At 38.7% G+C, this 121896-nt stretch overlaps 1 protein-coding gene across 1 annotated transcript; it reads left to right on the forward strand.

Moving 5' to 3' along the window:
* Nucleotides 1-48116: 48116 nt before the first annotated feature.
* Nucleotides 48117-103948, forward strand: LOC150083073 (uncharacterized). The gene is made up of 2 exons (XM_090377013.1): nt 48117-48211; nt 102417-103948. The coding sequence occupies exon 2, from the start codon at nt 102562-102564 to the stop codon at nt 103813-103815; it is 1254 nt and encodes a 417-aa protein (XP_090233139.1). The 5' UTR covers nt 48117-48211; nt 102417-102561; the 3' UTR covers nt 103816-103948.
* Nucleotides 103949-121896: the final 17948 nt, after the last annotated feature.

The following is a 121896-nucleotide window of genomic DNA, read 5'->3' on the forward strand; positions in this document are numbered from 1 at the left end:
ACTTTCACAGTTAGAATACATTCTATAATGGTAAAATGTTTCTACTGTTTTACAAATAAAACTTTTAAAAACCAAAATATTTTAATACATGAACAGTTAAATTTTAGTTTACAAATATGATCTATTACATGCCTATCTATAGACAATATCTTCATCTATAATAATATTTGCATCCAATTTTTATAGTCCAAACATAATTTGAATGAAAAAGCAAAAGTCTTTTCAAAGGCAATGTTTTCACACATTGTAAGGTTACTACACAAATTACCTGGATGTTACGCTGGGTACCTTTGTCTCCTACACCAATTAGGGTTCCAAAAGAAAGCATTAGACTGGATGACTTTAGGTGGGTTTGGTTTGGTTTTTTTTTTTTTTTTTTTTGGAGCATTAGCAACTAAGGCCATATTGCTCCAGGATATGCGGTGGTCATTCCTTAACCTTTCCGCATCCTCCGTATTTGGTGGTGACGGGCTCGAACCCCGGTCTAATCAAGAAGCATGTGCTACGCACTGCTGCTCCTTCCCACCTGGCTACGGAGGCGCCTCTTTAGGTGGGGAGGAGTACATTAGGAATAATATAATTTTTCTGTTTTAGAGGTGTATTACTCACAGTTTTGCACGCATCCAACATGTAGTGGTGGCCTTACAGTTTGATGGGTCAATGTTATTGAAAATACCTTATTCTTTTAAATTAAATTTTGCCTGTAACACCTGATGGCATCCTTCTTGCTCGGACCATACAAGTGAGGAGCCATAGTCAAACTGATGAAGGATGGCTGCAGGACAGACTTACAGAAATTTGCCTTCAGCCAGCAAGTAGTTGAGTGTTGGAACAAAAACTTACAACTGGTGTTGTGGAAGTGAGTAGTTTGAATAAATTCAAGGAAGAACTGGACAAACTGTTAGAGAGGATAAGTAGATGATATGGGATTATTTTTATTTATTTATTTATATATTTTTTTTACTAATGCTTACTTTCTTGAATCATTTCCCACTACTAATATTAACAGTAAAATAAAGAAGTCCTATTATAGACAAAGTAAAATAAACTATATTTTTGAACCCACATAAATGAATTGTTATTTTTTTTTTTAATTGTGTAATTCCTGGAGATTATTACTATAATTATTATTATTACTGCTGCCAAAAGATGAAAGGAAGTTATACATCATCAGCTAAAAAAAAAAAAAAACCACTGCCCACCCACCTCATCTGTTCATCCCATCTAATATGTCTAATTCTTCCTTATATTTATTCAAACTATCCACTTCAACAACACCAGATGGATTTGTTTCGAGGATCAATTACTCTCTGACAGAAAGCAAATTTTAACCCCTGGTAGCCTTCTTTTCTGATTTACATCCCTTTGTGCCATTATCTGAGAAAGCATTAGCATTAGCATTAGTAGAGGTATTTGATGCAAGAAAGCAAGCTTATGCAGCATCAGCCAAAAAAAAAAAAGAAAAAAAAACCCACTTCCACTTCACCCCTCTGTTCGTTCAAAATACCTGTCCAGCTGAGCCTTAAACTTATTTAGGCTATCAACCTCCACCACAAGGGATGGAAGTCTGTTCCACCAACCAACCACCCGCTGGCTAAAGGCAAATTTCCGCACGTCTATCCTACATCTGTCTTTCCTCAATTTGAATTTATGCCCTCTCAGGTGATTTTTCTGAGCTAGAGGAAGAATCCCATCAGCATTGAGCATGCTTAAACCATTCAAGGCTTAATACACCTCTATCAGATCACCTCGCTGGTGCCTAGTCTCCAGACACTGTAATTTGCAAAACTTAAGCCTTTCTTCGTAAGAGCACCCCTTTGTTCCATTCACTAATCTTGTTGCCCTTCTCTGTACTCGTTCCAGCAGCTCTACATCCTTCTTGAAATGAGGCCTCCAGACCTGTATACAGTACTCTAGGTTTGGCCTGACCATTGCCTTATACAATGGAATAATCACCTCCTTATCCCTGCTGGAAAAATTCCTGTATAACATTGACAATACTCCATGAGCTACTCTTGCAGCCCATCTGCACTGCTCAGAGAACTTCATATCTGCCTGCACAACCACCCCCAAGTCCCTTTCATTCTCTACCACTGTCAGTGTAGTACCACAGAGTTGATACGTTGCTCTGGGGTTGCTGTTTCCCATGTGTAGTACTTTACATTTGTCAATGTTAAACTTCATTTGCCACTTCTCAGCCCATCTGCTCAACCTTTCCAGATCCTGTTGCAGCAGCATAGTGTCAGTAGTGTCCTTGACAACCCTGCCAACCTTTGTATCGTCTGCAAACTTGGACATTAAGCTTGATATACCATCATCAATATCATTTATAAATACAGAAAACAATAATGGACCCAATACTGAGCCCTGAGGGACTCCACTAATAACATTAGTCCACGATGAGCAGTGTCCATTGATTACCACTCTGTCTTCTCCCCCTCAAACACCCCTTTATCCATAGCAGCAATTTGCCTCCAATGTCACACTGCTCCAATTTGTGTAGCAGTCTTCCATGTGCAACAGTATCAAAAGCCTTTCTAAGATCCAAGTATATAATATCAAAGTTATTCCCTGCATCCAGTTCTTTTGTGACTGCATCATAGTATCCAATCAAGTTGGTCAGGCAAGACTTCCCCTTAACAAAACCATGCTGTGTCTGAGCTATAACTGAAGTCTTGTCTAAATGATCCTGCAGTGCTTCTTTAACCAGTGCCTCCATTAATTTTCCTGGAACAGAAGTTAAGCTCACAGGTCTATAATTACTTGTGTCAGCCTTTGATCCTCCTTTTTTTGAATTGGGGTCACATTTGCACATTTCCAGTCTATGGGTACCTCCCCTGAGTCCAAGGAAGCTCTCATAATTATGGCTAAGGGTTTGCTTACTTCCTTTGCTGCCTCCTTTAATATAACTGGATAGATCCCATCCACCCCGGGTGCCTTTCTTGTGTTTATCTTCAACAGTTTCTCCTCCACTTTACTCCCAGTTATTTCAAGATTCTGTAGCTTACTGCTAGAGTTGAATACACCTCTGGCATACCCCTTGCTGAATAACTCCTCATGTGTGAATGTCGATGCAAAATATTCATTTAGTTTGTTAGCTACCTGAGCAGGATCATCAACAGTTGACCCATCAATATCAAGTGGACCAATCTGATTCATCCCCTTCCTTCTAGAGTTTACATAAGTAAAGAACTCTTTGCTGTTTTTCTTTGCATCCCTTGCCAAGGATTTCTCGTAATCTGCCTTCGCCTGCCTAACCTCCTTTGTAACTTGGTTGCATATCAACTTGTATCTATCATAGGCTTCTGTGTCATGTGTTAATTTGTAAGTATCCCATGCATTTTTCTTCTCTGCCATATGCCTCATTAGTTCATCTGACATCCATTTTGGCCTAAACCTTGAACAATATTTCTTAGTTGGTATGTAAAGCCTAGTAGCTTCCAAGATAAGTTCTTTGAATGCTTTCCATTTTGAATTTGCTGTTGGTAACATCATCAGTTGGTCCCACTGTATAGAATTTAAATACTGTCTCAGTCCATCGTAGTCGCCTTTACGGAAGCAATAACCCTTCCCTTTACCCCTAATGGTAGTTACCTCTTTGAGTAAATCCCACTTCAGCACACTGTGATCACTGCCACCTAGTGGTTCATTTATCTGCAGATTCTTAATGCATGAAGAATCACTGCTGATAATCAAATCAAGAGTATTACTCCCTCTAGTTGCCTCCCGAACATGCTGATGTAGAAAACAATCATCCAATAAATCCACAAAAGCCCTGCTAGTGTGTGAATAACCAGCCCCCAAATTCCACTCAATATCTGGGAAATTAAAATCTCCCATTATAAGACTGTCTGATTTACTGGCCCACTCTATTTCCCTGTACAGTTCCTTATTATACTCATCAGAGTCATTAGGCCTATAGCACACTCCTACTTTCAATTTTGATCTCCCAATGCTTATGTCACACCAAACTGATTCAACACTGAACTGTCCAGCGATGTCGACTGGCTTCACTTCCTTGGTTCTTATGTGTTTCTTAACTAATAGCATAACTCCTCCCCCTTCCTATCCTGTCTATACTTTCTGTAGATGTTGTACTCCCCAAATTGCAGTTCTGCATCCCTTATATCTGTGTGACACCACGTCTCTGATATCCCAACAATATCTGCCTTTGATGTTTTGAGCAATACCTCAAATTCATCAAATTTATTTACTAAACTCCTAGCATTGGTGTACACGCAAGTATACCTGCACCTGTTTCTATTCTTAGCTACCCTAACACAACCCATGTGTTTACTTGTACCGCAATGGCTCCCAGCAGTCTCTGAAATACCATGCATCTTGTTTTTCAGGCTTCTGCTCATTCTAATAGAAGCAGTGCAAGAATCTCTTTCACCTCTGCCAGTGGCTACTGTCAATCTATTGGTCTTTGTCTCCCCCCAAGCTAGCAGTTTTCCGACCCACCTAACACTGCCTCGATAGCATCAGCAAATATTCTTGCACCCTTTCTAGTTAAGTGTATCCCATCCCTGTAGAAGCAATCTCTCCTGTTAACAAGTACAGTCCAGGCTGAAAAAAATTCTACCCCTTGAGCCTTGCACAATCTTTCCAGGGCCGAATTGATCGACAAGGCTCTCATCATATACTCCCTCCTATCGTGTCTGGGCAGAATTGCAGACACTTTAAAATTCAACCCTAATTCTCGGCTTTTGTTCAACAGTGACCTGTACTTGTTAAGTAATTCTGCCGGATGAAAGGATTAGAATGCCATCATTAAATTCATTTAATCCATTTAAAGCCTTAAACACTTCAATCAGGTCTCCTTGCAAGTGCCCAGTTTTCAAGTGCTGCAATTTGCAGAACCAAATTCTTTTGTGGTACAAGTACTCCAAGTACTGTGGTACTTTGTGTTCTTGACTAATCTGGTTGTTGTTTTCTGCACTTGTTCCAAGAGATCAACATCTTTCTTAATATGAGGCTTCAGACCTATATGCAGTAGAGGTCTGAAGAGGTCTACTCTTGTATAACATGGTAGTTAGGTTCCTATAAAATCTCGTGTAGTGCAAAACTGTGTTATACAGGACTAAGAACCAGTACAAAAAGGGATTACGCTCCAAAAGCTAACAAAAGTATACCATCTTTGTCATCGGCATTGAAAACTTGATGTGGTATGTATCCATGCTCCTCAATTTTTTGAAATTTCCCAGCATACTTCTTGGCAGCTACATTATCAGCTGATGCACTTTCCCCTTGAATTCTCATGTTATGTAACGAGAAGCTGTTTTTAAATCGCTCAAACCAACCCTTTACTGGCAATAAACTCCAAGTTAACAGAAGATTCTCCATTTTCTTTTAAGTGGTTATAAATTTTTAGTGTCTTTTGATTAATTACATTGCTGTCTAATGGGATCCATTTTTTACTGTTATCATCAATTCAAACACCAAGTGCTTTCTCAATTATTGGCACTTGGGAATGAACTTTCATATTTGAGGAAATTAAAGATCATCAACAGCAATTCTAATTTTCTGTTCATTTTTTTTATGGTCCGGATCGTTGCTTCATTATTAAAATAAATTTAAACTTTTTGCAATGCATGATATCTTTTTTTCCCTTTCTAAAGACAATCCAAAATTTATATCTTTGATTCTAGAGAAATAAAGTTTATTTTGAGCGGTGAATTTTTACTTTCCTTAGTCATAATTTAGGGCTGGAATTTAATTCACAACAAAGAAATTATTCCAATATGGTTCTTAAGAACAAAGTTTAGTAATACATACCTGGAAAAATTTATAAACTATCAAATAAAAACCAAAATAACCTTACAAAAACCTTAAAAGTCACGAGCCGCACACTTCAAAATCAGTTTTTTATGATCTCAAACAAGCACAAGTTCAATAGCACAGAAGTTAACATGCGGATTTCCCAACAATTTTTTTTTGAATAATGACTAGCGAGTCAACAGCAGGGATTCACAAAAAAGAATGGAAATGTTGAAAAATTACATCCAACCTAATAGTAGGGTTTTCCTTGCACAAAAGCTCAAAAATACCCTGTTATAAAAGGTTTGCCGCAATTCTCTAACCGAGTTAGAGTGAAACCGAATACCGTTTTGTGCGAGGATTGCTGCAATTTATTAATCGTATTAGAGTGAAACCGTGTCGTAGAAGTACCGTGTTATATGGGGGGGGGGGAGTTTGCCTGTATTCAATATGTAGCCTAACCACTGCCTTATACAAATGGGATAATTATCTTCTTGTCCCTGCTGGCAAAGTGCCTGAATATCACTGACAGAATCTCATAAACAGTTCTAGTAGCCTGTCTGCAGTGCTCAAAGAATTTCACATTGGCTGTAATAATTAACCTGAAATCTCTTTCATTCTCCATCACCCTGAGTGTGGTGCCACCTAATTGGTGTGTTATTCTGGGTTTACTGCTGCCCATATGCAGTACCCCATTTACCAATGTTAAACCTCAACTGCTACTTCTCACCTATCTGCCTAATTTATCTAGGCCTTGCTACAGTAGTATGCTTTGATCCCTGTCATTAATCACCTGGCCAACCTTTGTCTCCTCTGCAAACTTAGATAATAAGCTTGATATGCCTTCATCGATATCGTTAATGCATACTGTAAACTGTACTGGGCCCAGCACTAAACCCTGGGGGCACTTACTAATAACATTATTCCAAAAAGAGCAGTGAGTGGAGAGCTAACCCTCTGATGATTGAAACTTCAATCATCAGAGAGTTAGTTCAATGTAATAAAAGCAATTATAAATAAAAAAAAATTGTCAATCAGTATGCTAATGAAGAAGCCTCTATGAAGCATCAATGATAGATGAATATAATAAAATACTGCACACATAAGTGAAAGATTTGAACAAATGGAATTATAAAAATCTTTCCATTTGATGATTTTACATCAAATGGAATACCTGCTGCATGTTCTATTCTCATTAGTCTATTTTATAAATCCTGCTTTTGTCCTATTTTACTTGTTCTGTTCCATCACTGGTGAAACTTAAATTTGGAAAACTGAAATGCATGTTTTTATTATAACTATTTTTACCAAAAATAATGTGTTTATCTTCATTCACTGTTCAACAAGATATATTTGAAGTTTTGTTTCCCCTCACCCCCTTTTAAACCATCATCGTTCCGCTATTCCATGGGTCGATGTATGAAGCCTTGTCACCATACCCTGTCCGTTTACTTCTTTCCGTCGTTGATTTCACTCCAATTTCCTCCTCTCTTAATGACATCGGTCTTTATCATGTCCTGCCATCTCATTATTGGCCTCCCTCTTGGTCTTTTGTCCCTTAATTGTAAATCTAACATTCTAATTGGCAAACGCCTCTCAGTCATCCTCTTGACATGTCCAAACCATTTCAATCCTATTTTGGACCTTTCAATCCTATTCTGGAGTTTTTCAACCTGAATTCTCTCCCTAATCACATTATTCCTGATTTTGTCGCGTCTTGTCTTTCCGGCCATGCTCCTCACAAATTTCATTTCTGCCCACTGAATTCTGCTTTCATCCTTTTTCCTCATAGTCCAAGTTTCAAATGCATATGTCAGAATTGGTACGTAATAGGCCTGATATATAGCCTTCTTACACTTCAGTAGTGTGTTCCTGTTCCAGATCAGATCTTTTGTCTGCCAATAGAAATTCCCACCCGCTTGTACCTTTCTACTTATTTCTTCATATATTACTCCAGTCGTTGTAATGGTGCTTCCTAGATACTTGAAGTTGTTAACAATTTCTAGCTGTTTCCTTTCCATTGTAATGTATCCGTCAAGCTTGCCACTCCTCTTTAGAACCATTACTTCACTCTTCTCCTGACTGAAAACCAGTCCAAATTCATTGGCCATACTAGCCCATATATCAACTTGCCGTTCCACTTGTTTCCTGAGGCGCCTCCGTAGCCAGGTGGGAAGGAGCAGCAGTGCGTAGCACATGCATCTTGATTAGACCGGGGTTCGAGCACATCACCACCAAATATGGAGGATGCGGAAAGGTCAGGGAATGACCACCGCATATCCCAGAGCAATATGGCCTTAGTTGCTAATGCTCCTAAAAAAAACCAAATAACTAACTAACTTGTTCCCTGCTCTCTCCCTATATGGAGAGGTCATCTGCAAAGAGAATGATTTTCATCCGGTCCTGTCCAAGTTGTTCCACCACTCTACATTGCACATCATTCATGACAGCTATGAACAGTAGTGGTGACAGGATGCCTCCTTGCCTCAAACCTGATGTTATTTTGAAGCTCTCCGTCAACCCCACCACTGTTCTTACTTTGCTCACTGTATTGGTGCACAAATTCTCTCCACATGATGTTCCTCTATCGCCAAGTTTCTCAAAACTTCCCACACTTTCTCTCTCTTTACGGCATCAAACGCTTTCTTTATATCCAAAAATGCCATCCATAATTCTTTGTGTTCATAACACTTTTCCATCAGTTGCCTGATGCAGAGAATTAGATCCGCCGTCGATCTGCCAGGCCTAAAGCCGTACTGGTTTAAAAGCCGCCCTTTTAAACCATTCATCTATTATCTCGCTAAATATCAAATATATAAATAAAAAAAAAAAATCTTCTTAAATAAGTTTCTCTAAACCACTACTCTTGAAGATTTGATCGTCTAGCGCAGAATAAAACCGATAACAAATTATTCAAGAATAGACTCATTTTAATCGACATAGAATGTGAGAAGAAAAGTGCAATTACTGTACACAGATTATGTGAATGAACCTGTTATAATGTTCATAATAGGTTCATTATAACAGGCTATACATTTAATACCAAACACAGTATTCTATTTTAGTCATTAATAGTATATACTAAAATTCTGTTGCACTGTGATATCAAACTGGTGTTTCATTTCAAGTGATCTCCTTAAACATCATAAAAATGTACCACTTGATTGTCTTGATTTCGTTCAGTAATGGGGCGTTACTACTTCAAAATAAAATGCACAACAACAGTTAATTAGTTTTAATTTCCATCATTAGATACTTAATAGAAATAACTTACTTTCTAATAAAAAACCTTGCCAAAATTTTCGGACTGCAGTGAATCAGGAAAGAAACATGCTTCATCGGATTCCCAGCTGAAGCGAAACATAAAAACCAAGGCAGAATGGCACGTTTCTGACTCCAAAGAAATCAAAAGAGCAACATCCAAGTATGACATTCATCGTTGCGTGAAATAAGGGCGGCCAGAATCTTCTTTCACTCTCAACTTATGAAAAACATGTTTCTTGGCAAAAGTTATTAAATGCACTTGTAAATTGTGTAAATCTCGATAATGACTTGCTGAATTTTTTTTTCATAATTATGTAACTGAAATAACTGATAATGAAATTTCGATATGTAACACCGCTTGACCGTAATCAAGCCAAATACCTTCGCTACGGAAGGCTTCGGATATAAATGGTTTCACACAAACGCGAAAGCTCCTATTTTTCTATGCTAATTATATACATATAGCGCCAGCACCATGTAGCGGCCGCTCTGTTTTTAATTCAAGATATGTATTTCTCAACTCAGCTGATTACTACGCTCATTACGGAATATAATTTCTTTAGTTTTATTTCATTTCATTGACCATTATGACCATTAAATATCCGTAAACAATTAATTATTTTAGGGCTAAAATCTAAGGAACACAATTCTTTAAATTTAAGATTCATTATATTTATTTGATCATATTTATTCGATATTTGATTATATTTATTCGATATTTGATTATATTTATTCGATATTTGATTATATTTATTACGGCAAACTGTAAAATCGGGCACTTTATAATCCGGAATTTTTTAAAATCTTTTAAAAAAATTATAAAAAAATATTTTTGGTAATACGGAAATATTAAGAAAGCAATCCTGCACGCCTATAAACGATCGTATTTGTCTTTAACAATCCATATAAGAAAGAATGAAATTTCTTTCTTTATAAAATACTTGCAGGATATCTTGTCTTTTAACGTGTTTTCGTCGCCAGCAAGATTTAAACTGCAGTCTTCTTAATCTACCTTAAGTAGCGCTAAGTCTAGTACAGCAGGGCAAACTACATATTAGCATTAGCATCAGTAGAGGCATTTGATGCAAGAAAGCAAGCTTAGGCAGCATCAGCCAAAAAAAAAAAAAGAAAAAAAAAACCCACTTCCACTTCACCCCTCTGTTCGTTCAAAATACCTGTCCAGCTGAGCCTTAAAGTTATTTAGGCTTTCAACCTCCACTACAAGGGATGGAAGTCTGTTCCACCAACCAACCACCCGCTGGCTAAAGGCAAATTTCCGCACGTCTATCCTACATCTGTCTTTCCTCAATTTGAATTTATGCCCTCTCAGGTGATTTTTCTGAGCTAGAGGAAGAATCCCATCAGCATTGAGCATGCTTAAACCATTCAAGGCTTAATACACCTCTATCAGATCACCTCGCTGGTGCCTAGTCTCCAGACACTGTAATTTGCAAAACTTAAGCCTTTCTTCGTAAGAGCACCCCTTTGTTCCATTCACTAATCTTGTTGCCCTTCTCTGTACTCATTCCAGCAGCTCTACATCCTTCTTGAAATGAGGCCTCCAGACCTGTATACAGTACTCTAGGTTTGGCCTGACCATTGCCTTATACAATGGAATAATCACCTCCTTATCCCTGCTGGAAAAATTCCTGTATAACATTGACAATACTCCATGAGCTACTCTTGCAGTCCATCTGCACTGCTCAGAGAACTTCATATCTGCCTGCACAACAACCCCCCAAGTCCCTTTCATTCTCTACCACTGTCAGTGTAGTACCACAGAGTTGATACGTTGCTCTGGGGTTGCTGTTTCCCATGTGTAGTACTTTACATTTGTCAATGTTAAACTTCATTTGCCACCTCTCAGCCCATCTGCTCAACCTTTCCAGATCCTGTTGCAGCAGCATAGTGTCAGTAGTGTCCTTGACAACCCTGCCAACCTTTGTATTGTCTGCAAACTTGGACATTAAGCTTGATATACCATCATCAATATCATTTATAAATACAGAAACAATAATGGACCCAACACTGAGCCCTGAGGGACTCCACTAATAACATTAGTCCACGATGAGCAGTGTCCATTGATTACCACTCTCTGTCTTCTCCCCTCAACCACCCCTTTATCCATAGCAGCAATTTGCCTCCAATGTCACACTGCTCCAATTTGTGTAGCATTAGCATTTTAGCATTAGCATTAGCATTAGTAGAGGCATCCGATGCAAGAAAGCAAGCTTATGCAGCATCAGCCAAAAAAAAAAAAAAAAAAAAAACCACTTCCACTTCACCCCTCTGTTCGTTCAAAATACCTGTCCAGCTGAGCCTTAAACTTATTTAGGCTATCAACCTCCACCACAAGGGATGGAAGTCTGTTCCACCAACCAACCACCCGCTGGCTAAAGGCAAATTTCCGCACGTCTATCCTACATCTGTCTTTCCTCAATTTGAATTTATGTCCTCTCAGGTGATTTTTCTGAGCTAGAGGAAGAGTCCCATCAGCATTGAGCATGCTTAAACCCTTCAAGGCTTTATACACCTCTATCAGATCACCTCGCTGGTGCCTAGTCTCCAGACACTGTAATTTGCAAAACTTAAGCCTTTCTTCGTAAGAGCACCCCTTTGTTCCATTCACTAATCTTGTTGCCCTTCTCTGTATTCGTTCCAGCAGCTCTACATCCTTCTTGAAATGAGGCCTCCAGACCTGTATACAGTACTCTAGGTGTGGCCTGACCATCGCCTTATACAATGGAATAATCACCTCCTTATCCCTGCTGGAAAAAGTCCTGTATATCATTGACAATACTCCATGAGCTACTCTTGCAGCCCGTCTGCACTGCTCAGAGAACTTCATATCTGCCTGCACAACCACCCCCAAGTCCCTTTCATTCTCAACCACTGTCAGTGTAGTACCACAGAGTTGATACGTTGCTCTGGGGTTGCTGTTTCCCATGTGTAGTACTTTACATTTATCAATGTTAAACTTCATTTGCCACCTCTCAGCCCATCTGCTCAACCTTTCCAGATCCTGTTGCAGCAGCATAGTGTCAGTAGTGTCCTTGACAACCCTGTCAACCTTTGTATCGTCTGCAAACTTGGACATTAAGCCCGATATACCATCATCAATATCATTTATAAATACAGAAAACAATAATGGACCCAACACTGAGCCCTGAGGGACTCCACTAATAACATCAGTCCACGATGAGCAGTGTCCATTGATTACCACTCTCTGTCTTCTCCCCCTCAACCACCCCTTTATCCATAGCAGCAATTTGCCTCCAATGTCACACTGCTCCAATTTGTGTAGCAGTCTTCCATGTGCAACAGTATCAAAAGCCTTTCTAAGATCCAAGTACTGTATATAATGTCAAAGTTATTCCCTGCATCCAGTTCTTTTGTGACTGCATCATAGTATCCAATCAAGTTGGTCAGGCAAGACTTCCCCTTAACAAAACCATGCTGTGTCTGAGCTATAACTGAAGTCTTGTCTAAATGATCCTGCAGTGCTTCTTTAACCAGTGCCTCCATTAATTTTCCTGGAACAGAAGTTAAGCTCACAGGTCTATAATTACTTGTGTCAGCCTTTGATCCTCCTTTGTGAATTGGGGTCACATTTGCACATTTCCAGTCTATGGGTACCTCCCCTGAGTCCAAGGAAGCTCTCATGATTATGGCTAAGGGTTTGCTTACTTCCTTTGCTGCCTCGTTTAATATAACTGGATAGATCCCATCCACCCTGGGTGCCTTTCTTGTGTTTATCTTCAACAGTTTCTCCTCCACTTTACTCTCAGTTATTTCAAGCAGTCTTCCATGTGCAACAGTATCAAAAGCCTTTCTAAGATCCAAGTATATAATATCAAAGCTATTCCCTGCATCCAGTTCTTTTGTGACTGCATCATAGTATCCAATCAACTAATGGTCTTAATTCTCAGAATAAATTTGCCTTTGCAACGAGTTGCTCTGGTATTGCACTGCTTTCAAACAGATAACCTTTCCAAAAGATTAATTGGCCATTTCTTAAAGAGATTATTATTATTATTATTATTAGCTATATGGTACATGGAAGCCTGAGGCTTATGCTGCACCAGCCAAAAAAAAAAAAAAAAAATTCCCGAGTTACCCTGAGAGAGAGAGAGAGAGAGAGAGAGAGAGAGAGAGAGAGAGAGAGAGAGAGAGAGAGAGAGAGAGAGAGAGAGAGAGAGAATCAAAAGTAGAAAGTAATCACCAAGAAAGAGAAGAATGATGATATCCAGATCAGGACCCTGATGGTACTGGTATAAGTTTATAACAGCCTTGTTCAGAACAAACTGGTCTCGCATTAGAAAATAGGTACTCTTTAACGACAAAACAGTTGTAAAGAATTCTTCGATGTGAGCTGCCATGCTGCATAGATAATCTGTTTTCAAAGTTGTAAATGCAACTAAGGCTATCTGTTGAAAGTAATGCAATATTAAGGTATTGCATTACTTTCCTTTGATTGCCTTTTTCATACAGTTTAAATCCTTCTTTCTGCAAAAACAAATGAAAGGACAAAAAAATCATTATAAATGTTTACTATAAATTTATCAATTATTATAAATGTAATCATTATGAAGGTTAATTGGCCATTTATAATGGAAAACTATTCAGGAAGAAACTGTTCAGCCACTAGATATATCTCTCTGAAATCAGGAAAATTTTAAAATCTCAGTCACCGAGGCTGTAAAATTTTGAAGAGCGTGCTGTATATTGATTATATTGATCTGTAAACTTTCCTATAAGAGAAAACTATAAGAATTACCAAAAAAAAAGAGTCTCGAAAATATGGTTACATGACATCATTATGGCTCGAAAATATGGTTACATGACATCATTACAGCATAAGAACCCTCCAACAGCTAAACAGGCCTGACACCATGCTCCACACAAGGGTGCCTATAAGATTCGGTGGCAACAAATCCCATTTTTCCACCAGTGCAGACCTTAGCTCACCAAGTAACTGAACAGTTTGTCGGCATGCAATGCGACACCCAACAGGGTCATACACATGTTCAATTGGATTTAAGTCTCGTGATCGTGTTGGCCACGGCAGTCATTGGTTCCAAAGTTGTTGCGAGACGAAATTAGAATTGCCGCCGAGAAAAACCATGTGGATATAGTTACAATACAATATGTTACCAAGGGGCATATGGGTAATTGCTAATTTCCCAAGAGTTCTTGTATTTCCTCTGTTTACTCGTATCATCTAGCATGAACAACACGACCCTAAACCTTGCATTTTATTCATGAAAGAGAATTTAGATGCGACTGTGGTTAATGGATTGTGTATCAGTTTGCGACCTGCACTCTCATCACAGTCTCCGCCTTTAGTTTATACATTATCTCTCTATACTGCCCACCGTTTGGTGACTTGAACGATTCACTGAATTATCTGGAGGCTGTCATTAATCTTCTCGGTCCCAGTAATATTTTAATTTCTGCAGACATAAATGCAAAATCGGAATTTTGGTATAGTTCTCGAACAGACGCTCGGGGTCAAATGATGAAGGTGTTTATTATTAACAACAATATGAGGATCTATGACACTCCTCAGCATTTCACCACTTTCTCAAGCTCAATTGGAGATTCGAATATCGGTATTACGTTTTATATATATATATATATATATATATATATATATATATATATATATATATATAATCTTTATTGTATACAAACGTGGTATATAAAATAGACGCTTCACAGCAGTAATTCCAGGGGTTTTACATTGGCTGGTGGACAATAGCCCTGGGAAGACGGGGCCCACATCGAAGTTCGGGCTCATCCCCAGAGCCAACAATAGAATCAGTGTCAGATTATTTACAGAATATTATGCTTTTGACAGTATTTACAATGAATGAACAAAGATATTCATTCATATTTACATTTATATTATATTTATATTAATATTTATATTCATAAAGATATTCTTGACTTTACACATTCATAAAGACATCGTGCTTTGAACATTATTTACAATATATTGGGCATTATTATGCTGCCCTTATCAATGTGCACTTTGCCTGGCCAAGGTCAGGTTCTTAAGGATCTGTCTTTGGTACCTCCGATCCTTCACAAACCTACAGAGGTCGGCATCAATTGAATGGATTGTGGGAGCATCTCCCTGGGGAGAAAGCGGTCACTGAGCGCTAGTCTGTTATAATGAGCTGTGAGCGTGGGAGCTGACCTCAGTCCGGGTAATGGGATCCTCCAGCCACAACATAGTTCCCAGATGCTCGGTTCCGAGACCATACCGGTTGTCATTTTGACAGTGAGAACAAGGCGTTTTTCAAATACAAGATCTGGAAATCAGGCAAAATTAAGTGACATCGCCATCTCAGTTGTCCTTTGCTGGGGTGGACGACGATGTTTTTTCGTGATCCAATGAAGGAGCCAGTATTCGGCGGAGTACACGCGCTTGATGTTGGTAGGGACCGCGGACCCACAAATTTCCGAGGCATATAATACGACGGAGTATACTGAGGTGTATATGTGCCGACGAGTGGCACCCATCGGTATTGCACTACCTCCGGTGGGTGCGGGATCTGTGTAAAAAAAAAGCACGTACAGATGATAACAAAACTCACCACTCCTAACACACCAAATACCAACTCTTTTTTTTTTTCAGGCTCACTATACAGAGTTTCTGTACGATCACAGAGGACAAGGTGGAGGCACACACACACACACACACACACACACACACACACACACACACACACACACACACACACACACACACACACACACACACACACACACACACACACACACACACACACACACACACACACACACACACACACACACACACACACACACACACACACACAGGATGGATATATTGAGAATGTATATAAAATTGTATATAAATCTTGTACAAATCATGTATATAAATTAATTGTATATTTATCTTGGAATTGTACATAAACATTGTGTTGCGTGTGTGTGAATTAATGAAAATGAAATGAAATATACCGACAAGTCACATCCAGATCACTAACGTGGAGCAGTTGTTGTTTTGTGGTCCAGCGCATTTGACAGAATTTTGCTATGAGCTTGTCAATGTGGGAGTTGAATCTCAGTTTATAGTCGAAGACGACTCCCAACTCTGTATGCATCTTGACAACTGGGAAGGGAATGCCGTCTAGAGAAGCTTGGATTTCAGTGGGTTGGCGCTTCAGAGAAAAGACAATTTGGGCTGATTTGGCAGGGTTAATGAGGAGCCCAAATCGATGGAGTTAGGATCCTAAGTTGTGTAATTTTTCCCTGATCTTTTCATTGATGTTTGAGATATGTTCGCCGGTGTTAATCTGAGTATATATCTTAATATCATCGGCAAAGCAGAGTATGTCTTCTCTCTGTTGCACAAACGGAATAATAACTGCAGTGAATAATGCTCCGGAAAGGACTCCGCCTTGGAGAACTCCCGCAGTGATATTTCTCCAGATTGTGTGTTGATCCGATTTAAGAAGAATGGTTCTGTCAGAGAGCAGGGCTGTGATAAACCACAACATGTCACCTTTTATGTAGAAGTAGTTTTCTAAGAGGTGAACAAGTCAGAGGATACTGATGGAGTCGAAGGCTCCATCAGTATCCCCTTTTTTAAGAACTCTTTAAACTCTCATTGCAAACTTTATATATCTGAATGGACCCTTCAGTCGTCTTGGACGTGCAGTGATCACCGAGCTATCTCTTTTACTGCGTCAGCTTCTCATTCTTTCTCTTCACTGCCTTGTGAAAGTACAGTGCCCGAATTCACACGATTTTCATTAAATAATAATGACTGGGAGATCTTTAAATTCTCCATAGAGACTGACTTTCCTGCTTCTGCTTCTCCTCGCCTTAATACCATGTCTGCTGCTGATGCTGTATCTTATGTTCAGAAAACTCTGATAACAGCGTTGTATAAATCGGCTAGGAAGAAGTGTGTTAATGTGAAAACTTGCTTTTGGTGGTCTTTGGACTTGTCTGTCCTTAGGATACAATTTCAATAAGCGCGTAGGACTTACCAGAGACATAGACACTTGTCTCCTGAAGATGTTGACTTGCTCCATAGTCGGTATTAATCTTAAGAAGAAATATGTTAGGGCAATTGCCGCTAGGAAAAAGCAAACTCGGTCCGATTTTGTTGAAAACTCTGGGAACGCTAACCCCCTGGGGGCTATTATACAAAATTATGAGAAACAAACTTAAAACTAAAGTCTTTGGAACTATTGTACATAATGGGGTCGAGACTAAAAACTGATCTGAGTCTGTAAGTGTTATACTTGACAACTTATTTCCGATTGATGACCCGAGTTGTGATATTGAAATTCATAGAGGTATTCGCTCTGGAAACTCCTTGTACATATCAAATTCTTATTTGGAACCATTTACTGCTGCGGAGTTAGAGACAGTTATAAAGAAGATCAATATAAGAAAATGTCCGGGTATGGATATGCTTGAGAATATATTTATTGTGGAGACTGCAAAATCTAAACTTGAAATTCTATTACAGTTATTTAAACAAATGCTTGGAGGAAGGACACTTTCCGGAGCTCTGGAAAATTGCTCTTCTGAGATTGATTAAAAAGCCCAACAATCCCCGGAGGAGCCTAGATCTTATCGACCAATTGCACTGCTGGCCAATTTAGAGAAATTGTTGAAACGCCGTTGCCCTAAGGTTGAACTCTCTTTTCCTTGAAAAAGATCTCCTTGCGTCCAACCAGTATGGTTTTTCTCCAAGTCGGTCTTGTGAGGACGCCCTTGTAGATTTTTTTGCCATGTTGAAAAATCTCCGTTCAAATACTCATTAATATTCATAGACTTCGAGGTTGCCTTTGATTCCTTTTGGTGGGACAGCGCCCTGGAACGTCTACGTCAAATTTTTAGCGGGTGTCCTCAGGACCGTTATTCTGGAACGTGGTGTTACAGGACTGGATAAAGAGAACATTCGAAAATACCAAGATAATGGTTTACACAGATGATCTAATAGTACTTCTTAGCGGTAACTCAAGATCTGCCTTGGAAGCATCAGCTAGAATAGTCCTGCCAGACCTGCAGAATTGGACCCACGAATATAAATTGAAGATAAGTCCTTCCAAGACCAAGATCATGGTTCTTGAGGGTAATGCTGTCGGGTAATGCTTTCGGTGACTATTGGGATTTTAATGCTGAAATCCCAATAGTCACCGAAACTAATTGCTGGGAGTTATTATTGACCATAAATTGAATTTTGGGGCCTATTTGTAAAGCCTTGGTGCAAAATTTAAACGCTTTGCCAATTCTATAGTTAGAGTTTCTCGAAATGAGCGGGCTTCTCCAGACGATCCTTGAAGTTCTACTATACAGCTGTATTTGTCCGTGTGGTGGCCTATGCTGCAGGCGCATGGTCCCATAGGGTCAAAAAGTCTGGGACAAAGCAACAGCTATACTTTTTTTTCTTGATGTCAACTGAACATACGGAGCCATGCTTACACCTCTGCAAAACAGGATACTAATGAGCGTGTATACCCTTCCAAAGCCGCATTTATAGAAACGATTGATGCAATACGTTGCATTTACTGGTTGATGCAATAGAAGCGTTATCTGACGCAATATATTTGCTTTGCGACAAACAAAATGACTAAACATACAATACCTTATACACTGTGCAAAATTGTAATGTTCCAAGCAAAATTGATGACACTTCAGAGAATAATGTTACTAAGTATTCTGAAAGCCTGCCGCACAGTCACAACGGCCGCTCCTGGCGGGTTTACTGCCTCTCGATTTACACGTGATTTACAGAGGATTGAATTACAGACTAAAACGTAAAATTCCTTCAGAACTCTTTGGAATCACAATTAATTTAGACTCGGATGTCAAACATGAACGTAAAAGAATTTGGAATAAACTAATAATCCTCTGGCAATGAAGATGGGGCACTTCATCAGTTGGCTGTGTTACGAGAAAATTCTTCCCCGAGGGCTACACATCGATGAACAAGAAGATAAATGTCTGGTTCAGTATGGATATGTTTGCTTCATACTTGCTGACTCGTCCTGGTTCGATGAATATGAAATTATATACATTTAGGTTGTCAACAACAGATCTATGTCAGTGTGGAGAGGTTGAAGACTGGCAACAAGTACTGTATTCATGCCTTAACTATACGGATTCAAGGACCAGGCTTTGGGAAGCAGTCAGCAATCTTTCCCCTGGTCGAGAGTCAGTGTTGATGCAGGATGTCGATAATTACCGAGAGTTGTAATCTTTTGCAAGAGAAGCGTTTATGAGAAGACTTGTACAGTCCTAGATGGCAGCAATTATTCACACCTTTGGTCCGAACCCAACTTTACCTGCAATTTGGTGTTTACGACGAACTGTCTGACTGTGTCCTCACCTGTTTATAGAACAATCGATTTTGCTGTATGTTTGCTGTAGATGAGCAAATCTCAACTTTTTTTTTTAATACGTCACGGGAAGTTCTCGCTCTCTTTCTCTAATTTTTTTCTCTCCTTTGGAGTGGGCCCCAAGAGGAATATGGCCTCCCTTTTGGCAACATCAGGTAGGTCAGAGTTAAGAATTGGGACAGCGCGAGCAATAATGGGACTGGCCCACCTTCCCGTGGTGTGGACTAGTACCCAGAATCATCTCTCCAGGTGACTGATGCTTCTGGGTAGCCAAGTGGCCAGACACAACAACAGAACACACATATAATATATACAAACCTACACTACTCACAAGTCTGGCCCTCTTACAGTGGTACTGTTCTTCACAGAGATAAGAGGCGGAGATGAACTAACCTTCAAGGAGCCGCCCTTTACAAAAACACATGTCCACATGCAGGTTGAATTTCGATTCGTCAGAAAAGATGACGGTGTCCCATTGTTCGTTTGTCCATGAAACGTGCGTTTTAGCCCATAAGTTGCTTCTTCCTCATTTGTTGGGTCAACAAAGCTTCTTCTTGGGCCGATACATTCCGAAAGCCGTCTTTGGACAGTTCGTGCACTTGTTTCAACACCAAAGGCCATCTCAATCCAGTTTTAGACCGGGGGCACTAGCACTGCGATTACGAAGGCTTAGCTATTTCAAATTCGATCTTGGGAAGGCGTAGTCACTCTCTTACGGCCTGATCCAGTCTTCTCTTCACATCGCCGGTTTCACGCTTTCATTTTAGCACCCGGGATACTGTTGACTGGTGGCAGCCTATTTTATCAGCGATAGCACTCATAGAAAGCCCTTCCTGGGACAGAGCAACAGCTACACCTTTTTTCTTGGTGTCAACTGAACATATGGAGCCATGCTTACACCTCTGCAAAACAGGATACTAATGAGCGTGTATACCCTTCCAACGCTGCATTTATAGAAACGATTGGTGCAATACCTTGCATTTATTGGTTGATGCAATAGAAGCATTATCTGACGCAATATATTTGCTTTGCGACAAACAAAATGACTAATCAAACAATACCTTATACAATGGCGTGCAAAATTTAAGAACCAGTCAGGTTTTCACCTGTAGCTTCTCGTAGGAGTGGCCTGGATATGGGAAAAGCATACCAAAGGAACCTCGTGAGGTATAGAAATGATGGGGAAAACAACACTGACACAATAACGGAAACAAAACGGTACAGAGGGACTTTATTCAAAAATGGCAACATAGCACTGGCTACCATGACACAGATGCACCACTGCCAAAGATGGAACAAAGGGAAGAGGTGGTCCTCAGTAGGAGATATCGCCACCCTAATGTCGATGCAGGCTTTGCACCGCCTGTCCATACTTAGAAGAATGTTGTTCATAAATTCTTGCGGTAACATCATCCATTCCTCTGTCAGTGCCATGTTCTGCTGGTGAACATTTTCTAGTGGGTATGGACGTGCCGCTAGGTGTCTCCCCAGAGTGTCCCATATGTGTTTGATGGGATTTAGATCGAAGAACGGACCGGCCAATCCATATGAACAAGGTCCTCACTTTCCAAAAGCATATCACAGCTGCAGTGCGATGGGGTGTGGCGTTATCATCCATAAACACGAACTCGGGGACGATGGCACCTCGGAGCAGAGGCACATGGGGAAGGATTGTCTCAGTACAGTAGTGTGCACCGATTACAGTACAGCCTCCAGTATCTGGAGTTGTGTATGTCCATCCAAGATAACGCGCCTCGACAGCCATATTATTATTATTATTATTAGGCGCCTCCGTAGCCAGGTGGGAAGGAGCAGCAGTGCGTAGCACACGCTTCTTGATTAGACCGGGGTTCGAGCCCGTCGCTACCAAATACGAAGGATGCGGAAAGGTCAGGGAATGACCACCGCATATTCCCGGAGCAATATGGCCTTAGTTGCTAATGCTCCTAAAAAAAAAAACAAAAAAAAACCAAAAACCAAATTATTATTATTAGCCATATGGTGCAAGGATGCCTGAAGCATATGCTGCATTAGCCAAAAAAAAAAAAAAAAAAAAAATTCCCGAGAGAGAGAGAGAGAGAGAGAGAGAGAGAGAGAGAGAGAAGTAAAACGGAATCACCAAGAAAGAGAAGATATCGATCACTTTCAGTGATGTTTTCGGGGTGATACCGTAAGCCAGATTAGCTGACGTCCAGAATCGCTGCTGAGACTGAATCTACTCTCATCAGTAAAGAGTACCTTAAGTAAAGATTTTGTGGTTGTAACCTTTAGAAATAGTGTTGGTCCTTAAGTTTTCCACACCAGTGTACCTTTCACTACAAATGTTACTTTTTTTAAGGTTATGCAGTTTTTTGTCCGCCACTGTAAATTGTGTGTGTGTGTTCTGTCGTTGATTTTCTGTTTGCTGGACGAAACAATTGTGTTTCCGGGACAAAACCATGCTACCCTCGCGTGAGACCGACTAACCAAGCCATGTTATGATTGGTTGGTTTTGATTTTTATGGCATATGAACGACTAAGGCCATATCTAGCAATGTTGTGAAAAGGCACATAAAAATTCCTCACGTCCTTGATGGAACTCGAATTCAGGTTGTTTTCACCAGGTGTGGGGAGGATGACGATTGTACAAACTATGAAACCCACGAGTGCATAGCCAGAAGTGAATATAGTGCTAAGTTTATGCAGTTCTATACAACAACAACAAAGTCTGTAATATTAAGATTACCCAAGAACAGTCTCATCTATTCAGGTATTGTGTCCATAAATTGTGTGTGTGTGTTCTCTGGTCATTTTGCCTGTTTTTCTGGGCTAAAAACACAGGTTTAAGGGATTACAAAGCTTATCCTCGTTTGCGACCGACAAACTCCTCACGGATTGAAAAAACCCCATATTAGCTGCTTGCGTTACTCATGGCATTCAAACGGAATCTTTTTCATCCGGTGTGGAGAGGACGATGATTATAACCATGCTACGGCGATGACTGCAACAACAACAACAACAACTCAGATACAGACTATAAAGTATTTAAGGGCAAAGGTCTCATGCTACGAGGTAGAATGATTAACATGTAGGTTAGTGCAAATGCATCATTTCAACATAGCTATCTACAAAAGTAGTTAAATTAATTACTTAAATTAATTAAGCATCGTTTTGGTTATATCTCATATTGTGAATGCCTTCACAACGAGTTGCCATGGTATTGTACTACCTTGAATAAATAACAGTTCACCAGTGGAGAAGACTATTGTTATTTATTCTCGGCGGATACCACCACTCAGACGGCACCGTTTTGAAATATGGTATGGGATAAAGTTCTCGGTTATCCTCATACTATCCCTATTAGACTTAGAAAAGAGATAAAGATGTAGGAAGGTCATAGTAGGAGTGGTAGAGGAAGAAAATGTCGTAGAAGGAAGAAAGGGACAGTTGCTCCTTCAACTCACACTCAAATATTCCTCGAATAGGCAACGCTCCCCGGTAGAGAAGACTGTTACCTATTCGAGGAAACCCAGCTTCTTCGACTCACACACAAAGCTCATATATTCCTCGAATAGGCAACGCTTCCCAAGTAGAGAAGATTGTTGTTACCTATTCGAGGAAACTCAGTGGCCATCAGCCCCCCCTCCCCCCCCCAGACGGCACCGTTTCAAAGCTTATTGGCTGCTCTTCGGTGGGTGGGCAGGTACCCTGGTGTTGCAATAGTGACAACGCAGTTATGAAGTATAACTTCACAATATGAGAGATGCCTGATGGTGTGTAGTGATATAGACTATAAAGTATTTAAGGGCAAATGATGCATTTGCAGTAACCTACATGTTAATCATTCTACCTCGTAGCATGAGGCCTTTGCCCTTAAATACTTTATAGTCTATATCATTACACCCCATCAGGCAGCTCTCATATTGTGAAGTTATACTTCATAACTGCGTTGTCACTATTGCAACACCAGGGTACCTGCCCACCCACCGAAGAGAAGCCAACAAACTTTGAAACGGTGCCTTCTGGGGGGGGGGGGGCTGATGGCCACCAACAATCTTCTCTACTGGGGAAGCGTTGCCTATTCGAGGAATATATGAGCTTTGAGTGTGAATTGAAGGAGCAAATGTCCCTTTATTCCTTCTACGGCATTTCCTTCCTCTACCTCACCGACTATCACCTTCCTACATCTTTATCTCTTTCCTAAGTCTAATAGGGATAGTATGAGGATAACCGAGATCTTTATCCCATACCATATTTCAAACGGTGCTGTCTGGGTGGTGGTATCCGCTGAGAATAAATAAGTACAATACCATAGCAACTCGTTGTGAAGGCATTCACAATGTGAGATATAACCAAAACGATGCCAATTTAATTAATTAATTTAACTACTTTTGTATGATGCATTTGCACTAACCAACATGTTAGCAACTCAGATACTTAAATGTGTATTAGAGTCGCCTTTTCAGGTAAAAAGGTTTCCGTAACCGAGTGCTCAGGAGCAGGAGTGCAGTAGCAAACGCTCTTTGAGTAGACCGAAGTTCAGGCCCCTGTCTGCTAAATAATGCTATACAATTTTAATCGTTAGATGCGTTTGACTCCGCAGAAGTGATAAACTCCAAATATTACAAAGAATTAAAAAAATGGGCATAATGCACGGATTCTACACAAGTCACTAATTTTCGTATGGTTGCGTCTAATACGTAATTATGACGCAGTGACTAAGTAACTGGATGCAAAAAATAATTTTGATATCATATACTTGGATTTTAGGAAAGCTTTTGTTACTGTCGTACGTGAAAAACTTCTGTACAAACTGGAATAATATGACATTAAGCTTTGACGTAATTGTCAAAGGGATATCCATACAGCTATGGATAAAGGAATGGTTAAGTGGAAGAAGACAGAGAGAGAGAGTCGTTTCAATGGGCCTACTCTTCGTGGACAAATGTTATTAGTGGAGTCCCCCAAGTTTCAGTATTGGGCCCATTGTTTTCTGTATTTATTAATGATATTGATAAAAATACATCAGGCTTAATGTCTAAGTTTGCAGATGATACATAGGTTAGCAGGGTGGTTAATGACAGCCCATTAACCCTTCTCAGCCCATCAGCCTTCTACTTCATGGCTGATGGGCTGAGAAATCCCAGCCGAAGTTTAACATTGACAAATGCAAGGTACTGCACATGGATAACAGTAAACCTAGAGTAACTTATCAACTGTGTGGTAGTACATTCAGGGTGTGGAAAATGAAAAAAGACCTGGGTTGTGCAGTCAGATACGAAATTTTCTGAGCAGCAGTGAAGATATCAAATTCTCTGAGCAACAGTGAAGATACGCTGCCAGTACAGCTTATGGAGTTTTGTCAATGATATACAAAAACTTTGCTACCAGGGATAAGGATGTGATTATTACATTGTAGAAGGCCATGGTTAGGCCTCATCTGGAGTATTGTATACAGGTCTGGAGGCCTCACTTTAGGAAGGATGCAGAACTGCTGGAACGGGTGCAGAGAAGGACAACCAGATTGGTGAAAGCAAACAAAAGGGCATTCTTACCAAGAAAGGTTCATTTCTGCAAATTTCAGCGTTTGGAAACTAGGCACCTACGGGGAGATCTGATTGAGGTGTTTAAGGCCTTGAATGGATTGAGTAAGCTAAATGTTGGAGGCATTTTTTCTTTTGCTGAGGCTACATACTTGAGGGAGCTTAAATTTAAGTTGAGGAAGGACGATTGCAGGACAGATATGCGAAATGTGCAGATAGATGTGCAGAATTTTCCCTCAGCCAGCGGGTGGTTAATTGTTAGAACAGGCTGCCATCTGTTGTGGAAGTGGATTGTTAGAATAAATTCAAGGAAGAATTAGATAAATTCTTGTCCGGTATGGTTGTGTGAATTGTGTATTTTTTAAGAATTTTTTTGATGATGCTCTATTAGTTTGCTTTCTTGTATCATTTGCCACTACTTCTACTACTGCTACTACTACTAATTATAAAAGAGCGGAACTAGCTTCTACTAAAGTGGGCAGTAGAATGGCAACCATACAGTAGTCACATAAACATGACACTCAAAGCGATAACTGTAATCTTAGCAGAATTGTTAGTGGAAGCTGTTTCCTATTAACAGTGTATTATATATGTCTATCTTGTCGTAATTTCTATTTATTTATATTTCTCTGCAATCACTATATAAGTGGTCGTATGAAATTCAGCTGAGGGTCAGCTTAATTTGGCCTCCCTTGTCTGCCAGTCGCTGTTGTGCCTGCTCTGCTCATCACTTGTCCCTCTTGCAGCGGCCCTGATGATCACAGCATGATCTAACGTTTATACTGTGACAGGCCGACCTGTCAAAACCTTAGCCTGTCACGGCGCCAACTTCACAGCGTGATACACAGAAATACAGGGATGGCTATATGTCAGTTTATCGAGAACTAATTTATGACATTTAAATTTGAAGTTGAATTTCATGCCCATATTAATGTCTTAAATTTATATGATGTTACTTATGTCATTTAAAAAAATTGTTCAAACTATTTGTGTAATTTACTTCGTAAATTGCATCAATTCTCAGTAAACTGCCACACGGCCCACCCGTTATGTGTCCTTTTACGATATGTGCTTTTATAATAGTTCAGCCTAAGCGATATCCACGAAATTTATTAAGGCTGCAGATAACTCTGCCCAGTCGACTTAATAACCAAAGAAAGGGCCTGCTTTTTTATTACTTATTTTTTATATCCTTCTACATAGCTATTAATGAATATAAGCAGCTATTTGGGTGAAAATAGAAGCAGTTCAATTAATATTTAAGTTCAGAATCCATTGAAAACTTATTCTGTGCCTTACCAGGAATAAGTTTATAGCGTAACAGCGTTCAGACTCAGGCAGTACTAAGAAAAGTTCGGCGCATTTGATAAAAGTGAAAGAAAACATATTCTTTTTAAATCTGGCGCATCATTAAGTCAAAAGAATCGATCACTCATCATTTTGGCAATGAAAAAAATCGTTAATCGTATTAAAGCATTCGCTTAGGTTAGAACCCACAGTCAACTCAACAAGTACTGTATAATACTGTGCTCCCGCACGCGACAGGTTAGTCCGCTCTTTGAGAATAAATAATATAGCTAATAGTATCCGTTATGAACCAAAAGTTAAGGTAACTCGTTTAAAAGATAATAAAACGTAATCATTTGCAAAAACAAAAAGTGTAGCCTGCAATGAGAGCCTGAAATAATTGTAAATAATTCTTTGCAGTTAAAATTTCATATTTTATTTACAGACAGTTACCATTTTATCAGTTTTATCCGGTGGAACTTTATCATTCTATTTATTTCATTTATCTACATCGTTATTTTAATATAACATAACACTATTTATATTTTTAATAACGGTTGATGTATGATTGTGCAGTTATTATGAATATGCAATGAGAGTTTGTGGCCACTTTCAGGAAGTACTGGAATGGAGATCAGATTAGAAATTTAAAAGAAAAGTAATTCACGTTAATAATTTATATATCTTATGTAGTTATATAATTTATATATATTATGGACGTCTGGTCACTTTATGTAAAGTGACCAGACGTCCCGGATTATGCGGGACAGTCCCGAATTTAAGTCGTTTGTCCCGCATTGCAAACTGTCCCGGAAAATGTCCCGCATTGGACATGTAGCCTCCATACTTATATCATGAATCGTGATAAAATGATGTTAATTGATGCAGATGAAGAAAAAAGGGCTTTTTTTTTGACGAGATATCATATTTAAAAAAATATGCTGATGATTCAAAAATAAAAGAATGGAATGACGAAAGAATGCCAACAGTTATGGGGTGGGTCGAAATATTTAAACATTTTGACACAACGGACATACCATGCAGGCATTTAGAAAGAGTAAATTGGATTTGCATTATGTTTTCCGGGAACCAATGGTGCAACGGAAAGTTTTTTCGGTAGTAAATAAGTTGTGGACGTCAGAAAAACACAACTAACTGTGGAAACGCTGAAAGCAATATTACAAGTTAAATGCAATTTTGCAAATTCTTATGAAGAATTTTATGAAGAAATTGCAAATAATGAAAAATTATTTACTCCACTGAAAAATATATTAAATTATATTATTTAATTTCTATCGTTTTTATTGTTAAAAGAAGTATGTATGTATGTACACGGTTGTTAAAATTAAAGTATCCCTATGTAGAGGGCTCTGGAGCGAGTTCTAAGGCTCGTACTGAAGAGAAATTTGGACAACAGGTACAATAAAGAATGTAATTCTTTATTGTACTCGCCATTTATTGGAAAAAAAAAACAATTAGTTATGAAATTTGTCACCGTATGGCGCGTAACTATCTTAGTTACGATTATGCAAATAACGTGAGTTATTTACATAATCGTAAGTTATTGCCGCAGCGCCACTAATCAGCTCTACTGTACTGTATAAAAGCAAAGCAGTCTCTTCAAAATCATACAGTAGATGTTTGGCTGCACTACAGCAGCAATGCCAACAACGTTGCAGGAAAAGGCGCTATTTAGTGAAGCTGTACTATCAGAACAGCAACAATGCAGCTGCGGTTATCAGAGAATTCTGGAGTCAGAAGGCGTGGACTCCCCAAGATAGAAGAATTGCGGTTATCAGAGAATTCAGGACTGTTTGTGCTGTCCGCAAAATTATTGCGAAATTTGAAGCGACAGGACATCTTGGTGTTCAACCAGGTAGAGGTCGAAAACGAGTGGACTCCTCTCGTGTTGAAGATGTGGCTATGGCTGTCGTAGATTTATCAAGTCAATCTCCATGTGGTAGCGCAAGTGTGCCAACTGTTTCTCGTGAAGTGGACATGCCGTATTCCACTGTAAGGCTAGTAATGCGTCAGGTGTTGCTGAACTATCCTTACAAGATGCACATGCTACAGCAGCTAAAGCATGGTGATGCAGATATTCGTTTCACATACGCACTTCAGTTTCTGGCGCGAATGACAGTGGATATCACTTGGCCATGGAACATCCTTTGGAGTGATGAAGCCCACTTCTGCTTAAATGGACAAGTGAAAACGCATAACTGTCGCATTTGGGCAACAGAAAACCCTCGAGTTATCCAAGAGGTCCCGTTGCATTTTCCAAAAGTGACAGTGTGGTGTGGATTTACTATCACATTTACGATCGGGCTATATTTTTTTTGAACAGGTAACACCGACTGGGCCCCGCACCCGTTCCGTAACTGGACAGCGATATTATGAAATGTTGGCAAATTTCGCAATACCAGAGCTGCAACAACGTGGGTGCCTTCAGGATACCATATTCATGCAAGATGGTGTGCCACCCCACATCCACTGTTGTGTCCAAAGATTGGTAAGGCAACACTTTACAGACGAACGGGTCATCAGCCGTTGTTTCCAGACACCTTCGCCACCCCGATCACCGGACCTTACCCCATGCGACTTGTGGTTGTGGGGTTTTTTGAAGAACCATGGTGTATCGGGAAGGATGTCAAACTGTGGCAGATCTGAAGGACAACATTAGACGTCATGTGCTAGCTATTCCAGTTGACGTTACGTTCTGCTGTAGAAAATGCTGTTCTTCGAATGGAAACTGTTGTTGACCAAAATGGAGGACACATTGAACAATTGTAGCGCTGTTCAAGTGATTTGTATTGCCACAGCGCCATATAGTGACACATTTTGTAACTATTTTTATTTTTTTTTTCCAATAAATGGCAAGCGCATTCTTTATTGTGCCTGTTGTCCAAATTTCTCTTCAGTATGAGCCTCAGAACTCGCTCCAGAGCCCTCTATATAGGGATACTTTAATTTTAGCAACCCTGTATTATTATTATTATTATTTCACAGAAATACCTATATTATATGGGTATTTCTGTGAAATAAAAATATATTTGGTTTTTTTTTTTATAAGTTTAGTTCAAAGAAGTACAGTATATGTGTTTAATTTATATTTTGTATGCGAATATATTTTTAATTAAAAAAAAAATGTGTATATTGTTTTTAGTGGGAGGGTGGAAAATCGATGTCCCGCACCGGAATCTCGCACTAGGGATCTGGTCACTTTACCTTTATGTAATGTACAGGCATACGAATAAAAATTTCCGCTTTTCAAGAGACGCTTGTACACACGTGTCTTGAAAAGCGGCACCAGAACGCCAATTCAACTCCCTTGTATATAAGGTACAAAAGCAGAACAAATCATGATGGTCTTATACATTAAAAGAAATAGGAGATCGTAAAGAAATTGCGCAATATAACTATAAGAACACTGGCGTTTATAAGAACATTGTTCTGACTTTTAGTTCATATTGTTCAGATCTGTTTAGACTTTGTAATTTGTTTCGTAGATTGTAGGTAACACTAATTTAATTTATCTCTAAAAATTTGTGGGTACCACTAATTTTTTTGTCTGGTGCAGCATAAGCCTCAGGCTTCCTTGCACCATATGACTAATAATAATAATAATAATAATAATAATAATAATTATTATTGTTATTTGGGGATGAATGAAGAAACTTATTTAGAGCTTCTTTCATTAGTTTCTACAGTAATTAAAAAAAAAAAAACGATACTGTTATGAGGACGGCCATTTCACCGCACGAGAGATTAACTGCAACTCTGAGATTTCTTGTAACTGGAAGAAGTTACGAAGATCTTAAATTTTCGACAATAATATCACCTCAGGCTCTCAGCTACATTATATCTAAAACATGTGATGCTCTATATACAGTTCTACAGAAGGATTATTTAAAGGTAAGGAAAAAGACCATTTTTTACGTTAATAAGTTTTATTACAAAAATTACAGTGAAAAGAATGCAAATACAGAAGTACAGATAAAAATACTACGCGCCATTACTCCTAAAATTATATATAAATGAAGCTGCTGAGTCTTCAGCCTGCACTAGCACGTCACTGTCAGTTGCCAAGTGATAAGGGTACTCTTGTTGCTGGTAATTCTGCATTGGCCTGGGACTAGGAGTAGTTTGACAGGGAAGAGTTGGACTAGGAGTACTTGAAGTACAAGTTGCTGAATCATAAGGGTCCATTTGTTGCTGGTACTGCTGACCTATTGGCGTAGTACTGAGAGTAATTGTATGGAGTATATGTTGACGTTGATAAGTTAACCTGTGGGACAAAGTTAAATTGCCCATTTCGGCTTCAAATAAAGTTTCATTAATGATTTTTTCTGTATGAGCCTTTGTTGTTTAGGCAGATCGCGTAATTTCATGGCAAAGTTTTTGCCAAATGATGATTGTAAACTTCTTTTCGGTGGTCTTGGGCGGTTGTTTTGAGATGTCAGTGCAGAAGTGACTGGAATTGGCTCTGACGAATTTTCATTCCTTGTAGAGATAGGCGATTCACCACCATCTCCGGTGCTACCATCAGGCATAGATTCACCCGATGTTATTTCTCTAGAGTGTTCCTGAAACGATAATAAAATACTTACTTTTTTTTTCAATAGACCTACTTGAATATTTATTAGTCTTGGGTTTGATTAATTAAATAATAAATTACGTTTATTGATTTTTAATAATAATAACGAATTTTCTCTTTTCAGTTCCACGAACTCTTTTTTTTTTTTTCTTTTCTCTTTTCTTTTCACGAACAGAAGAAGAATGGAGGAATATAGCAAAACCTTTTGAAGAAAAATGGTATTTTCCACATTGTCTTGGAGCAGCGGATGGAAAGCATATCAACATTATTCCTCCAAGTGGAAGCGGGTCGGAATTTTATAATTACGAAGATGGACACAGCATGGTTCTATTGGCAATAGTGGATGCAAAATATCAATTTATCATGCGCGATTTTTGGTACAAATGGCAGAGTTTTGACAATGAGTTTCGACAAGACGGAGGTGTTCCACAAAACTCAAAATTCTTTGAAAATCTTCAAAATAAGCTCGTTAAACATCCCAATTGAAGAGAATATCAGAAACAGTTCTAGAAGTCTGCCTTACCGTATTCATAGCCGATGATGCCTTTCCTTTGAGAGTGGATATGATGAAACCATTAAGACAAGCAGATTTAACTCCCCAAGATAGAAAAATATATAATTACCGCGTATCGCGAGCGAGACATATTGTTGAGAACGCGTTTGGCATCTTGGCATCCCGATTTCGAACTTTTCACACAGAAATTAATTTAGAACCAAATAAAATTGGTTCCGTTGTAACGGAAGGTTGTGTTTTGCATAATTTTTTAATGAAATCGGTGCCGTGCAGGTCAAAATAACTGTGCAGTTTTATCATCTTTAATTTAAAATTAACTGTTTAAGAATTAAATAATTAATAACAAAATATAACCTTTACTGAATTCTTCTCTCCCATATATCGTCCCTTTTATTCATCTTGATATAGAGGAAGTACTGGAATTTAATTAATTATTATTATTATATCATTTATTATATCAAAGCGATTATTTATCTTCGTTTTATTAATATATTGTATTAATAAAATGAGCAATCCGACCGATTTTATTCCACTTGGATATACGTGAAGAGGTTTGCCTATCAGCTTTGTTGAACAGAGTTCGTGCTTGACGTCAGAGCATGCTGGTTTCGTCTTTGGATTAACAGTAAGGGAGTGGTGCCATCTTGTGTCTATTAATAATTTTATTTCCAGAGACTTTTTTTTTTTTTTCATGGATCTATTGGATATGTAAAGCACATTATTATTGTTACCGCAGCAGTTTTCTGATAATGGGATAAGCAAGTAATATTCATTTGGAGGAATGTCGTTAGCAGTAACATGATATTTGTAACTGGCTTTGTAATATATATATATATTTTAATTTTTTCTGTTGGAAAATATAATATATTTAGGGCTTTTTATCTCGGGACCTTTTTTTATGTCTTCATTCATCAGGGAATGGATATATTTCTTAATAATAATAATAATAATAATAATAATAATACACTGGACTAGCAGCCTGATGGACCGGGTTCGAGTCCCGCCTTGGCGGAAGCGAATGCGGCTCCATCACGCTGGGAGACCGGTATAATAATAGTAATAAATTAGAATAATAATAATACATAAATTAAAAGTAATAAAAAAAAATAAATAAACATCACGAGAGTTGCTCCAATGGACCTACCTACAACAAAGTCGAAGTGGTGGATAATTCACATGTTGCGCCATCTGGTGTCACTGACGAGAACTACCACTTGACATAAGCCGAAGCTAAACAGGTTCACCTCCATAGATGGATGATGTCGCAGAGAAATATTAATCATACTGCATCGAGTGTGATGTAGGATAAAGTCACTAGCGTTTAGGCCTTAGACAGAAGGGTCGGTTCGAAAAATCAGAGACGGTCTCCCGAGGAAGACAGTGGAGCAAGTGGCGCTGTCTCCCGTATAGCTATCACAAGAGAAGGGCAAGACCTTGATAGCTATCACAAGAGAAGGGCAAGACCTTGATAGCTATTACAAGAGAAGGGCAAGACCTTGATAGCTATCACAAGAGAAGGGCATCACTAACTGCGTTAGTGACCACCTAGGAAGAAAACGCCAACGCATGAAGTGAAGCATCGAAATTAGCATTAGCATTAGCATTAGTAGAGGCATATGATGCAAGAAAGCAAGCTTATTCAGCATCAGCCAAATAAAAAAAAAAAAATAAAAAAAACACAACCACTACTCCCATTTCACCCCTCCGTCTGTTCGAAATACCTGTCCAGCTGAGCCTTAAATTTGTTTAGGCTATCAACTTCAACAACAAGTGATGGAAGTCTATTCCACAAACCAACTGCCAGCTGGCTAAAGGCAAATTTCCGCACATCTATCCGACATCCGTCCTTCCTCAATTTGAATTTATGCCCTCTGAGCTGATTATTCTGAGCAAGAGGAAGAATCCCATCGGCATTGAGCATGCTCAAGCCATTCAAAGCCTTATACACCTCTATTAGATCACCTCGCCGATGCCTAGTCTCCAGACTCTGTAATTTGCAAAACTTAAGCCTTTCTTCGTAAGAGCAACCCTTTGTTCCATTCACTAATCTTGTTGCCCTTCTCTGTACTCGTTCCAGCAGCTCTACATCCTTCTTGAAATGAGGTCTCCAGACCTGTATACAGTACTCAAGGTGTGGCCTGACCAATGCCTTATACAAGGGAATAATCACATCCCTATCCCTGCTAGAAAAATTCCTGTATATCATTGACAAGACACCATGAGCTACTCTTGCAGCTCGTCTGCACTGCTCAGAGAACTTCATATCTGCCTGCACAATTACCCCCAGGTCCTTTCATTCTCTACTACTGTCACCGTAGTACCACAGAGTTGATACGTTGATCTGGGGTTACTGTTTCCCATATGTAGTACTTTACATTTGTCAATGTTAAACTTCATTTGCCACCTCTCAGCCCATCTGCTCAACCTTTCCAGATCCTGTTGCAGCAGCTTAGTGTCAGTAGTGTCCTTGACAACCCTGCCAACCTTTGTATCGTCTGCAAACTTGGACATTAAGCTTGATATACCATCATCAATATCATTTATAAATACAGAAAACAACAATGGACCCAACACTGAACCCTGAGGAACTCCACTAATAACATTAGTCCACGTTGAGCAGTGTCCATTGATTACCACTCTCTGTCTTCTCCCCCTCAACCACCCCTTTATCCATAGCAGCAATTTGCCTCCAATGTCACACTGCTCCAATTTGTGTAGCAGTCTTCCATGTGCAACAGTATCAAAAGCCTTTCTAAGATCCAAGTATATAATACCAAAGCTATTCCCTGCATCCAGTTCTTTTGTGACTGCATCATAGTATCCAATCAAGTTGGTCAGAGTACCACCAGTAAGGTTCAGAACATCACAACCAGGCCAATCCCATCAGGATGTGACATCACTATAAATAGTAATGCCTCATTCGTTAAAATGAATTGAGGCATTTTCATTATCGAGTTCTTTTACAGCTTAATTTGGAGTTCGTTTTTTATTATAACATTAGACTTGTGGGGGTGGGGATTTTTGAAACTTATTTATTACGTATATTTTATCTATCCCCTTGTGATCAGATTCCCTTTAGAATAACTCCCCACTTGCGCATCTGACTATTAACTTCATAGAAAATTCTAAGTTCAAGGGGAAAAGCTCTTAGGTGTATTTAATTCCCTTCGAATAGGCTTGTGCTCAGAACAACAAAAAAACACACAATGTTGTATATAAAATTCAGTTTATTATACATATTTACATGAGTGTATTAAAACCAAAATAATTAACTCATACATAAGACAACATGATTTAGTCTCACCTACATGTATATATATATCATAATCACACATCAGTTAAAATCATTACTAGCTGATATCAATCCCTTCCTTTCTAGGTATATTTAATCCTGCATCATTTAAATACCATTAACAAGAAATATCAATTCCATTCTATTCCTTTCTACATATGTTTAATCCTAGTATATTAAAACCAAAATAACAAATATCGATCCTTTACTATTCCCTTCCAAAATATCATATATATATAATAAATTTCCCCTTTTGTTAATGTCTTTCCTTCCTGATTCTTCTCTATCTTTACAATTAGGTATTTCTAGTACATATCTCACAGTATTTTTTTTTAAAAGTCCTGCTAATCAAATTTAGGGATTCCTACAGTTTTTTGTGTGTGTGAAGGTACTACTACAATCTAGCCACTTACTTGTAGAACTCTGCGGGGCGTCACCTTTCGTCTTTCCGGTTGGGTACTGCTTACCTTCACTGTCTGGGGCGGCGTCTTACTATCTTCGAAGAATTTGGCACGGGTAGTAGGGCGGCCAGGTAGATTTCGGCTTCATTTATTCAGCCCGCTTGATGCACTTCTTCTGTTCCAGAATGGCTACTCTCATGTCGGTCGGTGTTCCGATTCCATCCGGTTCAGCACTTTGCCTTCCAAGATTTCAGGAATCTTGATCTTTAACGGCAGATTTGATTTACCTTTTATTTGTGAGAGACTCGTTTTCTCTTTCACTCTTTCACTATTTCTTCCCAACTCCTAGACTTTCCAAAGAGCTAACATTGACTATGTTCCACTTTCTCCTCGTCCACTTACTTGTCACAGGCACTTGCTATCGACACTTCCTTTTCCCTTCATTTTTTCTTACTACTCGATTCCCAGTACACTACACTACGCTACAGTACTACACTGTCCTATACTTTTGTACACTTCTTTACACATCTGGACTACCCAACTTACTTTCTTAAAATCATCCCTCTCCCTCTCTACCCACTCCTTCACTCAAGGAAAAACTCTCCTTCTCAACTTTGTGTCTTTGACTAACTCATCTTCAAAAACACCGACTAAAACCTCAACTCTGTCTCTTAAACCATTTCACTCACACCGCCAAAATCTCAACTTTGTGTCCCTCTAAACCACCGCCATAATCTCAACTTTGTGTTCCCTTTTCCAATTCTTTCACTGCCTTTTTCCTTCATCTTACTCCCGATTTCGCCACGCCTATTCTCAGTGACTCCTTCCAATCCTATATTCATTTACGAATTCTTCTCATTTGATTTGTTAGAAGGCCTATATTCAGCCTGCCCAGCAGCACGTGTTCAATACACCCATGTTTACAATTTTACTAGATCTGCTGCCATACGGTGTGCCCTTTGATGTTTGCCGAACATCCAGAGAACAACTCTTCTCCTCTCATATAACGGCTTGTCTCCATAGCGTTCCAAAACCACAAAAAGAAAAAAAAAAATGACATTAGTGACCACAGCATCTATCTTCGGAAACTTGTGTGCTCTTTAAGAACCCACTTCCTGTTTGCGACAGTTTGAAGTAAACTGTCCCTACTATTTCGACCCTGCATAAACCTTAATTTGCCTGTTGTTGTTTGGACCCATGCTGCTTTACAGTAGTTTTTCCCCGCTTATAACGGAAGTTGATGGCTAATGGCTCTGCTTTTATTACTTACACCCATTAAATTTATATTCCATGCTGAAAAATTGTTATTATTGAACTCAGACGATATTACTTTCTTATTCACTAGCAGCAAGAATTCCTATTTCTTAATTAACAAAAACAAACTTCTTATTATTTTTATTCTGTAAGATTTTGAATTTTACAGACTGATCTAGTTTTAGTTTTAGTTTCAGTTCATCTGGTATAGCGACATGTGTTTTAAGGCTGCATATCCTCTATCCGTTAGCTGAAGAGACTGATTTAGCCTACCAGCATCATCACGACTATGCATCCCTCACCTCCCCCTCCTCCACAGATAACTGCTTTTCACTTATCTGAAAAAAAAAATAAATAAATAACACCATTTATTATTACGGCTTACTGTTGGGAAAAGTTTTCTAGAATTAATGAATTGAAGTAACTTCAAGGTTACTCAAAACCGTCTTACATGAGATCAGAGCCGGGACAATGTCTACATCCATAAGGAAATTCTAATATATTATAGATAATGAGGAAAAAATAAGTAATTCAGCTGTTAGTCACACTAGAGTTTTCATTATTTGACATTAATGAAAGCGTGGGAATTGCTGTTGAAGTATTTATATCAAATTTTAAAGAGGAAGGTACCATTTAACATTAATAATAAAAGTGATACACAATTTACTAATAAGCGGCTTTTTGCTTTATTTAAATTGTGGTGTATACATTTCTAAATTATGAAAAGGGGGTTGCCATTGCCAAAAGGATTATTACGCTCTAAAAGAAAAAAAAATTAAAAGGGCTGAGTTATATGATGAGGGAAAAACCGTTTTAAAATGATCTAATTAACCATTACGTTTAGAGTTGTACATAAGCACAAACATAGAGCGTTATCGTCGGTAGGAATCAATTGATTGATTCGTCACAAATTTAAAAGCCAGGACAATTTCATTTTCGCGGAAAAAAGGGCCAACATTATAAAACATGCGCATCGAGATAAATCTAGGAATAAAATACATACGCGCAGCATTAAACTTTTTGTTTATTAAAAAAAGCATTAAACTGATTGTTGACCTAATCTCTTCCTATTAAGCAATTAGTTTAACAACAGTGTGGGAAATATGTAGCTTATAATACATACAGTATAAAGTTAGAAGTTGTCCACTGTAGCGCATAATAACAAAAACCTCTAGTAAAATGCAAATTTCAGGTAACTAAGGCATAAAATCGAAATTTTTATAATTGAGAAACGATGCTTTAGCTAAATGAGTAGGTACACACGATGCACTTAGGCACGTGAGCCACAGTCCTCAATGGGGTTCAGTGTGGTTCTTGTTAGTGATTTCTGAAACTCTTCCCGTAGCCGAGTAAGGCGTTTTTTCACAGTGTGGACAATTTGTCTGTCTCATGCGAAGGACGATGGTTTCCTCCAAAAAAACAGGGTTTTTCGTTCGGCAAAAGCAGACAAACTGACCACAGAATGCAAAAGATTTACTGACAAGATATAGAGAAGCTCCATAAGTTTAGTTTCTCAGAAGAAAATTCTAAAAAAACTGACCAGCCGTTTCATTTTTATTATTATTTTTTTATGTGACATTAATACCATTATTGACCGGTAGATGGAGTTTCACTCTTTCTTTCTCGATTCTGTACCTCAGATCGTTGTATGTCCTCAAAACTAATGCAGTAGCTGTGAATATTGATTTTTCGCACTATTTGGGAACGCCTAATTTCGATACCCATTCGCCCACCAAAGTTGAGAAACCTTCGTGTTTTTTTTTACTTTTCTTGGTGTGTTTATCCCTTTCCCACTGAAAGTCGGAAAAGAATAAACTTTTATGAGCTTTATTGATATCATTGGTCGACTAACTCGGGTTGCATTACATTTTTTTTTCTCCAGAAAGATCTGAAAATAAACCCCAAATACAAGAAGAAGATTTTCCCAGTGATTTTCGCCAATAAACAGATAAAAGTAGCATTTTATTGCCACAGTGGGCCGAAATAAAAATTTAAACAAGGGCTCTGATCAAACAAGAGAAGCAGCTATTACTACAATAAATTTGTAGAGCTCAGCAATTATACACGTGAACGTTGATTACACTTTTTTGTCCCAGCTATTCTCTGAAGGGGGCACTGTATGTTTTTTACTGGTTGCCTTGATAGTCAACTTCTGGCGTTTTGTTTTTCTAATCGACATAGCTTACGTATACATTGATCTTTCTTACTGTTGCTCTTCTTCTAAACCAAAGCAGACCAGATATATATATATATATATATAAACCTTAAATTTCGATATAAACTTTTCATCTAATGTCCTTAACGAATGGCAAATTTTGAATAACTCACTTCTTGAAAGCTGGTTTCAAATGTACACGTACTGCTTGTGGAACTAAAAGACAATGCGGAACACACTGAGAGAGAGAGAGAGAGAGAGAGAGAGAGAGAGAGAGAGAGAGAGAGAGAGAGAGAGAGACCAAGTCATATCCTTTCTCTCTTACTTTTGCCCTGATATAAACGTAATAATGGAAAACATCAAAGGCAATGCCCAGTATTGAAACGATAACCTACTAACGAAGCAAAATTAATAAATTAAAAAAAAAAATCCAATTTCCATGATACATCTTCTTAGTCCAAGAGGGAAATTTTACTAATTAGATTAGTTTAGGTTATGTAGAACAAACGCTGAGGCAACTTTATTCTTTAATTACTTCTGTTACCTTTAGAAAAGGAACAAACGAGGGTTATAAAAAACCACCCTCCGAATCTAACTTGGTTTCCGTACAATTACTAGAAAGAACTGCGCTTCGGAAGGCGACATGCATGAATACGCCATCATAATATATAACATGTCTATTAGTTGGTAAACCATAATATCGGTTACATGTTTAGGAGCAAATGATCAGATCATGACCTACGGGAGATCGAGAATTTTAGTGTACTACATTCCATTACAGGTTGGTTAGTTGTTATAGAGGCCATATTGCGCCGTATATAGTATGTCTCAAACTGCGTGCGTTCTGTGGCCCATTTTCTATTTGTGGGACGAAAAATCCGAGTTTCCGGGAGGAAAAACCATGCTATCCTCGACTGGGATCGATTAATTCAGCCACGTTGTGAAAAGGCCAATGAAAATTCCTTGCGTTATTGATGGGATTCGAACTCAGGTCTTTTCCACCCAGTTTGGGGAAGACGATGATTATATCAACTGAGTTGGTACCAACGACGAGGGCATTCCATTACAGACCGATAGGACTGGTCTTGCGCTGAGCGATACTCCTTCGAAACGCATTGACCAGAAAATGCAGTAAATAGTAATTTTTATTGTACATACCCCTATACAAAACACATTCAAGTAGGCGCCAGGGGTTTGTATTCAAAATGGCAGATCGATTTGATGAAATGATCAAAAATTGAAGATTCAAGGTTATGAATTTTCTTAGAGCGGCATATTCTTAAGCACCACTTTTACAACGGAAGGTTTGTAATTGTTTTTTCGCAAAACATCTAGAGCTATAAGACGTCAGTGTATCTATGTAAATTGCGTATATTATTTTCGGCTTTTTGGACACCATGGCAGAAGATTGAACCCCCCCCCCCTCCAGGAAATTCGGGATGTAAAATTATACATTTTTCTGCGGAAACAGGACGTTCATCATTTGGCCATGGCTTGCAAAAAAAGTCCACGCAAATTCCACCTGCCCCGTTGTGTGCGAACGACAGTAATCGTAAACGTTGCACATAAGAGTGAAAAACCAAAGGAATCATAGCGAGAGTTATTAAGACAAACGTGATATGCGATGGTAAAAGAAACTGACAGTGAAGATTCAGCCAGAAAAAATATGGTTTAGAAGGCTGTAGATTTAAATGTTTTTTTTTTTTTTTTTATTAGAATTGAAGCCTGATACATTTGTGAAGTGAACTGGGTGGGATGAGGTGTACCTAGCTTAGTTTAAAAATGAATTCTGTTAGTTAATTATTCATGATTCATTTTGTAAGAAGTTTAGGGAAATATATAAGCAGTTTCTAGACTAAGGCGCATTTAGGGCTAGAGCCTCAAGCTGCGAACAAATTTAGACTATGTATATAAAGTGCTTAGCATCATAATACACAGCCATTTCTGAATAAACAGATTATGATGCTAAGCACTTTATATACATAGTCTAAATTTGTTCGCAGCTTGAGGCTCTAGCCCTAAATGCGCCTTAGTCTAAATACATCATACACCATCAGGCATCTCTCATATTGTGGAGTTATACTTCATAACTGTTTTTGCCATCATTGCATCACTTGGGTACCTACCCACTCACTGAAGAAGGGCCAAATAGCCCTGAAACAGTGCTGTCTGGGTGGTGGTACCTATCTGAGAATAAGTAACACTAGTCTTCTCCTTAGGTGAAGCGTTACTTATTCGAAGTAGTGCAATATCATGGCAACTCGTTGTGAAGGTATTCACAATATGAGATATAACCTAAAACGATGCCACCTTAAAAATTTTCTGTTTATTCAGAAATGGCTGTGTATTATGATGCTAAGCACTTTATATACATAAGCAGTTTCTTTAAGAGAATGGTCAAACGTGAAACTTGCCTCCAAGAACAGCTTCAACTTTTTGAATTTCCACCACCAATTCCTTAAATGTCGATCTCCTGGTAATTCTCCAACGAAGCGAAGAAAGCTCAGTTCTCTGTTATTTCTTATAAAAAAGGGTCTACTGCTCTTATGCTCATCTTCGATGACACTCAGATTTGTAGAAAACGTCACATATCTTTATTGTAGATTACCCTGACTTCTAATCTCTCCTGACATTAAGACATCACAAATATTGCTTTCTCTGCATAAAAAAATAACTGGATTTTCTTTTTCTCTCTCTCGGCATTATTTTTCTTCTAAACAGTGGAAATCTTAAATCCGCCCTATCATGGCATATTCCCCCTACATCTGGGGTGGTGTCCTCAAAACCTTACTGTCCTCAAAAAAGAGGACAGTGAGGTTAATTAATGACCCATCTTTTCCAAAGTTTCTTCATTCCATCTCATAATCTTTCAGTGCTTTTTATATAGATTCTTCCATGAGCACTGGTATTTTCAATTTACATCTGTAAGTACACCTCTCCCCCGCTCTCCTCCAACCATTCTGAACACTTATAAGCAGTCAACATCCTTTCACTGCCTAGCTCCAAATGCACAGAACTAACTTTATCTCTTCCTCATTTATCCCTTGTACTTCTGTTCCATGCGACAAACTTCCTTCACGTATATTTCTCGAAAATAACAATCTACAGAAATTTCTTTCTAATGCGAACAAGTATTTTTTTATTTCTTCTAATAGGTCTCGTGGGTTGAGAAAATAACTGCAATAAATACACGAACTCGTATATATGACAAAGTTTTTAATAAAAAAAAAATTGATTCTTTGAGTATGGGGAGATGTTTGTAATAGCGTGGAACTGTGTCTCTCTAACATTACTTATTTTATCAAGGCATTCTGTATAAGAAGTTTCATGGCGCGGCTATTGCCTCTCCAATAAGTGCTTTTGTTGCTAATTTGGCCATGGAAGAGTTGGATTATAGGATTTTTAATGAGTCGGTTCTACTTCCACCCCCGCGTGGGCACGGAAACTTTATGTCGACGATACGTTCACCATTATATGAGGGGAGGAGAGGATGAAGTTCTCAATTCTCTTACTGGACTTCTTTTATTCGGTTTACTTCGAATGTGGAGGTAGAGGGTACCCTCCCTTTTTTTGATTTGTTTGAAGGGATAGTCCTGGAGTGAGACGAAAGTCTATAAGAACTCTATATGTCTGGGGTAACACGCGCATTAGAATACGGCACAAGCCAACACTCATCAATATAGCGGAATTAGAGCCCTACTAGATAGGGCTTGGTCCCACTGCACCACCCCCGATTGGAGGAAGTTAGACACGTCACAGTAGATATCCGAAAGTGGCTACCCTCAGAAGATTTTGGAAAAGCATATTCGGCAAGGGGAACAAAGGCACAAAGGCCTGTTGCTGCTGGGGGAGACTGCACGCAGTTGTGTTAAGGGTAAACACCCTACCCTGTACCAATCGAGGGTGCAAGTAAAACTGTATATGAGATAAAATTTCCGGATTATGGAGAGTGTTACTTAGAGGAGTCAGCGCATTGGTTTAAAGATCGTGTGGGGGGGAGCATATAAAAGCGGTGGAATCCGCTGATTATGGGCATTCTGCTGTGGCTTAACGGACGCCTCCGTAGCCAGGTGGGAAGGAGCAGCAGTGCGTAGCACACGCTTCTTGATTAGACCGGGGTTCGAGCCCGTCACCACCAAATACGGAGAATGCGGAAAGGTAAGGGAATGACCACCGCATATCCCGGAGCAATATGGCCTTAGTTGCTAATGCTCCTAAAAACCAAATAACAAACAATAACAGCTGTGGCTTAACACTTTTAAGAGGAAGATCATCTAATTTCTCTATACAACAATTATTGTTGATCGTTCGCGTATTGGCACCGACTGCCTCCTTTGTCCACGTTGACAAATAAAAAACAAAACAAAACCAAATTATGATATTAGGGTCACCCGTAAATGATTTCATCTACCCATATATTTATTTTGTGTATGTCCTCTGGTCAATTTGCCTATTTGCTGGACGAAAAAATCCCATTATCTGGGAGGAAAAACCTTACCCTCTACGCCTGAGACTAACTAACTGAGCCACGGAGTGACAAAAGAGGCAGTCGCCTTTGAAAGCTTCGGTGTCATTTTTATCATTTTTTAACTTCATAGTTGTATTATTTTGTCAGTGTATTTTATGTTATATTAAACGTACAGTTTTATCCCGTATCTAAGTTTTAATTTTAATTTTATTTTATTAAAGACTGTCATAGGTTATTGTCTTTATTTCAGTTACTATGTAAAGATATATATATATATATATATATATCTTTATATATATATATATATATATATATATATATATATATATATTCATCTCACGATTGGCTCCACACACAACCTCTGAGCAAGTTAAAAATGGCATAAGTGATCATTTGAATATATCCGTTGATGTATACCAACTACCCACAAAATGGCCTTCTTATTCATCTTTCAGATTAGACTGCAACAGTACCCAATATAAAATCCTGTGTCAGCCATCCACTTGGCCTCAAGGGCTCCTCATCAGGCCCTACTTTCAATCCTCGCCGCCCACCAGACTTCAGAGGCACAGCCAATCAAGCCACGGTCACATTCAGGGTCCAGTCAACCCCACTAGCTGACTCACTACCGAAATCATGAATGGAAGCCAATTCAAAATAATTCCTGTTAGGATATCTGAAAGAAACGCCTTAAAAAAAGAGAGAAAAAGACCGCAGAGGATACTAAGGAATATCCCCAGACATAATAGCATCTCTATATTCTATCAGAATGCACGTAGCATCCGTAACAAGCTTGAAACTGTAGAAGAGCTTCTACTTTCGCACAAGTTTGATGTGCTCTGCATAACAGAAACCTGGCTTGGCCGAAATGAGGAGCAATTTCCATATGCAGTGTCGGCTGGATATAATGTGATTCTCTGCTCCAGACAGGACAAAAGGGGAGGTGGAGTGGGACTCTTCTACAAAACACCGCACATACTTGTTACTAAGAATTATAATAGTCAGTCCACTAAGTTCGAAGGGCTAATTGTGTCATGCGTATTTAAATCTGCTCGCATTGATTTTGCAGTTATATACACCCCTCCAGGACCCGATGCTGAAACCGTCGACGAGATAACTAATTGGCTCATTCATGGGCTCCATCACTCAGCAAGGCATGTTATCTGTGGAGACTTTAACTTCTCCCCTCAACTTGTTCATCTTCAGTCCAGATTGCTAAATAACCTTCACCCATTAGGAATCCATCTGATTAATAATCTCCCGACCAGAGGTGATCACCATCTTGATCTTGTGCTATCATCAAGCAATTGTGAACTTGATTCTACAACAGAAATAGCTTTTCAATCTGATCACATGCCAATTTTAATTAACTTATATTTTCCGACTCCAAATTACAACGTCTCGACTCGGGTCCACACCAAGATAATAACGAGCCCAAAATTACTCAACATTACTAAATGTTTAGAAGCAGCCACTGCAATTCCTTGGAATGCACTTGAGCAATGTGATAATCAACTTGCCTTAGACCTTTTAACTCGCTGGCTCATCACAATTTCTAATTATGCAGCCTCAAAGAAAATAAGGATCTCTGAACGTACGAGAGGATGGTGGACTCCTGAGCTGAGCAACAGTTTTAAGCTTAAACAGGTACTGTACAAACAGTGGAAAATGACAGGACTAGTTCCAGACCGAATTGCGTACTCCAAAGGACGAGCAAACTTCAACCGCCTCAAGTCTCAAGCCATAAAATATCACATTGAAACCACACTTCATAAGGGCTGTCCACCATACCGACAGAAATACTGTGAACTCCCTCCACAGTTTGATCCCGAAAGGTGGATGGACTTTATTGCACGAGTTCAGCTAAACCAACATGAGCCCAGTGATATTCCCATGTCTGATGATGATATGCCCAGAGACGCACTTGAAACCATTGAATTAACAAGACAAGACCTTTTATCTGCGATTAATAAGTTGCCTGCAACTGGTACAGCGGGAATCGACAAAGTACCACAATTTATCATTAAATGTTTGAGCCCATTTCTAAGTGATCCCCTCCTAATAATTTTCAATAGCATATTAAAAGGAGAATTTTTTCCTCCAATATGGAATTTATATTCTGTTAGGCCACTCCCAAAAGTTTCCCAGCCAACTGAAGCCAGGCACTTTAGACCCATCTCTCGTTCCTCGTGTCTATTGAAATTACTTGAAAAAACAGTACTGAAAACACTTACCACGCACATTCTCCCGCACAGGCCCCAGCAAATTCATTATTCGTTGCAAGACAGATCAACAGTTAGTAACCTGATTATGACTACTAATGCAATCCTTGGATCATTTGAGGAGAAAGAAGAAATGGCAATCACATATCTTGATCTACAAGCTGCGTTCGATAGTGTTCACATCCCAGCCTTGCTCAAACTACTTCGAAATTACTATCACATCACAGGCCCAGTATTGAAGTTTCTGACATCCCTTCTTCAGAATAGAATCATCCAAATGTACATAGGAAAACAAAGGTATACTAGACAAATACAAACAGGCGTTCCACAAGGAGGAGTCCTGTCCGGAATTCTTTTCACTGCTATCATCTACCCACTAATACACAATAGAACAGATATGATATCATATGCAGATGATTTAAAGATCTTCACAAAAATAAAGTTGACCGATGAAGCCAAAAATGCCACAGTAACCATCAACAAGACTTTATCAGAAGTACGGCAGTACCTCACGAATTTTGACCTGCAAGTGAATCCTGAGAAATCTGCCATCATGGTATTCTCTCTTAAACCCATACCAACCATAATTCAGCCTGCGATTGACGGAGTCCCGATCCCCTGCGTTGAAAAGCAAAGAGATCTGGGTGTAATCTTCGACAGAAAATTACGATTCCATCATCATATAGACGAACTCTGTGCTAAATTCAACAAGAAACGGTGGGTTGCCAAGCAGCACTTGCTACACATTGACAACACAAACCTGATAAAAATGTATATCAGGATGATGGTTTTTGGAAGTATACTGTATGGAGTAGAGTTGTGGGGCTCAGCTGCAGACACCACAATTAAACCATTAAAAGCCGCTGAATACTGGCTCCTGAAGTGGGCAACCTGGAAGTGTCATCTCCCACCACAGCAGCGCACAACACCGATGGCCGACGCGCTGAATTTAACCAGGTTTTCAGCATTAATGCACGAGAGAAGACTCATCTTCACCGTAAAAATGATTTCCGGGAGAGTCTCAGCACCCAACGTTTGGGACACCGTGTGCTGGCGGATTCCCCAACCAGGTCTCCGCTCCACTCCCAAGCTTCTTGCTCTTCCTTCGAGACTACATTTGAAAGATCGGTTCCTCCCTTATCAGAAGCTCCACCTGGTTCAATCCTTGGATGCTGACTTATTTAAAATCATAGATGATAAAAAGTATAGACGGATCATCCTAGATCTGCACGTGGTCTCCACAACTACCAACTGATCTCAGATCGGTTTGGCGGGGCAAGAGACTCTCAGAAAACTGGACTCGAGGAAAATCTTTTGTTATCACAACTTGTTATTTTTGTATTAGTTTTCCTTTCAAGTCAATGTTATCTGCTATGAGTACTTTTTTTTTTTTTTATTAATTAATCTTTTAATTTTAATTAATATTTTAATTTTTTAATTTTAATTAATTTTTTAAAAATTAATCTTTATAATTCCGGCGAGGTTATCTCTGCCGTTTGTTAACCCCTGGCATGGTGCCGTGAAGGGTATTGTATGGTCGTGGTACCTGCGTGTACCGATGTACTGTACAATAAAGATCTTATTTATTTATTTATATTAAATCGTTTATTGGATATTTCTAGTTTTGCATAAAGACTGTGTGTGGGAGAAACATAGCAATCTTATCCATCCCAGACAGAATAACTGTGGCAAGGGGTTCACATATAATGAAATATTAACATACAGATAATAATAGAAAGATGAATAACAGTGAAAGGATGAAAGCTTAATAAGCGCAACAGAATAACTATTGATTAAGAGTTAAAAGAATTCTTTTAACCTTTTAAGAATTGTAATTATAATGAAAATCTTTTTTTCCTCTTAGCTTTCAACCTTTTGTTTAGAATATTCATAAAAAATATATTCCGGTGACTTTTTAAATTGCAGCTGTCCTTTCTGTTGTATCACCTGATAAACACGCTACGACAATTATACCTTTTGAAAGTCTATGAGATTTTGCCGTTCCCCATTATCGGTCTCTACTCGAGTCACACGGCTCTCCTGAGTATACCTCTTTGATTTTCATATTCTAAACAATCTCTTTGATTTTCGAGTTAATTTTCAATTACTGCATGTATCATCATCATTATATCGCCTTCCTAGAATATTAGTCTAGATCCATCCCTCATGAAACTCCAAAACTGTTTAAACATGCACTGATAATAGTTATTGTATTTGTAACACTTATAATAATAAATTTATTATTTCTAAAAATTTATAATCCTTGTGACAGTTTCTATATCATTGTATGAGTATAATAAATAGAATTTCATTTAAATATTTTTAATTATTTATTTATTTTTTTAGATTAACTTTGCTAATAGTAAATAATGAAAGTTATATTTGGACATTATGTCCTACTTTCATTCTATTCTAATCCAGGATTCGTTTTTTATTACCCGACTTATCTTTTATTATATTGACCCTGTTTACTCCTCACCTTGTGCTGAATATTCTGTTGCCCTGACATATAAAACGAAGTAACCGTTAACTGAGGATGAGAGATGAATAATAAGCCTGAAAATTACAATTTTATTAAAAACAAACAAACAAAAAAAGTTATTTAAAATATATTATTAAGTTTTCTCGTTTATATTACCCTGAATGCCTGTTGAATTTCATATTACTGGAGTGAAAGATAGACTTTCAAAGATAGACAACGCGCTTCTTCATTAAAGTTTGCGTAGATGCGCATTTATCCGTTTAAACGTCAGCGTGTATTTATTCGATTTAAGTTGTTGCTTTCAAAATTAATCCAAGATTTACAATCCGCTAGGAGGCGTTCTTGGTGGAATAACAGCGAGTAATAGTTGATGTCGGTCAGTAAACCGCTTTCGTTGGAGACTTCAGGCTCTGTCACCTAGGAAACGAGGCTAACAAACAGTGAGCGATGTTTTGCTGGTTTCCCTTTATTAGAAGGCTTAGCAGTCACGCAGGATACATAGTTAAGTTAGCGCGGTAAGCGGTTTGCATGTCCATGTGAAGTGTGGGTGAAGAGAGAACCAGAAGGGAGAGAAGTTTATGGTACCCTAATCATGGCAAGATAAGGTAACATTTTATTCCGTTATTCGCAATCACTAATATCTGCACGAGTAGTCTTTAGAGCATATTTAGCGCGTGTTTGCTGATACAGGTTTACACTTTGTGCACGTTCACACAAACTGATTCAGTGACAACACTGCTCACGCTTTATTTATTCTTTGTTTTTGTACTGTGGGGCAGTGTCATAGCCATTCTGTTGAATGGACGAAACACTGGCTAAAATTATATCTAATTTCCAAAGGAAGCAGATCGTTCACGTGTTAAAAGCAAAGGAACGAACACATTTTAACGAAAATTAGAACAGCCGCCTGGGAACCCTGAAAATAATAGGAAATTCAAAGAGGGATTTCCTATTATTTTTAATCTTGTCATACAGTTATCACGTTTTAGGTCGGTACATTTTCCCTCTACCTGTTGGGCCATAGTTACGAATTTTACACTTGAGTTCGTGTACTGGATTTTGCTTTTCTATATAACATTATTCGCACAGCGGTTTCATTGGTAATGCAATTGAGTTTGTATCAACGTGCATAAGAATTAATTAACTTTTGAATTAGCTGATATTTTTAAATTAGTAACATAGAATAGCTGTTACTCAGACGAAAACCATGATAATTGCTATTAATTTTCCATTTTCATGCTTAAAAAAAATCTACTCTGTAAGAATAAGCCTTCCTCCTTCCTTCCCTCTGACTTCTCTGTCAACTACGTACAGGCTTTTCGAAGGGAGGGAAGCGCGGTGGATTCAATGGATCCAGCAGTCGAGGAGGAGAAACAGTCAATGCTTTCAACAGTTGACAGTTCTGAATCTTGCATATTTCTTAATATATATTAAAATATTATTAATATATATGAAGAATTCTTATCGTAGCCAGCTTCTTTTCATTATCCAAACTCTTTCATTAAAAAAAAAAAAAACGAACGTAAACAAAAATCGCAAAATCATCTCTTTCTAATTAAAAATCTTGCAAACTCAATTAGAAAACCTGTCTATGGCATAAAGTAAATTTGCTAAATCACCTGGCACCAGCACTGCACTAAAACTGAAATCGTTTAAAAGATTCACTTTTCACCTTTAACCACTATCGTATGTGTGTTAAGCGCTAAAGCAACTAATGTTATGAGGCATCAGTATATTGTGCTGGTAAATTGCCTGTGTTCTCTGGTCTCGGTTTGCCTGTTTTGCTGGACTAAGAAACACGCGGAATTTTTGTGAGCTTTTTGCGCGAGACTCGGGTGTTTTTCATCCAGCAAACACCGAACCGAAGAATGTCAACACGTTTTATGGTATTCTTCCGTTCGCAATTACATGAAAAAATATACTGGTACCTCATAGCCTTAGATGCGTTGCCACGTCTAACCGGACATCCAACAAGCTCTACTATACATTGCTCTCTCTCTCTCTCTCTCTCTCTCTCTCTCTCTCTCTCTCTCTCTCTCTCTATATATATATATATATATATATATATATATATATATCAGGCAATTTTTACTGTCAGACCTTGTATTGTGTGGATTTGAGTTCTAAATGGGACCGCTACCATGCATGAGGCAATTACCCCAGTCAAAACACTGAGGATGGGGTGAAAGAGAAATTTTTCATGAGAAAAGGTCATGATAAGGAGAAATTTAAAGTTTTGCCGAGGCGATCAAATAATTGTGCCACGTATTCGTACTGATCTACACTCACTGGCCAAAAAATTAAAATTTTATTCAATAACTAGTAAGACCGCCTTTAGCTCGAATTACAACGTACATGCCATGCTATGAATTCCATTAGGTGTATAAGGGAGACTACTACCAGCTTTGCCGACCGGGCTAGCCGAGTGGGTAAAGTACCTGCCCGGCAACCCAAAGGTCGCGGGTTCGATTCCCGCCTCGGGCTTGGATCAAAGTACTGCAAAAACCTTGGGAGGTGCAATATGGCCACAGAAGCCGATGCGCCAACAACTACCAAATCAAAAAAAAAAAAAAAATCTACCAGCTTTGACCAATCTTCCATCAGGATATCTGTTAGCTGCCTAATTATGGTTGGTAGAGATCTCCGAAGCCGAATTGCCTTTTCCAACATATCCCAGATATTCTGAATTGGGTTCAGATCTGAAGAATTAGGCAGACAGGGTAGATATTGGAAATCTGTTTCCGAGTGCTCCTCGAATCATTTAGATACAATTTTTTCATGAAGAATAGTTGCGTTTTCGTCTTAAAAGAGTCCATTGAAATTCGGGTAAAAATGAAGCATTGCAGGTTGAAGTTAGCCCACGACAGAAAGATATTCATCGGAGGTAATACGACCTTCTTTCTACAGGTATGACAGTCCGGATAAACAGAACGTACCCCAATATCATGATTTTCAATATACAAATTGTCTCGTGACCACCACTCAAGAGGGCCCTTTTGCGGCGCGCAATTGGTAGGATCACCGTCCTCCTCACCGGGTGGTAAAGACCTCAATTCCAGTGCCGTCCATGATGTGAGGAATTTTTATGGTCCTTTTTCACAACGTGGCTGAGTTGAGTTGGTCGGTCTCAAGAGAGGGTAGCATGTTTTTTCTCCCGGAAACTCGGGTTTTTCGTCCAGTATACAAAATATCGACCACAGAACACGCAATTTACAGACAGTATATAAGGAGCAACATGGCCTTAGTCGCTGATGCTCCTAAAACCCTACGAAAACACTCTCGTGTCCAGCACTCAAGCGGCTCCAGCCTCTTGAGTGGTGGACACGAGACAGTCTGGATGTATGGCTTCATGAGGTTTATGCCACACTTTCACACTCTCACTCTACCACCCATTGGTGGAAAAAAGTGTAAATCGTAACTCTTAAATGCACGTGGTTTTTTTTTTTTTTTTCTCTCTCTCTCTCACTGTTTCACAGTCTGGTCTTGGATTTGACAGCACGACTGCAGTAGAATCTTTCGACTTTTTTACAGCACGAAGTGGCTTTCGTATAGGCATGCGACTATCAAATTCCAGATTCTGTAACATCCGCTGCATACGCCGGTTGGAAATAGGTATTTCTCTTCCTAACCTGAATTTTTCAGCCATTTTCTTTTTTTCTGAATTCTGATGCACAATTTGCTTTAAATTACCGCGGTCTTTTCCTTCTTGAATGACGACCTTCGCCACATTTCTTTCTTTCAGAGTTTCATTCTCTTTTTGTCTTCACTCATTGTATAATTTAAAGATGGTTGCTTTCGACACGCCAGTAATTTCCTTTCTCAATTGTGGCTCCTGCTAAACGTGCTCCAACAATAACATCTTCCTGGATATTAGAAAAATCATCCGTCTTCCCCATGACCGGATCAAGAAAAAAGCCCCAGGAAAATGTACGTTATTTATCTTGTACATTAACAATGAACATGAAACGTACATTAACTTGTGACCAAAGTATATTTTCATAATGTACGTTTAATGATCTTTTGACGCCAGTTGCAGAAAGTTTCTAATTTTTTGATCAGTGCTTGTAGTTGAAATTGTTTCCAATGTACTGTACAATATATATATATATAGCAGGAGCCACAATTTACTATTTAACCAGCGTTTTAACGTACCTGAATCAAGAGAAGCTTCTACACATACTTGTAAAAGGAATTTTAAAATGATTGGAACTTAATTAGATTTCTCATTACACAAAAAAGGTTCCTGCGTTCTTTTATTTATTTATTATTGTTTAATTCATTCGACATTACAATCTCCGCTCTGGAACAGTGTGTGTGTTGAAGGGGTATAAATTATAAAACAATAGGGTTAACTGGAGTTACAGAATTTGGAATTGCGGTACACGATTTTTATGACATTACGTTATTATAATTATTTCTTAATTATAATGACAGTATGCTACTGCAACATGATCTAGAAAAGTTGGGCAGATAGGCCGAGAAGTGGCAACCGAAGTTTGACAAATGCAAAGTAGTGCATATAGATAGAAGAAACCTCAGAGAAACGTACCAACTGTGTGGTACTACACTTAGGGTGGTAGAAAATGAAAAAGACCTTGGAGTAATTGTGCAGTCAGATATGAAGTTTTCTGAGCAGTGCAGACAGGTTGCCAAAGCAGGTCATGGGGTTTTGTCAATGATATGCAGGAATTTTGCTAACAGGGAGAAGGAGGTGATTATCCCCTTGTATAAGGCAATGGTCAGGCCACACCCTGAGTACTGCATACTGCATACAGGTCTGGAGGCCTCATTTTGGGAAGGATGTAGAGTTGCTAGAACGAGTACAGAGAAGTGCAACAAGACTGGTGAGGGAACGAAGGGGTTTTCTTACCAAGAAAGGCTAAAGTTCTGCAAATTGTAGCAGCGGTTGGAGACTAGGCACCTGCGAGCTGATCTGATTGAATGTATAAGAAGGTCTTGAATGGGTTGAGCATGCTCAATTCTGATGGAATTCTTCCTCTTGCTTAGATTACTAACCTGAGGGGACATAAATTCAAATTGAGGAAAGACAGTTGTAGAATAGATGTGCGGAAGTTTGCCTTTATTGCCTTTGGTGGTTGAGCGTTGGAACAAACTTCCGTCTGCCGTTGTGGAAATTGATAGCTTAAATTCAAGGAAGAACTGGACAAACTTTTAGAGCCAATGGATGTGTGAAATTAATTTTTTTTTTTTTTTTTTTGGCTGATGCTGTATGAGCTTTCTTTCTTACATCACATGCCTCTACTAATGCTAATAACAATGATGCTACTAGTTAACATCATATTGACCAATATGTTTTTCACTGGTAGCAGTGATGAAAAATGCAGCTGTATCTGTTGGTTGGTTGTTGTAGAGATTTAGGCACATCAGCAACTTAGGGCATATTGCTCCCTATTAATATGTCAGTAATATTAAAGAATTAAAAAAAAGCAAAGCATTTCTGTTTCATAGATACAATTAACCATGGAATTACTAAGGATGTTAATTTTGTAGGCGCAATTTTTTTGGAATGCCATCCAATTTCGATGTGATCTCCCAATTGCACTGGTTCTTGCCTACTGGTTAACCTTCTAAGTGTCCAGTACTACATGCTGAGGAATGCGTTTACGTTGGGCCTGGTTCTGAAAACAATACGACGGAAGCATACAAGGCGATTGGAGCAATACAGATTAATGTACTGCTCGCAGACTGCTAACAAGAGCTCCCAATATATGTTTCTTTTAGTTTCCTGCAGCTTATGTTCCCAGCTGATCCCAACGGCCATTCAAATCTTCATGAACATCCATTCCTTTAAAGGGTTCTCCATCCAAGTGGATTATGATGTTATTGTTTTTTCAGTCTGTTCATAAAGATAATGAACAAAGTTTTTCTGGATCCACTTCAAAGCCTTTAGTTTTGAGGAAATCTGAAAACTGTGCTGTTTCATGGGAAGGGACGTGAGGAGTAGGCTTCTTTATTGTCTTATGAGCGGATGGACATTTTAGGTCGTCTACGTAAGAAATGAACTCGCTGTGCTTTGACAGGAAGATATCCCACACTGCAGCAAAAAAGGGTTGTGTAAACAGGATCCCCTCCATGCAGAAAATCTCTGTTTAATTGAAGTTTAAGAATGTGTCATCCTGCTTCCTAATAATTCTATGATTCGAGATTACCTGTTTAAATAAAGGGAAGTAATTAACCAATTATCCTGAAGTGGTTTTCTGGAGATAATATTCCGCATATTCCCGAGTGCCAAGTGGTCAATCCCTCTACTGTACATTCATGGAGGACTCGCGAGATCTAGGCAAATTATCGCGCGTGTAACCCCAACTAAAACAGATAACTGAGAAATTATTCATGCATTGCCAGTTTTTTCCCGTATGAAATTTTCTTCACATTAGATCTACCTATCCTGAACTCCTAAAAAGGAAAACTTTACCGAACTATTGGACTCCTACAACAGACTCTGACTCGGATAGCAGCTCTGCATCCTACCATTGTTTCGCGCATAATGGCATTTAGCTGCCGTTGCGCCGTAAAACCTCCGCCGTAAAACAACAACATAGCAACTCTGGTGCACATGCGTCATCGGAGATCCATCATAGCGACCACTGTCTGGGACTGACTTGTGGGAAGTGATCAGACTGACCTTCTGGACAGGACATTGTCCTACCTTTGGCCAGACTATGATGCTGACTTCACCGGACTGAAAGGAAACGCATCGGATTCAACCAAATGCAGCCTTTCTGCTCTGCTTGTGCGCTATTTGGCGACCAGTATCCTCCTCCCTGGCGGGGGGGACCAGACTCCTGCTCTCTCCCCCTTGCCGCCCACTTTTCCTTCTGGTGGGGCATGGCCTACCTACTGTCACTAACTAGCAATTTAACCGTGCAAATTGAACCTCGTCTATGAACTTTCGGCTTCCAACCTAGCAGACATTTTTTTTTTTTTTTCGGTCCTGGCCACTGAAATCTCAGGAAATTAGATGGTAGGACCTGCCAGAGTAAAATTCTTAGACTAATGGGTACCTGGTCTGCCTCCACGTGTGGACAACGTTGGGCCTCAGCAGGGGTCTAGCGGCTAAATGGCCAGAGGAACAACGGTACACAACATTACACAACTACATGATCCACACACTTTTAAATCTCTGGCCTTCCCAGCAAACTGGTACACCTACAATGAAAGCAACGCGGAGATGGGGAAAACCCCTGGTGCCGTTTGACATCAACAAACTTTACATCTACCCATTACATCTTATCCAAAACAACAACTGTTCCACAAAAAGAAAGAGTGGGAGAGAAAATGTTGTCTCAAGTTCGTTGTTTCGGTTTTGTTGGTACACCAAATGTACCAACACCAGTGTCAACGTTGACTTTGGCATTTATTCATTAATCTTTTCTTGCTATTTCATCTAGTACACTACGAACAAATCCGCCATCCTCATTTTCAGAAAGACGTGAACATTCTTGAGTCTGTTCTCAGGAGAGATCTGTGATGGTGTGGGGATGGGCTCCCACCCACAGCACCTTCAGCCATTACAACTAATATTATTTGGGGACTACTGCGACTGAAAGGAGATTCCTTGGGTTCTTCTAGACACTGTTGTCCTTGCCCAGTGATTCCGAAGAATAGGTATACCAACAGAAAGCATTAATCTTCCTTTCACCCAGTCTAAGAAATAACGTGGACTTGAATTTTATTGCTTAGCTGGGACGCACTTCTACTTTCTCCCACTAGAGGTTTCAGAACGGTATATTGTAAAACTCAGCGTAGCTTTAACTTAAGTGAAATTATGATAAGGGGATTAGTTTAATTGTGCTTATGCATCCGTGAATGTCATCCTTTTGTTTATATAAACGTTGTTTTTTAAGTTTTTCCTGCATTTCACATTGTTTAAATGCTTTGTTTTCTTATATGTACTAACTGGAACAACAGTTCTATGAATTTGTTGTTATTGGTTAATTTTCTGTTAAGTTCATTTAAAAAAAAAAAAGTCTGTGCACGAAACAAATAATGGTGTACATGGGTGAAATGCGATTTACCGATTATATATAATTACGCAAACTATTATGTAGTGTTATGCATAACATATTCTTAATTTCATGAGTTTAAAAGTAGGATAGGCTGATTTCTTAGAATGCAAAATGATGAGTGTGCGAACGTTTATTCAGAACATTGCCAATTCGCTCTTTCCAACAGGAATCCTAACTGAAATTGTTGGTGCATAGTTTAGATTCTCAACAAAGCTTAAATATCCGACACTAGCTTATTTTTAAATAATTTAATGAAATACGAATGTTTGGAGGCAGAAGGACAAAAATGATCGCATGTCCCAAGAACCAACCATGCTCTAGCACAGCCTGTTCCATTTTACAGTTGCGCGAGTGTTGCAGGTTCACTTTTTTCGATCTATGTTTCATTGAACCCGTCTGCAGAGAGTTCCTTGATACGATCAGTGGCCACGCTCCGCTGCTTTTCAGACATACTACGGAACTTTCTCGCAGAACAATACAAATAACAGAACACTGTGCTCGTGCTTTGGAGCATTAACACGCGAATTAATAAATCGGTGCCAATTTTACTGTTATATTATGCTTATCAAACTCTTCAACAAGACCTGCAGCTGTTAGTTAATTCCTTTTGCTTTTTTACATTTACTTCAATATTTGCGAAATCCAGAAAATGCGAAAATACTAAAATACACAGAAGGTGGGTAAATAAACTCGAAACGTCAAACAGTTTTGACGTCTTCAAAGGTCATGTTTCGGGTTGCTCGTGTTTGTCCGCATGAAAGGTTTTTCAGTGGTACGCTATGGTAAAGAAGGAAGTTTGCTATCAGTTAAATTATATTAAGTGTTTCATAACCTTTACAGTTTATGTATCTAAAAGAAACACAAGGTTTCACAATAATGTTCCAGGATGACTAAGTCCATGGCACGCAAGACTATAACTAATTCTGTGGCAGCTGACCTACGTGAACACTTCCCTTCTCTTTAAAAGATTGTCTGCGTATCACAAGTCTTTCGCCTTCAGACGTGTTAGAGTTGTTGCGTTGTTCGATGCGTTGTCATTTTGTGTTAAAAATGTTCGTAACAGCTCTATGAGCAACTGCGTCCCTTCTCGAGGCGATTACTTTAAAAAAAATACTGAAAACTGTTTTCATTTCTTGCAAACTGATTCACTCCTATAATTTAATAGTTAAACCTTGTACTTGCAACAATTAAAGTTATTATTCTCATGCAGGAAGATCTTCTACTACATACGTACACTTGAAAATAAATATATTCATAGATAAATGTGCAACCCCACAGCGGGTGGAAAAGACCTGAGTTCGAATCCAGTCAGTGACGCGAGGAATTTTTATTGGCCTTTTTCACAACGTGGCTGAGTTAGTTAGTTTTAGGTGAGGGTAACATAGTTTTTCCCCCCGAACTCGAGCTTTTTGTTCAGCAAACAGCAAATCGACCACAGAACACACTCAATTTACAGACATATTATACACGGCGTAATATGGCCTAAGTCACTGATGTGCCTAAAACTCTACCACAACCAACCAACCAACCAACCAATAAATGTGCATTGAAACAGGGTTATAGCAAACAAAGTACTCAAGTGCATGTGGGCTTATTGCCCTGGTGACACGTTGAAGGTTGCACGTTGAATATAATGATGATGATGTTAATCATGGTTTGACCACATTCTCAGTTTTCAATAAAACTACAAAATACAAACAAAGTCCTCTGATCCAAAGCACGTTTGCACTCCTTAAAAGTAATATAAAGTTAAGTGAAAAGTTTTTATATTTCGATGTGGCTCTAGGGTACCCAGAGCAGTTTACATCTTTATTGCATCTGTTTTATAGCCAATAATAGTTATCAGCAGGGCGTGCATTTTTTATGATGGCGTATGGATTGGACACACAACATGCATATTTGTGGTCGCATATGCCGTAGGTCCGCAATTTTTAGCAGTTATTATTATTTTTTTTTCTTATCACGCGCTTTGGAAGAGCCGACTCTCTAATCGAGCAATTGCAATAATACATACTGCGAGACAAAGGAGAGCGGAAAATGATTGCAGTTCACAATGGGACTCAAAAACCAAGCTGGAATGCGTTGAAATTTGAAGATAATAAAGCACTGTCTGTACAAAAAGGAAAGAAATCCCTGGAATGTCCATCCCGGTTCCAGGCTTAAGAGATTTTAACACATAACTTAGCTCCTTAACATAATTAAATTATAATAATATTACAGCAATAAGGAGTTACATCGAGAGTTAGGCCAATTATAATTTCAGATAATGTTAGCCATCAAACAGTTCGCCAATTTTAATTTTTTCCCTGCCGAAGTAAATAGTAGTTAGTAGTAATACAGGCATGTGATGCAAGGAAGCAAGCTTCTGTAGCATCAGCTAAAGAGGGAAAAAAATTCACACATCCATTCCCTCTAAAAGTTTTTGTTCAGTTTCTCGTTGAATTTATTTAAGCTGTCAACTTCCACAAGGACAGATGGAAGTTTGTTCCAGCAATCAACTATCCGCTGGCTAAAGGCAAATCTATTCTACAACTGTCTTTCCTCAATTTGAATTTATGCCTTCTCAGGTGATTTTTCTGAGCAAGAGGAAGAATCCTATCAGCATTGAGCTTGCTCAAACCATTCAAGGCTTTATACACCTCAATCAGATCACCTCGTAGGTGCCTAGTCTCCAAATGCTGCAATTTGCAGCATTTGGAGACTAGGCACCTAACTCTTTCTTGGTAAGAGGACCCTTCGTTCCCCTCACCAATCTTGTAGCCCTTCTCTGTACTCGCTCAAGCAACTCTACATCCTTCCTAAAATGAGGTCTCCAGATCTGTACGCAGTACTAAAGGCGTGGCCTGACCATTGCCTTATACAAAGGGATAACCACCTCCTTATCCCTACCCGCAAAATTCCTATATATCATTGACAAGACCCCATGAGCTACGCTTGCAGCCTGTCTGCACTTCTCAGAAAACTTCATATCTGACTGTTTACCCCCAGGTCTTTTTCATTTTACACTACCCTAAGTGTAGTACCAAACAGTTGGTACGTTTCTCTGGGGTTACGGCTACCGATATGCAGTACTTTGCATTTGTCGGTGTTAAACTTCAGTTACCACTTCTCAGCCCATCTTCCCAACTTTTAAATTTAAATTTTCGGTTTATACTCCCTCACGACAACCAAGTCAGTAGAGTTTACAATAAATCGTCAATACAAATATTTATCGTATTTAGTAGTCACGGGCTTGAACCCCGGTCCGCTCAAGGAACGCGTGCTATGCACTTTCGCTAGTAGCGTACTATCATTATTGTCACCAACAACCCTGCTAACCTTAGTATCATCTGCAAACTTGGATATTAAGCCTGATATACCTTCATAAATATCACTGATAAATATGCAAAACAACAGTGGGCACAACACCGAACCCTAGGGGACCCCACTAACATTAGTCCACGAAGAGCAGAGTCCATTGATTACCACTCTCCCCAGATATGCAAATATGCAACAACACTTTTATCCATTGTAGCAAATTGCCTTTAATACACTGGTGTGCAAAACTTAAGGACCAACGCTATTTCTAAAAGTTACAACCACAAAATCAAACTAAACAGCCTTTGGCATTTTGCATAACTGTGGCCATTCAGTAGAAAGCTGTTGCACATTCAAAAATTTGAATCGTGATGAGAGGGCTCACATAAACAGATAAAAGCAGCAGTTCAGCAGTTATGTGCAAATTACCGAATGGTGAGCACGATTGTTACAGGCGTTCGATTGGTTTCATACAGTGCTACAGACAGCGAAATGACCAGTAGACAGCATCCAGACAACATCTGGATGACTTTGGCCGTGGTCGAATAATTGGGAAGCTCGAGGAAGGTCGAAGTATGAGGAGTGTGGCTGCAGAGTTCATTATCGCCCATAGCATCGCCTCACATGCGTGGTCGGCCTTCAGAACGACACGTACAGCTGTTCGAAGGACCAGTGGCGGTTGTCCACGAAAAACAACGCCCAACCAATGAGGACCGCTATATACTCCTACAGGCCAAGAGGGACCGACACCAGACAGCGGGATCCATTGAAAACCAGCTGCACAGGACGCAGGATATCGCGGTTTACTGTGGCCAGGCGATTGCACGAAGGTGGACTGTTTGTCCGACGGCCAGTCGCTGTGTCCCTTTAACACCTGTCCAACGGAGACACCGTTTACAGTGGTGCATCGAACACAAGGACTGGACAGCAGCGCAATGGGGTAAGGTACTCTTTACTGATGAGAGTAGATTCAGTCTCAGCAGCAATTCTGGACGTCAGCTAATCTAGCGAGCGGTTGCCATACGGTATCACCCCGCAAACATCAGTGATGTTTGCTGGGTGATAATGATCGTATGGCGATCGAGGTATTATCGTCTGTGGAGGCGTTATCTTGGATGGACATACACGACTCCAGATGCTGAAAGGCGGTACTGTAACCGGTCCACGCTACTGTAATGAAGTAATCCTTCCCCCATGTGCGTCTGTTCCGAGGTGCCATTGGTCCAGAGTTCGTGTTTATGAATGATAACGCCACACCCCATTGCACTGCAGCTGTTGATATGCTTTTGGAAAGTGAGGACATTGTTTGTATAGATTGGCCCGCCTGCTCTGGAGAGACGCCTAGCGGCACGTTCACACCCACCAGAAAATGTTCACCAGCTGAAGATGGTGCTGACAGAGGAATGGACGATGTTAGCGCAAGAACTTATCAACAAAATTGTTCTAAATATTGACAGGCGGTGCAAAGCCTGCATGAACATAGGGGTTACCATATCTCCTACTGAGGACAACCTCTTCCCTTTGTTTCATCTTTGGCAGTGTGCATTTGTATCGTTGCAGTCAGTGCTATGTTGCCATTTTTGAAGAAAGTCCCTCTGTACCGTTTTGTTTCCGTTGCTGTGTCGGTGCTGTTTCCTTCATTTCCGTACCTCACGAGGTTCCTTTGGTATACTTTTCCCATATCCAGGCCACTGCTATGAGAAGCTACAGGTGAAAACCTAACTGGTCCTTAAGTTTTGCACACCAGTATACTATACTGCTACAATTTGTACAGTAGTCTTTCATGCACAACGGTATCAAAATATCCTGAAATCCAAGTATATGATATCAAAATTATTTTTTGCATCCAGTTCTTTTGTAACCACATCATAGTATCCAATTAAAATTTGTCAGACAAGACTTTCTCTTAACAAACCCATGCTGTGTCTGAATTATTACTACAGTCTCGTCTAGATGATCCTGCAATACTTCTTTAACCAGTGACTCCATTATTTTCCTGGGAACAGAAGTTAAACTAACTGGTCTGTAATTACTCGTATCATCCTTCGATCTTCCTTTGTGAATTGCAGATACATTTGCACATCTCCAGTCTGTGGGGACTTCTCCTGAGTCCAAGGATGCTCTCGTAATTATGGCTAAGAGTTTGTTTACTTCCTTTAATATAACTGGATAGATCTCATCCACCCAGGTTCCTTTTTTTATGTTTAACTTCACCAATTTCTCCTTCACTTCGCTCTCAGTTATTATAAAATCATTAAGTTCCCTGTTAGAGTTTGATAAGGTTCTGTCCTCTACTTCCCTACAGAATTCCTCATGTGTGAATGTAGATGCAAATTACAGCTTGTCAGCTATCTGAGCAGGATCATCAACAGTCGAAACCATCGATATCAAGTGGACCAATCAGATTCATCCCCTTCCTTCTAGAGGTTATATATAAACAGCAAGGAAGTCCTTGCTGTTTTTCTTAACATCCTTTGCCAAAGATTTCTCATAATCTGCCTTCGCTTGCCTAACCTCCTTTGTGACTTGATTACAGTCTAGCTTGTATCTACCATAGGCTTCTGTGTCACCTGTTAATTTATATGCAACCCATGAATTATTCTTCTGTGCCATGAGTCTCAGTTCATCTGACATACATTTAGGCCTAACCATGAACAATATTTCATAATCGGTATGAAAAGCCTAGTAGTTTCCACGATTGATTCCTTGAATGCTTCCCATTTAGTATTTTATGTTGGTAATAAAAACTGTCTGAGACCACTGTAGTCACAGTGATCTCAGAAAGTTTTTTAAAATTTCGATACAATTCAGTTCTCAAATTTAACTACATTGGAGAATTTGATGGTCGGATAATAATAATAAAAACACGGACGAATAATATTGACTTTATCAAATATTTTGAGAACAGGTTGTTGATAATCACTGTCTATTAATTAGTTTTTTCGAAGCCGTCTCCAATTTCACTCATTGAGGTCACTAAGCTGTTGTCCGCAATTAACATATTTCGCGGCTCATGTCAAAGATGAGAAAGATACTTCGAACCGTGCCCACGAACTTCGGCCACTCTTGAGAAGTCACTTATGCTTGTTCCATAAAAGTTCTGGGGGCAGTTGAAAGAAGGTGACGCCTTTCAAGTAAATTTAAATACACGGTATAATATTATAATTGACATTATATACAATATATTTGTATCTTTTTTGAAAAAAATATCGATTGGTTTTTTAACAGTTTTCTTACTTTAATTATCAACTGAAGTTATAAGAACATCTTTTAAAACAACTTCGTTCATCCGGATAAAAAAAAAATTGTAAGATTCCTTGGGCCAGATGAAAAAGTTTCTCTGAACTGATACTGTAGTTTATACGAGCTGGAACATACAACCATTCGTATGGTATCTATTAGAATTCAAATTAAACTTTCACTTTTAGTAATCTGTAATAAATCGAAAATAACTGTACTGCATTATCATATAGAGATGGCTGGAAGGGAAGATTGTGGATGGATATGATCATATTCTGAAATTCAGAGAAAAATGAATAAAGCACAAGCCTTTCCGACGCCTCTGGAACTACATCAGGTTAAAATTGTATTTTCAATTTTAATTTAAAATTTTTTTCAGCGTGTCATGCAGGCCATAGGTTTCGCCTTTCTGTCTCAGAGAAGAGGTGGAACGTGTTCATTGTCTTTGAGGTCACTTTTCATTTCTTTAAAAACGCATTTACTGTGGCAGTATGCCTCTAAATTCAGTTATTATTCAGATATTAGACTTTGACATTTTAAAATGGTTTATAAGCCAAATGGTGTTCCGCTTAAAGTAATAATAACTCTGGACTTCCCATCTTATATGCTGTGTTATAAGATAATGTTGTACTGATGTGTGCAGTACAACCGAATAGGGCGAATAAAACACAACATTCCCATATTTATCATTGAAAAATTAATTCACGTTCAACGAATCATAAATGATCGATTTCTCATATAGGCTTAGTACATTTCGCAGTTTTTTTTGTAATAGGAACTTGTTATTGTTTTTTTAGTTTTCTCCCATTATGTTGTAATTGGAACTTGTCATTTTTTAGTTTTCTCCCATTAGGGATCGATTTCTCATTTCTGGTTTTCTCCTAAGTGATTTTAAATTCAGTTAAATGCAGTTTTGAACATTTTTTGCGCACATACACTGCAGCTTCCTGTATGAAGTTTCTAGTGGCCTCCCGAGCCATGGTTTCATTTGGAATAACACGCCTAGTTGTGATAAATTACACGCTTAGTTTATGATTAGTGGTACACTATAGTCATGATTCATAACAGGTTGCTTAGCCACGATTAATGACATTCGGCGACTTTGATTTATGATATTGTAATAATTACAGTATAAATATAAGTTATAACATGGTAGCCTCACTTTGTAAAAAGAAAATGAAGGTTTATATATAGGCGTGCTACTTTAATTACTTCTTACTCTTTGTGATCCTTTATGCCAAAATTATTTTTCTGGACGAAAAAATTCTGCAACTTCCGTTAACACTGGCTAACTCAATTTTCACTCATTATTCGACTTATATTATTTTTTGTCGATATTTATAAGAACCATGTCAATAGAATAGCTGAAAATGAAGGCGTATGGGGAGATAAACTGTGATAATCCAAAATGATACTCCATTGTGGAACATTGTGAAAATAATGATGCAATTGATCCTCATATCCACGGTGATGATGGATTGATGAATCTGCCCAATTAATAAGGCTGAATTATTCGCAAATATATCTTCACCGAACATCGGCAATAGTCTCGCAACGTGTGAATAAATTTCTTTAACATCCAACTAGGTAATTAATTTACACACTCACTCTAGCTAGAAGACTACATGTACTTTTGAGGATTTATTACTGGTAACATAAGCTCTCCAAGTATTGGATTTACATTTTGTTTTCTTAAGTCTCCTTTAAGATTTCATTTCATAGACTATAAAAGAAACTAAAAAAAGACCAATTAGAAAAGATTGATTGAAATTCTTTTTTAACTTCCATGGCCCTCTGCATGCAATCAGGAAAATATTAGTGCATTTTTTAAAGGCACGATACTCTTTGTTACCAACGGCTATTTTCCAAAAGTATAAATTTTCGTTTGAACAATTTGACTTTGTCGGTTAAATATGAAGTTATTTGCTCTCGGAGATATCACAGTAAATTTAAGCACCGTCCTCCGTCCCCACACTGGGTGGAAAAGGCCCGGGTTCAAATCCCGGCAATGATGTGAAGAATTTTTATGGGCCTTTTTCACAACATGCCAGAGTTAGTTGGTCTCAAGCGAGGGTTGCATGGTTTTTATCCTGGAAACTCGGGTTTTTAATCCAGAAAATAGGCAAATCGACCACAGAATACAAGCATATACGGCGCAATATGGTCGAAGTTGCTGATCCTCCTTAAACCCTACAATAACTGAAGGTGCTTCTTCGGTTACAAGTTTCGTATATTTCTTCTATTACTTCCATTTCGGGCATCTTACCGATACTCATCATCAGGCCATGCTGCTGACAGACTCCTGCTTGCCGATGCTATCAGAACCTAATGTGCAGTATGCACATGAAGTTGTTATTATTATTTTTTTCAATGTAAACAAAATTCTGATAAATAAAAATCAGAATGCAGAAAAGTTCTACTTCCTTGCACCGTTTGCCCAATCTAATACTGATATCATTTATTTTTTACATAGAGTGGATTACTGGTAGCTGAAATTCGAATCGGGTAGATTTGATTTTCCATATGCGGAATCTTTCGCAACAAATATCCTCAGTATTGCTAACAAACAGCACTTTTCGAGCGACAAATACGATGCTATTTGTAATTCGTATTAAAATTTAAGCAGGAGACGCATTTATAATGCGAAACTACCGTGCGACAGCTATCATGGCATTACAACTAACATTATTATACATCTCTCAAAAGAATAAAGAGAATTTTCTTTCGGAAACTTGTTTGCTACTAGCCTGTTCTTTAAAAATGGACGTAAGCACAATGAACTAAATTCATTTAGAAGCAAGCTGTATTTTAAAATTATATGTGATAATGACTATACTTACCATAGCTTTAACATACAAAATGATGTGTAAAGCGTTTTCTGGGTTAGCAGAATGATGAACTAATATTTCTGATCGATTGATTATTTTGATATGGAGGGTTCAAATGATTTAGTCAAGACGGCTGCTTTCTGAACAGTCTCAGCTAGTTTTTTTTTATGTTTTCTGACATGAGAGAGAGAGAGAGAGGAAAATTAGCTGTTGGCGTGACATTTTACTATACAGAAAAGTGGGCGGAACGTTTTGAAAAGTTTAGAAAAAAAATTCTTCCGATAGCGTGCTTCTATAGAATGACGTTGAAATGGGTGGGGAGGGGGGAAGAACGCTGCGAACGTCAAGTCGATAACGCGTTTTAATGTGTTGAGAAATATTGTGATCTGTCTCTCGCTGAGAGATTTTTAAATTTTTTGTTTACTTTTCAATTCAACTGCGTTATGACAAAACTGGAGTATTTTTATTTTCTGTCACATTTTATCCGTGGTACGTGGTGATATTTCATAGTTGCTTTAAGTCTAACTTTTGGTATAGTGTCAACCAGTGGATTGGTTTAACACTGATGTTGTCTGTAATGCAGTTAAAAAATACATTTTTTGTTTATACTCGGGGACGACCACACGGTCAGAGGGATTCACAAGATAGAGAGATTACAAGAAACAACATCGTATTTAGTAGTCACGGCCTTGAACCCCGGTCACTCAAAGCATGAGTACTTAAGCCCCTGGTGCCTGACCACTCGGCTATGGAGTTCCTTTTCTTGATTATTGAAGATAATGATAATTCGAGAAGTGAAAGTTTCCACAATAAGTTCAGAGCCGGATCGCTTAAATCGAATGATAACCTGATTCTGAAAATACTATTTTTGACAGCAATAGTCGCAAGAAGTTTAGTTTTCATTTAAAGATGGCGTCCATCAGATGTGTGATCTTTTTTTTAGAAAAAGTAACTTTGTAAGCTCAAACTTAAATGAGTTAATGTTCACCTCCATAAACTGTCGAGGGTACGATAATGATACCATCACCTTTTGTAGATATTGCTCTTTTAAAAGTGGGACTTGCGCTTCTTCGTTCTGATATCTTTGTCAGATATTTCATAATCTATAATGTTTTCTTTGTCTTTGTCTCAAAATATTTTTTCCCATTCTGTTTTCATTTTTTTCCTATCCTTCTGTCAGCAGTACAAATTAGGATCTAACGTTTAACTTTGCATTCCCATAGACTATTTTCTGGGGAAGAGTGTGAGCGATTCCACCAAGCTATAAAGGAGGTAGAAAGAAAATAGGGAAGGTGGACAGTAGACGTCTGGTGGTGTAACACAAACACATGGAATCTTTTGGAGCTGCATAAATTTCACAGTTTTGTTTATAATCCTAGTTTCTTCATTTGAATTAATTTTTGTCCATTTTATTTAAAAAGTACATAATTTGTTATTTAATTAGAATAAAAATTTATTATGAATGAATGAATTAGAAGAAGACCGTGTGAAAGGGCTATAAATAAAATTTACAAAATAAATAGGGACGTGTTTTCCTTTTTCTCAGTTTATGGAAAATCTCTGTGATACAAAAATGGATTTTAATTTTGAAATTAGCGTAGCAAACTTGGTAAAAATAACATATTAGAATGGAAATCCCACTCTACAAGTTTCAATTTGCAGGTCCTTTCTGCTAGAAGTGTATAGGAAACGATGGAGTGGTGCCACTGTAAGCCAATGTTTCCTATTACACCTCAAATGAAGTGGCTTAGCGAGAAGTACATAGAAGTTAACCGTGTCTTTCGGCTGTTACTAAACTTCACTCAGTCCGAAGAGCTCTCGAGTATCCTTCCTTGAGTTTCAGGTAAGGTCCTATTGGAGTCTGACAAGGTTGTTAGGCTGACAGAACTCGATAAATTCTTGCTCTCTTCTTGACCGTGAAAATATTTTAATTGATGACAGATACCATCTGACTGAGGGAGTCACGTCACCGGGTCTTTTAGGGATGAAAAATTTTGATCAGTAAATACCGCCTTATTTTTAAGGTCGGTTAAAAATTGAGAGTTTAGTGCATATGTGGTTTATAATAATAAAAGAAAATACTCGTATTTTCACGAATTGCAATGCAGTTTTACCTACGCTACCCGTTCCTGATGCTCGCAATATACTCACGTAACCAGAAAACAAAAGTAATTTCAGGTAATGCACGCATTGCGTTTACATTTTAGGAGCGTTCGATTATTAAAAACTTCTGTGCTGCCTTCAGAAAATGTTTACCAGAACTTCAGTGCATGTTAAGTAGCCGTGAGGAGGGAATTGTAGAGCAGTACTTCCCAAGGGGATACAGGTACATGGGGGGAGATCACCGCTGCCTTAAAAACCTATTTATATATATTTCTCGAACATCCGAACTTATACGTAGAGTCTACGTGCAATGGGTTTGAACCTAAAACCTTTCTAGGCTCTAATAGAGCATAAGCTTAAAATTTGGTGTCGATCGAACTTTTTCATATCGAGTAATGCGAAAATATCCAAACATTCTTCAATTTGTGTGTAGAGAATTAGAAATTTTATGAAAAAAATTATGTAAAAAATTGCCAAAGTTCTTTAGCCTGATTTAATGAAATTTGTGATGCCTTGGCAATCTTTCTGAAAGATGCAAATATTCACGATATATAAAACTTCATGAAAATCTGTACACTGGGAGTGGAGCAGTTACAGACAGACGGATAGAAATGGTGAAGGCAATGAGACTTCATGCATCTGCAAACGTGTATAAAAATGCATACACCGATAAAATTTTCAAGAAGTATTTTTATTGTAACGTGTAGGAAATGATATAAACATACCTTGCTTGTTACAATATTCCATCATGGTACTTTAATTTGACCAGGGGTTAATAATAAATAAATAAATAATTTTAAATATTTTTTTAAAATCCTTTAAAAAAATCGCATGTAAGCAGAAATTTACATAAATTAAATCATAAGTAAAATAGAGTATAAATTAACTTAGCATTAGTAGAGGCATATGATGCAAGAAAGCAAGCTTATGCAGCATCAGCCAAAAAAAAAAAAAAAAAAACCCACTCCCATTTCACCCCTCCGTTCGTTTGAAATACCTGTCCAGCTGAGCCTTAAATTTATTTAGGCCATCAACTTCCACAACAAGGGATGGAAGTCTGTTACACCAACCAACTACCCGCTGACTAAAGGCAAATTTCCGCACATATATCCTACATCTGTCTTTCCTCAATCTGAATTTATGCCCTCTCAGGTGATTATTCTGAGCAAGAGGGGGACTCCCATCGGCATTGAGCATGCTCAAACCATTCAAGGCTTTATACACCTCTATCAGATCACCTCGCCGGTGCCTAGTCTCCAGACACTGTAATTTGCAAAACTTAAGCCTTTCTTCGTAAGAGCAACCCTTTGTTCCATTCACTAATCTTATTGCCTTTCTCTGTACTCGTTCCAACAGCTTTACATCGTTCTTGAAATGAGGCCTCCAGACCTGTATACAGTACTGAAGGTATGGCCTCACCATTGCCTTATACAAGGGAATAATCACCTCCTTATCCCTGCTAGAAAAATTCCTGTATATCATTGACAAGACACCATGAGCTACTCTTGAAGCCCGTCTGCACTGCTCAGAGAACTTCAATTACCCCCAGGTCCTTTTCATTCTCTACCACTGTCAGTGTAGTACCACAGAGTTGATACGCTGCTCTGGGGATGCTGTTTCCCATATGTAGTACTTTACATTTGTCAATGTTAAACTTCATTTGCCACCTCTCAGCCCATCTGCTCAACCTTTCCAGATCCTGTTGCAGCAGCATAGTGTCAGTACTGTCCTTAACAACCCTGCAACCTTTGTATCGTCTGCAAACTTGGACATTAAGCTTGATATACCATCATCAATATAATTTATAAATACAGAAAACAACAATGGCCCCAACACTAAACTCTGAGGAACTCCACTAATAACATTAGTCCACGAATAGCAGTGTCCATTGATTACCACTGTCTGTCTTCTACCCCTCAACCATCCCTTTATCCATAGCAGCAATTTGCCTCCAATGCCACGCTGCTCCAATTTGTGCAGCAGTCTTCCATGTGCAACAGTATCAAAAGCCTTTATAAGATCCAAATATATAATATCAAGGTTATTCCCTGCATTCAGTTCTTTTGTGACTGCATCATAGTATCCAATCAAATTGGTCAGGCAAGACTTTCCCTTAAGAAAACCATGCTGTGTCCGAGCTATAACTGAAGTCTTGTCTAGATGATCGTGCAGTGCTTCTTTAACCAGTGCCTCCATTAATTTTCCTGGAACAGAAGTTAAACTCACAGGTCTATAATTACTTGTGTCAGCCTTTGATTCTCCTTTGTGCATTGGGGTCACATTTGCACATCTACAGTCTATGGGTACCTGCCTTGAGTCCAAATAAGCTCTCATAATTATGGCTAAGGGTTTGCTTATTTCCTTTGCTGCCTCCTTTAAAATAACTGGATAGATCCCATCCACCCCGGGTGCCTTTTTTATGTTTATCTTCAACAATTCCTCCTCCACTTTCCTCTCAGTTATTAAAAAATCATCTAGCTCACTGCCAGAGTTTACTTCACCTCTGGCATTCCCCTTCTTAATAACTCCTCATGTGTGAATGTAGATGCAAAATACTCGTTTAGTTTGTTAGCCACCTGAGCAGGATCCTCAACTGTTGAACCATCAATATCCAGTGGACCAATCTGATTCATCCCTTTCCTTCTAGAGTTTACATAGGTAAAGAACTCTTTTCTGTTTTTCTTTGCATTCTTTGCCAAGGATTTCTCATAATCTGCCTTTGCCTGCCTAACCTCCGTTGTAACTTCGTATCAGACCAGCTTATATCTGTGATAGGCTTCTGTGTCACATGTTAATTTATATGTATCCCATGCATTTTTCTTCTCTGTCACATGTCTAATTAGTTCATCTGACATCCATTTAGGCCTTAACCTTGAACAATATTTCTTAGTTGGTATGTAAAGCCTAGTAGCTTCCAAGATAAGTTCTTTGAATGCTTCCCATTTTGAATTTGCCCCTTGGTAACATCATCAGTTGGTCCCTCTGTATAGAATTTAAATACTGTCTCAGACCATCGTAGTCCCCTTTACGAAAGCAAAAACATTTCCCTTTATCCCTTATGGTAGTTACCTCTTTGAGTAAATCCCACTTCAGCACACTGTGATCACTGCCACCTAGTGGTTCATTTATCTCCAGATTCTTAATGCATGAAGAATCACTACTGATAATCAGATCAAGAGTATTGCTCCCTCTTGTTGCCTCACGAACATGCTGATGTAGAAAACAATCATTCAATAAATCCCCAAAAGCCTTGCTAGTGTGTGAGTGACCAATCCACAAATTCCAGTCAATATCCGGGAAATTAAAATCCCTCATTATAAGACTATCTGATTTACTGGCCAATTCTATTTCCCTGTACAGTTTCTTATTATACTCATCAGAATCATTAGGCCTATAGCACACTCCTACTCTCAATTTTGATCTCCCAATGCTTATGTCACACCAAACTGACTCGACATTGCACTGTCCAGCGATGTCGATTGGCTTCACTTCCTTGGATTTTATGTATTTCTTAAATGATAGCATAACTTGAAAATGAAATGGCACAAGGCATAATTCTTATGGGTTTTTGTAATTAACTATATAGTATCGGTGTAAATACATCATAGTTAACCCGTAAATTTGAACTACATAAGTAGTATAGAAGGCATCGTTTTAGTTGTATTTCATATTGTGGTTGCCTTCACAACGAGATAGCTGCTATTGCACTACTTCAAATAAATAACGGTTCTCTAGTAGAGAAGACTACTGTTATTTATTTTCAGAGGATACTACTAGTAGTCTTCTCTATTAGAGAAGCGTTATTTATTTGAAGTAGTGCAATACCGCTATCTCATTGTGAAGGCACCCACAATATGAAATACAATTAAAACGATGTCTTCTACGCTACGTACGTAGTTATTAATTTATGGATTAACAATGACGTATTTACACCGATATTATATACTATACACCATATATTATATGGTGTATTTACACCGTATAAAAGATGGAGTACAACCGTCGAAGAATATACATCCGGATATGTACAGACCTGATATACAGTTTTAAAATCCAGATATTTATTGACCAAACATTTACTAATCATTATGCAGATCAACTTCTGTAATGGACCTCTGTTTTTTGGAATTATACCGCATTTTATATTGAAAAAAAAAATAACAAAACGTGGAAAATTAAAAGAAACAGTATATCCTCAGTATTACCTAATGATCACCGTCCAAAGTTTTGGAGTGGCCTTATTTTTTTACCTTTGGTGACTCGCCGAGAATTAGTGTATGTGCACTTATGATAGCTGGTTGAAATGAACCTGGAAAGGTATCTATGAAAGGAAATCTACTTACTGTCGCCGATTTTATTTCTCTCCTGTGTTCGAATCCGTTCACATTTTGAATAGATTCGAACGACCAGTTGAGAAATTTGAATGGAACGGGTAAATCTAAAGTGAACTTCAAAACCACTGAAAGAATTGTTCTTCCATTGCAAGTAGTGACTCTTCAGTAGAAGTGGAAATAATTTTAAACGAAGATGGGGGCGGGTTATTTATTATATATATATTTTTTTTTGGCTGGTGCAGCATAAGCCTTAGGCTTCCTCGCACCGTATGGCCATTACTAATCCTAAGTCCATTACTAATCCTAACAGGTGATTTCACTTCAAAGCTTAATATATGTATATATATATATTAAGCTTTGGAGAGCTCAAAAGTAATTGGTCCTTACTTTTACGTAGAAAAACGGTGTCCTTTTATTGCGCAGTGTTTGTTCAATCATCTCTGGCAGCAGAAATTCGTGAGCGATCGCTACTTTCAGGTCCTTTTCTAGCTGTTCTTTAAATATTTTCGAAATTCGAAGAAACTGGAGATTCGGAAAAGAAACATCATGCAGTTCTTACACTTTCCAGGCATTCTTTCTGCATTATTATGTCATATGAATTCACAGACAATGCATCGAGGTTATAATAATCCTGCATTATCAATAACTTGATAATGCAGGATTATTATAACACGAAACTATTTTTGACATAATTGGCTTAAGCAATTTATATCCTTCTGAAACGCTATTTAATTATTGTGATAACAGAGCAGAATATGACGCTATGAAATTCAAAAAATGATTATTATTTGAGATTTCGAAGAAGTGAAAGTTAAATTTTATTCTGAAAATGATTAATTAGTATTTGAATCAGAATAATCCATCCACATTTAAGCCACTGAAGCCTTTCAGCATACACAGTTTGATGATTACAATCCCAATCCTCCTTTTAGTTTAGGAGAACTGGAACTGTATTGGAAAGAACGTCAAAGAAATCTCTTGAAAAAATGAAAGCAGGTTGTGAATAACTTACGAAATTGTCAACAATAAAATTTAAGGGAACAAAACGGAAAGAACGAACAGAATCGCTAAAGAATAGTTTCAGACTTCAAAATGCAAACTTCTTGGAATTGCTGAAAATTAATGCAAAAGGTGGTCCATTTTTACTCGTTTTAATCTTCCAGTCAACGATAATGAGTTGTTGATCGAAAGATTACGATATGACAATGTATTTTTTTATGTAAGATTATAGACCACGGTTTGGGAACCTGTTACCTTCAGGCAACATGTGACGTTTTTATGATACCCATTGCTGCCCTTTTTCATACTTGCATAAACATATTCAAACAGCGATATGATTTTAATAACTTAGTTAATAAAGGCTTACAATTGAGTAGAAGGGTTTAATGGAACACATTTATTTATCAACACTTCACTGAAGTGATGGTAATTAAATAAATAGGTTAATTGGTGGAATATATAGGTAATGGAATATATTGATGCCTTGATTGATTGGGTTCAATGAAAAGTTTAAAGATTTTGAAATCATGTCACACTGACATAAGCTTTACAGCCACATCTGAGTGATGTCCCAAAGGCACCTGAAGATTTTCAGGTAGATTTCACTTAGTTTTCAGAACACAACGTTCTGAAGTCTGTTTTACAGCAAGAAAGATCCAAGTAAATATGGACGAATGCTTTCTGATATTTACGACTGCTCAACATGCTTACCATTTGCTCTTTTGCTTTGGAACAACTTGTCGTTTGAATCAATATTTTCACATATGAGTATAATCAAGAAGTTCCTGCGACCACAGATGACAAACACTCACTTGTAAGATCAGTAGAAGCTGAAGACTACAATGCTGGAACCAAACATCAAGTTCTTAATGCAGAACAGTCACAAAGAACTGATTGATTTGGTTTGCCTCTTCATTTTTTAAAAATTTAGATAAATGTGAATAACTGCAACGTTTTTATTTAAAAGTAAATGAATAAAAATAAATTTAATTTCTCCTGGTTTTTTTGAAATATTGGTAAATATAAAGAAATGCAATAAAAAGAAAAGAAAAAAAAGTTATATATAACTTGCGGTCTAATGGGAATTCCTTGGATTAACATTCAGCCTTTAATGAAAAAAGGTTTTTCCCACCCCTGGGTTAGGCTAATATTCGAATATTAATTTATCATACAACAAATAAAGTTCGGGTTCTGAAAAAACGTGCAGTTCGGGCTCAAATATAAGGTTTCTATCAACATGGAAAAAGAGATTAAGATTTTTTGTCACATCAAAAATGCTTTTTTATTCAATTCTTAAATTGCATCTGTATTCTCCACCTCCTCTGAATTTCGATCTTGTCCAGTCATATTCAGATATCAGCTCATCGATCAATTTACAAATGTCACGGCGATGTTAAATGTCTTCAGTTGGAACCTCATGCAACCAAAACAATGTAGGAATAGAATAACTTGATTGGTTACCACAGATTGCAAAAATTGTAACTCCTTTATGAGGTTTCCTTAATGATGATCCAATGGTTGGACATTGAATGTTATGTCCACAAGTGCGAAGGTAAGATAATTCATTTTGCAATTAGATGCTATTTTAAGTCCCCATAACTGGGTTCAAAAATGGCTGTCCCGTAAGCTTGGCAAGTAATGCGGAAATACTCGTCCATCGATTGGTCCCGATACATTAGGAGTTTTTATATAGTGTCCTGTCGGTTTGGACCTCATTAACTATAGAAAGAGAGTAGGAGATGTCTGGCCTGATCTCGTAGTATGTCAATATTGTAAAGGTCATATGTCGTATTGATCGAATCCATTGATTCCATTTGGTAAAGTCACAAAAGGTTCCTATTTACAAGAGTGAAATTTTTGGTTTTAGAATTGAGCTGATAACTTACTACTTTTGTCCGAATGCATGCGGACATTTGAGTAAATGAAGGATTCATTTGTGCTGCTTTATTTAAGGCTTCAAGTTTTATATCTACTTCGTTGTTGAAATATAAACAAATATAGAAGTATGAAGTTAAAAGGTTCATCAAAATTTATTCACGCTGAAGTCTATAGCTCGCTTTTGCACATTCTTCATGTTTCACTTCAACCACGGATTGCGTAATTTTTAACATTACAAATGGGCTGTTCAGGAAAAAGAACGTTCTTACCTTGTAAGGATCACCTCATGGCAACAAGGCAAATCCTATCAGATAGTTATGACATTGTAAACGGCTTGACTTTTCCCCATCATAAAGCTGTTTGAAGGCAATCAATCACTTTGATTTTTTTATCATTAAGTCGACCTAGCGATGTCCTCAATAATAATGTGGTTCGTAGTAACGGGTTATTGTCCAATTGTTTGTTTGAAATTCCAGCTTAGCAATGTTTATAAAGCAAACGTCATTTATAAAATAAATGATGAACTTTTTATTCTCGCTTGTATTTTATTTAAGTCCAAAATTTCATCTTCGTGCATTCTATAGATCTGTTAAGTTGTTTCTCTTCTTCCACACCATACAGAAAAAGCAGAGTTCACGATGGCATCAAGATGAAGGAATTTTTATGGGCTTTCTTTATATCGTGGGTTAGTCCAACTTGACACAGGACTGCATGGTTTTTTTCCCTTTTCTTCTGGGAAATTCGAGTTTTTTTATTCCATAGACAAACCGATCAAAGGATACATGCAATTTACAGAACTGGCCTCGTAGAGTAGTTTCAGTACACTGCATGCAGCCTTGACGCTTCAGCTGAAACGAAATAGCTAAGAATTCTCTGACTCTCAATTTGTTTAAAATGAAAACAGAATTCGTTAAGGAATTACATAATTTATTTAAAATTTTTTTTATAGTTTTACGATGACGTTTTCTGTTTGAATGGTTATTTGACTTTTTTTGTGAAAAAGTTATTTTTACGTTTCTACTTTCGGCGTTATTTTAAAGCGATGTTGGAACTCTAACAGCCCGGCAATTTCTAATGTTTTTGTTATACCCTACTTCTAAAAGGCTAAGAAAGAAACACAAAAAGGCGAAGACATTTTATAATACAAAAAAAAAAAAAAAAAAAAAAAAAGAAATAGAATAAAATATTCGTCATTTATGAAACAACTTCTTGTTTAATTCCGTAAATAAATTCGTCCATAGCCTGTTAACGATTATACAGAGTGATCAGGTCAAAACAATCTTTTCGGAACCTCTGTATTTTGTGTTTATCGTCCGTACTATCCATTTACGGATGGCAATCATCGTAATACCTTCACACAGACTCCATTAGGATAATTATTCAGGATCTGTCCAATGCTGTCTCGTGCAATATTCATACAGGAGGATCGTTATTTGATTCTAACTGCGAGATATTACAGAGACTTCTTGAATCAGAGATTGCTAAATCTAGGGGGGTTCGCATCTATGGAATATCGTCTATAGACGGCTTCGTGAGAGGGATCTTTATGCAAGATGACTAGTTGTGTTCCCTTGACCGCTATACACAAAAGAGCCGTTTCGAATTGGTTCCAACAACACGTCGGCTAGATCCACGAGTAGTGTACCACGGTGATCTTCATTGATGAGTCAAGATAGCTTCTATCGGATTCTTTAAGCATTTTTTCTTTTCCATCCCACTACCATCACGGAAAGAGACATGTTTTCAGGCGTAGTCGTGGTGGTGTAATGGTGTGATCTAGAATCACTATCAGTGGCCGTACAGTCTTCCCGTGCGGAACTCTCATAGCTGTAAGGTGGCGAGATGAGGTCATAGATCTTTTGCTTGACCATTTGCCTTCAGAGTGATAATATATCCTAAAACCTCGGTCCAATAGTGTATGCCTAGGAAGCCCTATCTAGAGATTTATAAACATGCACTAAAAAGCAGCCAGCCAGCCAGTCACAGTTCGCTGGTTCCCTCAAGGAAACATCAGTGAACTTGCTTCAGTTTTTTCATAAGAATGGGAACGATGTCACCAGCACTAATTAATAATCTTGTTCCCGACTTGAGGAGCCGATACTACACATGTGTTGCTATCCACAGTTCACAGACTTTATTAGGGTATCTTTCTAGTGGATATCCGCTTTTTCACATTTGACTGATCATTGTCTTGCCTGTATAACGGCAAGACAATCTATTCCAGTTTCACATTGTAATTTTACAGTCTCTTATTGCGTTAATCACTGTCCTCCCACACTGTCTGCGCATGTAGCACAGTTGTATTGTCACTGTCCTCCCCACACCGGGTGGAAAAGGCCCAGGTTCGAATCCCGTCAATGACGCGAGGAACTTTAATGGGCTTTTTTCACTCTGTGGCTGAGTTAGTCGGTCTCAGGCGTAGATAGCAAGGCTTTTACCCCAGTTTCTGGGGATTTTTCGTCCAGCAAAACAGGCAAATCGATCAGAGAACGCATGAAATTTACAAACAAAAAAAGAAAAAAGAAAAAAATATATATATATATTAGAAATAATAGGTGGCCCTAATATAATATTTTGATTTGTCCTCCCACACCGGGTGGAAAAGACCTGAGTTTCAATCTCATCAACTTTTTATGAGTTTTTTTTTTAAATCACAACCTGCCTTAGTTAACCGGTGTCGGGCAAGGGTTGCATGGTTTTTTACTCCTGGAAATTAGGTTTTTCGTTCAGCAAACAGACAATATAATAACATCTCAAAGCCTAAGTTGCTTTGGCGCTTAACACATCACCTTATCTAATCTATCTAATCACATTATGACAAACCATCATCAAAGTTTCTTGAGACGACCGACTAACTGGTTAAAATAAATTTATTAAAATAAAAATGATATATACATAAGATAAAACAGAAATAAAATAAGATAAAACCGTTAAAATACACTAAGATAAAAGCTAAGATAAAATATATATAATAAAAGCGTTAAAATACTATTTTAACGCTTTTATTGATATAATACAACCCGACGCACAAGGCCTGTTTTCTAATCTTATGACAAACCTTACTGAGACATTCGTTTTCAATGTAATGAGGAGCTTTTGCAGAAAAGCAAGTAAACTTGTATTTCTATATTTGTTCTTTAGCAGTTAAGTAACCGGCGTAGATTCAAAACATTTTCTGACGATTTAGTGCTAATTTTGTGACATTTCTGTCTTTTACGAGCCCATAGAACAGATGGGCATCTTGTACGGGCGCTTAAATGTGAATTGCTAAACACTTCGAAGGACTCTACCCTAAACGAACGTAACTCACAAATGCGCATTAATAATGAGTAGCGCTTACGGACGAACAGGTAGTTGTTGTGATGGCTGTTGTTAACCGTACACATCTAGTTACCGTGGAAACGTCTCAGCTTAGCCGTGCAGCCCTTAACTTTACCAGATGTGCTTCGTTAAATGCCGAAGGCGCACATTCTGCCGAAAGAGGTCTCCGTCGACCTTTGCACATCCGAAGAATTCTCTTCCAGCATTTGAGAAAGCGTATTATGAGATATATTCATCCGCATTACAAATGGACATTGTCATTCCTAGCAACGTACTTGTGTTATTCCGTTGCTGTTGTTCTGGTGATTTCACAGCAACAGCATATTTTGCTTAGTAAACCAAATTAGATTTCTCAGATCAATACACGTACCCACAATATAAGAGTATGTGACACGAATGACAGTTTATAGTGTACAAGTTCAGTGGGCTCACGCGTGAAGAATTCTGTTCAAGTTACTGCCTTCTGAACTTCAGCATCTTTTTCTCTGGCGCATTATGGCCATAGATGCTGATGCGCCAAAGAAAAAAAATCTCCAACCAACCAACCAACCATCTTCTTTTTCTCATGTGATATGATTTACATCTCTCGTATTTTCTCGAGACACTTCGAGGAAAGACGAAGTTATACGATTTTTAAGCACAAAAATACATTTTTGTGTTACTATTATTATTAAAAAATTTTTTACACTCTTTTTGTGATAAATCCTTTTCTAATATGTATATGAAAGAGCGAAAGAAAAACATTTTTTATGGATTGAACGAAGGTCGATTGGATGTTAAAAGCGTGACCGCGGTTTTGTACACTGATATACATCCACCCCATCAACGGGACGTAGGCTTAAACAGGTAGTAAAGTGAGAAACTATTTTTTTCAGGAAATCTGCTGAATATCTCAAACTTATATATAAAAAAAAGTCTCTTATTTGATCTAAATTCTTATTTAGCAAAATGGTGGCCGTTTAGGGATAACAATCTCAACTTCGTGATGCGGAAGATTTCTTCATAAAATATGCTATTTTGATTGCCTTTGCCCTTATGGTGACGTGTAAGTAAGTATTCGTCTCAATTAGTGGGTTAGAGACCATCGGGTTCTCGCCAAGAGCAAATACGTCAATGGAAAAGGAAAATAAAAGGTGAGAATAAGATTCAAGGGTCGAGCCAACAAAGTCTCGATCGACTGCGGTATACCTATACCTCCGTACATCGCTGATTTCGCTGGCTCCACCCCGCACTAGACAGTGCGGGATTCGAATCAGCAGGTATAGACATTACAAGTGCTGATCAATCCATTGTTTGGACTACAAAGAATAGACTCTCCTATAGATGAAAAAATCTAGTGGCCAGATTAATAAATGGTGCCTTTCTAGTGTAAATCGGGAAGTTGGTGATGCTGTGTATTCATAGAGCAACGCATATAATTTGTATTTCAGTTTAATCAAATGATCTCTGCATTTACTACAGTGCATTGTTAGTGAGGCGCATTATTTTACAGTTAGTTCCAATTTAATCTTTTCACTGAATTTTTCGTTCTTGCTTCTGCTATTTCGACATTTTCTCTTTCCTTCGCGTGATGACCCCTCAAACACTTTTATCCTCAGTCGATAAGGAAATTTAAACGGAAACGGTGAACTACGCTTAACTGGAAAAAAACAGGAAGTCAACTGGATAGAATTGCAAAAAGTGGTATCAGAAATGTTCGTGTGAGTAATTATTTTTTGAATTTCATTAGGAGTACATATTATAATCTGAAAGATTGTGGACAGCTTGAAACTACGTTTCATCTTACTAAGAGACATTTAATTGCGTTACTTTCATAAAGAAATGAAATCTGAATATTAATAATTCAAATTCCATTTTTTATTCCATTTATTAATTTTTAAGTAATGTACGTAATTAAAATCGCTCGGTAAAATAAACGGCAATTTCGACTGTCCACACTCGTTCAGATTTTAAACTCGTATTCCTAATGAAATGCAAAAAGTAAATATTCACAGAACGCTGCCTTCGAAATTATGTTCAATAAATTCTTAAATAATTGTGAAACCTTAGGAATGAAGCGAAAAATTCAGTTAGTGTGATTATTTAAACTATGCGCAACATAAAATTCAAAGTTTCATTGCCAATAAAAATGAAACAACGCAGTTTTATTGCTTATAAAATACTCCCTTGGAACTATGCCAATATTGGTTGGTCATCTATCTGTGTGTTTGTTCAACCCTTGACAGATGATTCTGTTTATGCTTTTACTATCGCCACGCTCCCTTCAGCTAATGTAGAAAAAAAAACTTCTAGATGCCTTTAAGTTTTTTTTAAATGCTTGCTACCTGAAGATTTAAAAAAGATGCACACTCCTATAGTTTAATTGTTCTTTCAGATCCGAATTTTTTCTGATAAGCTTAAAGCGTCACATATGCAAATGCATAAAAGAACAGAAATCAATAATTACAGATCAGTGACTTTAATGAATTGCGAAGCAGGTTTTTAGACTGTAAATGAAATGGCCTGAATGCGTGTTAACAAATAAAATAAATAATGGCATGGATTAATTCCGGAAGATACTCTTGAACCTTGGCACCTATTTCAGCATCTTTGGTGAACTAATCCATGGAGTAAGGTGTTACGCATATCGACTTAAGTAAAGCTGTTCCAAAGAAAGCGACACTTTATTGATATTTAAATTAAAGTACAATGGAAGAATTCAGTCTTTTGCTGTCCTGGATAAGGAGTTCTTATAGAAATTCATTAGCAGCTGCGAGCGTGTTGTGTACGATTCAACTATTAAATCCAAGAAACAAGCCATTTTGATAAAATCAGTTAAACTAAGATCTTACCAAAAAACCTCAATAATCGCCACCAACATTGAGCGCAATAACACAATATTGAGCGCATTAATAGATTTGAGTTTTTCATCCAATAAAATAGACAAACTGACTAAAACGTACAGGCGTTTTACAGACTCATTACAGAGACACCTCTTAAAAATGTAGCCGAAACTTTTGATAGATATGTGACCGCATTCGCGCACGTTGGGACAAGTGGCTGAATATGATGGGTGACTAGAAAATGTATCGTTTCATTGTTCTGATTGAACGCCTTTTCACAAAACGTTTCCAGTTCGTGACATAATTTTCAACCTTCGTAAAAAATTACTATTGATGTTGCATCCCATTAGGTTTAAAAATAGTAAGTGAATAGCCGTGCGATACAGCTAACGTTGCTTAAACTCCCTTTTGGAGCTCGTCAGCTCGAAACGTGTTAGAATTTCACCTGCCTGAGAGTTCGAGAACTACTGCTATACTTCACTGTTGTTGTTATTTGGTTTTTAGGAGCATTAGCAACTAAGGCCATATTGCTCCAGGATATGCGGTGGTCATTCCCTGACCTTTCCGCATCCTCCGTATTTGGTGGTGACGGGCTCGAACCCCGGTCTAATCAAGAAGCGTGTTCTACGCACTGCTGCTCCTTCCCACCTGGCTACTGAGGCGCCTATACTTCACTCTGTGGCAACAGATTCTCACGCCATGGACTACAAGCACGGCATCTGTAACTTTGTCTCCTCTTTGGGGTCAATTCACCCTCTACTGGATGTTTTGTCCGTTCCCAAATGGGCACGAAACTCTACAAATAAAAGCTTTTGACGAAAGGATGTACGAAAACCATATTTCGCGGTATTGCTAAACTTCCATGTGACGTCATTAGAACGATGTCAGAGAAATTGTCTTTTTTTTTAATCTTCGGTTTCATCACAGCTGAAACGCATTGGGCTGCTTCAATTGTTATGCTTCTCTTCCAATTAATTGGATGCTGACCACAGTCGTTTTATAGAGTAAAAGTTTTATTCTCAACTTAGCTGACTAAGTAATCTTTGTAATTTGAGGGCGTTGATGGAACTCTATGACCTTCACACCACCTGCCTCTTGAAGTTTCTCGTGATCATAATTATCGCCCTGCATCTGTGCCCAAAGCTCTTTTAAATGTCATCGAGTCTTCCGTCAGCGACATCTGTTCCTAATCAATAACGTAAGTAATAAGCGCAGTAAAGCATAGGGAACGCAGGAATACATCGGAAAAACAGTGGACCGTGAGTTCCTGGGAACGATCTCGTACGTCAGAATCGCACGGAAAACCACCAATAGAAGTGTATCGACAATCTATTGTAGATATTCGCCGGATGCGAAGGAGCTTAATTTCCTACAAGAAGGAATTCAAATATGCACGCTGGCGCTTCTTGTGTTTTCCCAAATGCCTGGACAGCTGGAGTATCATCATCACAGAGATTTTTATTTGCATCGCGCAGAAATAAAAAAAATATATATTTATATTGGGGTTTCCCTAGGGACCAAACTCATCCACTCGTGTGTAATATCCGTCAATTGTGGTCACTCTAGTTGGTTTACCGTACTGACAATCTGGTATTCTTGGAAAAAAACCTTGCTATTTTCGCTTGTGACTGACAAACTCCGTCATGGTGTGAAAAAGTCTCATAACAGTTTCTGGCGTCACTATCGGGATTCTAACCCAAGAATTTTCTACACATTGCGAAGAAGAGGAAGATGGTGATTATTATATCCACCGTGCTACCTGAGAGGACTTACATCGTGTAGAAAGCTGTTCACTTTTAAAATTTGTTTTTGTGGTTGTAGATGTGAATAATACCTGATATTTGTATTTGCTTTTCGTCTTTGCCCATCATCGATAGATTACCACTTAACTTGAAGTAACAAACTGGCATATTGATTGAAAGTCACGCTATCTATATATCACTCGGTAAGCGCACGAAACCGTTTCACTATTGTGAAATTCTTATTCGAAAGCATATACAAGTAATGAGCAAAAAAATAAACACCAAGGTTTGCGGAAAGCGTTAGGTTTATGCCTAAGGGCGGTGTCTACATGCCACTGACGAAGGCGTGAAATGAAATTAGCTGTAGTACGGTTTTAGGAGCATCAGCGACTAAGACCATATTACTCCGCATATACTCTTTGTAATTTGCGTGTGTTCTGTGGTCGATTTTCTGTTTTCTGGTCAAAAAACCCGAGTTTCCGGAAGAAAAACTCATGCTGCCCTCGCCTGAGACCGACTAACTCGCCCACGTTGTGAAAAAGACCCATAAAAATTCCTTCCGTCATCAACAGGATCCGAACTCGGGTCTTTTCCACCCGGTGTTGGGAGGACTGCGATTCTGCCAACTGGCTACCCACGAGGGTACAAATGGCATCCCAGCACGTCTAGCGTCATGTCTGAAAGGATAAACAGTGTCTAACTGCATTGGTACCATGTTGACAAGAAAAAGCCTTAGGGATTTCGAAAGGGACATGATAATTGGAGCACGTTGGCAGGTACTTCGGTGACTGATACAGCTGAACTCGCTAATTTTTCAGGAGGAACAATTTCTAAGGTCACGTCGACATGGGAATCTAAAGGGAAGACATCAGCTGAACAGTGAGCGAAACCGCATACTCCACAGTCGGGACGGTCCAGCATTAGTGCAATGTGCAAAGCGAAACCGGCGAGCAACAGCTGATCAGTTGTGCACGGATTTCAACGCAGGACGCGAGAGGCCAGTTTCGTCAAAAATATTGCTTTTAGAACTCCATAGAGCTCGATAAGTGGATGAATGCGATATGGTCCCACGACACTCGTACACTTTGTTTGCGGCAAATGGACGAGTGCATGTGTGGCAACAACTGAAGAAAGATTACAACTTTGATTGCGTGTTTCCTACTGTTAAGGGTTCTGGCTGTTTTGTGATGGTGTGGGTTGAGAGCTATCTGAAGAGGGCTATCGTTCGTGAAGAGAGCTATCAGAATGACAGTGTTCTAATCCATAGAGCACAGGTAGTCACATAGTGGTTTTAGGAGTACGAGACTGAATTTTTTTCACATAACATGGGCATCGCAGTCATCAGATTTAAACCTGATAGAAAATCTGTGGAAACTTGGAACAACGCCTCAGGTAGCATTTTCCAACTCCATTGAACAGACAGGAATTGATCATATATCTTGTGGACAAAGAGTGTTGGTATCCTTCTTTGTCCACAAGATATATGGACAAAGAGTGTTGGTATCCTTCTTGCTGACTTTTGGACGCTGGTAGGCTCTATACCACGACATATACAGGTTGCACTAGACTCACGTAGCGGTCCAACCATATTGGTGATTTTACATTGCGTTGCTGTTTCCATTTGTTTTGTCCAGGGGTGAAACGTAGGACATCACTTTTTCTGCGTTTTTTGATAATGAAACTCTAAAGAACATTTCGAGATCAAAGACAATGTTATGGTGTTGTTCAAGTTTTAGTTAGTTATGGAGTAAGTTCGGTATGCTTTGGGATCCCGCATGTTGCATTTCTCTAATGGTTTATTGAACGTGCTTAAGGCTCGGTCTCACTTTAAGAGTACTGTAATTTCTATCACGAATAAATTTAATCTCTTAGCGTACCACACGTGACTTTGCTTAGTCCTGTTGCTATGTGCAGAATAAATTTATTTTATCTCCCCTGAAACGGAACTAAGCTTTATTTTTGTCTCTGAAAAAAGTATATTTGTTGGAAATGTCTAAGCAGTTTGGATTTTAAAAAATATAATTATTTTTATTGCCTTTAATAAAAGAGGGAATTATGGAGTATGAAATCTAAGAATAGGGAGAGTTATTTACCCCACGAGAAGCACTGCGGGGTGCATTTTATAGAAAGATTCGGATCAATACTGCTGCAATGTTTCATTGTCACTAACTGCATTCTGATTTTACTGTAAAATCTGTTGAAGTTTATAGGAGTTTTATTCTGCAGGAAGCAGGAACTGGGGGAGAAATGTGGCTAAAGTGCAATATTGAAAACAAGATGGAGCTATTTTTATCGTTTGACTTGGGGTCCTCGGACTTGAATTATCATTTCTATCTTGTCCAACCCGGACATCGATTAGCGGAGTATCCGAAATCGATGCCTGTTACTCTGCTCTCGCTAGTGCGTTTTTTAATACTCTTTCAAGTTGCTCTCGCTACCGTTCCTGTCACTTAACTATTGCATTACTTGAAGATTGAGAACTAGAAGCACTCTGTTCACTTCGGTAAGCGAATAAAAGAAACGACCTTTAAATAACTTCTTTATAACTCTTTGCCCATCGCACTCTTATTGAGCACCCTGACAAACTGGACGTATGTCAGGTTCTCTCTGTCTTCATGAGGCTGACACAGAAAACTGAATCATCATATCCCAACCGACCTCATACCCTTCATGGAAGAACACGACCTACTTTTCCATCAAGAAAAAAGTAGGTCGTGTTCTCTTGCTATCTCCACATTTGTAGCAACTCTCTCTCTCTCTCTCTCTCTCTCTCTCTCTCTCTCTCCCTCCACCGTTGTGAGGTATATACTTAGCGATGTTATTCCAGCCTTTAATAGTAAAAACCACCAAGATCTGAAAGGAATATCGATGTTTAAGAAACGGTTTAAAATAATACCTTTCTATGTATTTCTAAAAATTCGATGGTGAAGACAATAAGAATAGTTAACTTTAGATTCTTTAATAGTAGTCTCTCAAATAGTTTTTAATAGTGTTTTGAATATAACGAAAGAAAATCAAAACAGTCAGGACTAGCAGAAGACATGTTCTCATCATAATATAAACCTTGACCCCTGAAGTGGTGTTGGTTCCATAGTCAAAGAGGCACACTTAGAGAGCGAGGACCAATTGATGAATGCTTTCTTTGCAGATGACTGGAAACTGAATCTTGAAATTTGATTCGACATGTTTTCATTTGCAGAGAACGGTAACCCTTTCTTTCTTTGAACATCACAGAATGGAACCACTATCGTGACGGTGGCTCTTATGGTTTGGACAGCCTGAATTTGGATGACCATGCCGATTGCCGCACCTATGAGGGTCGTGTAGCGATCCGAGAGAGAAAGCCTTGCAACGTTGGCTTGAGACAAATTAACTCGTCATGTAATAAAGAAGTCCATAAAAATTCCTCGTGTCATTGAAAGGATTCGATTCCATACTTAGTGGAAAGACGGTGATCGCCACCCCTATGCTACTTGCAAGAGCTATTTTCATGGGCGATAATGATATTCCACACGGGAACAAGCTGGCGGATGGATTCCTTCAAAAAAATAAATCTTTGAATAAATATTGATTTATTCTTTTGAAGACTACCAAGATCAGAAATGTTTACATATTTATTGCGACTCTACATATGGAACCAAGGACAACCAAAATTTTGGCACTGCATTTCACCATAATCCCTGTAATTTTCGTAGCTGGCTCGAACCTACAACCTCCTTACTAGTGGCGGCGGATACTAACTACTAGACCACAGCCTGCTCAAAGTGAGGATATTCTTCCGATATAGTGATCAATCAGTCAAATCTTCATACATAAATCTGATTAAGAATGTGTGTGTGGTGTTTATAGAAGCGAATTGGTGAACGCTGACTTCCTCGCACGCCAGGATGCTGCATGTACTAAGGTCAACTCCTGTGGAGCAACAGGATTTATTACAGCAAGGACTTCTAATCAATGTCATAAAACAGCACCAGAGCTCTTTAGTGAGAGATTGCTGGCTGCTACGGGTGCCCACACGTCTTACTAAATGCTTGAATAACGAAAGAATAGTCCTAACGTTTTGTATACCATGACCTCCTGAATACGACTCAAACTAGAAGAATATTTATTTTTACACTCCAAATAATCTAGTTCTATAATAACACACTTCCACAAAAATTGATAAATTCCTATCAAAAGCATATGTATTTTCTTCAGATTTTATGGTTTTAACCTAACTTTTGGACACCAATGTAGTTGTAACATGAATGAGAGAACTCACTCTATGCGAAGGATTTCAGCGTTTCTGCTTTTTTTAGTTGTAAATGTTAAAAGGGCAGTATTATTTGTTTAAAAATTCTTCGATTAAAAAGTTTTACAGTAATTAACAATAGGATTCATTTAAGGATTCCTGATTAGTTAATTTCTAAATAATATAAATATCTAGTGAAACAGCTGTACTGATGGATCATTTGTATTTTTATTTAGTAAAGTGATAACGTATGAAATAAATTCTACAATAGATATTTTGTGTATTTATTCCTTCACACTTCAAGGGATTTCTATCGGAATATTTATGAATTAAATTAATAATAGTATGCATTAAATTTATGTGCCATCCATTGGAAAAAAACAGGCTTTTAAGATGCCTTTGGAAATGACCTGTCCGTCCTTTACTGTGAAGGAAATTCGTTTGTAATATGAATATTCTGGTTGCGTCAGAACTCTTATCAGCTTTGGTTGTAACTGGTTCACGCCACTTTGTCCTGATGTAAGGAAATGTGAGGAGCGAAAAATAGGTCAAGAAGAGCCACACAGAGATTAAAATATTAAGGAAAGTCTGTGTTGTCAATATTTGCACGGAGGAAATACTAAATTACAACTGGAAACATAATCGGAAAGAGTGGTGACCTAAATGTGCGTTCCTAATCTAAGCAATACAGTTGGTAGCCTCGTAGACAGTCTTTACATAGAGGAACGTCCTTAAGAATGGTAACAGAGGAGAGATAAGAGTGATTGGAATGGTGTTTCTATCAGCCGTCACCTTCATTCACTCGGTTCATTTACCTTGTCTCGTTTGCTGTCCTCTTTCTTATACGTGACTGAAGGATATTCAAGACACTGCGGGACTGGCGTCACATTTCCTTATTCTTGATCAATACAGGCTTAGCTAATACAGGTCAAGTACCTTACCGACTTTGCTGTTGGCGAGGGCAGCATGCGGTACGTGCAGCAGTTTCTGCTTATATATCATCTCTCTCTCTCTCTCTAAAATAATTTTTTCTTTCAGTTATCGATGCAGATGCGCTAAAATTTAAGAGGTTTTCAATTCGGTACTAAAATTCAAAGAAGTTTTTAGGACAAAATCCTCAGGCTACGACAACTATATAATATTATTATACAGGTTAAAGAAATGCTAAGTTATATCACAGGTTCAGGCTTTTGCTTTAACCACTACTATAATATTATATAGCTGTTGTAGCTGGAGGCTTTTCCCCTAAATACTTATTTGATTTTGAAACTTATACGCCATCTAACATCTCATATATTGTGATTATATATCACACTGCTGAATCGTCAGGCCTTCTTCACTTGGTGTCTACCTATCCACTGATAGATTCCAATAGAAACCGAAACCGCGGTCTGGATAATGGCACGCGTTTTAATAAAATGGCAATACAGTATGCTCTTAATGATTCAGTGAGCGGCGTTTTTAATTTAAAGTGTGTAAGGGCAACTTGTGGCGAAGTTGTCTCCACAATATGAGATTGATATGTTCGTAGCAAATGTGTTTCTCAAAGCTTATTTATAAATCTGAGCCTCTTGACTCACGTCCCCTCCGTAGCCAGGTGGGAAGGAGCAGCAGTGCGTAGCACACGCTTTCTTGATTAGACCGGGGTTCGAGCCCGTCACCACCAAATACGGAGGATGCGGAAAGGTCAGGAAATGACCACCGCATATCCCGGAGCAATATGGCCTTAGTTGCTAATGCTCCAAACAAAGTAACTAACATGCCTCTTGACTCGTTTTAATGGTACTAAAATTCTAACGTGTCTTTGAAATGGCGTCGATTGCCTTGCAGTAAAGAAATACACCCCTTTAAATGTAGCTACCCTGCTTAATCAACGATTGTTGCGGTGAAAGAAGATGCATACTTTTTGGAAAAATAAGGGGATTGATAAGTTTGCTGGTTGGGAATTGGTGAATTTCACTCAAAAACTTTAACTTAGGACTGACTACTGCGTTGATTGAAGAATCCTTTAAGAATTCCTGTAGTCTTCGACGACGCGATTTAAACCTAGATCTTTTCAAACGAGTTTCCTTACCCAAGTTAATATGTAAAACAGTATTTGTTGATCAATTTCAGTCAGTAAATCCGTAAATTTTCGCCCTAACTTCCAGCTATCTGTCTGAATACCATGCTTTTTGAATTTATCGTTTTATTCTTGTATTTGCTTGACGTCGATTTTTTTTTTATCGGGATTATTTGCTTAGGTGCATTTCCTTTTAAACATCACTACATCTTTATTATTTTGAAAGGTGCCAGATTTTAGATAGTTATACCTAGTGGTTTAGTAGCTTTTGAGAAGCACATTAATGCCTGATGATCATCGAAGTTCAGTTGTTAAACAGAACTTATTCACACATAAGAGTATACATTTAAAGTAACTAAAGGGTAGTGCTGGTGGTTGAAAATCTAAATACTACTTCACGTTAAATTTACACAAATGAAAACAAAAAAAGCAACCGCAAATGATGTCACTACATCATTTGGGGGTTGCTTTTCCATGTACCGTAGATTTTAAATGCATACCTAGTACAGTACCAGAGAAAATATCAATTAATGTATTTCGGATAAAAAAAGAACCTCATTTTATAGGTTTCTATATTCTAGTGTAAGGAGAACAGAAGAGAAGACAATTTCTTCCAAATATTGTTTCCATAGATGTGCTATCAAAATATTTGCTATATTTCAGTTATGTGGTGCCAATTTCATATTTATACTGATTTAGAGCAGTGTGGGTTTTGTGATAGAAGAAATGTATACACCATGACTCTCTCCTCTTCTATTAACATTCAGTACTATTATGGAAAGGGAAGTTTCTTCTGCATAACATGTAATTAAAATGCGTAGTCAAAAAAGCTGCGCAGTACTGCCAGTTCTACCATATTTAAAGTATGTATGTGGCAAAATATTCCTAATAAAGAAAATAAATAGTCAGATAGTTGTTATAGAATGGGTTTATAAAGCTTCAACAGCTCGTTAATTACATTACCACAATTTTAAGGAGGAGGCTGTTGCCATCACGGCTAGCGCAGTGGTTGTAGTCGTCAGTTCGAAGTCCGTCAATGATTTTTATGTTAGCTGGTCTCATTCTGGTCCCGAGGGTTGCTTGTACCCTCGGGACCAGCATTGCTTCCAATAAAAATATTACCTTTTTTATTGGGCTCTTCCTAGAAAGCTCAGGCGATGTCAGGGTTTGCCCCATAAGAGCTTTCACTCCCTGACCTTGTCTGCCTCCCCGCGGTGATGGACAGTAACTAGAGGACTGTGGTTTTCTACGCCCCCCCCCCCAGGCTAAGAGGCCAAATGAACACTCACTAACCCACACTATTTGGCCTTTATTTTACTACGCGGGGTTAGGAGGCCTCACAGTGCCGCTTGACATGACACACTATATACCTAAAATAAACTGCAGCTGTAAAATTTCGAGATCTGTTTGAAAACAAATCTATTTAGAATTTGCAAAGGTTTGGAGAGCGAACCTCCTGGCTTAGTAAAATCAACTCTAAAGATGAATCAGAATTTCTTTCGCTAATTCTTAATTACTATTAGCCACGTTCTTTAAATGCAGCCTTCCTCCCTCTCGGATATTTTCACAGAAATTCTTGATTCATTAGGAATGATTGTTGTTCGTACTTGTATTGACTGCTGCCTACAGAATGACGAGAGAATGAAATTAATATTTTACAAACTACACTGGACAATCGTATAAATCCTCTTATGAATTTATTTACATCACATCTTTTACCCTTTCTCTCCGATTAATTTTTGTCTTTTCCTTAGTAATTTCCTTTCCAGCTACTAAAGGGAAACTGTTGATTGGTACTTCGTGACATATTACAGTAAACTCCCGAGTTTACTGACTAATAAAGGGATGTGGTATCCATTATTGTCGAATATTCGTGAAATCGAAAGTGTTTTTTTTTCTGAAATCATTGGTACCTAACATAATTGACTATTTAAAGCAGTTACTCGGTATATGGATGTATCAGAAATACTGAAATAAAGTTAAAACAATAAAAAGGGAGCTTTCATTTAACATGCCTTTATTGGTTTATACATTTAACCTGATAATATAAGTTTCCAAATCATTTATTTTTTCTTTCATCCAATAAATCGTCCATTTAATCTTAATTCCTTTAAATCTAAAACGTCCATTAAATCTTTGTTCTACAAAGGGCTACTGAACTACATAACTCCACATAATATTCCGCAAACATTTCTTTCATTCCTTACTATCATCAACGCGTTGCGCGCGCCCACATACGCACGCACGCACGCACGCACGCACATGATGCTTTAGTTCTGATGATTTTTGTTGAGGATTAGTGTATTATATCTGCAAATTGCATATATTCAGCGATCGGTTTGCTAAAGAAAATTAATTCTTGTGTAAAATGTCTGTTATTACAGAAAGGGAACATGATATGGACCCCCAAAAAGTACGATAATCGAATTCAGTAGCCTTTTTGGTAAATCGTTAGGTTTTTAATAAGTTTTGAGGCTAGTTAAGCCAAGCGCGTTAATATTCATTTACGCAGCTTACTCTATAGTCTAGTTTCCTGTTTCTAGAATGAAAAATCCACGTTTCTGGGAAGAAAAACTTCAGCAGCTCTGCCACTACCAATTAGCTCGCCTGCCATATCAAAATGCTTCATTAAAAGTTCCCACAATTCCAACGATAGGTGGTATGCCTCGGTCCTACCACGACAGTTCAACCCAGCTCTTTCTACACGAGCGAAGGGTGGTGTAATTACTCAGCCGTGATGATTGAAGACAAAAGTAGCAGAAAAAGGGCAGAATCAGCTTTAATTAAATTCTCTCCAAAGGCCATTTTAAAAACGTTAGTCACTGGGAAAGCTCTGACGTTGTAACTGAGTTACTGAATCTACTATATATATTCTCTAAAAACCATCTTCTTAAATTTTACAAAGCGATTCTGACAAGAACGTACCTTGGATGCCATCTTCGCTTGGAAAGGAATTGACTTCGATATTTCTTCTTGATTTCATGCAGTACAAGTTAAACATTGGACGTTTCTACTTGAAACCGGAACAGAGAGAGTAAATGACTTTTTTTTTCTACATTCCTACACAGTTAGGGTAATAGAAAATAAATTGATCGCTGAACAATATTTTATTCAGTTAAGAAGATCTCTCTCATGAGCTGACTGGTTTCCCACTGATGACGCCATCAGTGGGAGACCAGTCACCGATTAAACTTCTAAAAGAACTGTTGTTTATTTGTAGTGGAAACTCATCGCGATGACTGTACAGAATGAGGAATAATTCTCGTTTGAAATATGTACGCAGAAATGTTCATTTTGTTCCTGATGTAAGTCCGTTAGCAACTTAATTTTATTGAACTTTAAAAAGTGTCAACTCTAATGGGATTTATGTCTATTTTTATACCAAAGGCGAACGGAAGACGCCTTTTCAACGGTTACATATATCAGGATTTACGTCTTGTTATTTATAAAAGCTCTTTGAAGATTCCAGAGTAAAATTTGCTAGCGAAGGCCTTTTAATAATGGGAAACATATGGAAAAATACATGCGAATGCGGATCTTGAAGAAGTCTTTTGAACTTCAACATGAATGGATTTTGTTGGAAAATCGATCGACACCAAAAATTAAATAAATGTTAAAGAAATAGATTTGAAAATGTATGCTGAGGGAAGGTTCTCTAGCAATTGTAAGATGTAAACCTTACGTGAGAATAAGTGTATGGAATGTATAAAGAATAGGTAACAATAATAGAGGGTAAGGTTTTGGTGGGCACACATATAACATTTTTTTAGAGGGATGGTAAGAAGTGTAAGGTACATTTCTTACGGGATGTTTTTATTAAGTATATGATGAGAATTTTTGTTAAAGTATTGATTGGAATGGAATCAGGAATTAAGACCATCCTTGATATAGGGGCAAATTCATCATTGAAAGAGTGGCTAAAGAGGGAGGAGGAAAACAATAGACGCCAAACTGCAGGGGTGGGGGCTAGACGCCATACACGGAGAGAACTGTTAATATTCTTGGGGGGAAAATGAACTGAATGAAAGTGATACAGAAACAAAGTGTGCGGGGAGAATGAGACCATTACAGATCTGGATGAGCTGTTATGGATGTTAAGGAAGCAGCCAGGAATAGGGTTTTAGAAGTGAGTAGAACAAAACTCGTTGTTTGAGTGCACCTGTATGAATTTCATGGATGGCCGGTTCAATAGGCGTGACTAAAGGAAGTAAGAGGCGAGGGATTGCTGGCAAGAATGTTCTAGAAACTTGAGAACATTATACTGTCCTCATCTACGAACGTAAGGACGTCCAATGAGAATGGGTTCTAGAAAGGTAGAGGGCCAGCAACCGAATTAGAAGGTAGATGCTGTAGGAAGGAGGGAGGTGATTGACCAGAAGAGTAAAGTCGAAAGGAACAATGAAAAGGGAGCGGAAAAATGGGCGAGGAGTTTTTGCGGGTAGAAGAGAGAGAGTGTGGGTTCCTGGCGAAGTTCGGAGGTGAGAGGGGGAATTGCAGGAAAGTTATAAATGAAGCTATGTAAAGTGGGGTTAACTTTGGGAAAGGAATGTGAACGGTAAATGTAGTAGTGAGAAGCTAAGTAAGGGAGGGAACAGAGATGAAGGGATGAAATAAGGAATAGAGTGAGGCAATGAAAAGCTCGAGCGGTTTTTCTTATGCAAGGAGAGGTAACTCGAGGAAGGAGAAGGCCAAACCAGTATTATGCAGCAACCACAAGGAAGACAGCAGGCAGGTCGTAGGAGTCCTGAAGGAAAGAACCTTATCGAAGTAACGGAAGGAAGGTATAGTAAAGACAGCGAATGTAAACCCTCTTTTGTTGATTATAGAAAATTAAAATATGAGAAAGACTGAAGGACCTATCCGCATCTACAATTTGTATCGGACGAAGTAATATGTTAAATATAACTAATAGAATAAAGGCAAGGAAGTGATCTTGCTAACTAATAGTAGAGAGAAATAATAAAGAATGTGTAAGCCCCCTGAGCTAAAAGCATTGATGAGATGAAAGTTTGTAATCCTGAATCTCAACAAGAGAATTTTAGACAGTGTGTATGTCATGTCACCACTAGTATTGAAGGTTTAAGAATATATAGATACAGTATATATAGATATTCATAAGTATAAAGAGACTGAAAAGGATTGTGTTACAAAACCATAATCTTGTATTTGTAAGGCACTTAGGGCCATATATGCGTACACGTATAAATTACTGGAATAAGGCAACTTATTCCAGTAATTTATAACTCTCTGGCTAAAATAAAACTTCCTGCAGTCCAATCTAAACATTTCCCCCCGTAACTTGAATTTATGTCCCCTAGTTCTAGCATCATTTATAATCTTGAAAATTTCGTCCTCATTCATTTTATTGATGCCTCTCAGAGTCTTGAACACCTCAATAAAATTTCCTTTAAGGTGTTTAGTTTCCAAACTCTTCAACCCACATATTCGAAGTCTTTCTTCATAAAGACGCCCTTTTGCCGATCTCACCAGGCGAGTTACCCGTCTTTGCACCCTTTCAAAAGCTCGATGTCTTTCTTTAGGTGCGGTCTCCATACTTGAACACAGTATTCCAAGTGTGGTCTAACATAAGCCTTATATAATGGGATTATCACGTCCCTATCTCTACTTGCAAAAGTTCGATAGATCATCGATAGGACACCATGGGCCTTCCTTGCAACCTGTTTACAATGCTCAGAGAATTTCATGTCTGACCGTATCGTAACACCCAAGTCCCTTTCCTCCAGTACTGGGTTTAGTTGAACTCCACCAAGTGAATAAGTTATTTTGGGATTACTGTTTCCCAGGTGTAATACCTTACACTTTGTTGGATTAAAGCATAGCTGCCATTTTTCTTACCATTCCTGAAATCTATCTGGGTCTCTCTGAAGAAGCTCAGCTTGACAGTGATCATTAACTACTCTACCAATTTTAACATCATCTGCAAATTTAGACATCACGCCCTCTATCCCTTCATCGATGTCGTTTATGAAAATTAAAAACAACAGTGGTCCTAATACTGATCCTTGGGGAACCCCACTTCTTACATCAACCCAATCTGAGGAATAGCCATTTATCACAACCCTCTGCCTCCTGCCCTGAAGCCATCCTTCTATCCATCTAAGGATTTTCCCAGTGATTCCAACCTGTTCCAGCTTATAAAGCAACCGCTCATGTGGGACTAAGTCAAAAGTCAAAAGCTATATATATATAAATAAGTAGGTAAATTAAGTATCAATTTGTGTAGAGAAACTAATGAAGTGTGGACTATCGGAGCCATTATTTTTATTCCAGAACAGCTATGTATACGTACTGAAGGTATAAAGACAGTTGTGATTTAAAACTGTATATATCTCAGTTAAATGTTGCAATAATTGTAAAATTTAGAAGTGAAAATTAAATCTGTGTCTTTACTATTATCATGTCTAAAAAGTCCCATTTCTCAAGAGAAACACACGCAGCCCGAGGATACCACACCGATACTATCTTGGCTGGGAAAATAAGAAAGAAAACCTCAGAAACTGCGGCCTTCTGATCTAAGTATGCAGTCAGGTAGCTTATTCACTCTCTGAGTTACCAGCTCTTCAAAATGAGTGGGGTTCGCGTTCAAGTTCTTCTTGAACGCGAAAATCTTGAATTATAAATTTAGATTTCGTAACGCGGGGGAAGTTATAAATTACTACTTTAATCTGGTTATTGCTTGATGGTCCAGGAAATGGCGGTTCGCTTGCCCGAGGTGGCGTCAGAGCACAGTATAATTAACGTTCAATAACAAATTTAACAGAAATACATTGGTTGCAGTGTAGGCGAATTTAGGCAGCTGACAACTGTATTTATTTCCATAATTAATTCCCTTCCTCTGCTACAACATTGGTGGTTTGTAGACGCTTGAAAATAGTAATTAACTCTAAAAGTAGCAATTTTCGTTGTAGCGGACGTGGGCGGAGTTGGAGGAGGTCTTCAGGAGGCTTTCGCTTTGGCATTTCTGCGTTAAACCTAAGAACCACTACATCGGCGAATGTCACCGAGAATTACTGCGTGAACACAGTCATGCAATAACTGGTGGATGTTGCCAGACTCTTCTCTTCATAAAACAGAAATAATTGCTGGTGTAGACGTAGCCGGAATATCCACTCTGTAAGAGTTAGAATGCGTTAAAATTACAATTAAAGTTTCAAGGTAATTATATGTAGCGTTTTCGTGTTACAAAATCGTTATTTGTGGCCAACTTAAAACGTTAAAAATCGAGCGAGGGAGAATTGCGCACAAGCTGTTTTGACTTTTTAATCGATGGGTGACTTCGTAATACCAACAACTGATATTTGCTCTTTAATTATATGCAGCATATAATTTGTTACGAATATTATTTCTCAGAAGTAAAGTGTTTTCACTGAACTGAGTGTAATTTGACCCTGGCTAATTCCTGGTTAAGTGCCGTGATCTAGATAATTTTTAACGCGGAGGAGCATATCAGTATCGCTGACATGCCCACCAAACACTATCAAGAGTGAAGCAGGAATTAGCCAGAGTCAAAGTGCACTCAGCGCAAACAAAGTTGTCAACGCCCAGGAGCAACTCCAAGATGTCTTTAGGCTTCGATGTGAGGCGAGCTTCTGGCATCCCACAGAAGCCAACTTCCATATAGCGCCCCAGGACATCCACGAATTACAGCTCCAGCTATGATACTGTACGACGCATAGGCCATTAATTTATTATTATTATTAACATCATTTTATTTCCACATCAGTGGGCATCCCTGGAACAGCTTGGTTCGGCTAGAAGTACATTATGCAAATTCCAGTTGATTACATTCATTGGAATTGCAAGGAATCAAAACAGATTGAAAATTCACAAAAAAATAAATAAGTAAAGTAGAAACAAGTTAAATAATAAACAACAAAAATCACAATGGTGAATCCAGGGAAGCCTTTGCAGGGAATTCTTTTCACATAGTGCTTATTGTTCGTGTTTATAGAGTTCTGTCACTATGTCCTGTCTATAGCGCTTCGAGCTGCAGAAAGATGAGGCATCAATTCCCAGGGAGTTATACATTCCGAACATATTTGCCGGAAGCACTGACCAGGTATTGCACGTTTTGCAGAGAACATTGTAGACAAGGTGGGTGTTGAACTGCACTGGGTTCGTTCTGAGGTCCAATGGTTTGCAGAAACATCGCAGATGTCAGGCGAATCCATTTGGCAGCACAGAAATTGTGCCAAGGTGTGTAGATTTCTCTCTTTTACAATGCCGGACCAAGGTATTTTCGCGTCCCGGGTAGAAAGATTTTTTTTCGCCAACTTTACTAAGGATATATATATATATATATATATATAATTTTTCTTTGTAAAATTTGGTGCCCTTAAAGAATGGCGCCACGGGTAAGGTCCCTGCTAGCCCGTGCCTTAATCCGGCACTGAGTGTTTTCATCAAAATGCAATTTTCATGAAATTTATTGTCTGTAAATTGCGTGGGTTCTGTGGTCGGTTTTTTGTTTGCCGAACGAAAAACCCGAGTTTTCGGGACAAAAAAAACATGCTACCGTCGCCTGAGGCCGACTAACTCAGCCACCATGTGAAAGAATAGGAAGCTCCTTGTCCAAATTGTTTTCTAACCTTCTGGTCTCTTGCCAAACTTAACTTCAAATTCTTACTTTAGTACTTCCAACCACTGTCGCATCTTGATGATTCTATTGCCCCTCTCACCTAAAAATAAAACCTCACTTATAAGCATCTTACTTTAAATCTTGCACAGATGATCTTGTAAATTCCTTCCTACTGTGCTAGATGCGTTACGTTAAATTCCTCTCTTGGTTTCCAGACAGAGAGAGATTAGAAAAATCTCAAAAACCTTGATAAAAATAAGTCTCCAGGATCTTATAGCAGTCCCTAATTGTTTTTAAACCTGTGCGCTCCTACCTACATTCTCTTATTCTATTGGTGTTTTCCTTTCTGTGTGGAAATTTTCCCATGTCCAACCGATTCCTAAATAGTTCGACAAATCCCTCCGATCCAGTTACAGTCTCATTACACTTATATTATCTCTTTCCAAAGTGATGGAGAAATATGCCAACCTTCGATTTTTACGTCATCTTAACCTTCCATATGATTAACGATCAGATGGAAGGTTAAGATGGATGGTTAAGATGATGAACGATCGCCAAAATGGATACACTAGTGACTTTACTTATCTTACTCATCTTTGGACAGAATCGATGGAAAAGTTCAGAAAACAATTCTCGCAGTTCTTTTTGATCGTGTTTAACATAAACGTCTTCTAAACATGCTTCCATCTTATGATATCTTACGTTTTTGCAAATGGGTCATCCATTTTCTTCCTGACTGTTCCCTGCTTTTGTTGGTAGATAGCTCTCTATCTTCGAACTTCTTACTGCATGCTCTGCTTTCTTAAGACTGTTCTTCCATCTATTCTTTTTCTGCTATATATCAATGGCCCTCTTCTGCTGACTGGAAATCCTGTCCATGGTTTTGCGGTGATATTACACTATATTACATATTTCAGTTCAACAAACCCTTCTCTGCAGAAACAGCTATAACTTGTCGAATATCGATCACCAGTTCCTAAGTGCTGATTTCTGTACAATTTTTCTGTGGGAGAGGAATACTTAGTTAAATTTCATCCTTCCGAAACCCTTATTTCTCGTAAAAACAAATCTGCTGCTCCCATGCTCATCTTCAGCACACTCCGAGATGCCTAGACAAGACCACATGTCTTTCCTATTTACGACCATGACTCCTAATCTTCCTTGACATATCAAATATTTCTTGCTCTGCAAATCAAATATAAGTTATACATATCAAATATCTCTTCCTCTGCATGCAGATCTCAAAATCGATCCTACCATGGAATATTGTTCCAACACATGGATTGCTTACCCCAAACTGCCTATCACGCAGACATTCAGTGTGTGTGTGTGTGTTAAACTCATAAGCAACTAAGGCTACGAGGTGTCAATATACACTCAGTGATCACTGAATTATGATTACCTACCTAATACCGTTTTGGGTCACTGTTAATAACACCCGCTATTCGCCTAGGCATTGACTCCGCTTGGATACCTGAAGATGTCCGTAATGATCTGCAGCCATTCTGCCTGCAGGGCTTTCCACAGTGTCAGAATAGACGACTGTTGCTTGTCTATATGCCTAAGTTCCAGTTGGATTGAAGTCAGATGAATGTGGTGGCCAATCAAGGTGGATGATATCTTCACTGTGTTCTTAGAACCACTAGAATACAGTTCAGGCCCGATGACAAGGCGCATTATTGTCTTGAAGGATCAAGTTTCTGTCTGGAAAAATTGCAACATGGCAAGGTGTACATGGTCTCCTAAGAGCTGCCAGTAGACCTTACCAATGAAACGTTTGTCCAAACGCACGAGAGATCCTAGTTCTTGCCAGGAAAAATATGCCCCATATTAAACAACCATCGCCATTTGCTTGGGTAGTGGCGTCATGCACTATAGGTCGATAGACCCGTGTTTATTGCGCCTCACACGAAGACGTCTGTCAGCGTGTTGCATCAGGTATTTGGACTCATCTGACCAGGACACTGGTTTCCAATCATCCGGCGTCCGACCAGCGTGTTGTTGACACCACAGCATTCGCCATCGACGATCAGCGAGTGTCTCTTGGGTCGTCTGCTGTGGAACTCCCATATGTCTGAATGTACAGCACGTAGTCATTTGGGATATTGTTCTTGCATTCTTCATATTGCATTGCGATGTCAAGTGTCGCACCATGACCTGCCGTTCAACCTCATACGACGCACTGCAACGGCTTAGGTACTGCAAACTCATACGACGCAACCCATCGCTCATTACGAAAATCCACCTTGCGTAATCCTTTATAATTCTGTCAGCAGGAGGTGGCTTGACCCGTTTGACACCGTTCTTTGTACATCTTAATCACAGTGGGCCTTGAGCAACTGACAAGATGTGCCGTTTCCGATATGAAAGCACGCGATACACGAGCTCCAACAATCACGAACTTATGAATCTGTGCCGCATAGTCCATTACGGATGGGGTGGTCATAATTCAGTGTTCACTGAGTGTATACATTACGTAAGGAATAATTACAGTACGTTGTTAAAAAAGAAATAATTAATGTTCACTGGGGGTTATGCAAATAGGCAAATATTTTCATCCACATGGTGACTAGAAGATACTTAAGAGGATTTTTCGCTCTGTTTTTGGTAAAAATACACTGAGTAGTCACTTTATTGGTATACCTATACTTTTTACAAGAAACTGAGCACTTCTTCAGTATTTCAAGCATTCGCATATATTTCACAATATTTTATTATTTATTTATCTTTACTTCTCGTTCTCTGTCTTCAGTTATATTACATATTACGTGTATTAAAATTAAGATGCCCAATTAGTGCTGCCATCTTGTGTTACAATGTACAGTTAAAGAATCTGCTCATATGCTGATATGAACAGATTCTTAACGGACACGATTCTTCATATCTTCTAAGATATTTATTTAATATTCTCTAAACATAATACAGCTGGTTCGGGGAAATTTAATTGGTATTAAAGAAATTAAATTCCAAATGAATTAAAAGTAGTAAAATCATTTTGTTTTGATATCGTCTTATTTCATTTTCTTTGGATAAGTAACCTGGATAATTGAGCAGCTATTTTCATGAAAAAATTTAGTTTGGGAAACAAACGGAATCTGTTTGATGAAATTCTTAACACGCATAATTCTGACACACATAATATACGTAGATATATATGGCGCAAACACGGATATAATTGAATCATTACATTAAACGTAAGCGTATAAATTGGCATTAAAACGACATCTCATTTGGCATCGAAATATTATCAATAACTGCATTTATCACAATAACGTAGTATAGTTTTAATAATCGCATCATTCTTCGCTTTATTCCAACTTTCTTTTTATTCTATAATTGAAATAGCGCGACGAAAATAGTCAAGCACAATGACAGTAAAGTTTTGCAAAAATGCTACTCGTAAAGAACATAATGGCTCAATTTTAATCACTGAAAAAATTCTGACAATAACGACTGATTCTTCTTAAGCAAGTGCTGCCATCTGGAAATGATGACTAGAATTACGGTTTGCACACGGGCGAGCAGAAGTTTTATCACTTCGTTATCATACAATGGAGACTGAAGATGGGGATGGGGATGGAGAGAGAGAGACGGGTTTTGTTTATTAAGTTATAATGTTTAAATGTTTATTCATTAAACATTATTATATACTTTAAGAATTTTAAAGGCAATTGGAAATAAGACGCGATAATCTTTGCACTATTTTATTAACTAAAAATTATCAGCCAGTAAAGAAAGGCAACGCAGATTCAATTTTTTTTTCTGAGAATTACCTGCCGAAACGAGCCTTCAAGTTAAGTCGAACGCCAGCTTTCGTTGGTCATACGACAACGGTCTTAGCTGTTAGAAGTGGTGATCGCTTACGATGGGGACACCGCGTTAATCATTAAAAAACGATCAAACGCATTGATCTTAACATTTCTGTTGGGACTCGATATAGAAGGGAAGTAGGCCAGATGCTGGTCTGTGTTCCGGCTGTTACGGGATCCTGGTAACATCGATCCTCACTTTTTGTACCTGTCGCCCGATGCGATGGTGTTATCATCAATGTGACCTTGGCAATCGTACCAAAAGTCACTCGACGTCCCTTCCGATTAGTGTGCCTCTTCCAAATGGCTGTTTGTCAGCTCAAGAGTGGCTAAAGGTGTGCAGTCAACAGCCGTGATCGGTATACACGTTAGCATCCAATGTGAACTGTCGTGGTGAAGGTACGGAATTTGATCGTGTGGTAATCGGATGTCACACGAATGGTTTGTCTCTGCCTTCTTTTAAATATGAGTGAAAGGTGAGAGATCATCGATCTTAGAGAAGATAAGTTATATCTGTCAACGGTCATCCGTGCAGAAACAGAGAGCGGATGTGTAAACGTGCGCAGCTATTCGTAAAGAATTGCGCGACGTTGGTTTTCATGGTCAAGGTACTGCACACGAGCCAAAAATTACACCACGATATTCCAGCCGGTGCATAACTCATTGTTCTTGGAATCTGGCTCAGTGGAAACAGATTCTACTGCGTGATGAATCACGCTGCACAGGTATTTCAATTTTAGAGTCGGGCGTGGGTCAGGAGAATGCCATCCATCATCCGGCGTTGTTCCAACGATAAAGTTTGGTTGAAGAGGCGGCGTTATGGTGTGAGATTGTTTTTCGCGGTTTGGATTCGGTCCGTTGGTCGTTGTATTTGTAACTATCGCCGCTATTGCCTAGCTGGACTATTATGCACTTTTGACAATGTAACAACATTAAGGAAAACGACCCCTTGCATTTTAACAACACGATGCCACATAGCACGGTGTATAAACAGGCGAACAGAGAGCTTTAAATGTAAAGGCCAGCAGAGAGTTCCGACTTTAACTCTATCGAATAGCTTTGGGATGAACTGGAAAACTCGATCAAAGGAAGAACAGTGTAATGTTCCCTGTAGCGTGATATCAAAATCTTTTATTCTGAGATGAATCGACATTTGAAGTGAGGCCAAAATCAACTCTAAATAAATAACAAATGCCCAGAATGTCCTATTGGAAATGAATGGCGTGGGCCTTCATACCGCAGTTACTTCTTCATTATGCTTGCTTTTTTTGTAATTATTATTTGATAACACGATCTGTGCATTTTATTTACCTCATTTATGTTTACTTTCATAGATTTAAATTTCTATATCGTCATGTAATCATATATTTATGTATACAGTCGAGCAGTTAAATTTAAGTCTTTTAATCTATACCAAATTGTATTCACATATTAAGCCAAAATTTTTAAAAATGATATATGCCCCTACACGTGCTACATTTATAATAATTTATGTTTTTTTTTTTTTATTTCTAGGACAGGTGTAACTTGGATTCTGCCGTAGGACCCGGTCATGGATATTCAAAGGGGGTTTCAACCCCAAGCGTACAGAGCTACTGTTAGATGGCGTGGAGAGCTTCAGAGACAAATAAAGGTGATTCCTAGGTAACAGGGAAGAAAAATGAAAGATCGGGAGGTCGTAGTCGTTGCTGAGGACCTCGAGACCATGAGGGCAGCTACCGGACGTGCTGAGAGATCCACGAGGCTTCGTACCGTTCTTCAGAACAATCCGGGAGGAATGTCTTCCAAGGATTCCTTCGATAGTGACAGCGATCCAAAGGAAGCGAGAGAAAGCATGAGACTTATGAAGGACTACTTCGGTCCGGACATCCTAATCATACTGGGTGTACTGTTTACGGCATCAGGGGCTGGTCTCACCCTTCTCGGTTTCTATTACAAATTCCAACATCCTTCTACGCAGACAACGGTGGTGGGAGTGGGGCCGGCTCTTGTGGGCATTGGGATGCTCTTTTGTGTTCTGCGAGTGTTTTTCTGCACTCATCGTTGCAAGAAAGGTCGCTCCGTAATCAGCAGTCTTTGGTCACAGAAAGGTCAGGTGCACCCTCGGCCGGAACCGAATAAAGGGATCGAACTGACCAAGAAGGTGGACAAAAAGCCCCTAATGCTGTCTTCGAAATCATCAGAGAACATACAAGCTATGGGGAAGGAGCGCAGCTTCATATCAGGTCGTGGTAAGCCCCAAGAACAGCGACCACACGATGCCTTTCCGCCTAATTATTTGCCCCACATGCCAGAAGATGCCGCCTCTTTGAAATCGGCCGCTGTACAGACACAGAATGATGGCATTGCAATTGATACCAAAAGGAGAGTTGGCGTTACGGGGGCTGCTGCCGGGGACAGGGATATCCTCATTGCCAGTCACGAAGTGAATATGATGACCTCAACAACTACAAGCAATTCGGAGGACGCATCCGACTTCAGCGAAGAGCTGACTCGACAGACGATCGATACGGACGGCACGGCAGACAGCGCCACTGTGGAACTGAGGACGAACGCTTCTGTGGAGAATCTGATGCACGATTTTGAAGTCGAAACACGTCGAACGCATTGGAGAAATGGGAGGGACAGCACGGCCTCCGCTGCTCAGGAGAAAGCAAAGGACGATGTGTCGGACTCCGCATCGGTGTTGCTGAAAGAGGAAGGATTAAATTCCGCTCCATCTGTGAGTTCGGGGAAATCCATCCAAAGCCTAAAAAGGGAGCAGACGGCTACTCCTTCTAGTTCACCACAAGATGAAAACGATGACGAAGATATGCTCTTTCTTAGGACGCTGCGAAGAAGCAGTTTGGACTCCCTAGACTACAAGGACTTCAGCCAAACCGTGTCCCAGCTGAATCCCGTGAGCATTCGTTGATAGAATGCTAACCGATCACACTCTCTTAGTCCGTGTGAGTAGTTCTAATGGCTTTGTAGTTATCGGGTGACGTGTAGTGTGATCACTTAACGCGCTAAAGATAGTTGAGGTCCAAACTGGCTTGCTGGGGGGCTGCGACCACCCTGATATCGTGAGGATATTCTAATCATCCTCCCCTTCTCTCTGGGGAACTAGCGTGTACCTTTGGGAGGGGGGGGCTACGTGAAAGAATTTGAGATACGGTTAAATTGTGCAGACTAATCTGTTGGGGCGACTGGCAGAGAGGAAGTGAAGCTTTTTTCCTCCTCTACTGTTGGGCACGACTTTTTTGTTGAAATCTGAACGGATGACGTTGGTCGTGTGCTTTTTACAGAAAGGCGTATTTTTATGCGCTCACATCCTTTAGCGATATTTATTTTGTGAAATATGAAATTCGTAGCCCGCATTGTTCGCCGCATCCTAGCAGCACTCCTCGAAGGATAAATCGTGAAGATGAGTCAAGTCTAGGAGTGACACCGCTGGAAAATACTGCTTCGGAATCCGCCACACACGATCCCACTCCCAGACTCGCTTTGACCGTTTTATAGGGCTTTAAATTATATAGAAGCAAGGAACGTGTTCACTGATCACTTGTCTTTCTGATAACATTTACAGAGGATGTGTACGTAAATCACAATAAAGATATTTTACTACATTTCTTTTACTTCCCTCCCTCTAGTTGTACTGTTTCTCTTATTTTAGCGAAACTTCAGCTTAATGTGGCAAGAGGACATTTCTACTCTGACAAAGTAACGGGAATAATCTTTAATCAGTAATGAGAATGGAAGACTTCAGTCTGAATTTGGAGAAAGAAATCCAATCTTTTCCTAGTGAGGTGTTCCAGTTTCACTTGACGATTCAGTACCGTCATCCATTTACATAAAAAGACCTTCAGCTGAAGCTACGATTCTTAAGAAAAAGATTAAACACCCTCTTCGCTTAACCCTTGTCGTTTAACCAAAAATGCAGATCACTGATATGCTGTCCCTGTCACTTACCACACTGTTTGATTACTTATCTCATCCCATTTATCGGAATAATGTGTCCTCCATTTTTGGTTATATAAGGGGCATTGCAAAATTACGTGAAAAAACCTTGGGACGTTTTCTGTGGTCCAAAATAAGGGAAAAGGTTATATAAACATGTACGGCAGATAGGGCTGAAGTTTGAAAAATGGCAGTGGAATTTTGAATGGTAAAAAAATAATAATATAAAAAATAAGTGGAAGATTTATGTAGTAAAATGTTTATTCTATTAGATGTCTGTTTATGCTTATTGATTTTCAATTATTTTTGTTCTTTACTATTCAAAACTCTGTCAAAAATAAGTCACGTGATACATATTCACGTGACTTATTTTTACCATTATTTTGGACTCCACAATATGTCCGAATTTTTTTGTACACAAACAAACAGTTTGATAGAAACAATTACTTTTAAACCAGGAGAAAGTATGTAATGTGCTGAAACTCCATAATGGTAACTGCTGCTGTCACCATAACACAAAAAAAAACTAATTAACGAACCAGCCAAATTAATTAAATAAAGAAAAACTTACCTACGTCGCAGGAAGTTCCCAGGGCCCTTTGCAAGATTGGTGGTGCAGCTTGTGTTACGCAAAAAAACACTGAAAAAATCTATCCTCAAGACAAAAGCAGACTCCAAATAAGACTTTTTTTTGTCGTTATGGTAACGGCATATTTCTGTTACCATAACAACAAACCTAATATGTAATGTGCTGGAGTTTCAGAACTCTTAGTTTGACATGGTTTAAGAGAGCTTATCACAATTAAACTGCTTATTTGGATAAATATCTGAAGATTTCTGCACGCACTTTTGAAATGCCTTGTGTACCTGGGCACAGATAATACACCCATTATTTCTTCAACAATATTTTAGTTTCATATATTTATGAGTTAGAAACCAAATAAACAGTTGAGTATTTAATGATGCACCACGGGTTTTCTTCTAGGGGAGAGGAGTTCCTGTGCCGCGTAGATGGCGTCCGGTTTAGAAGGTTGGGCAGCATCTAGAGTGAGAATCCAGGTTCCTGTTAATTTTCACTTGCGACCTTTACGCCAAGAAATGGTCAGATGAGGAGGAAACTGGATGTAAAAAGAAAATTCGTTTTTACCAAGAACACACGTTATAGTAAGGAGTCTATAATTAGGGAGAGTGCTGACGGTGGGATAATTGCTTCTGGAGGAGATGGGCGTGTCGAGTGTCAACATTACATTTTCCAACTTGTTATTAAGATGATAAGAGCTGGATGCTGCGCAGATATCAATCCCACCTCCCCTTTGGCCCAGTCGGTTGCAGCGAAGCGTTTTTTACTTTCTGGTCATGAAATGATTTAAATTTGTTTAAACTCACATAAAAGAGTACAAGAAAATGGACTTCGCAAACAATTTTAATTTTTCTCCCAAAGATGACTGAAGAAAAAACACGCTACCTATTGTTTTATATTTTTGCAAAGAGAGTATCTTCACATCACTGTGATCTGTACATTAATCAGATAACATAGTTGGAGAACATGACCGAAAGCTAAGCCGTATAAAGTGGATGTGATTGTGTGAGGTTATGGTAGCCACAAAGCAGCGCTAAATCAAGGAGTGCTGCAGCTCTGTTTATATACATGTTATGACTTGGACCACGCACAATAAGTCCGGTTCCATCTCTAACCATCTACAGTGATCAACTCCACAAATAATGCTTTTCTTTCTTTTTTTTGTAATGTGGGATGGAAAGTTGCTAAAATTAGAAAGGGTATTCGTTAAGGGACAATAGATCTCCGGCCTTCGTTCTACGGAAGATGCAGAAAAAGAATTCTCCACGTCCTACGAAGGGGTAAATGAAGCGTAGTGACAAGGTTAGTCTTCGATGTTGTAATTCTTCTGATATACGTCGCACCCTCAATCAGTAATCTTCCTAAATTTTAAACACGTTTTTAGATATTTATAGTTGATTCCACTTTTCTGCGATGACTGCATAAATGGCGTCAAAAGGCAGAATGCTAAGCACAGAACTACCAATTGCCACGACACGTATTTGGTTAGCGTGCATTAGTGGTGACAGAAGAAGCTGGTGCGTGCGCATTTGCTTTCACTCCTAACTTCACGAGAAATGCAAATTACACGGAATCGCGTGGCTCCACCAACGGAGATAGCGAGGTCGTAATGCTGGCGGAATGTCTGAACTACGTAGGGTTGATGAAAAGAATTCCATCGATGATTAGCCGCGGTTAGCATTACAATAACAGAATTCCACTTTCTGCCCGAAAAGGAGAATTCGCTGAGAGCGACATGCATTCGTCTGGTTGAATAATAGCTTCGTCTGCGGTTGCGTCACTGACTCACAGATGGAAGGAAAGAGCTTAAAGAGGCCGGCCCTTTTTCTTGTTCGATTCGGTTTCGAAGATAAAATCGCTACTATTCAGAACCGGTCTAACTCTGTCCGAAAACTTCATTTTATTGTAAATGCAACTGTTGCAATAAAAATCGTATGAATTTACAATTAAAACATTGGAGATTGATGTTGTAATATTTTGGTTTGGATGGAAAGTTGATAAAATAAGATTTAACCGTCCGCGCAAAAAAGAAAACAAAATAAGGAAAGAAACATATGGAAAATAGCATAAATCTAATAAAGAAAGAAGGATTGTTTTCCTTGTCATTTTTAAAGGAAGTTTGTACAACAAAGACAAAAATGTGTGGGTTGTAGCGTAGGAGGTATAATATTCAGCAAATACATAAATTGGACGATTCTTTCAGGGAACCGAAGGAGAGAAAATAAATGGACGGGAAAAGTTGTTGTTGGATCAGCATCTTAGGTCGAACGGAAACTTAGTCTGTCGATTGTCAACACCAAACATAAGAAGACACTCCTTAGTCATAATCAGACTGATTAAGAAGTTAGATGGCAATAAAATCCATTTGCAGACGCAGAGTAACAAAAACTCAGGATACCCCACGAAGAGGCGCCTCTACTCCTTCCCATTGAGATCAGCTAGCGACAGTCCAATTGAAAAGACCTTTAAGGATTATTCCAATAGCCAAATGGATTCGAACTCAGACTTCTGCAAACGAGTGACAAGTTTACTATTCTACTATCGTATCGCGCAGTTTGCGACACACGCTGAATGATCACTGGATGGTAAACTAAAGGACGTTTCACTTTTACAACTTTTTAAGTGCTTTTACAGAATATTGTTTAGGTTATTTCTGTTATTGTGTATAAAGGATTCTGGTTATTCATATGGATCAAGCTTACGCGAAGTTTATTTGCATAACTTAAAGTTTAGGAAAATATTCGCGATCACTGATGGATAAACAACCAATTCCACATTTTAATACCTTGTAACGTAACTCGTCTCATTTCATTCCGATACCAACTCTGATTCCTTTTTAAACGCCGATTATTCCACCTTACAGAGGATATGTCATTGCACATTTCTGGACTGCTTCTTTAGAACCACTGTCGAAAGGGAAGCGATTTCCTTTATTAAAATAACCAGGAACCACCAAGCGAGATCATTATTTCCTAAAATAACGAATTATTTCATTTGTTATCTAACAAATTCCAGATGTTTTCTGGATTCTAAGAAGAGTACAATTCTGATGTCATTCAACTTCCAAATATGATGATGGCGTCACTCAACTTCCGGATTTAGATGTCAGTCCAGGAAGTAGTTTTGCTACTTACGTCTTTTACCGTGCGTACCGCTTGCTTTTCAGGTTTTTTTCGTGAGTAGGCGTCGAAGCCTCCGGAGGTTGTAACGTCAAAGTGACAGTATTTGTCAAGGCGAACAGGAGGAGGAGGAGGGGGTGGAGTGTCATTATCCGTTTTTAAAGTTTGTTTTTCTTTCCTTTAACCGTAAGAACATAATCGGAAGACAAGTGCTTTGATTTATTGTATCCCTGGATGTTATCAATGAACGCCACGCTAAAGAGTGCCAAAAAGGAGGTTCTTTGCTTGCTCGACGTAATTAGTTTAAAAAGGGAAGAGTGGATGCAGAGCACCTTGGACTCTTAAAGTAGCTGTCTTTAAGAAGTTGTGATTAATTCCTTAGGGTTTCTACAACATCCATCATCCTCAAAACGACACCGTTACTGATAGGGGTGTTTAGAAAACTGTCCCAGAAAGTATGGTTTCATCGTTATGGTGCATTGGTATGAGCATTATTCTCCAGTGATGTAAGAGTTGATAACCCAAAAGTTGATAACCCAAAATAAAAAGAATAGCAATTATGGAACTTGTGAGCAGCATAGCTCTGTGATAATAACTTCAAACTTAGTTAACCCCTGGTTTAGTGCCGTGAAGGGTTTGTAAAGGTAGGGTACCTGCGTGTACCTAGGAACCTTACAATAAAGATCATATTTATTTATTAACAGTTTAAATCCAGTCGTGGCTACATATCAGCTGAGCTAACCTTCTTGCCGGGATTCGGATTAAATTCCGAAAACTGTAATATTGACATAATCCTCACAATATCCTAACAAAACCTTTTCCAACGTTTCCTTCCACACAGAAAAGAATTTCATCCTCAGTCGCTTGTTCCAGCGCAGGAATGGTTCGTGGATTCTTTAAAAACATTCTGGCGTTGCCGTTAAAAATATTTTCAAAAATGTTTTCGTCACCGTTGTCAAAATTTTCATCCAGGAACTCCAAGGAAAACTCCTGCAGTATAGGACCTCGCAATCCTGTTGAAACTAGTTGTCGTCCAGTCAATGCCATTGCCATACAAAAAAAAGCGCAAAATTGTCTCTATTTATACGAAGGTAAACGTCACTTGTGACGATTCCATCGACTAATGCTGGTCCTCAAATACTAAACGCAGAGAGTGTGCACGCCATACAGTGATCATTTATGCATATAATGGGTTGTCAACAATAATGTCTAGATTTTCCTGAGCCAAAAAGGGAATTTTGCTTATTCGCATAACTTGTCTAAATTAAAGTACACTTCTTCAGGAAACCAGAAAAATTCGTTTATAATGTCAGATTCTCGCTCTAAGAGTGCACTGAATTCCGTGGCCAAGCTGAATGTGCAGACAAGTCACTTCAGTAAATCTTATGCTTATTTGAAAGTTTACGAAAACTCTCCCATCTGCTTTCTTTAGCTAGATTTTTCGAGCTTCAGTAATCTCTCTGGTGTACTTAATGAGGTCGGTCTGCATTACCTTTCCTGTTCTCTCAAACTGATCCACTGACCTCAACAGTGTTTGGCCTGTTGATCCACCAAGGAAGCCGAAGTGCTGTTGGTATCTTCTTTGATCAGAAAAGATTGAATTTACATTTCCGCAGTAATCGTTAACAACAAACACTTTTCGCTCATTGCTGTGCGCCGGCCATTTTATCACCCGGGGAGTATTCAATGTTACCAGCCAAGTCTCCAAACATTTCTCTACCGAGCAATGATGATGGTACGCAAAATTAGAACCTCCCAGAACTCAAAAGAAAGGAAATAATACGATGAATTGTCGCGAGTAAAGAAGTAATCCAATATCGGTGTAATTTGGGTTTTCGATAATAACTGCGTATTTTTACCCATAGTGCTCAAAATACAAATGAAAAAATCCTTACTGAACAAAGGAAGAGGCGTTGGAGAAATGTATGTAATGTAATCGAATACAATATGAAAGAAGTTTTTTTACTTTTTTTAAGATTCTTTCTCGTGCCAATAAATATAATTGAAAAGAATACATTGAAGAGGCAAAAAGCCGATATGCAATTACTGAAAACAACGTAAATTTTCTTCCATCTTAGTTTATTTTTGCTGGGTAGGTGGCTCTAGCTGGTGGAGCCAGTGGAGTGAGAAAAAGAAAAGTAAAATCGGATCCACTGTGCATCTAATAGGCACGAACAAGATTAGTAAATCCATCTTTCTGAATTTGTTAGATATTTCAAGGTGTATACAGAAGAATAAAATAAAGCAGATAACGCTAGTGAATAGGGAGAGTTGGACATTTCGGCGTCCTTCGTGTGAACGCAGCTACCACGAAATAGGACGGGGGATCATCTTTTGAAAGAAAACCAGAGATCCTCTCTCTCTCAAAAGCATTCCATTATTCTAAGGAGCTTAAAGAAAAGGACAGTTTGTAGAGTGGATATTCCTTTTAATATTTGAAGGCGGACGCGGAGAAGATTCTAGCGATAGACAGAGCAGAGGAGATACAAAATTTATTGATGGATCTGCAGAAAGACTGCCATGCTTGCCACGACCAGGAAACTGCCACAAAATATAAAGGCCAGCGCACGTAACGTAATCTGCAGAACAGAGAGTGCAGAATTTTGGTGAGTATTCTGTTTCTTTTTTTGACAATTAGTGTGAAAACTCAATACCATACGTCCTCTTCTTTTGAGGCCGCCTGACTTCCTGTGTGTGAAAAGGGGTGTTTTAATTTTGGTGTAAAAAAAGAAACCTCTCAATACGCTGCGTTTAATTATGTCGTGATCATGGTGGTGATCATTTTTAAGATTTTTTGTGACAAATTAAGTAAAGTCAGAGAATAAAGATTGCTGCTTATCAATTTCATATCTCTGACACTCTTTTACTGGAAGTTATTCGCATTTTCATGGGTTCTCGCGATAACTGGGACTTTTATCGTATTCCGTACATTGCAGCTAAGGTCTGTCGGTCTTACTCCTAGTGGTTCTTCTCGGATCTACCACTACTAACGCCTGTTTCTTGCGGATATTTCTTAGATAACATCTGGTTTCATCATCGAATGCTTCGCTCGTTCTACCGAGATTGCGTTTCTTGCTATTTCTGCGCATCTCGCCCCGTGGACGGTGTCACGATAAGGTACATTTAATGTGTTTAAGATAGACCACACGTCAGCAAATTCTTCATCGTTTTCTCTGCCCATTAAGCGAAGGTCGATCGAATTATTAAAGGACTCGTACGTCTCTCCAGCCAACCCGGATGCGGGCACTTATTTTATCTGCGAGATAATTGGTGACACTATCGTCCTATGGATTTTCCTACACCCCGAAAAGTGCGCTTCCACGCAGGAATATACACTTAATGAGCGCACTTAAAATAAACCGTTCTGATTCATCGTGACCCACTTAATATTTCCATTTGTTTTACCGCTTATTTTGTTTTACATGACCAACGAAATGGTGCTGAACAATCTTGTACACCAAACATCTCTCGGTAAACCTGTCCTTGGCGACATCGGGCTTCGTGTAACCAAGGAGGGAAGCCGATTATTAAGTGGCTTTTAGTTAAATTAATGCGTTATAAGTCCGAGCAGCCATTATGTGTTTTAACACTTCCGTATTAGTTATGGCGCTTTTATGTTTCTTTCTCTAGCGAAGTTCTTTGTTTCGGCTGTTTTCGCAGCTCTTTTTGTTATTTTTTGAGTGCTAGCTGATGTACCTGACTTTTTTGCCCTAATATTTATCTCCGTGTTAACCCCGATAGTTTTGAATATTTTACAAATTATGGACTTAAGTTGGCGATCTTCCCAATTTCCAAAAGAATGCACAAATTATTTCGATTGGTGATTCTTGAAAATGCTACGAAAATCGACGCTGGAAACTTTTAGCGATTGACCCGGGCTAATTAGTATTCAAGTAGACATAATCAAGTTCAAGACAAACTTTTCAAGTTATGGAAGGTCTAAAAGGTTATTTTAACTGTTGGGCATAGCCGCTTTCTGTTCATAGCTTTGAGCAAACTGAGTTCCCTACTTAGGGCATCGATTTCGTATTGTGGAGGCACTTCTCCACGAGTTGCCTTTGGTATTGCGCTAAGTTCTAAATAAAAGGCGTTGCTCCAATGTCACTAACTAGCAGACACAGTTGGCTCAAAGATGTGAACAGAAAGAGGCTAAGCCCGATGTGTACAATGACTTTTTATAGCTTTAGCTTTATATCCTTTATATACCCAAGCGGAAATGTAATGTAATCAATCAGGACACACGTAACTTGAGCCAACTCACACTGCAGTCAGTGAAAGTGTAAAAAAGACTATCATTCAAAATACAACACTGTAAGAGCAATTAAAGTCCCATTCTTACAAATCCTTATGAACTAACCACGCCGTGATCCAATATTAGCGTATAGGAGTCGCTGAAAGCAGATACGATGTAGTCAGAAGGAGGTGAAAACAGCCAGCTTCGTGTTTGCGTACGAAAGATTAGGTGAAGTTTGTTTATTTTGCTTTAAATCAACGTGTGTTTGGTTATAAGAAAGCAACGTTTTCTGCTTTCTGAACTCCTTTTCTTATGATTCATTTGAACAGCGCCACAGCAGGTTACTCTCTACCTCTTGTTCACGTTCTGTACCACTCTGTGTGGTGCGTTAGTAGTTCTGCCACAGTGACTTGAATTGTCGTCCAGTGCGTTCTTTAACCAACTGCAGAGGATTTGGATCCACTTCACTGTTTCAAAACTTTTATTCCTTCTATCAGAATTTATACAAAGCTCAAACCGGACTCCTAGTTCTGAATTATTCACACTGGAGCTTTTCCAATATCGGATTTTGTCATCGTTTCTAAAGCCATTGATGTCAACGTCGCCAGGAATACAAGGTAGGTTTTCTTCGTTGCTTTTTATAACTGTGCAGCAGTTGCGTTTCTTTCCCATATTGTTGTCTAATACTCAAGACAGCGAGACAAATAAGGAGTGTCTGGCAGTTTATTTTCTCTCATCTCCAAACAACAACTGAAATGAAGTTACGGAAAGCTCTTCCAATGCTAATCTCATTCAACCCATGAAAATACACTGCTTGGCTCTTCCTTAGAACCATGGGGGGAAGGCAACAAAATACGCAAAATATTTAAATTAAAGAAATCGTGTGACGTGTACAGGAAAGGGTTGTAAAGCTGGTTGACCTGACCAGTACCCGAAACAGTCCAGTGGAGAAAGGTCAGGACTGTTGGCATACTAATATTCTTGTTACCAATTACCGTAATTAACTAATTATATATAAAAGTAACTGTTTTCACATCAGTGCACACACCTCACAACATCATATTCACTCAACCTCTTGTAATACTTTTATTTCCTCCTGGATTTTAATACTGTACTCAAGAAGTGTTTGCGAATAGTTTACGTGTTCTAGTGATGGATAGCTGTGAGGAGAGATTTTTGAAGAGATGGAGACGTTCCCCCAGGGGGTGTAGGTTAGCCTATTGATCTAAATTGCGTTTAAGGGAACGAAGAAACATTTTATGAAAATGTGGTGTCGATCCGACTTTTAGTAATGGAAGTCTGACTGGCGCCAAATTGAGAAAGGGGAGGAAGGTAGGACTGTGGAAATCTTTTCCAGGGACTAATAGAACATAATTTGGTCCCAATCTCGACATTTCTATGTCGAGGAACTGCCAAACAGCTGAGATATACGTCCATGTCCATTTATGTATAGAGATCTGGAAATTTTACGCATAAAATTAGTCGATTTTCTATTTGCCCAATTTTAATGAAATTTCGAACAGCTCCAGACCAAATTTCCTAAAAGATTCCAATATAAAATTTCGCAAAAAGTCGTTCAGAAGTCGCGTTGTTAGATGCAGACAGACATTGTTGAAGACAGTGGACACTTTGTGCGTATGCAAACTCCCCTAAAATGTGTTGTTCATCTTATGGAATTCATGATTGTATAAACGATGCTCTTGAATATAAATCCTGCGTTTGGTGTACTTGAACGAAACATCGATTTCGTGTTTTAGGCTGACTTCGCACCCAAGAGACGAAGAAAGGAAAAGTGTCTATTAGCGCGTCATATACACCCCCACTCAAGCTATAATGACAAGGAATGACAGCCTTGGAGAAACACAAGAAACATTTCTTGTTGGAAGTGTCCAAACTACCTCGGTTGATTTTGAGATATGATGTGAACTTAGCTGATATTCTACCATTTGTTCAGTTTTAAAGATGCGAAAAGTGCAGATCTATTCGGATTTTTTCATTTGGAAGGCATTTGTTTTTATAAATAAATTGAACTGCACGGAGTCTGGTAAAATAACTTTCCCACCATTTCTGCAACTTCAGCTATTAGTTTATGCGAATCAGTAACTTAGGTTATATTTCATCATCCATGATTGGATCCAATCAGTCAATTGTTATGGTTGTAGTAATATCACGCTTAATGCAATTCGGTTCAAGACAAATATCGGGAGTTATATCGCATTCCCATAAGTCCTTAAAGTTCCATAATTCGCTTAAAGAAAAGGAGTATCAGCCAAAAAAAAAAAATTGACCATCCCTTCTAATAATTGGTGTAATTCTTCCTTATATTTATTCAAACTATCCAGATTCATAAACGTTAGATGAAAGTTCATTCCAACAATCTGTGTGGAATCATTCTGGAAGCTTTCAGAAGGGGAGGCTTTGTATCTAAGATTAAGGATCCTTGAGGGATTGTTTTAGGATAGATGCAGCACACGGAGAGTACTGGCGACCAAGAACAAAATGAGTGTTCTAAATTTTAAGTTTTGACAAATGGGAACGGAAAATAATGATGGAGAAAGTTTTGATTGGGTTGATTTGAGTGAAGAGGGCAAGGATGAGAAATTAAAAGGAACAATATAAAGAAATATATAAGTAAATCTTCGTGCAGGAGAATGTGAGCGGGTAAAACAAAAGAGAGTAGTAGAGTGGAAGTGTAAAGGGGTGGCTAGAGGATAGAGCAGGATACGGTTTGCAGCCTGGAGGCTGTATTTGATAAGCTCATTCTTGAAAGAAAGGAGAAAGGCGTAGTTGAGAAATACGGAATAGTATTGGTTTAAGACACTTAATCCTCTTTTAGCCATCCATGCTGTTGCAATGTCCGTCACGAATAAAACGAAAGAAAGTTCAGAATAAAAGTCTATGTGCGTCTTTCCTGTCTTTGAAGTTAGTTCAGTCGCTGGGGGTCAAGTCTGAGTATCGCCGGTGACACTCCAGTTCAGTAAGGCAATTTTTCTCCGGCGATCCGTTGCCGTAATTAGATGATCTGCCAGGAACATCCCGATATAAAGATTTCTTGTACTAATGGGAATGGAAGGATCCATGGATGGAAGTTTCCGAAAATGCAAGTCCACAAATCAGGCATTTTCAGAACAAAACTGTGCTAGAACTATTTTGAAAATGGAAGTGGCTAATTTATGTTTGATTTTTATGGAGAGGGAATGATGGATGAGGAAATAAAACAAAGTAATATGAAATATATATATATAGGAACGAAGTAGTGCAGTAATGCAAGGATTAAAAGGGACAAGATATTATTGCGCTTGGATATAATCAGGAAGTTTAGGCCATGAAGTTAAACTGGAATTGGTGTGCAAAAAATTATTTATTTGTAATAATAATAAATGTGTCATTAGATAATTTAGATGGCTACTCGATGGTAGTGGCTCTGAGGATAGATTAGTAATTGACTGGCATTTTAATCCAATTAAGATTTTTTTTTGTGAAGGAAAGAAAGTGAATATATCATTAAATTTAAATGAGAAGGAATCTGAATCACTCTCTGGCTGAAGGCAAATTTTTGAATATCTATTCTAGGCTCATCCTTTTTTACTTTTAAGTCCACTTACGCGTGTTATACAAGAGAGAGGTTATACCTTCGCTGCATTTCAGAATACGTAGATCACGAAGTCCAACTGCAGAGGACTCGTTATTGTTAATGAAGAAAACAAAAATGCGATGTATATATAAATGCTGCATCAGTTTAATTTTTTTAATATGTGAAAATTAGCCTACATTTTCTTGAATTTAAGCCTCTTCTCATCTCTCACGGTAGATAACTGATCAAGCTGACATCATGAAATTACTGCATCACTTAAAAGATATGAACGGGCGCTCGAGTTCGTTGGCTCGCATAAACGGCCACAAATTGACCTAATATTATAAGAGACTTAACGTTGAGGGTAACAAGGAGGTGATTACATTTCCTTCCCTCCTTTAATTCCTCATTTTATCGGTACTTTTAAATTACTGTAGGATTTAGTAACAGTTTGACTGTGAGTAAAGAACGCTGCCGTTTTAGTCAACAGAATCTCGATTTTTTCTTTATGTACGTAATTACTCCGCCGTTAATTTAAATAGGTAACTAAAGGGCTCGTTCAGTGAACCCGCGTTAAAGAATATTTTAAACAAAGTTACGCCAAAAAAAGGTTTCCCCATTCCGACACATTTTTGTAAAAATTTATTTTAGTACTGAAAATTAAATGTAACCTGTATTAATATATTATATGCATATTGTTTGGCAGTACAGATCCATTTATTATTACTACAAGTTTTGTGCGATGTTTTTGTACTGATTAACTTAGACGTGCGAGGGAGTGGATCAAACTTCTGCTGTTCTAACGGTCCAAGGATTGATGTGAATCCCGTACCCACTGGAAGGAGTGTAATATCAGTGGGAGCGAGCAATCCTGTGGTCAAGGCTGCCCATGCCTTGACCACGGGATTGATCGGAAAGGTCAGAGAATGACCACCGCATATCCCCGAGCAATATGGCCTTAGTTGCTAATGCTCCTAAAAACCAAATAACAAATAACAATAAAATTATCCAGCTGACCTTTGAATTTTCCCAAACTGTCAGCCCTCTACCCATGTAAGTAACTTATTCCAGTAATTTATGACTCGCTGGCTAAAATAAAACTTCCTGCAATCCAGTCTAAACACCTCCCCCCCTAACTTGAATAACATATGTACCTAACATATAATAATTCAGCATTAGGAGGGGTACATGATGAAAGAAAGCAAGCTTATACAGCATCAGCTCTTCCCCCCCCCACAAAAAACCACCCTTCCCATTTCACTGATCCATTTGTTCCAAATGTTTGTCCAGTTCCTCCTTGAATTTATTTAACCTATCAACTTCCACAACGACAGATGGAAGTTTGTTCCAGTAATCAAACACCCGCTAGTTAAAGGCAAACTTCCGCACATCTATTCTACAACTATCTTTCTCAATTTGAATTTATGTCCCATCAAGTTCCTAATCTGAGCAAGCGGAAGAATCCCATCAGAATTCAGCGTGTTCAACTCATTCAAGGTCTTATATACCTCAATCAGATCACCTCGCAGATGCCTAGTCTCCAGAGGCTGCAATTTGAAAATCTTAAGCCTTTATTGGTAACAGCAACCCTTTGTTCCATTCACCAATCTCGTTGCCCTTCTCTGTACTCGCTCAAGCAACTCTACATCCACCCTAAAATGAGGCCTCCAGACCTGTATACAGTACTCAAGGTGTGGCCTGACCATTGCCTTATACAAGGGAATAATCACCTCCTTATACCTGCTAGCAAAATTCCTATATATCATTGTAAGTCCTGAAATCAGTGCAGACAGTCTGCAAGCTACTCTTGCATAATTACCCCAGGTCTCTTTCATTCTTCACTACCCTCAGTGTAACACACCCAGTTGATACATTTCTCTGCGTTTACTGCAATTAATATGCAGTACTTTGCATTTGTCAATGTCAAACATCAGTTGCCACTTCTCAGCCCATCTGCTCAACTTTTCCAGATCCTGTTGCAGCAGCATATTGTCATTATTGTTATTAACAACCCTGCCAACTTTTGTATCATTTGCAATCATCCATCCCTTTATCCATTGCAGCAATTTGCCCTTAATGCCATACCGCTCCAATTTGTACAATAGTCTTCCATGTGTAACAGTATCAAAAGCTTGCTTTCCTGAAATCGAAGTACATGATATCAAAATTATTTTTTTGCATCCAGTTCCTTCGTGACCACGTCATAGTATCCAATCAAATTGATCAGACAAGATGAGAAACCCGTGCTGTGTCTGAATCATTACCGCTGTGTTATCTAGATGATCCTGCAATGCATCTTTAACCAGTGACTCCATTATTTTCCCTGGAACAGAAGTCAAACTAACAGGTCTGTAATTACTCGTCTTACCCTTAGTTCCTCCTTTGTGAATTGGGGATACATTTGCACAACTCCAGTCAGTGGGGACTTCCCTCGAGTCCAAGGATGCTCTCATAATTATGGCTAAGGGTTTGCTTACTTCCTTTGCCACCTCCTTTAATATAACTGGATAGATCCCATCCATCCCAGATGCTTTCTTATGCTTAACTTCAACAATTTCTCCTCCACTTTGCTATCAGTTATTACAAAATCATTTAACTCCCTCTTAGAGTTTGATAAACATCTGGGCCTCTCCTCTATGAATAACTCCTCATGTAGATGCAAAATACTCATTTAGTTCCGCAGCCATCTGAGAATGATTATCAATCCATATTAAGTGGACCAATTTGATTCAGCCCCTTCCTTTTAGAGTTTATATAAGTAAAGAAGTCTTTGCTGTTTTTCTTTGCATCCTTTGCCAAGGATTTTTCGTAATGCGCCTTCGCTTGCCTGACCTCCTTTGTGACTTGATTGCAGACTAGTTTGTATCTGCCATAGGTTTCTGTGTCACATGTTAATTTATATGTATCCCATGCATTTTTCTTCTCTGCCTCGAGTCTCATTAGTTCATCTGACATCCATTTGGGCCTAAACCGAGAGCAGTATTCCTTAGTTGGAACAGAAAGCCTATTAGCTTCCAAAATTATTTCCTTGAATGCTTCCCATTTAGAATTTGCTGTTGGTAACATCATCAGTTGGTGCCACTATATAGAACTTAAAAAAATCTGAGACATCTGTAGTCACCTTTACGAAGGCAAAAATCCTTCCCTTTACCCCTGATGGTAATTACATCTTTAATTAATCCCACATCGGTACCCTGTGATCACTGCCTCCTAGGCAGTGATCCTTTATCTGTAAATTCTTAATGCACGAATAATTACTGTTGATAATCAGATCAAGATTGTTACTCCCTCTTGTTGCCCCTCTCTAACATGCTGCTCTAGAAAACAATCATCGAATAAATCCACAAAAGCCTTGCCTAGTGTGCGAGAGATCAATCACAAGTTCCAGTCTCTATCCGGGAAGTGAAAATCCTCGTAATGAGGCAGTTCAGGAACTGGTTGGATATTTACAGTAGCTGGGAGAGTTTTTCTAAGGGAAAACACCTTCGTCGCATAGTCCTGGAGATCATGGCAGTTTGATTTACCCTTGCCGAAGATTTCTTCTCGACCAGGCAGGACAAGTCCAGTGCAGGAAAACAGTTGTCTAGATAGGACAGTTTAAGAAAATTTGGATGGAGTCTTCACGTACTTCACACAGTTCAGTTGTATGGAGGTTGAAGTCGTACAGCTTGGAGTTAAGAGATCCATGCCCAGTCAACAAGTATGCAGAGTGGGCCTCTTAGGAGTGAGCTTGCTGAATGAAGTAACATAGTGTTTAGGGTAAGGCGCCACCTGTGTTCTCTCACAACTGCGCCATCTGTACTCTTGTGAAGTATACAGGACTCCGGATGCCCCTCCGATTTGGAGGGGCATTTGGATCACCGGATATGCCATCAAATTCCGTGGCGCGACCTTTTATGATGTTATAGGACAGTCCTCTGGGTGTTAAGAATAAGTCCAGGGGTAGACAGCCAGCAATAATTTGGAGGCCGGAGTGGAGACCGTGCGACATGCACGTGTGATGACTAGTAAGAAGAATTTCTAGTTGGATTTGAGCTTGTCATAGACAGTGCGAAGCTTGGCATAGGGGAACCAGGCCCCAGACCCGTAGGTGGCAATGGGTAGCACAACGGCTTTGTACATCAATCTGAGGGTTTTGGAACGAAGTCTCGACTCCTGACTGAAATTAAAATAAACATAGAAGAAAATTTGTTGATGTTCCCTGCTAGATGTGAGAAATGTGGGAGTTTAGTGTCCAACGTGAGTCAAAGGTGCTTTATTGTGGCAACGACGGGTATTGGGCGGCGGTTACACAGCTTTATAGGCCTTCGGGAGGATAGGCGCCCCTTGAACACCATAGCAGAAGTTTTGGCTGGTGAGATTTTAAGTTTGTCGGAGAGTGCCTAGTTTTGGAGTTCATTCAGAGCAGTATTAGCTTTGTTCTCAAGTTAAGAACAGGAATTTCTGTAGAAAAAAATGCCAGGTCTTCCGTCTGCAAACAGTAACTGTCAAAGTTTTTGAGGAGGGGTAATTGTCAAAGTTTTTGATAAGTCATTGATTGATAATCATGTTCCATAATAGAGGTCCTAACACAGATCCCTGGGAACAGCCACGACGAGCGTGCCTAGTAAAAAAATTGTAATTCGAGGCCACAGTGACATACCTGCTGCAGAAGTAGTCTCCAATAGTGTCGAAAAGTTTGAGGACATCTCAGGAGCCTTAGACGTTCTTGGAAGCGCTCCCACCAAAGGGAGAGCTTCCAACGTCTTCTAAGAAAGGCACTTCTAATCAAGAAATTGATTAGATGCTACCGAACCAGAATTTTGAAGTAATGAATTGACTGTGAAGGCCCTTTCGAAGACCTTCTCTAATACGGAAAGTAAGGTAATGGGCCTGTATGACCGCGTAGAGTTGGTTGGTTGGTTTTCCAGGTTTTTGAATAATTTTAAGGAGTGCATATTTCCAGAAGATGGGAAAGGAGCCTTGGAATAAGCAGTTGTTGTACAGGTTGACGAGCGTGTAAGAGGTAGCTGAGTTATCAAACGCAGCGGTACAGTAGTGCACGCGTTTAAGATGACCATAACCTATGTGAATGCTAAATCCAACGTTATTTTTGTATTCTCTCTCTCTCCTAAACCTCTGTGACTCTAAGTAGCCGTAATGGAGTATAAACAGAACTTATTTTATTCATTATTTGCGCCTATTAATACATCAACCAGCAAATGTGCAGTGGTACCCAATTAGCTGCTACGGCTACACGCAGAGATGTACAGTTTTAGTCTCACAGCCAGAAGTTTTCATGCCGGAAACAGGCTAACAAAGAATACAACTAATTTACAAACAGGTTATACATTGACTCCTCGCGTCCTCATTTGCCTCGGCACACTCGCAATCTATTTAGAATTGCGTGCCCAGCAAGGCGAAGCCTTTAAGGTAAATTGTTTTAAGTGTAAACCTGTTTCGAGAAATAAACGTTACCCTTAACACTGACATATTCTTCGCTCAGGACCTATAAAGAGTGACATCAGTAAGTGGCTGGCTGCGCTACACGCTCGTGGCATCTTCTATTT

The sequence above is a fragment of the Mastigoproctus giganteus genome, chromosome 7 (assembly GCF_048544385.1).
Source record: "Mastigoproctus giganteus isolate SK-2022 chromosome 7, ASM4854438v1, whole genome shotgun sequence".
Lineage (NCBI taxonomy): Eukaryota > Metazoa > Arthropoda > Arachnida > Uropygi > Thelyphonidae > Mastigoproctus > Mastigoproctus giganteus.

Bases quoted from the DNA above. Each gene is read 5' to 3' on its own strand.
- LOC150083073 (XM_090377013.1), top strand. From the start codon at position 102,562: ATGAAAGATCGGGAGGTCGTAGTCGTTGCTGAGGACCTCGAGACCATG.